General features: G+C 38.6%; 2 protein-coding genes across 13 annotated transcripts; one reads left to right on the top strand and one right to left on the bottom strand.

Annotated features, from left to right (window-relative positions):
• Nucleotides 1-39,883: 39,883 nt before the first annotated feature.
• Nucleotides 39,884-101,631, bottom strand: BRD1 (bromodomain containing 1). Of its 8 annotated transcripts, none has more exons than XM_075081264.1 (13): nucleotides 101,257-101,631; nucleotides 95,562-96,942; nucleotides 84,708-84,864; nucleotides 78,209-78,340; nucleotides 73,879-74,007; nucleotides 72,777-73,089; nucleotides 71,712-71,972; nucleotides 67,894-68,382; nucleotides 53,461-53,596; nucleotides 52,014-52,141; nucleotides 46,460-46,569; nucleotides 44,579-44,733; nucleotides 39,884-41,781 (listed from the first exon to the last, which is right to left on the bottom strand). In XM_075081264.1, the coding sequence occupies exons 2-13, from the start codon at nucleotides 96,926-96,928 to the stop codon at nucleotides 41,598-41,600; spliced, it is 3,561 nt and encodes a 1,186-aa protein (XP_074937365.1). In that variant the 5' UTR covers nucleotides 96,929-96,942; nucleotides 101,257-101,631; the 3' UTR covers nucleotides 39,884-41,597. The 8 variants fall into 8 exon arrangements, with proteins under 8 accessions (XP_074937365.1, XP_074937366.1, XP_074937367.1 ...); XM_075081265.1 differs by lacking the exon at nucleotides 101,257-101,631 and adding an exon at nucleotides 100,379-100,453; XM_075081266.1 differs by lacking the exon at nucleotides 101,257-101,631 and adding an exon at nucleotides 98,193-99,207.
• A 6,709-nt stretch (nucleotides 101,632-108,340) lies between these two features.
• ZBED4 (zinc finger BED-type containing 4) lies at nucleotides 108,341-138,321 on the top strand. 5 transcript variants are annotated; one of them, XM_075081274.1, is made up of 3 exons: nucleotides 108,341-112,052; nucleotides 116,988-117,065; nucleotides 133,034-138,321. In XM_075081274.1, the coding sequence occupies exon 3, from the start codon at nucleotides 133,441-133,443 to the stop codon at nucleotides 136,957-136,959; it is 3,519 nt and encodes a 1,172-aa protein (XP_074937375.1). In that variant the 5' UTR covers nucleotides 108,341-112,052; nucleotides 116,988-117,065; nucleotides 133,034-133,440; the 3' UTR covers nucleotides 136,960-138,321. The 5 variants fall into 5 exon arrangements, with proteins under 5 accessions (XP_074937375.1, XP_074937376.1, XP_074937373.1 ...); XM_075081275.1 differs by lacking the exon at nucleotides 108,341-112,052 and adding an exon at nucleotides 112,179-112,480; XM_075081272.1 differs by lacking the exon at nucleotides 108,341-112,052 and adding an exon at nucleotides 112,667-112,999.
• The last annotated feature ends 5,858 nt before the right edge of the window (nucleotides 138,322-144,179 follow it).

The following is a 144,179-nucleotide window of genomic DNA, read 5'->3' as shown; positions in this document are numbered from 1 at the left end:
TGAGAGTCAGGGAAGATAAACCTTGGGCAGCAATGAAAGTTGTGGTATACTGAACACTTTAAATTCAAATCCATAAAACTCAAGTCTATCCAGTATGATCTGATGTGACCCTGAGTAATCAAACAAGAAATCAAGAATGACTAATGAGTCTTTGAAGGCTGTAGAAGGACAAGAGTATATGAGTACAGATGTGTGCTCCACCTTTTCTGCTGAGTTAGAAGACAGTTGCTCACTGGCATGATGAAGGAAAGGAGCAGCCAGGTGAATTAGAGGAAAGGGAGGAATCCACTCAGCATTAACTATATCAACATCACAATGACAGCTGATGCTGATAAAGATGGAGTCAAGATAAATAGGAAAGCATCTGGTCATCACAAGAAAGATAAAAGTATGTGGTAAAGACACACACCCCAAGAAATAGTATACCCTAACTGATAATCTTGAGGTTCAGTTTTGAGTACAAATAACCCAAGAAATCATAGAAACACTTTTAGCAACCGGTTGACAAACAACATCTCTGGGCACTAATTTGAAATGTAAATGGTTGATCAAATCCTTTCAGTTCCAGTCACTTTTCACAGATTTAGTAAAAAAAAAAGGAACAGAATCAACCTTTCACGTTCACTTTTCTAATGATCTTGGATCACTGACAAGAAAAAGGAAAAGCAGAAAACTGTGCAAGGGCTATGGCTTTTCCCATACTATAAGAAACTGCTCTTAAACTAGATGAGTGAATGGGTGGGTGGATGGATGAATAGATGGATGGAAAGAGAAACAAAGATAATGTGTATGCACGTAAGTATATACACTCACACAGCTTTCAGGTATATAAAAGTGTGTGTGTGTATATTTCGAGAAGTGTATTCACTACAGATGAAGCTTAGTTCAGGCAGACCCCCTGGGAATGCATTCAGAAAGAAAAAGGAAAAAAAGAAGGGCTCCAGTGAGAACACTTCTGAGTACCCTGAAGTTAGCTGACAAACATCCATTTCAAGCCAATTCAAACACTGCTGCATGTAGAAATGGTAGACAGCTGTGGAAAACAGAACAGTTTCCAGTAGTAAGAAAAGCTGATGCTGTGCTGTAGCTAAGGTAACATTTTTGAATTTAATAATCAAAACAAAGAACTTAAAAAAACAGAAATGAAATAGATGCAATACAGCATACACGGCTTATTAAGTCAGTGACAACATTTCTGTTTTATGCTGCTATTTTAACCACAGATTTCTGATTTTTAAACAAAGATAAACAAAGCTACTGATCTCATGCAGGGTTAGCCTAGATTTTAAATTCTGATAGAAGCAGTTTCATATGTTACAGAAAACTCAATAGATGGAAAATAGATTGTTTTTCTTCTGTGATTATTTTATTCCACAGATCACGGAGTTGCTAAAGGCAGTGGGATGCTCCCCTGTGGTGCTTTTTACTTGGTATTTGTCAAGTGAGTTGCAGAATTGTTCATCCGGTACTAATAAACAATCTCATTAATGCTGTCTGAGCCCTGCTGCCTGCTCCAGCAAATCTGTCCAAACCTTCATAGACTAGTCACCTTTACTGCAACACAGTCTTTCCCTTGTGTGCAGGGAGAACTCCTCCTCCCTGCTGCATTCCTTATCTCCCCGACTCTCTCTTCATGGTCCCAGTCATTAAATTAACACAAAAAGAATGATGTAGAGAAACTAACATACCAATTTAGCAGGTGTGTATTGCTTTCACAAATGGCAATACACTAAGTAACACAAGCCATATGATCCAGGGGACGGATAATTTTTTATCCCTCTGTTATTCATGGGCCTTTTTTCCTCAATACAACAGTCCATTGAAACAAGAGAGAAAGCTAATTTACAGGCAAGGCTTCAATACCCTTTTAATGGTACCTTGGACCTCAGTCTTCTAGCAAAATCACATTAGTTTGCTCTGCTACAGCTGAGAGTCCCTCCAAAAGCAAATAAAGTCCGAGGACTCATTCCTGTTGACTGATTAGACACACCTCAACCTGGCAAATCCTTGCCCATGTGGACAATATGTGTGTGCTGGGTCCCCAGGAATTTCCACTCCAAGTAGAAGGTGAAATAATTAATACTTTTCTTGAGAAGGTCCCTTAAGCACAGGAGCATCTAAGGATTTTTGTATCTCTAAACAGAGAGATAGGTAGATAGCTAATTCTGTTTCTCTAAGAGAAACCTTTTTCCTTTGACAATTTAAAAACTTTAGCTTTGCTTTTTCTTATTCAGTTATTGTTTTCACTGTATGTGAAGTCTTTATAGAGTATTTGTGCAATAGGCTTACTGTTCAAAAAAATATTTGTCTGAGTTATGAGGAGAGGCACCACTAATGACAAAATGACAAGAAAGACTACCCTTATAAGAGAAGGTCTGCAGATGTAAAGGTATCAAAGAAAGTGTTCAGAGCATCTATACAATGCAAATATAAGATCTGAAGGCTCTGAAGCCTCCAGAGTTAATAAACTCAAGAAAAGAAACATGAAAATAACAAGAGGTCATTCCAGAGAATGTTCCTATACAGCCAGAAGTCTCAACTCCTGTTTTGAGAGCTGACCTACACATAAAACATCCAGGTGACAGATTTCTTTGGGGTCAGGGGAAGGCATTCATGCGTGTACATGTCACATCATCCCTCTGCTCAGCCCATTCAGGTACTGAAATTTCAGGCTCCTTCTCTTACAAAATTGTGATGACAGAGAGTCACTCCTTTCTGACTGAGCTAGAGTGAATTCACAAAAGGTGATAGTTCTTTCTAAAGGAATAGGAAAATAGCTACTTAATGAGGAGCTGGGTATCGTAGTTTTCCCTTCAAACCTTGCTCACAGCATCCAGGGCATCTGGATTTTTGCAGTCTTGCCTGGAATTATTCATGCACATCAAGAAATCTCATTTACTTCATTCTTTGTAAAATATGCTTGGCAATTTACTAATGCCAAAAGCAGGAAAGAAAGATGATTCTTTACCATTAGCTTCAGATGCTGCTTCGGAAATGAAAAGCAGAGATTTAAAAGTGGGCTGAGTTCCGTTAACGCCATTTCATAAATGTTCCTCCTGCATTCTCATCTGAAACTCTGCATCCTGCCTGGCACAGCAAACCAAACAGCTGTCATACGAGAGTGACACTTAGTCACTGCCATGCCTGGATCTACCAGTCAAGGTAGGTGAAATAGGAAAGGCCTCATATTCTGCTGTCCCTGATTTCTAACATGAATTTTTTACTAAAAATATGTTAAACACAAACAGTTTTTCAATATAGTTACATTTTAAATGAGCAACCACAAGTGTAAATGTTTTCTGTAATTAGTTCTTAATGAACTTATGTCTCCTTGACACAGGAGAGAAAAATTTTAGTGAAATCTGAAATAGTTCTTCAATGCCTAAAATTCATCATGATATGAATTCACATGCATAAAAAGTCCATTAAGAACATGATGAACCCCTGGAAAGCAATCCAATACATCCCCCATTCTTAACTGAATTAGATACTTCTGGGATATTTTGGTGATTAGCTGACCTCTTTTGTTAGAAACATACGTCACCAAATCATGGAACATAATGAAGATGGTACCTTTAGCAACAGGGGATACCGTCTACAAGGCAAACAACAAATATATCGTTAAAAAGTTTGCTCTTGAGGTGTTTGTTTCAATTGTCTCTATATGCAAAAGAGAACACTGCAACAGGGATTAATAATACTCAGGTTTGCCTTTTATTTTATGGAATTTTTAGCCATCAAGCTGAAATAACCCCAATGCATGATTACGTGGAATAACCAGATAGTCAGCTAGGCCATTTCAATACAGCCTAATCCATAACACCCTACCAAAAGGAGACGGCAATTAAGAAACAGATTTTCATCAAATAAAACCAATTTATTGCTCACACAATTTTCTTGTTATTGTCATCGTCCATTTTCTCTCTTCCCATTCCTGCTCATTTTGCCAAATCCAATTCTGCTTTATTTGATCTCTTCTCCTATTTCCATGTTTTACCCTTTCTGGTTATTTTCACCCTTGTTATAACATCATGTCTATTTTCTATTTCTTTAGGCTTTGCAAATCCAGTCTAAAGGACTTCCCATGCTCTTAATTTCTTTCCTATATAGTGATTCATTCGGTTTCTGCAATCTCCAGTCTAAATTTTCTACCCACTCTTGTATTCTGAACATGCACTTCAAGGATTTATTTTTCACTTTTTTTACCAAACTGCATAACCTGTGTTCATGCTACATTGTTCTGCTTCCTAATTTTTAATTCCAGTAGGCATTAGCAATGTACCACAAATTTGTTAAGATGCCAATCATTTCTTTCCTAAAAAAAAAAAAAATTCTCAGATGAGGAAGTAAAATATTTGGGATGATTAATATTAATGTTTTCAGCATGACTGAGCAACTGAGGGGAGGATCTCAAACATATCCTATTAAATATCAGCAATTAAGAAAAAAAGCCTGTATTCTTTACTTTTACATATGTGCAACTGCTTGCATTTCATCCAGTTCTCACTTTGCACATGCATGACCTTGATGACTTTGAAAAATGCATGTCTGCACTGTGTATCAGTGCCCAGCATGTGGCTACCTGGTTTTGCAGTGACTGACACATTTCAGTGAGGCAAAAGAGCTCAGGTCTGGAAGTAGTAAAACTACGTCTGGACAGTACTTCATCTGACTAAATAAATAAACCCCGTCTTTCTTGCATGATTAAGCTACAGAATAACACGGCTACGCTTCACTCCTTCTGGGTGCCAGAATTTCCTCCAATCTCTCTGACATGCTGGAAGGCTTACCTAAGCCAGGCACCTCTGTTGCCATGATGCAGTTGGGCTCTTAAAATGACAAAGGACAACCATTCTTATGATCTTCTTTGGCAGTGTGGCTGATGGTCTTTTGTAACCTGAAAATAAGAAAATCTGAACCCATACCAATAGCATTGCTGTAATTTATAAATTTTTATTTTAAACCAAATATTTATTAAAACCAAATATTTAATAATATTTGGTTAGGTGTTAAGTATTTTTTTTCCATTGCTATGGAACATGATATTCTGGGGACCCTGAGAAATATGTGGAGCCTAATATAAGAATGTCTGTGTGACAAGGAAAGTATCAGAACTGTATTGAATTCCATCTGGAAAAATATCACTGAGATGCCAAGGCTTAAAATATGTTGTAAAGAATCTTTAGCTGAATAAAATTCCCAAAGTTATCTTGATAAATAGCTAAAAAGCTTTAGCTGCCTACAAAAGGCTATCCACAGATAAACAGCACATCACATTAATACAGGCAGGAATCTTTGTTAGTAAAAACAACTAACCGTTCCAGTATGGACTGTAACATTCTGACGAACTCACCTCTGAGTGAGTTGCATATTCAGGACACAACAAACATCACAGAAATATGCAGGAATCCCTTTTCTTCAAGTACTGATTACTGTGTTGTTCTGTACTGTACTGATGCTTATGCTAAGTATTGTCTTATCGTAAAAAGGAAACGTAATTCTCATATTTGGTCTCCACTTTATGTTTATGTTCAATCAGTCTGGTTATCTGTCCTTGAGGTTTAGTTGAAAAATTTTGAAGCAGAAGAATGATCCCTTTCTGGATAATATTCAAATTTCTGTGCCTCAGTGTCAAAACTCATCAGCCCCATACAAGGGAGGCAGTATTATTTGCAACATCCTCCTATGCCAGGAAGCTAATCTAGCACAACACAGGACTACATCCCATGCTTGTGCTTCATGACAGTGCAGTCTATCATGTAGTGTCTATCCAAGCATAGTATCTATGTTATGTCAACACAGCACTGCCCCACAGGACAGGAGAACATCCCTAATTCAGTACTGACTCACATGACAGCTGAGTCCTTATTCACTTAAAAGAAGCACAACCACAGAAACGTTACTCTGTGTGGCAGACAACATGCATCCCTGATACTACAGTATCTATGTGAATCTACCATTCTTGTAATTATAGCACTTTGCAACCTCTACCGCATTTTTGTGGTGGATTCACCTTGGTGGGCTGCCAGATGCCCATCCAGCTGCTCTCTCACTCCCCTGCATCAATGGGGTGGGGGGGGTGGGCAAGGGGGAAATACGATTAAAAAACTCATGGGCTGAGATAAGTACAGGGAGATCCCTTCTCAATCGCATCATGGGCAAAACGCACTCACCTTGGGGAAAATTAATTTCATTCATTGTCAATTAAAATAGATTTGGAGAGTGAGAAACAAAGACAAATTAAGACACCTTCTCTCCACACCCAAATATTTTTTCCCAGGCTCAACTTCACTTCTTCATTGCCAACACTTCTACCCATACCCAGCCCTCAAGTGGCACAGGGGAGATGGGGAATGGGGGGTTGTGGTCAGTCCATAACAGCTCCCCTCTGCCACTGCCTATTCCTCACACATCTCCCTGCTCCAGCGTGGGTCCTTCCATGGGCTACAGTCCTTCAGGATAACCTGCACCAACGTCTCACAGTCTCCCCTGCTCCAGGCACTGCTGGGGAATCTCTGCTCTGGCATCTGCAGCAGCTCCTCCCCCCGTTTCTTCTCTGACCTTGGTGCTCATAGGGCTGTTTCTCAGAATTTTTCCCTCAGCCCTCACTGCCTGTACAGCATTTTGCCCTTTCTTAAATACACTTTCCCAGAGGCACCACCTTTGTGTCTGCAGGGCTCAGCCATTCCCTGCAGGGTCAGTGGGTTGGAGCCGGCTGGAACTGTCCGTGCCCGGCACGGGGCAGCCCCAGCCTCTCCTCACAGAGGCCGCCCCGCAGCCCCTCACCCACTGCCAGCACCTGGGCACCTGCACCCAGCACAATTTTTTTCATCACATGAGCCCTGTGGTGGAAGAATGTGTTATTTGCTAATGTATAGATTTGAAAACAAAGATATGGACAGGTTAAATGAGCTGCCCCAGATCTTAACTTTAAAGTGTGACAGAGCAACCTCAGCAGGTGATTGTAGCTTGCTGTCGGCCAGAAATATCTGTAGGGTCTCTCAGATGATGTGATTTAAACTGTCTATGGCTGTGGACTGTGAGAAGCAGCCGCATTAGTTCAGGGTTATGCACAAACACAGCTAAGCAGAATTTTCTTGACATTTATTCAACCATCTTTAGATGTTTTTGTCATTTTGTCCATGACCACAGAGAGCTATACTTATTACTTGAAATGTTGCATTTTTTACATTTTCATCCCTTTGATTTGTTTAGCTCGCTGCAAGGTCAGTAGGATGTTTTAGCTCAGTCCTGTTCCTTAGATGAAAAATACACCATGGCATATTCTGACAAATGTACAACTAAATGCCTTGCAGTTTTCCTTATTGTAATATCCAAATGCCTTGCAGTAGTGATGGCGTTTATATTTTGACATAGGCTGTACATATGCTTTTAACAGTATCTTAGGGACTGTATTATGTAGATCCCAAAGAAACCTGATCTGTAGAGGTTAAGAGGTATCTGTAGTGGGTCCATGCATATCAATGCATTCTTCAACAGTTCTGACTTCAGGTGCTTACATGAAGAATTAGCAACAGCCAAAAACAAAAATGAAAAAAAAAATTTTGATGAGTTGCCAAGACAATGAGGTGGAGAGGAGAGGAGAGGAGAGGAGAGGAGAGGAGAGGAGAGGAGAGGAGAGGAGAGGAGAGGAGACGAGACGAGACGAGACGAGACGAGACGAGACGAGACGAGACGAGACGAGGCGAGGCGAGACGAGACGAGACGAGAGCAGAAAAGACAAAATACAAAAGATGGCTGACTGTGTTGGGGATTCATAGAGGAGGAGGAGAGCAACTGGAATGCCCACTTACCCAACAAGAAAAAAATCCTCAATTATAACAAAAATCAGCTTTTTATATGTAAAAACTCTTATTATTTATATTTACATCTGTTATGCATGGTTATATCACCTGGAAAGGTGAGTTAGGTGTGCAACAGTGCAAAACTGCCCCTGGTCTTCACTACAAAAGGTGGGACAAGGATGGGTTTACACCTTTGGAAGCCTCTTTGACCAATGGCTCTCACAGGGACACAGGGAAGTTAATACAAAGTAAAGCAACTTTACCCCTAATTTGCACCACTTTGTACCAGCCCATCCTCCAGATTACAGGACCAGCCAGGGACTGGAAAGTACTGTACCCTCTTGATATATTTCCTTTGTATTCCAGCAGATCACCTCTGCCACAGCAAACTCTTTGGTACCTACATAACAGAGTGCCTGCTCTTTGCATACAGCATATCTCTGAGAAAAGATCAAAAATTAACCTAGACTATTCAAAAATGTATATTTGCTTGCCCTCTGAAACTAGCATCAGACACATGAAGTCACTTAGCACAGAGAGGTATTTGCACAGTACTAGAATGGTTCAGAAATGTATTGTGGTTGAAATAAGTCATAAACTCCTTTTGATTTAATATATTCAAAAATGATGTACTATAGATTCTTCAGTGGACTGCACTGATGATAGCAATGATCTTGAATGTAGGAACTATAGATTTCTGCAGTTATTCAGCTGCCATTTCAAATATTTTAGTTTGTTTTTCTCACCTAAGATTTATAAAAAAAAAAAAAAAAGATAAAAAACCTAAATAGAATCCTTGAGCAGGTTTTCCACTGCTGAATTTCTTTTACTAAATCTGAATGTTGGGTAAGATGCCATTCATTGCCAGAGGATTGCAAAAGGTCTTCTCTGAATACAGCAACCTTCAAATGTCTGTATAATGTTTAAACTGCCCTTAATTTAGTAGCTGGACTGAACTAATTATCACGTACATCAAAAGGTTTCCAGAAATACAGTCATTAAATATTTTTCCTTTTCCTAGCATTAAAAAGCAACTCACGGCTTTATTAGCATAAGTTTTCTCTTTAATTGGGTGCTAATGATGGTGCTTTTTCAAGGATTCTTGTAGCTAGTGCCTTGGGGTAAGTAAATATATAAATAGGTCTGGTAAGCTTTGGGGCTAAAATCTCAGGTTAACAGCATCATTATAAAGAGGATATACAATTACAACACTAAGTATTTCCTTAAATTGGCTTTGGTGCTTTACATTTTAAAATTACTCATAACATGACCAAAGTCATTAATATATCCCCAACCATCAAAAAAAAAAAGTGGTTTTCTTACAGCTTGAGTCAACATCTAAACAACGATTTACTGAATTTCAGTGATGCATTTTTTAACAGTATCCTTGTTCTTTTTATATATTTTTTTTTAATGAATTCAAAGTGGGGAATACTCTTCTAGCAGCAGGAAAACATCTCTCAAGCAACTGGAAGGTGAAGAAACAGGATCTCAGAGCAACATTCTTAATACATATTTTGGTTTTCCAGATATTTAATTGAAGACCATTTGCTCACTGTAGTCACAACTGATGTTTATTGGTACCTTGAGTCCTTCTATAATTTATATTACATGCTACTTTGTACCCAAAGATTTCAGGGAGGTGATCAAGCTTCTGTCCTTCTTCATGACTTAAATGGGTTCAAGCTAAGGCTCTTTTATCTTTTCATTCTGGTAATGCAGGAGGGTATGGAGGAGTGAGGGCTGTCACTGATGACATTTGAGGCATGAGGTCTGTCAGTGATGGAGCGCCATAGGCCCTCTCTCAGTCTAATGGTAACACAAGTCATTATTCTTTAGGAAACCCATAACAGCTTGCTGTCACCGACCTCCAGTGTGTAAAAGCACTGTCTTACACCAGAGACTATCTCTACTCCTGTTCGCAAAACATAATGACTTCTGCTTTGAGATTCCGGGAAAAGAACAAATCAAAATATTATTAATGTGTTTTATGCACTGACCTTAACAGCAGTGACTTTAGCTGGAAAAATATTACTTTTTAGTAAATATTATTTCCTACAAAAGTGCTTCATTCTGTGTAGCAGACTTAAACCTTCCCCTAATCAAACAAAGAAGAGAAGCTGGCAGCAAGTGAGCTACAATTCAGCTATTCTCCAGACTTCCTAGGTCAAATTTCCCCTTACCTGAGCTTTTAAAATGCAAAATAACTGCCACTCGCATGAGCTGGAAACTCTCCATTCTGCAAGAATTCTGACATTTTGATCAAGATCATAAACTTATCAACATATGAAATAGGAACAGGGGCAAAAATAAAATAGAAGTGTTAATACTGAATAAGATAATCTTCAAATTTTTTATCTGTCTACAGTATTTTATGGTCTGCTTAAAATATTTAACATTTTCTTCATTAAATGAAAAATTGAGGATGATTCTCCTTTTACTTCTCATCAAAAACTTCACTGAAAGAACTAAGTTCATCTGAAGCATTTAAGAGAGATGGCTGTTGTCTCTCAACACATCATTAGTTGTTCAGAGGCAGTGGAGTACTTGGTGTGTACACAGACTGAAATAAAGGCAGCCTTCATCAGGAAAAAACCAGAATGAGACTTTTTCTGCACTGTGGTGTCTTGGCATTTCCAAGGCCACTGCAGAATATTTCCTATGCTATTGAATCACAGAAATGATATGCAAACTTGTTCCCTGTCCCATGTAACCTTTTTTTTTTTTTTTACACCCATAAGCCGCATACCTGTGGAACTATTAACAGTATTACCCCCCAGTGCTAAAAACCTTCCCATTCTAAAGATTTTCTACAACAGAAAAATCACAAATTCTAATGGTTTCACTAAATAAATTCATGTTGTGCTTTTTTTTTTTTTGAAGTGTTGAAACAAGGCAACATTTCATTGTGACTGAAAAAAATCTGTTTCAAACCAATTTCCCTCTATCTTTGAATAAGGTGCAACTACAACAATTTGATATGCCAGATTAAGACCTGGACTTTATCCTTTATGACTAGAAAGTTTGCTCACTAGCGTCTTTGTGCTTTTAGCCATACAGATGCATCACCTTTTTTAACAGTGCCCTCTGGTCAGCTAGCTTTCTGCACTAGGCATTCAGCTCCAGACAGATGTGGGGAATATTAATCACGCCAGTGTTTTACCTCCTGCTGCCCTGACCTTCACTGGGGAAAGCAAAGATCTCAGAAATAGAATATCTGAAAGAGCAGATTAATTTGGGATGAGTCCTTTTCATTTTGGGCCAGATCCCAAGCCAGAATCAATCTAATGACTCCACTGAAGCCAACAGAATAACGTTATTGAAACCAGTTGAATACCTTTTGCCACAGCAGACTCAGTACCCCTCAAGAGAAAATTTTTCTGTTGATTCTAGGCTGCCTGAGCTATTAAAAACACTACAGTATATCCATATTATATGTAAATGGTACACTTTAGATTCTTGAGGAGCGAAACTAAAACTATCATGATTGGCACCTTGCTAATTTCTCTATAAATAATAATTAATTTCATTCTTGCTGTCTATTTCTCAGATAGCTTTGCAGGCTATCTTCTTTTGATTGCTGGATTTTTTTTTCAACACCCTACTAGTACAGCATTGTGAATGTATGAAAATATCCAGCCTTGATTTCATATTTTCAAGGATGGTTCTAGCTTTTAAAGCTACAGCAAAAAAAAGCACAAAAATATGTCTCTAGTACTTTAATGGCATAAAAAGTCTACACAGTAAATTAATTAAAAATAAACAACTACAAAAACTCTGAATATTGAAAACAAACTGGTAATATTCTGAAACACTGTTCATCCTATTTCAGCTTTTGATACTGGCAATGCAGCTGTTAGTCCTGTTTAACAAATGAAGAAACTGAAGTAGGGTTTTGGATGAATCCAGGTGAGCTGCTTTTGAAAATGAGCCAAGTGTTAGGGTTCAGAGGAAGCAGGGAGCACTAGCATTCCCAAAAGCCCCAGGTAAAAGCTCAGGCTGTATTCATCTACCTATTAGACTGCATTATCATGTAATTAGTTAGTGCCTCAGAGAAAACTAACCAATCCTTGTCCTTTCAGGGTGATCGTAGTAACAGGCTCCGTTTCGGAAAGCTCCAAACCTGCGTGCAGTCCTCCAGGCTACATAACCCAGTGTAACATCAGAGCAACAGTTGTGAGGCAAATTTGTATGAAAGTAATATAATTTATTCCGGTGTAAATAATATAACAAATCCTCACAGATTATTTAACTAAGCATGGTACTGGCAATTGGCAAGAAACATTTCTGACAGGGGGAAAAAAGCTTTTAATTGGCAAGGGTATTAAAGGCCTCTATTTTTAACAAGGAATACCATGCCAATAATTTGTAACTTCCTCCAAAAGCAGCCTCAGCTGGGGTGGGCACTGAACAAGCTGCCCCACTAATGACCCTGAGCCCTGTTTCGAAGGAATAGCAGTGCCAGTGACAGGAGATCAATCAAATTCTGACGTACGGGACAGGAGAGGGCTGCATGACCAACCAACCATAGTCACTTCTCAAGACAGAGGAGCACGTACCCTCTGGGGCAAACTCCTGCATTAGCATGAGCTCACACCTGCCATCAGAGGGTCTGCAGTGTGCCAGGACCCCATGGCCCAGGAGCAGCGCCCATTCTGCTTGGGAGTAAAAGGAATCCCAGCTTTTGCCCTCCCTGTTCCATGAGATTTTGTCACCAGACCCTGACTCAGCTGTGGTCCTGAAAGCAAGCTGCTCCACCATTTCCATACAGTGAACACATCAGATCATACCAACATTTACACTCTCCAGGGTCTGCAGATTATTAGCAGCAAGAATACCAAACTAAAGTGAGGTAAGTCCTTCTGCAGGGGTAGCTCAGCACTGCAGGATGAGATGAATTGCAGGAAAGGTTTGGAAACCAGAAGTACCTCAGCCCTTCAGGGTCTGCGTGCTGCCCTGGCTGCCACCATCGGGGGCTGACAGCTGCCTCGTGAAGGCCGCTCTCAGGACAGCACAAGCGCAGGTTCCCTGTGGACTCAGCCCCCGCCAGCTGGGGGTCGCAGTGGGGGCATACACGCAGGCAGTGGGCCCCCCCCTTGCTGGGCACACCAGTTTGGCGACTGTGCAACACCCATTCAGCAAACACAAACAAGCCAGGCACCAGAGACACAGCCTGCAGGAATGATTATCACTTGCCAAGAGTCGTCTGGCCAGGGTGCTGGGCCATCTTGTCTAGACTGCGCTCTTCCTAGAAAGGTTGGACTAGGTGATCCCTGAGGTCCCCTCCAACCTGTGATTCTGTGATTCTGTGATCACCGTTTTTTCTTTGTTTTACTCTATGAAGACAAAGACAATAAGCTTTGATAGAAAAAAAAAATAGATGACTAAATGTTCTTTCTTTCCTCCTTGCCTAGTGAAACCTCCCACTGCTTAACGCTGGGACCAAGGTCCCACATAGGTAAGAACAGCCAAGAGGTGTTTTGGAGCAGCAGTACAGTATGAACATCCTACTGCATCCAGCTCTGCTTCCCTCAAAGTTAAACTGAGCGGTGTTACGGTTTGGGTTTAGAAGAAAAAATTGTTTCCATCGTGTTCTTATATAAATCTCAGTTTGAAATACAATGGGTTTTTTACCCAGTAATTAATTTTAGAAAAGTTTGTTCCTTTTTTAAAAATTACAATACTTTCTTTAATATTTTTTTTAATAACCTACAAATCCAAGCAGTCAGTTAGGAAGTTCACGCCCTCTGAAGTGATTTCTCTTTTAATGTGTTTTTATTTTAAGGATAATTTATTTTATGCTTTTTAGTGTATATGATAAACAAAAAGATAATAGTGATCATGCATGTATTTACTACAGATAAATATTCTCCCTTTAATTGTTCTGTGAATAATACAGCTTTACATGTAGAAATACAGGCTAGCAGTGTACACAAGGTTACCAGAAATGGTAAAAGAAGAGAGGAAACTCAGCTCGCGTACACATGCTATAATGTTTCTTGAGGCAGTTTGGACTGAAAAAGAGCTCCTGCTGGGACATTTTAAGAATAAAAGCAATTAACACAAATAACTGTTGACTGTTTACATTCTCAAGACCTGATCTCTCCCTTATTAAAAGCAATTGAAAAACTCCCCACTACGTAACAAGACTTAGTTGAGACCTTTAATTTTTCTGCCACCTTTTTACACTGTTAGGTGTGTTGGGTTTTGCTGGCAGTAGACATAAAATGAGAAATTACATGGGTAGATTTTCTTAGTGTTTAGATTACCTTTTTTATGAGCTTTATACACAGTTGTGAGGATCAGGTCTAACCTTCCTACTAGTATTTCTGTATCAGACCTTTAATAAGCACGAGATACTAAGGGACAATTATCGTCGACTATTCTAAATTCATTTCATAGTCAACTCTGTCAGTGAAACACACTATAACTCAGTAATATTGCATTCTGGTAAGCTCCTTTTTTTCCCAGAAATACTAGCTGAAGTGTGCAAAATATGATTTTCTTATATATGCATAATCAAAAAAAATTGCAGGTGATGAATAGAGGTGAGATAGATTTATTAAAACACTTTGTGTAACATTTCATAAAACCTTAACATCTCCAAAATTAATTTCAATTGGAATAGTAATAAAGACAATTGTACAAAGTGGAAACTATCTATCTGAATAGCCATAAATACACATCAATGATAAATGTCAAAATTTTGGTTTGTGGGCAAAAGTATTGAAGGTCCAGTTTTGTTTAAGGTTTCCCTGTTGGATCTGGAAAGTAGGAGTAAAACATGATGCTAATAGAAAGAAGTTTGAGAAGTAAAACACAGGTATCTAGAGAGATTAGAAATGTGATATCAATAAGTGGTACAGCTGAAGGAAATACAGTCTTATACCTCTGAGTAAGACTAACGTGGATCAAAACTTGAAAGGAGGAGAAACCAGGAAAGCAATAACATCAGAGGGGGTCAGGCTGATGGCAATTTCCGATAGCTACATGATAGCATCAGCTCCTGCTAGGCTGCCTACACCACTATTTTCTGGACAAAGCCAAGCCTACGGCTGCCCAGATGAGCTCTTGCCCTTTTGCATGGAGGATGAGCATAGGGTCAGAGGAAGGCCTCAGCTAATACAGTTCTCTATGGCTACCTTAGCTTTTGTCCCTTTTTCTGAAGGATGTGGAAGAGCAAGCTGGATTTCTTCATCTTGGTTCCCACCAATCTTTGTTCTTTTAACTAAGCCTGGTGAGAAAGAAGTCATGATAGTCTCTGTAAAATTTACACTTTAAAGAAATGTAGTAACACCTCTTTTTGATCCTCAGAAACCTTCAGTAACTCAGAAAATATAAATAAAATCAAATGAGAGAAAAAAGAATGTTGTTCATCTTATTTTTCTTGGCTTTCTCCCAGATAATTTCCTTGTTCATATTTAATTCTGTGATTTTGTCATTTCCATATCCCAAATTCAAGCCTTGGCAAGTTGAGGTGCCCTGAACAGTAATGAGTAGGTACAGCTTGTTCATTGAATGAATACAAATAAATTACAAAATGAATTTTCTTTTTTCACTAAGGCTAGCAAATGAGGGTTTGTCATTGTGAGGTTTTGAAATCATATTTTAAGCTGGAGGAAACAACTAGACAACCAGAACTCCAGTGATGATACAGGACTGTGACACTCATGCCCTGCATGGCCTCCTCCAAACACCTTCTCAGGGCCTTCTGCTGCCTGTTTGTGAAACCATTTGCAGGAAGGTTGAACTATCCCATAGAACTACACTACCACCTACACCATGTTAGATAGTCTGATCTTCAGATTGGCATAATGCCTTTAAACCTTTGAGTGCCCCATGAGACGATAGCAACTCATTCTGGGGTGTACACCACAGTGGCTATGTTGAGTTCAGTGGAGCCACACTAGTTCAGAAAGTTAGGAAGCAACAACTGTGGTGACTTGCTAATACCGATGGTCTTATTCAGTACAACTCTACTGCAGACTCTTACAACTCTGGTTAGTCCAAAAGTGCATCATAAGTGAAGCTTTGGAGTGATTTAGGTACTTTAATCCATGTTTCCTCATTCTTTAAAGTGTAAGGTAGCTAACAGCTAGGGGAAACCGTGCTGGTGTTTACACTACAGAGCTGCACCCAGTGCAGAGCCATTTGAGCGATTCAGTGGTCTGAAGTACAGAAATCCCTGAATTTCTTGTCCATGAAGACTATTATATATCTGAAGTGTTGTTTCTGCCTACTTTTTGGCCATTTCCACAAGACCAGAGGAAGGGCTGCCCACCACCAGGGCAGTGCCTTGTCAGGTGTTTCTTCCCTTACATCCTTGGAGAAACACAGCTGGACAAGCGGACCTGTACACGATGAAAGTCTGCGAGAAACCTCTGTCCATACGGGTCTCTCCTAAGCTTTCCTGAGAGAGAAAGAGCACTTATAAAAAGAAGCAAGAGTACTTCCAACTTTATAACTTGCTGAGAAGACATATGTTTTTAAAAGGATCTTCAGAGGTTTTAAGGCTGTGGTAGGGCAGGGTGAGGTCACATTTACATCCAGGAGTTAATGTACAGTATATGGTTTTGTTTGTGGCTTTTGTTTACATTAAATGTACAGAAACCATTAAGAGGTATTCATACTACTAAACAGCCTCTATATTTTTAAACAGTTTATTTCAAAACTGGCTGCTTGAATTAGACTATCACTGGAAAATGGTTAGAGTGAAGAAGCATGTTTTTGCATTACTTGAGCTGCCAGTTTTGAGGGTACTGGGGTCCATCCGAAAGCGCCTCGGGGTTGCTTGCGGTGCAGCCCCAGCCATAAGCACAGCACAGCACGTTTCAAACCTGCTCCCAAAGTTGGAAGCCGCAGCAGACTATTAATGGAATAATTTGTAGAGGCACTTTCAGTCCAAGATTGCCATCTTGTGGACTGCAATTGCAGAAGAAAATTTTTAAAGTCTAGGCTTGCCATCCTGTGATCAGTGGTGAAGGCAAATTTTGTATCATTTATTGCACTCCAAAAAAAAATTGATTTTTTTTTAAAGACTCTTTAATGAATCCTGAAGAGCAAAGTAAGGATGTTAAGTACTCATGAAACAACCAGAGAAATTGCAGTTTACAAAAAAATTAATAATATCTAATAATAAATATTTTACACCTGCAATGTTTTACAATTACAGGGAACAGTTTTATGTGCAAGAATTTTCAATATAATTTAATGGTTTATAAATTCAGACATAAAAATTTAATTAAGTCTTTTAGAGAGAGAGTGGCTTGGTAAAGAAATCTGCTCTCCCAACAGCCGTTAGCTAGAAAAGAAGCTTTAATACAGGAAAACTTCTCTCCTACTGAGCTACCCAGATAAGCGTGGTTTCTTTGAAGAGGTTAGTGGGCATAAAGTATTTTGCTTACTCAGTATTTGGATCTAAATTATTTTAATATATCTGCATCCTAGTTAAAATATTTTAAAAAGTTGTTTTTTAAAAAAAATATTCAGAGTTGAAAGATGAGTGTAATCAAAAATATTAAGCACTATTATCTGATCAGATAGCGTATATCCAATATGCATATATGATGCAGCACTGTGTGTATGATTTACTTAGTTTTACCATTGCCACAGTCTTTCAAACTGCCTGCTTTGTAAGCAGACTGTCCTCCTGGAATCTGATTGTTGGGCTTGGAAATCTCAGGCAATCAGATGCTCCCAACAGCAGGGCACATCTGGAGAATGCAGGTTCATTATGGGGAACGATGAGCCCTGCTCCCTGCTCTGTCATCGGCTATCAAGGAGGCCATTTCATCCAAAGATAAAAGCTAAGAGCACTGTTTTATATTTTCCAAGGCCCTGCAGTATGTGCGGCTCCTTCTTTGTACTGTTAATATGTAGCTTACTATGAGACCTCGAAATGCCAAATTCATTTCAGAACCCAATAAGAAAGTGTCGAAAGGGCACCTTGATCAATATTAACAATATATTGGGGATACATGGTATAGAGGGTATCAAACTGGGACATTAATAAAGCCATACTATTTTTCTTCAAACATTTTGCATTGTATTTCAGAGATATAAATGAAAAACAATAGCAAGTTCGAAATCTAATCACACAGTATCATTCCAGTAATAATCAATTATTATCAGTCTGATTTGCATTTCATTTACACATTCATTTTCTTAAATGGAAACTTTCCTTTAATTTTTTATACTGTATTTCAGTGATTTTACATGATGGGTTAAGTATATAATGTTGGCTAGTTAACTGTAAGAGAGTTTTGATGTAATTTTCTACAATATTTTATCAAATAATCACTCATTCTCAGTTAACTTTATCTGTGCTCTATTTACTCTGCTGTTTATTTGGTGTAGTAATACACAGAGGAGATTCTAGGTTAACACACACAACTTCTACCACAGAAGTTGAAAAAACACAAATGTATTTAACCATTTGTGTCCTTAATAATCAGATTAATTTTAACAGTGAACATTCATTTTGACTTTCCAAGTAGAAATCCTTCATACCTGATTTTCAGAAGCTTTTCACTTTCTCCTGGCTAAATTAAATTAATAGAAATGTTGCTCAGCTTTTGAAAAACGCATCATGAATGTCTTGAATAGGGCATGTAAGGTGGTTGCATTTGAAAATGAACAACATAATGCCTCAGTGAACATCAGTGCATGTCTAAAAGGCTGAGGACTATAATAATGTGAAAATGGCGCTCTCTAGAGCAAAGAACAGGGTAGACGATTCCAGTCCTTTAAAACACAAAAGACAAGCAAACAGGCCAGCTCCCTTCCACCAGACACTAAGGTGTGGATTTGGCTAACGAAAGGCACTGTCATGCTAGCATAATCGTATCTCAGAAGACTAAAAATCACAGCCTCCACTCAGCTGTTACTGGGGCTGTAAACACAGAAGAACAGCAGACATAAGACCAACATCCATCTCTTTTTGATGTTTGCTGTTGTAGTAAGCTTGTCAGTTTTATTACTTTGTCTTTTGTTCAAATTCGGTAACTTTGCAACTTTTCACTATTATCAAATTTCTTATATGAAGTATGTGAGTAGAAACAGATATTTTGAGTCACAACAATAGCAAATACACATCCCCTCATGTGATATATTTTGACATGTGTACATTATCACCTTTCTGTTAACTCGCACTTTTGAAGAAAACATGAGATGTGACACCAGACATCATAAAAAGGAAAATATAAATGTAGCTATAGAGAACAACTGAATACGTGTAGCTAAAACGTCCATCTACTCTTTACTGTCCCTGACAAAATAAAAAAATCATTTGACAAAATTCAAGATTTTAAAAGTGACTTCTAACACTGAAGACACAAGCATTTAATCTGCTCCAGTGCTTATTAATATTGTATCAAAATATTTCTTTCAACATGAACCATTAAGTGAGGCCTGTTTTAAAGAGCTGTTTAATGCATGGAGACCAGTATTTCCACTGAAAATAATAACACAAAGAAATAAATAAAATGAGCTCCCGAGATACAGCTACCCTCTTGTAGCTTGTATTTTATGCCTCAGCTCAGAGAGACACAGGGACATAGAAAACTCCACACTAAATGAAAATCTTGGCCCTCCTGCCTGGTGCTGCAAAGAGAATTATGTAAGGAACCCTGCTGTGAACCACACCTAATAGTTTCTCAATTAAATTAATAGGAAAGTGAGGGCAGAATTACTGTGTGTACATGTGAAAAGTAATCTGCAAATGTCAAAAGTTTAAACTCTTTCTAGAAAACAATTTAGGTGGGTTTTACTCCTTTGGAAAATATCAATCATCAACCGAAATGATTTAGACATGGGTATCTTGATCATCAACAGCACACACCTGTGGTATTTTACCTTTCAAGCAAGGGCTAAACTTCTCCAGGTTGAAATCAATAAGGTTAATGCTAAGGCTGTGCACATCAACAGTTACAGCTTTCTAGGGCTAACACACTTTATTCATGCAAATTGATTTTTTAAAAAACCTGATTTTAGCACAGATTAGAACCTTGTGCTCACTGGGAGTAATTTTCATCTATCAAAGCAATAGGGATTTGTTGGGAATTTCTGTATGCACCTATTAATCACCTGCTGGTCCATATGTTTGCTGCAGCCATGTGCTGAAATTCACTTAAAAGTTTCCTTTGATTAAAAAAAGTCACAGCTGTTTCTCAGAAATCTACTCTTCTGGAAAACCAAATTTCAAACTTCTTCACTTAGCTTAACACAGTCTCTGTATTTACAAGGACACTGAACCATCATTGTGCAGAAGCTGATGGAGCAAAATCTCTTTGCAAACCAGCTTTAAGTTTTAGTGGTTTTACAACAGGCTTGAAAATGCATTTCTATACCAGAATACAAGATCTAAAGAGCCAAAGGCTGTGATGTACCCACACATGCCTATGAAGGAACATATTTTTCACTCGCTCTCTCTCCGTCATGTTGTGTTGAAAACTGAGCCTAGATATTTTTGTACCTATATTCTCTACCAGTGCAAGTAAACAATCCTGGCGGAAATACAGAGATAATTTTAAGCAATACAACAAAATGAGCCCTGCCATTATTACCCAGAGGTCTACCACGTTATGGGAATTCTCCATAACCCAAAGATGAAAATACATTAATCCTGAACTACAATATATAGTGTTTGTACTTTGTTGCTAGACATTTTTATGACTATCTTGCTGGGCTCTTCTGGGGCAACAAGGTTCTGAGCTCCTCTCAGTTGCTGTAAGTCACTTCATGGAGAAAAGGAATTAAAGCTGTGGGTATTATTTTCCATCATCCTTTTGGGGCCAATAATATAAGTAAGCTGACCAGAACCCTAAGGCAAGTGATTTCTGTCATAGCAACAGTTATCAGCTGTGTTCCCACAGAATTAACCGGCAAGGGAGGCCTTGATCTGCTCTCGCAGATGCCATTTCTCATGAAGGGAGCAGGTGAAGGATGAAGAACTGCTACAGTGTCTGTGAAAGGCTGCATGAAACAGCAAGTTGTGATTACAGCATCAACCTGGCAGCAAAGCGCGTGTGCTACTGCTAGAGAAACATGGCAGAAATGGAGGGATTCGCATCCCTGTGTCGATGTTGCTGCAGAATAGAGCTTTTGTCTGTGTTCTGTTCATGATGGATAGATACCCACATGATACAGCGCACTCAAAAAGCAGCAGCTTTGCAGAAACTTTCAGGCAGTGAGACAGTTGTACAGGGACCACCTCAGCAGCGCCCCAGATGTCTCCAGAAAAAACAAGGTAGAAATAGTGTAATGCAACGTGATTAAATTCTGCTGATTTTCCCCTAAATTAACCCAAGTTCTGTCCTCAGCACTTTTTTCTATGAAAAAGAAATTAATTCCAAAGTCCCAGGTAAACCATCTTTGAAAGGTGGATAGCGGCTTTGCACCCAAAAACCCCATAGTTCCATCTTAAAATCATGTAAATATTCTGAACAGACATATTCAGAGATCTCTGAGAAGACCTGACCACCTGTCAGGAATAAGAAGAAATCCCTCCAGATCTTGTTTTGGACAGGAGGCTGCATTAACCACCTGCCTGTACATATGTCTATAGGGACATTTGGGACCAGCTCAGTATGACCTCTGTGTTCTTTTAGATTTATTTTAACAGCCAATATGTTATGTTAAAACAAAACAGTCCCTGTGGCATCATCCATCAATGAGAATGCCTGCATCATAAAGAACAGGCCCTCACGGGGGAAAACACAAAATTCTTTTCAAAGTTGTCAATATTCTTGAGTTTTTATTCAAATAATAGCTGGAATTTTCTTTGGGTAGAAGCTGTGTGCAATTAGAATGGGCATGTTCATTAAAAGGATTAAAGTACAATTTGGATGTGAAGTTAAATCAAGACTTACATAGGAAGAAAACCATAAATTATTACACTGCTCTCATTTCCCGTACAAACCAGAGGAACCTCCTGGTTTTAAGATATAGATCTTAAGATGTAAGAAACTTCCTATGAAGAAAGATGTTTGATAAGATTTTGGTGACATCTAAGCTAGATTAGTAAGATATTTTGGCTCTCCTTCATAAGCCTGCAAAATGTTCCTGGGCACATATTTTTATCACGTTGATAATAAGAATTACAATATCAAGTCAGGATAAAAAGATTTACACCTCAACCGCATACGGCTTTCCTGTTCAGAGCACTTTTATGAGAGTTCAGATGCTAGCAAACCCATAATAATGAAATAATTTACTATTAAAATTCTAATAGTGTGCTACACAATGTCATTGTAGAACAAAGATGTTCTTAAAGTTTCAACTACTCTATTAATTTCAGTATTGTAAACTCTAATACTGTTAATGTTATTTCAAATATCAGTATGTTAAATATTTCACAATTAAATCACTAAGAAATGTGATGAGGCTCATAAATACTTATATCGATATCATAAATATGGATAGCACCAGGCACATGCAAAAATTGTACAAATTAAAATGCATTTGTGTTTAATAGGTCATGTGAAACATCTTGAGCATTAATAAGTGCAGTTTCAACAGACTAAATTAGCTTTGCTGTTTTCATTTTTTAACACAAACAAAACACCCAGCAAAAATAAGAAAATTACTTATTTGTGTAACTCTCCGCTGATTACTGAAACGTTGGTGACAATTTCATCTCATAAAATGGTTTGTCTTTTTTTTACAAAAAAAATATTTGTAATCTTATATAGACTGAAATTTCAGCCAGAAGATTTCAAAAACTTTGAACCATTTTTAATGTGTACCATTTCAGTTTTCCACTTGGAAACATTTTTCTTTAGAAACTGCCTATGTTTATTTTTAACTCCCTGCAAGTGGGAAAATGTAAAAATGGCTCACATCAGATGTAGAAGTTTTAATCACAATGAAATTTGCAGAAAAAGGGGATTGAAATATAACCATACAAAAAGCAAAAAATAAAAATCCATCCTGAAATAGTTTAATTAATTTCTCTGTTAAGATAGCAAATTGCAAAAATTCCACAACATCCATCAGCTGTCTAAACCTGAGCTGTGAAATTGTCACTGTTAGGGAGCTTTTTCCCTAATGTCAAGCCTAAACCATCCGGACTGCAATTAAAACCCCTTATTTCTTTTCCTACACAAAAATTGTTTCAGAGAACTGTTCCTTTTTTAGCTACTTTTTACACGTTGAAGGCTCACTTTTCCCTCTTAGAATTAAACACCAGCAGCAGCATGTACTACTAGATGTTGCTTTTTAAGTTGAAAATGAAATCTGTCCTGTTGTCTGAAGATAAAGCCAGCTTCATGCTGTGTGAAACCTCCAGAATGATGAAGATGATAGCAGGGCATATGCTGCTTTGTCTTTTCCTGCAGCTGCTGTTAAGACAATTAAGAGCAGGAAAGAGACAGGAAAGAAATTACTAGATGAATAACACCATGAGAAGAAAAGAGTCTTTGGACCCTTTTGGATCCAAATGTTTTTCACCCAGTTGTTACTAAAAATGTATATGCCAAGCATATAAATTCTTTTTCTGTAAACCTTATTTACATGAGCCTGAATTCTGGAGTCAGACTTGTCCTGTAATGACATTACAAGAGTAGAGCCATGGCCATCATCCAGACCAGCAGTGTCAAACACCCACAAAAATTGTCAGGTGTATGGAAAACTCTTCGTAGAGCACAGAGCAATTAAACTATTCCTTGGTGGCTTTTCTCTGTAGCTTTATGTCTTAATACACACTTTCTCACTGCAGTGTACAATGAGGATGGGGAGCAGCAGCGATGCTTCAGCCTCATTTAAGGGTCTTGTGATATGGCTAGAGATTGCCTGAACCATTTGTTAGCTTTGATAATCTTCAGATGCCCGTGCCACATAAAGAGCACTCAAAATGAATGAACAGTCCCTGTGTGAACTGGATTACATTATACAGGTTTACCTATACATGTATACAGGGACACAGAAGCTGAATTTTAGAGGTGGACTCGTCAGAATGTTTCCTGTTGTTAATTAGGTACTGCTTCTTATTCCTAGACCTCAATGAACTGTTTTAACTCTTTGCTGCAGACTCATACCAACAGAAGATCTGTAAATAATTGCAAAAAAATGATATTGCAATATTGATATTAGATTTATTTGGTGTATACTCTCAAGATATCTGAAATCGTTGCTTGTTCTGGGCCCTTTGAAGTAGGAAACATTTTTACACTATTTATTTCTGTAGCCTTGTGATTCCAACTGATTATTCAAATACAAAAGAGAAGCTCTACTTTTTTGAATCTGATAAATGGTCACTGCTCAGCCTTTGAGATTTGTTGTCACTTTAAAGCCTTCATTAAAAGTAGAAGAACCACTGTCTTAAAATATCTGCTTTAGCTCCAGGTTCCTCTAAATTGTGCTGTGTTGGTCATATGTACTCCAGACTGATGGATCTGCAGCCCATCAGCTCAGCAAATACTGATTTAATGGAAAGTCACTCAATAATTTCAGTAAATTTTATGAGAAAATATAGCTAATGTATTTTGATATGTTGGATAGGTAGTGATGAATCAGCATGTAGAAACAGCAGCTTAATGATCAGGAATCAGGGAAAGTGAGAAGTTAGTTCTAGCTAGTCAGATTGTGGACAATGGGGAATAATAGCACTCTGCAAATGGTCTAAACAAAAGAAATTTGGAAAACATAAAAAGAAAGTTACTAAATGTCATCTTCAAACTATGTTAACTCTGCAACAGATGTGATCCAGCAGGGATGAAAATACCCCACAGCATTTAGGTAACTGGCTGTACATTTAAGGTGTAGCAGCTTAGACTACTAGACTCTAATACTTTTACATACCTAGATGAGGTTACTGTTACAGGGAAAATGACAGTTAGGAAGAAAACCAATATTTTTCAAATAAATAAATCTAGTTTTTTCAGAAGAAGACTCAAATCTTTAATCCAAGATGAAAATTGCCTTTTAGTTATTTACTCCAAGACTCCGAAAAACATAAGAGAAATGAAAACAATGAAAATGCCTGCATTACATGTTTGGTTTAAACCTTGATGTCCCTTAAAATCTATAGAGTTAATTGCCTATCTAAAGCCACCTTCACTCTGGAAACCCTAAGAAGGTCTCAAGGAGACCCGTCCATTCTCAGCATGCTTTAGGATCCCCAGTATACAATATATCACATGAAATAAGGACTGGAAGACAGAAACAAACAGCCTTTGCCAGCTGAGCAGAGGATCTGCCTGGGTCAGCATTGCTGCCTGTTCCAAAACAAAGTCACACAGATAAGCTTAAATCATCATAGTTAACTATTTTGCCTACAGTAAGAAAGGTCTTTCTCACTGCTGCTGAAGTTATCCCATTTTAAATAAGCAACTAGATATTTATCAAGCAGGGCAGCTTATATCTCCTGTTTGTTCCCTGGCCTATAGAGTCAGTCTTTGCAGAAACAGTTTCAAATTTGCCAGAGTTGAGCAGCTCTACCAGAAAACCAAACCAAAACTATCTGCTAGCACTGTAGCCATGGAGACAGTGGTGAAGACGTTTACATTAGATGCAGCACAACTGTGCTCAGATTCCTTGGCAAACTCAAGCAGGGCACAGAGTTGATCTCACATATCCTTCCTGGATGTTTACTGTGGGCCTACTGGGACCACAAGAGTTTCTTCCTTGATGGGTGTGGTGGGTCAACTGTGGCTGGACCACAAGTGCCCACCAAAGCCACTCTATTACTCCCCTTGTCAGCTGGACAAGGGAGAGGAAATATAACAAAATGCTCACAGGTTGAGGTAAGGACAGGGAGAGATCACTCAGCAATTACCATCATGGGCAAAACAGACTTGACTTGGGGAAATTAATTTAATTTACTACCAGTTAAATCAGAGTAGGATAATGAGAAACAAAGCAAGTCTTAAAACACCTTCTTCCCAACCCTTCCTTCTTCCTGGGCTCAACTTTATTCCTGATTTATCTACCTCCTCCCCGGCAGTGGTGCAGGAGGATGGTGAATGGGAGTTGTGGTCAGTTCATCACACGTTGCCTCTGCAGCTCCTTCGTCCTCACACTCTTCCCCTGCTCCAGCGTGGGGTCCCTCCCTCAGGATACAGTCCTCCACAAACCTCTCTAGCATGGATCATTCCCACAGGCTACAGGTGGATATCTGCTCCACAGTGGACCTCCATGGACTGCATGGGACAGCCTGCCTCACCATAGTCTTCACCATGGGCTGTAGGGGAATCTCTGCTGCAGTGCCTGGAGCACCTCCTCCCCAGCCTTCACTGACCTGGGTGTCTGCACAGTTGTTCCTCCCACATATTTTCATTCCTCTCTTCAGCTGCAATTGCTGAGGTTTCTTTTTTTCCCCTTCTTCAATGTATTATCCTAGAGGTGCTACCACCATTGCTGATGGGCTCAGCCTTAGCCAGCGGCAGATCCGCCTTGGATCCATCTGGCATTGGCTCCATTAGACATGGGGAAAGCTTCTGGCATCTTCTCACAGAAGCCACCCTGTTGCTGTATGCTTCTATGGGAGAACTTATCTTGGGCCGCATATCTCCGGGACGCAGGGCTCTACCCACCCTGGGGACAGTGATGCACAGACATCAATATGATGGATACAAAATGTCCGTTTATTTAGCTGCGTCACACGCTTATATAGCTCTTGTGCTTCCTGTTCCTGCCACTCCTATGGGGAGGAGTCTATCTTTCCGTCACATCCCGTGATCTTCCGGTCGCCGATCCCTGTCTATTCCCCTACACCACCCCTGTAGCCTCCTGCCACTGAAACCTTGCCTTGCAAACACAATACGCTAGGTTAACTAAAACGTCTACCTTGGACCTCAAAAAATTCATTTACAAAACCAGTGTGAAAATTTCTCTTTTTCATGGAAGTTTGAGGGTCAACAAACTGACCTTTTCTGAGAAAATAAACTTTTTTAAACAGAAAAGTTGTTTAATACTTATGCCCTAGAGATTTAGCCTTTGCCAGCATATCTTCTTTGGAGCACAAGTCAGGATTTAATTCTGTCACACCCAAGGGCTTCCGATGATACTCTGAATAGTTAACTTTCATAATTTAGTCTTAAAACATTATCAACTTTCTCTGCCAAAGGCCTATTGACATTGCTATTATCTACATGATCCTCAGACATCATTAGCACTCTGTGTTTTCGGTTAAAGTTGAAGGCCACTGCAAACTGCCTCTCATTCCTGGACTGCATGAATTAAACCATGTCAAATAGTAAAAAATTCAGTGAAGAACAACTGATTTTACATATTATAATATTTTCATACAAGTTTTCTATAATCCAGAAAGAGGTGTTAATCTAAAAAGCATTAATTTACCAAAACAAATTGAACATGAAACTGTTCTACTTTGAAGAATGCAGGCATATTTACTGAATGATAAAATGTTTTAATTATCTTTAGGTTATTTGTGTATATTTGTTCTGTTTGAACTGGTAGTTGTAGTATTTCATCTGGAAATCAGCATCTTTCCAGACTTGTTTTGTCTGTAATAGGTATTGTTTTTAAAAAGTTAATACAAGAAACCCAATCAAATTGCTACTTTAAAATTTCTTATTGATATGTATTTTCATGCAGTTGTGAATGTCTTAGCATTTGTCTTAACAATTAAGATTGCGTACTTCAGCAGGCTTGTTGTGGTACACAGAGCAGGATCTAGCTAAACTGTGTCTTGTGCACCTTCTTGATCTCACATTGTGTCACAGCAAAAGTCCCAGGCTGAAGATTTCCTCAGTTTGTTCGCCTCCCTTGGAGTTAACATTTTAATTTACTCTCTCAAAGTGGAGAATGAGAAAGAAAATCAACCAAAGGAAAAACTGAAAACGCTGGATGGTTAAAGACAGACCCATAAGAGATCTAGATTATGGAAGACAAAATGGAAGATAGGACGAAGTACTCTTCATATGCATCTCCAGGCAGTTACTTTTCATTTCCACCCTTGAGAAAGACTGTCACAAATTATAAGGGATGAGAGGAGGGAGGGGGAGCAAGATCATATATAACCTATGACCAGACCAACCTTCATCTTCAGGCCTGGGGGAAGCGAGAGAACAGCAGGCATTGGAGCCGCCCGGCAGTGGCTCCATTTACCTGAGAGCATCCCCCTTATGTATTATTATACTTATTATTATTAAATAACAAAGGAGGTCTATCGTGCATTAGGATAAAGCTTTCCAAGATACAGTATCTTCAGCATTTTAGCATATTCACAGTTCAGTTCGCTTATATCAAGCAAACTGGCTGAGAACAAGTTTTTAGTTCTTGCATTTCCACAACTCCTTTAAAACAAGTAAACAAAGAAGCTAACAACCTTAACAGAGTAAAAGAGTTAGGGTTAGCCTTTTAACAAACTTTTGTTAAAAATTTTGGTCCATGGCTGTAATTTTTCAGTAACAATATATGTTTTCAGTAATAGTAATAGCCTAAACCTTGAGTTTGGGCAAAATTCAGCCCGTGAAGGTATTTATAACTTATCTCTGAGGGAAAACTATTTAACCAAGGTTGTACTCGTTTAGTGAAAATGAATTATGTTTGTGAAAGATAAATAAGCAGTTTATAATTTTACTGTGTTTTCACAATAAGCTGGTCTTAATGAGAGAAGTTTTCCACAAGAAAAATTATGCCTACCACAGTACTCTTATGTCTTTGTAATATATTTGTACTCAATAAGCAGCTCATCCATCAGGATGAAGTACTCAAATCCCTTAAAGACCATTGTGCTAATTTAATGCTACTATTTGATTAATACTCAGTGCCTCCACTTTTCCAAAATAAGGGAATTTTTTTTCTCTTTTTACTACTTTAACATACACTTCAGGAATCATACTTAACAACCTGTCATCTTTCTGCCTAGAGATCTAGCAGTATAAAATGGACTTATGCAGAAAGTTAAAACATTCATATTTCAGTCAGCAGGTAAAGAAATGGAAATACAGTTTCTAAATGAAGCAGCAGAGAATGGCAAAACCCCATAACTTTTCACACAGTACAGATTAATTTAAACTCTAACTATATGCATGAATTATTAGTTTTGGTAGTCCCCAAATGCATTCCCAGGAAGCACGGTAGAACTTCTATTTATTTCAGTCCCGTCATGGCATACCTGTATAGACTGTATACTGGGAACAGCTAATACCATCAGTCAATATAGCAGTAAATAGACTAGGATCAATTGGTATCTGTTTTATAAAAAACATTTTATATTGTGCCTCACATCTGCAGCACCAGAGTAGAGATTAGGTAGGGTCAAGATACATGGGGTGGACAAGAGGCTGACATAAATAATTATAAGAAAGTTTCTGATAAAAGTATTAAGCTATTTTTTGTAGCAATTTTCTTTTTTTTTTTTTTTTGAAGCATATTCATTTCAACAAGGCTTTTTTAGAAGGCTACCTATTTACAGGATAGATGGTTGGTGTTCGGTGTCCACAGGATGCAAATGGTACACAGAGGATTCACAGGTAAGTTCCTGTGCCAAGTTCAAAGTAGGGCCATAAATCTGAGTCTCCCATATCCCGTCGGATTGCTCTGACTACAGCACTATTGACTATTCTGGAAAAAGGTTAAAGGACTTCTGCCTTAAAAATATATTTTAAAATTTATCATAACAAGACCTTTGCTGCTGATGCAAGCTGAAACCAAACTGAAAAACCTCAAACTTTTTGTACTGGGTCTGGCTGGAATGGAGTTAACTTTCTTCACAGCAGCCTGTATTGTGTTGTGTTTTGGATTTGTGACTAAGACAGCATTGGTAATGCACCAGTGTTTTGTCTATTGCTGAGTAGCGCTTGCACAGTGCCAAGGCCTTCCCTGGTTTTTGCTCTGTCCCTCCAAGTGAGTAGGCTGGGGCTCGGCCAGAGGCTTGGAGGTGACACAGCCAAGACTGCTGACCTGAACCGGCCAAAGGCATATTCCATATTCACTCATTAAACTGACTGTATCTCAACCCATGAGTTTTCTCACCTCTGCTCTTCCTATGTCGTCCCCCATCCCACTGGGAGCAGGGAGTGACTGAGCAGCTGTGCAGGTACTTCGCCACTGACTGGAGTCAGCCCATCACACTTCTTTTTCTAACAAAATTGACCGAGCTGTTGAGTTAGTGATTAAGTTCCAAATTTACCAACTGATTAAAAAAGAAGCCGTAATCCGTCATTTAAGGCAAAAAAGTGCTCAGTTTGATTTCTAGCTCTGTCCCAGGCTTCCTCTGTGGCCTTGGACAAGTCACCGAATTTCTGCTTCACTCCCTTATCTGCTAGCCAGAGATAAGACTTCCTGTTACATTCTTCTGTCACATCTAAATTACAGCCAAGCCCCAGAAGGTCGTGGGGCTTGGCTGCAATACCAGACCAAACACGAGCAAGAGATCAGAAACCCAAGGTTTCCCTCCTGTTTACACTTAAATTAATCAGTAAGTGGTCATCTAAGCTTATAGTCTCCGGCTTCATTTTATAACAGATCCCATGAAGATCAGAAAAGATAGTGGTAATTAGATTAGGTGTGCTTGAGTAGACTAACATCGACTGCAAGATTTCACATGTTCTTTTACTGCGGACACGACGGCTAAGCAGGCTCGTATTCAGCTGTGTATCTCTTTTTTTTTGACTTTCCAAGGCTGTTTGTTCTTTAGCTGGTAGTTGTACACATATGGCTAACATTAGAGAGACAGTTGAATACAAGAGCTAATACAAACTTCAGACTGTTCCCAAAACTAATTTTAGAAAGACAGGTAATAAAAAAGACCTGTGTAGTTCATTAACTACACCTAACCCTAGGACTGATGGAATACATCACTGTCAACTCTAGTAACCTTGGACATAGAAGATAGTGTCACACTAACTAAGATTAATGAAAATATTGAATGTTAAATATGAAACAAGACCAGAGTTTTCAAAGCCAAAACTTTTTATTGCTGAGGTGTTAAAATGCTAATGGTTTATTTTTATGCAAGTAGCTTATATGAAGCATGGGAGATTTGATAGACACTTTGAGCAATTGCAATAACAAGACAGCAGCATGAGCAGGGTCCCTGGCATGCAAGGCTCTGGAAGAGGTGTCATGCGACTATCTGCTGCTGCTATTGTCTTTGACCTTGTTTATTTTTATTCTGACTTTAAATTGAGAACTCTGCCCTCATTTTCTATTCAGCCTCCTGTTCTGTGCCTAGAAATTAGGACTTGATTGAATAACAACTCTTTTACTGTTGTTTGACAAATTCAGTTTTATTTCCCTTTTCTTTATTTTCTGACTGATATAGTCTCTGATAAATCAAATAATTCAGTAACATCTCTAAGTACTAACAGTTCTCTCTTACTGCTTATTTTGATGAGAAGTGTTCTTCACTCCATTCCAGAAGATATCCTGGAAAACAGAAAAACCCACAATATTGGTTTATAAATTCTTATTTACTTGAAATACTATTATCTTTAATCAACCAGAGCTTTTATACCTCTTAATGATATGCCTTGTATAAACACCACTGCAACCACCCTGAAGCATGCAAAATATTATCAATTAATTAATAAGCAGAATGTGAGACTAAATAAACAAAAAGGAGGGAAAAAATGCAGCATGTTTGCCTTTTTAATTTTGGGAACTATTAATTCTGATGACTTATTCTGGCTTTATTTTAACATACGAATTGGGGGAGAAGGCAAAAAGTCATTCATAGTAGAATTACTTATGAAAATTAGCTAGGAAGCGAAAAATTAATCATATCTACATGTCATGGGGCAGCTTAACAGTAAGGAAGTAGCAACACAGCATTGAAGACACCTTCTGGGCCATCAAGGACAATCACCTGTTACTGCAACAATTGAGTTGCATAGTTCCTGTCACAAAATTATTAAGCTATCTTTTTTTGTTGAAATTTTAATGCCCAGTTGCCTCTACCCTACTGCTTCAATGGTCACGTCAAATCCATTGCAGAAATCTTCTCTTTCTTTGTCCACCGCACGAATCACAGAGGGGAAACACTGCTGCACAGGGCACCTTGACAGGGATTGTCCAAACCCCAGGACATCTACTCTCTTCTGTGTAACGTCTTGTTATTTTCTCCATTTTCATGCTTCCTAACATGTATTGGTTTGCTGTTATAATACTCATTTTCAGTGAAAGAGAAACAGTTGAGGAAGAAAAGATTTTGATGGTAGCATTAAAAATCAGAATTATTGTAAAAGGAAAACTTGTAGTAAATACAGCTGGCTTTTTTTTTTTGTCTTTTTAAGTGATGTTTGTTTTAAAACATTAAATGATATTACCTGTCTTAATTATTTTCATAGAAATGTGCTTAAGAAGCAGCACTTTAGGAAGACCATCATGATCTTTAAAAAATTTTTTAAATGAGTCCTAAGAAAAGAATAAAAGACATGATTAGTTTCTTCACAACTTCCTATCCCCTCCAAGGTGCCTTATAATTTAAACTAATTTAAAGTGTTACAAAACCTTTATGAACTCTGCACACTGAAAAATGAGATGATCTTCAGGAAGGCTAGCGGTGTCCTGGGCTGCATTAGTCAAAGTGTTGCCAGCAGGCTGTGGTGGGGTGATCCTCCCCCTCCACTCAGCACTGGTGAGGCCACACCTGGAGTAGTGTGTCCAGTTCTGGGCTCCCCATGACAAGAGAGCCACTGACGTACCAGAGAAAGTTCAATGAAAGGCCGTCAGGGTGATTAAGGGACCGCAGCACTCCTCCTATGAAGAAAGCCTGGGAGAGCTGGGGCTGTTCAGCCTGGAGAAGAGAAAGCTCAGGGGGACCTTATCAGTATATATTCGTACTTGAAGGGAGGGTGCAAAGATGACGGAGCCAGGCTCTTTTCCGTGGTGCCCAGCAACAGGATCAGAGGCAACGGACACAAACAGAAACACAGGAGGTTCTGCTTGAACATCAGAAAACAATTTATTTTTTTATTTTAAATGTGAGGGTGACTGACCACTGGCACAGGCTGCCCAGCGAGGTTGTGGAGTCTCCACCCTTGGAGATATTAAAAAGCCATCTGGACACAGGCCTGAGCAACTGGCTGCAGGTGACCCTGCTTGAGCACTGGGGCTGGACCAGATGTCCTCCAGAGGTCCCTTCCAACGTCAACCACACTGTGATTCTGTGACATCAGAAGCACCTACCATGTTTTTAGCAGTTCAACACAATCCTCCATTTATCACACCCAAACCCCTCACAGTCAACTACCCCAGCTCCAAGAAAAAGGACTAATCTTGTGCACAGTAATGTGCACCATCCACGAATTTAAATCCAGTTTACAGAGGTCCATCCTTAACTGCCAGATCTACCCTGTGTCAAAGGCCAAAAGTGAAAGGTCAGTACTTGGTGCCTCAGATCTACCCTTCCTTACTTTACATTTCTCACTTTTCACAGTCAGGAAAGTGGATTGAATAGCAGTTATCATGGGCATGATTTGTAAATCTGATGGTCAGGAAAAGATTGTAAAAAAGCCTTTGTAACACTCAAAGTATGTATGGTGGAATACAAAATGAAAAGGGGTGAAGGCTCAACAATGCTCTCTGTCAACAAGCTAGAGCTATGAAATATAACATTATACTTAGAAGATTTTGAGAAGGAGCATACTCTGACCCAGATTAATTTGCCGGGTGAGTAAGATCTGAGAATGTTTAAGAACAATGGAGAAGTCTGGGACGGGTTCACTTAAGAGATGCCTTTATGTGGTCTCTTGGATGAAAGTATTGCTCTTTTCCCCAAAACAACCACCAAAGAATTTGGGTGTATCGTGGTTCAGCCCCAGACAGCAACTAAACACCACACAGCCACTCAGTCACTCCCCCCACCCCTGTGGGATGGGGGAGAGAATCGGAAGAGCAAAAGCAAAAAAAAACTTCTGGGTTGAGATAAGAACAGTTTAATAATTACAATAAAAATAATAATTATAATAATAATGATTATTATAATAACAATAATGACAATATAATAAACAGGAAAAGGTAAAAAGGGAAAAAAACAGAAACACAAACGATACAACCGCTCACCACCCGCCAACCGATGCTGCCCATCCCTGAGCTGCGATTGCTGCCCCCCTCCCCCGGCCAGCCCCTCCCTGGTAACATACTGGGCATGATGTTACATGATACGGAGTATCCCTTTGGCCAGTTTGAATCTGCTGTCTTGGCTGTGCCTCCTCCCCTCCCAGCTTCTTGTGCACCCGGCAGAGCATGGGAAGCTAGAAAAGTCCTTGACTAGTACAAGCACTACCCAGCAACAACCAAAACATCTGTGTGTTATCAACATTGTTTTCATACTAAGTCCAAAGCACAGCACTATGCCAGCTGCAGTGAAGAAAATTAACTCTATCCCAGCTAAAACCATGACAGGGTGAAACATATCACGCACAGGAAGCCATGCACAGGCCTGCTCAATTCTACTTATTACCAAGAACTATAAACATCTTATTACCTATTAAAGACTAAGACTATAATTTATTTACATACACTTCACTTTTATGGCAGTTGAAGTATTAAAAATAAATAACTAGTAATAAATCACACTCCAACACAGGAATTTTAAGAGCTCTCATAGCATAAAGTAAGTCAGTTTAACGAACTTTGATTGAAAAGGGAGTAATGGGAACTCAGGACAAAAATATGCCAACTTGTGAGTTTCAAGAATATAACACAAAATGTATATGTACATTTCTTCTTCCAGTCAGACACTACAAAAAGCCTTCTTTCTACACTGCTGAAATCCCCTTTTAGAGTAACATTTTGATTACAAGTTAGGACTATTTTCTAATATAATCAACAATGCAACCAAGACCCATATTTTTCTCAGCTGGAAACACCTGTTGACAAGTACTGTATTAGACATCTTCAGAAGAAATAAACATCTGTCGAAAGAAGCAGACAATGATGCAGCAAATCGGATTAGCTTGTTCATATTATTTGACGAAGTTGATCTGAAAAAATTGATCTTCATGGTTCATCAGCATATTACCAGCACCTTGTATACATTCTTCCCATGATCATCGTCTGGCAGAAGTGCAGAAGAGTAATTTCAATTTCTCTTTTCTTTTAAAATGTATAAATTAAGTACTATTCAGTTTCACAATCATAAATAATGGAAGTTACAGAAAAGGCATAAAATTTAGATTGCCAGTAAAGTTCATGTACAACCTGACTGAGCTTTTACTTGCTTTCTGTTTGTCTTGTAAGAGTAATTTTCCTTGTGCACAGACAGCTATTTCCACTTAAAGGAGTGGAGGGAATACACCTTTAATACAAGTCTTAATTTAAATTTCTAAAGGAACTTCTGCCCAAATGCATCATCTTGTCCTGCTTTGGATAAATAACATCTCTTTAATTCCAAGTTCCCCCTGTGCTGGGGGCAAAACACTACTGGTATTCAAGCACCACATTTTATGGCTAGTTCAGTGAAGTCTACATGTCAGTCTAGTTCTGGGACACACATATCATAGATGGAAAAGTAACACCAAGTAGGAAGCAAACTATGCACCAAAGAACTACTAAAGCAAACTAAAATTCATACAAAACATAGATGTAGATACACAAACACAAAAAAAAGTCTGGACTAGCATTTAAGAGTTTTTCAGTGCTATTTAGGAAGAAAGCATTAAATACTATTCACTAATGTGCAGAAGCAAAAGGGAAACTATTGAAAATGCTCCCCCAGTTTCACATCAAAACATTGACAATTACTTTATGAACTGCTGCAGTTTTTCAAAAAGCTGCTTGTTCTAGGTGATGCTTTTCTTGTTTGCCTAAGAAAATATGATGAAGAACATCAAAAGCATTGGTGAGATCAAAAGTAATTCCAACAGTTACCTCTCCCTTTTATCTGCCACTAGGACCATTATCCTGTCCTACTCAAGGAATAAATATTTCAAAGTTAACTAAAAATTAATTAAGTTCTCCATATCCTAACTGGTTATAAATCCACATAATTTGTACCTTTCTAACTGGGAAAGTAGGAAAATACTGTTGCCCTCTCTCTACTATTACCTCTCCACCTAAAACCCAGCCACCATTGTCACCATGTCCTTGCAGAGGCTTTATCTTTAGCAAGACTGGTGGACAATGCTTCAGAGCCCCCTTTTTAAAACAAAGACACTATTTCAGCACCCCTCCACTTCTTTAGAAGGCCCCAAAGTCCTTCATGAACTCATGAGGAATGCTGCTCATGTTTTTCCTATAGTTCCCCATTGACTTACTGACAAAAATTGCTCTAATCTTCTTCCTGTAGTTCCCTGTCTACTCGAGCAGAGTATCAAGCTCCTACAACCCTAAAGAATAATTAGTCCAACGAATATTCTCAGTTTCTTTTTATCAAGGACTAGGAGTATGAAAAAAATGAACTGTCATAATCTTAGAACAACTCTGTGAAGAATGAAGCAAAGAAATCAGTCAAAACAACTGCAATCCTTTATCATCTCTGCATCATCTATTAGCAACCCTGCTTTCCCATTAAAATAGCAGGCATAGAATTTCTTTTGCCCTCCTTATATCCTTCATTTATTTAGATAAGCTTTTTCTGTTTTGTTTTACGTTATAAAAACGTGCAAATTCCCATCCTCATACAGCCAAGTATGGATGAGTGAAGGACATGATAACGGAACATAGACGAGGAAGACGTGGAGCTCTCTGAGCCCATCTTAGGCTAAACTAAGTTTTTGTTATTTTGGGCTGTTGCCAGGGAAGTTGAACAGAATTCAGTTAGGTCCCCCCTTGGGTTCACAGTGGAGAATACCTCAAGATGGCCTAAGTAAGACTGAAAATGTGCTAAAATGCAGATGAATCTGGGAAAAGGGAAAAGTAGTATTAATACTTAGGCGCATTGTACAAAGAGGAGCAAGCAAGGACTGGACATGGAAAGTACATTACCACAGACCTCTGTAGATCCAGACGTTAGTCCAGGAAGAGCGACTTGCCTGTTCCGCTGGCAGTGCTTGCCGGCAGAGCTGACTTGTTGCAGCGGAGACATCAAAACAGATGAACAAAAAAACCAGCTGAATTGGGAGGAACTGTGAAAACAAACCAACAGCGGCAGCAAAGCAGCAGTTTGACCAGAGGATTGTTTTCTAAGAGATGTGATCACACTAGGGTTAATTTTAAAATTTTAAAGAATAATTAAAAGTCACAAAGTTAACTTTTCCTTATTCTGTCCCCTCTCTCCATGTACTACTAGCAGAAGATAGAAGGGGGTAACTGTAGTTACTGCAGTGTTAGATTTTTAACAGTAAAGAAACCATCTAAAAGGGTCTCGAATAACCTTGAAGTACAGCTGCTGAGATCTCGCATTTTCCTCCCCAACCAGCAGAGATTTGATAGCAGTTTCTGCGCAGCGGCAATGAAAGCAAGCTGAATAAAGTAGGCAGATAAACGCAAATGTACAGCCCCCTCCCATCAAATACCAATTTCCAAAAAAGCTTAAAAAACCCTTATTTATCAATTTCATGGTATTCCAAAAGAATGTTTTCAACTTCATAAACTTTCATTAGCTTGAATTTACTCTTTTTCTACCTTATAAGAGAAGTTTTCGAGGAAATAAATCTTGCAAGGAAGAACTGTTAAAATAGATAACTCATAATAATGATGTCATACAAGATAACTGAAGGGTGTTAAGTAGAATGCTTCCTCTATTTATATTTCACGTCTGCATTTGTGTTACAGACCCAGATATCAAAAAAAAAAAAGTATTTTTCTTATACAGATAACAACCTTTACCCACACATTCACATGTCAGAGCTAAGTTTTTTTAATTTCCTTGTGAATCTCCTCAAGACAACCTTCCTTCGCCAGTGGGCAGGACGGAGCAGTCATCTCATCTCACACTTTCACCTCCAAACCTGAGTATTTTGGTTGGCGATTTCTGCGTGTCTGACTTGCGCGGCGCTACTGGCGGCAAGTGGCCCTGAGTGACTTGCTGTTTATAACGCTACAGAACGCGCCCGTAGCAGCACAGCTGTGAAAGGAAAATCAACAGCTAAATAAAACAGTGTAAAAAGTAACGCGCCTCTCGCTAGCAATTAGGCACAAAGTAAGCCAGAAAATGCAGAGTTGTTCTTTGCACTAGCTCTACACTTAAAAATGAGCATTGCTAAAACAGCCCACGTGCAAGAATGTCAGAGAAAGCCAATTTTGACGGGCTACAAATACGAGAAGCAGAAAAAGACTGTTTACCAGCAAAAAGTTTTAATAGCAGCATTTTGAAAAGAAAATACCGATTTTTGTGTTGATGGTCTGTGTGTATTGCTCCCTCTAGTGTAAAAAATACGAAATCACAATCAACATTCAAAAAAAAATCACTAAGTTTCGTAACAGTTTTTTAGAAAAAGTCATTCTCTATCCACATTTTTCCCCCTAAATATTTATATTATTTCTCACATTTTAAGAAAAGACAAGACAAATTTTAACTTAGTTTCACCTTCTGATCCAGGATTCTCACACTTTATTAGCAGGAAATGATCACACCAGAATGCAGTAGTCCGCACCCTGTATTCACTACTGTAACACTCCCCAGGAAATCAGTAAGACTGATGGGGCGTTGCTCTTTTTTCCCCTCCACTAAAACACTAATTTTCACTCTATGATTTTGTTAGTTATTAATGGTGTCGTAGAAGAACTTGGTCTAAAATGTAGTGAAGCACATTCCGATATGCACGTATTCATCTGACCACTGTACTTGGGTAGGCCCTAGAATTTGGAAATAAAGCTGTTTTGGAGCTGGGACTTCCTTTACTAAATAGGTATGAAATCCCTTAAAAACACACAAGTCATTCTGAAGACTGATAAGCCAGAGAAATTATTTTTTAGAGTTTAACGCAGTACGAAGAGCCACTGGATGGTACTCAACTTCGGCACAAGAGAGCATGGTAACAGCCGCGGCCGGTGCTGCAGCCTCCTCTCAGACAGCATCTGGGATCAGTTCCTGGGACAGTTTCCATCACACACGTCAGAAGGAAAACAAGAACACGCGGTGTCATTCGTTAGCAGGCTTAACAGGCCTCTTTTCATCAGTAAAGCTTTCCAGCTCGGAATTCTCCTAAGTGCGTACAGACACCTGTAAGAGCGAGGCAGCAAATTTACCTTCTCCAAGAACCGATGGAGCTGTCTCTGAAGATAAAAGCCAGAAAATGAAACTTGGAAGTCTGAGCAAAATTCTAAGTAAAGCGTTCACTGAAGATGCAATTAAGCAATTTGTGACAGAATAATGAAACTAATGCTCTGCTTTTGTTTTCAGAAACAATATGTTGCTACCATCAGAAGCAGGTGAGAACTTGGTAAGCCTTCTACTGAATCGTTTTACAACTGTGAGTACACTTTTTTTTTTAACTGGGACTTCAAACTTTACAGATATCAAAATTCTTATCATACAAGTACCAAATTATCATCTTCCTGCTCCCACTGTAATTGAGATTTCAGCTTTCCAAGGCCTGACGGATCAAAAAACCACATTTTCTCTGCTTGCCAGAAGGAGGCTGTGAATCATTACCGTTCCACACACACCAAATTTGAGTATGTTTGGTGAAACAAGTCTGAAATACAATCTGATGCAGGCTATTTTTTTTGAAGGCTAGACAGTCTAACAGATGGACAATCCTAATAGAACTGTTCTGCTAATAGTTCTGCTGTCTCAATATTGCACAAATTAAGCTCCCCTCCCTTCAAAGACGGGCACGGTTGCATGGCCGATCCTTCAAATCATTACACAGAAGTTGTATTTGAGGCAAACCAACCAAACTTTCATTTTGCTTTTCTGCCCGATGTGGCTGCCGTTTCTATCGCGGCAGTGCACCTCAGGGACAGCCCTTACAGGATACCTGCCACCACCACTCCCCCTAAAGCTGTGTTTATTGTCAAGACTGAGAAAACTATTTGCTTGATCATTTGTGACATTTATCCAACTGATCTTTGTAATTAGTAGAGTCTATTACAGGCAACTGGTCTCAGCTAGTGGAGTGTAACTGTAACACCTACCATGCAGAGGGCTCGTTAAGGATGACACTGCATGCCACAGCAAGAAAACAACCAGGTTCTTGAACTAGCACTTCTGTAACTGCTCAGCCATGGAGTAAGAAAATGGGCACTACAGCAAAATCTCAGGGGCTAAATTCAGGACAAAATTAACAGTTGAGAAAGAAATTTTATTTCAAGCTTCTAAGGGGGTATTACAAACAATAGAGAATAAAAACATTAAAAACTATTTAAAAAGTAATTGTCCCTTTAAAATAAAGATTCAAGCAGGTTTAACAATGAAGTATGCTATTCAATGAAGTTTTAAAAAAAGATTTAAAAAGTATCGGTTTTGCTGTATTTGCTAATCCTTTATAAAAAAGCTGGGCATAAATACTTCGTGCATTCATATGCATTATTTGGTGTTTCATATTATATAACTTGGTACAGTATTTAAGATATCACTGCAAAAGAGTTCAAACACAGTGCATTTATAAATAATGGAGTCATTATAAATCACATTGCAAACATACCTTGCCATTTTCATTGTTACAAATTCAGTATCTCAGTGAAGGTAGGAATAAAGTAGCTACAACAATCAATATCTTGACTTTATTTTTTTTCTTTTTAATATAAAAATGCAGTTCTGGAAACCCACCCTCCTTCTTCCCCCTGCCCAAACATAATGCTTTACTTCTTAAAAATAAAAATAAAGTACTAATTCTATATACATCACATGTACCATACAAAAATGTATCCAAAGTTTCTATTGCTACCAAAGTGTTCTAAATTAAAAGTTACATAAATCCCCTCATTGGAAACAAAAGATTACAAGTTACAAAAAAATCAAATTACACACAAACCATCAAGTTATTTTATACAATTTCCAATACATTTTTCTCCCAAAGCAAGTTGTCTTCTCATGTGCCTGTATAAAAATGCATATCAATATATTTGTCAATTTTATTTTTCATTATAAAGCAAATTAATACATTTTCTACAATAAATAAAACACAGGGAGGCACAAATATCAACAAAATTAAACCAACGGGAGATAAATGGGATATGGTTTTGAAAGAAATAATGTGCTTGCAGGCTTTAAGCCAGGTTTGTTTAAAACAAAAACAATCTTAAGTTGTTTTGGGCAACAATGGAGTGTTTTTGGTGATTTGCAAGTGATGTACATAGTATAATTTTTTTCTTGATGTCTTTCTCACAAAGTACCCTCCAAAATAATGCAACTTCCTTTCTTAAAATACATATTTGTAATTGTAAATTTACATCAATCTTAAATACGTGGTACTTTGTGAAAGAGCAACGATTTACACAAACATTCAGAAGTCTTCTTCAGAAGCTACAGACCAAGGAAGAAATGATACAAGCAGCACCATATTGTCTATGATTTAGGCAAATATATATTTGATGCCATTTTGATATTAGGCTTAAAGATCCACTAAACACCTTAAGCTGGAAGACGGTGCTTAGGTAACTTAACTGCAGAAAGAAAAAAAAAAAAACCAGCAAAACGCATGGAAACAAAAAACAACTCCCTCCCCAGCAAAATTACAAAAGGAATTAAAGAGCTACTTCTAAAATCAGAATAAGTTAAGTGTTGAATATACATTTATGTACAACTATGAACACTATGAACAAGACATTTCAACAGGTTTAGTGGAAAATCCTCCAAACTACAACACGATAAAATCATCAATCAATATGGCAATGGTGATTTAGAAGAATTGCTTGACTATTTCAAGTTTGCAGAACTCAGCCACTGAATCAACACGTAAGGGGTTGTATCTTCAATACATTCTTTTAGACAAAGAGGTTCATTAGTAGAGTTCAAGTCTGTGTGGTATTTTTCATGCCTTGGTAGAATCTCTGTTAGTCAATATCACTGAAGTCACTGACTGGTTCTCCATGGACTCTACTCAGGTGATTCATAGCACGATCAAAAGCAATTCTTACTGCTTTTCGTATGCTTGAGTTACGGCCTTCCATCATTTTTAACTTGTCTATGGTCTCGTCTATCCCAAGGGGAACCATTTTGGATTTAGGAAGCCACTGCCTGTAACAAAGGGTAAAATAAGTATGTTAAATATACAATAAAATCAAGAAGTTTGTCCACAAATGTCAGGGTTGCTATACTGTGTTTCTCATAGCGCAGATCAGATTTACTATCTTAAATGAAGTGATAAAATTCCTTTTAAGATAGTACATACCTGCCTTAAATACTTCAAGAACATGAAATATTAGGAAAGTCTATTCCACAAAACAAAGAATACTTTCCAATTTAACGATTCTAACTCAATAATTGATATTAAGTATCAACTGGAAAAATGTAGCATGAACTAAACTAAACTGATGCAGTTTAGTTTAAGAATAGGCAGCAGCAACTGACAATGAATGGGACTCAAGATTCACTTGACACAGTAGTTTCTCTTCATTCTTTCATTTCCAAGGAATTTGCAGAGGATGAATTTTTACCTTACATTTAAGACATCTCAGCTTTATAAGTTCTGCTTAGTATGCTTTTATGCTGCAGTATGAGATCCCACTAATTCTGTATTCAGAGTACGTACTCTTCTGTTTTAAGCTCCATGAATATCAATTGCTGGTCACTTAGGAGTGATAATAAAAAAAAGCTCTACACCCCATTTTTCTAGTTAAAGGAAAAGCCTTCTAAATATTTAATTTAAAAAGTATAAAGTAAATTTACTTCTTTTCCGTAAATGTTTATCTTAAGCCTCTTTTCTTAAGTTACAGGTATTAAGGAAAACAAAAATTAGGTAAACTAATGAATATCTATTAAACTAAGTCACTGTAGTCTGCAGTGCCAACGCTACAAATGGCAGAAGCCATGCTTCTGTTTAAAAACTTCAGTTTGGGAGTCCATTTGGAACTAAACCAATGGCAAATCAGACAGTAAAGTATGACATGAAACATTTTCTTCAAAGATTTTTTTTAACTGAATAAAATTGTCTCTTGAAACATTTTTCATTAAAGCACTCTAAACTACCACCCCATTGTACTGAGCACACACGCTGAAACCAAAAAAATGTAGAGTCAGTAAAAGGATGCAGACAGAACAGTAAAGAATAACATCAGTGACCAGCATGATAAAGAGCAGTCTAACCGTTATCAGTTTTAATACAGATCAGAGGGAAGTTTTAAGAAGGTATTTTTAACAGAAAGCTTGCCAAGTCCTCCAGATGCAAGTGGTGAAGGAGGAGAAACAATGTGACAATTTGAAAAGGTAATCCATAGGTGAAAGAAGCTGGTATCACAGACTGAAGAGGACACATACCCCTGCAAGTGAATGAAAATCCATGGGTTCAGGAGTAAAAGAGACGAAAGTGATTTAGAGAGATGAGTGCCAAAACGGCCAAAATGATCAGGATAAAAGAACCATTACAAAAAAAAAAAAAAGTTGGGGGTGGAGGAGGTAGGGAAAAGGGCTGCAAAAATATTTAGCCTTTCCTGTCCATCTGTGCATAGTATCCATTAGAGAGAGCTTTGCATCTGCATGTGGCAATGAATCAGAAATGTTTCAGCTGCAGAGGACTCCCACGATCAAGACACAATCACAGCAATTAAGAAAGCGGCTAGAGAGAGTATGCTTTACACTTGTGATAATAATGAGAGAAAAAAAGAGAAACAGAGTACTGAATATGTTTAAATCTGGATGTTCTCCATGAACAAAGGCAGAAGAATGCAGGAATCATGGAATCCTGCACAACTGAACACAGAAGATCATGAAGAAGTACCAATTAATTAAGAAAAGGATCAAAGAACAGAGAGCAAGCCAAATAATCGTGATTATGCCAAAGGATCTATGGGGACAGAAAAGCAAACACCACTTCTAAATTTCAGGCCAGAAGTTATTTAGGTGATAGTGTACTGGGACAGAGAGAGTAAAGAGAACGACAGCATTTCTAAACATCACATTTAATCAGCTAAAAAGGAAAATTATATCTAGAAGCGTAAGCAAATTCAAGAGTAAAACTGAGTATAAAAAGATTTAAAGCTAGCTTGACCTGTGTGGAAACCCAGAGAGGAGACGGATTAAGAACACAGGAAAGAAATATATAACTTGATGAAAGGAAGAAAGAGAGGTAGATGAAGAGCTTCCATATCTGGGGGGGGAAAAAAAAACCCCAAACCCCAAACAAACAAAAATACACCAAAAAAAATCCCAATGAACATAAAACACCAAACACCCAAAACCAAACACAAACAAAAACCAACCACTAAAAATAATTTTAAAAAGAGCTAGTGGAGCAAGAAAAGAAAGTTTTCTTGTGTGAATTTTCTCTTCAGGCTCCACACAGCCTAATGCTGGTACTGAAGAAATGGAAAAAAAGGTCCCCTTAAAAAATTTTGGAAGGGCTAAAAACTTCAAAATGAGCATGGTAATAAAGCATGTAACTAGGGAGGTTAAAAATATAAATAAAACTCAGTTGAGCAGACCGGGGGGCGGGGGAGGGGGGAGTGTGGTCATTTGGAAAGCAATGATGAAGGCTGATACAGATAAATACTGAAGACTATTACCTTTTAAAAAAATCTGTTTAGCCAAAGAAGTAAATTTATCAGGTCAATAAATGAAACCAGCTTGTAAATCAAACCCAAACCCTAGGTAACAACTTCCACTATTTTCTTCCAAACCGACCATAAAAAAGTATCTTTCAGTGATGATATGCCTTGGTCCAAGGACAGACTTAAATATGAAATTTTAACATTACAGTTGATACTTCCAAAGGAAAGATATCAATGGAAGGATAATGTATCGATTTTCTTTTAGATTAAAGGTATAGGCTTTTAAAATTTTATGTCACTGCATCAAACAATACATTTTAATAACATACCAACTTCTTTTATTGTCAAAAAATAGTACTAAGAATAGCTTCTCATCTGATTTGGTCTGCATTTGTTCTCCAATTTTCAGTACGTCCAGAGGTGGCACTGGTATAGTAACACCGTTGTGATGACCAGCAACACGAGGCATCTTAGGGTCAATAATCTGTAAGAGAGAAGAAAGGACAGTTCCTGATTTTCAAAACTACATGATTTAAGGTGATAATGGGAAAAGAATCAAACTAAACAGCCACTGTGTAAAAATGGGCTTTGTGTTACACACATAACTTCTTGACATAAGGTAGATAGGGAGAGTGGAGGCATGGTGGTAAACTGAACTGAAAAAACTTCCTCTAGAGTATTTTTTCCACCCGTATCAGTTTTTCTTTAAGTCACGTTTGTATTTCACTTATTACAACTTTGCAAACTGACAAGCAGGTTTCAGAATGAGAAAGCTGAACCAGGATTTCTAAAAGCAACTAGTCATAACTGGCCCTAATTTTTGGGTTTTGAATTTCAGATACTTTAAAGAAACAACCTATATTAAGGTATATTTGCTTCTGCAAAATACAAGCCCCACACTCAAAATCTGAAGCACAACACCCTCTAAACAAGCACAAAAACCCAAAGAGAAAAAGAACAACCCAAATATCTTGCATACCTGATTTAATGACTCAATTTTCAGCAAAACATGCAGTTACAGTCACAAATTCTTTCTAAAAACAGGTTAGGGGAGGGAGGAAGATGCTGCTCAAATTAACCTAATCAGGCTGATGGAAAAACTCCTTTGTAGGCAGATCACAGCATTATCAAGTGTTCAGCTTCCACCAAAGAGGCATTATGTTACTCCATGCCTGTTCCAGCCATCTCCTATCCTACAGACTCCTGTTGTTTTTCTAGCATCCACACTGGCACCAATCCTAATTCACAGTAAACTGATTACGGCAACTAAATCAACAGAAAGCTAACGCTGGGGAGTTTGTAGGAATCAGGAGAAGAAGCTTCTTCTCTTGACTGAGGTTTAATTCCTCAATCAAGTCATCACACACCTAGAGAAACACCAGTGCTGACATAAAGGACTGGGCAGCAGTGGAACCCTTTGGTCATGATCAGCTTAAATCTAACACTGAAGTATTAGTTTTTCAGCATCTGACCCAAGACTGTTCGGGTCACCCACTGAGGGTACTTTAAACTCAAGCGCTCTGAATCTCACCTCTAAAGGTTTTAACCTGACTCTGCACGATTACGTTTCCTGGTCTCCCCCAGTGCACATACATTTAAACAGTCATGATTGTCCAGTCTATTACATAAATCAAGCCGTAGTGTATGAACTGTTTATATAACCCCAAATGCCTGAAGCCAAACACTTTATCAACAACATTTTCCCTGCAAGCTTTGATTTAAGTATAACTGTATGTATTTCTCCTAAATTAACATGGGCATAAGAGTTTCCAGTACATCATTCACAATGGGATACAATCATGAAATTTATTCTGACTCTAACAAGTTTTTTGTTTCTTGAATGAACTGCAGAATTAGAGTATTTTTGTATTTATTTTGCAGCAGAAAAATATTTTATTGTTCCAACACTAACAAGATGTCTGTAAAATGCTTATTCAGTTGATCCTTAAACAATAATATATATATTGCAGAAACAAAGACTACTGAGACAGGTATTGCACATCTCAAAAGATAGGGAGGGTAGTTGAGGTTGTTGACTAAACATCTGGTATTGCAATAATTTTACAAACTGTATGCATGGTAAAGTGGGCAGAATAATCCACCTTTATTCAACCTGAATGGGAATTTATCAGTTGCCTTAAGTTGACGCACCAATATCGTCAGACCAGAAACAGTATCACTAGTGTACTGACGGGAAGCTCTGTACTTACCAGAGCTGGGTAGGAGGGATATCCACTGCATTTGGCCCATACCACTTTTAGAGGCTCAAGAACAGATGTTGCAGCATCAGTTGAAATCCACATACTGCTATGCCCAACTTCTAAGAACAAATAACAAATAAAAAATTAATGTTAAATAATGAAACCTCAGACAAATCTTCTGCAGTTGTTTCCTCATCAATATCTCATTATCATTAGAATCAAAATACCAATATGCACACATATTGGTATGCACACACATGCACACAGCAACAAAAAGCAAGTAATGTTCATGACAACTCTTTAGATGATACTAGTACTTTAATCCAAGCCTACAGATAGTTTTTAGACGCATCTTAAGAATATCTTAGAATACCTTAATTCTCAGAAAGCATGTGTTTGCCAAATTGTAATAATCCTTTCCCTTTGGAAAAGCCCAAAAGAAAACATAAAATTAGGACACTCCAAATGGATGGTTTCTTTTGAAACTATGATGACAATCCTATCAAAGAGATGATGGTATTGCATATGCAAGCTGGGTGGACATTTTCAAAGTGTTGGATATAACACAGTAGGATTAGCACTTGACAATTTACAATGCTTGTCTGAATACCCTTTCTGTTATTATGCATAAATTCTAATCTGCATTTTAATTTCTATTTACTTATCTAATAGGCCCTCTTGATCTCTGTGCCCAGCCCTTTCCTGCAACAAAGTTCAAAAAGACCAACAGGGTTCAAGGAAACAGCTGCAATAGTGGTTTTTTTCCTTCTCAGGAGGCGGTGTAACAGAAAACTGAGTTTATGTTACTGCTCGCTTCTAGACGAATCCTCTGTTGCTCACCACTGGACTGAAGCATGGGTCAGGTTTAAGCCTTTCAGTCAACCAGGACTACCTCCCTAGACACACAGGGATACAGTCAAGAGACTGGGCAGAAGACAGTGAGTTGTCCTGTCAAGATGGAATTGGGCGTGGAAAAGGTAGGAAGAAGGTAATGAAAGTTCACAAGCTGTAAAGACGAGGAAGTACTTCTTGTATGGGGAAACATGGTACCAAAATATAGTTCAGAGATTGCAGCTGCATTTTTTTTAGCAGTAAGGCTTCTACTTGATAGAAGTAGCTCTCTACTTGACAAAATACAATTTATTCCTCGGTTCTTCCCCATCTGCTCCCATTTAAAATGGGCAATCATTATTTATAATGAAATGTGGCATGCAATTATACATTCCATCTCAACATCACAAAAAATACTGAGGGGGGGGAAAAAAAGTGGTTTCAAACCTTGTAAGAGCAGGAATGGCAAGGAAAAAGCGTTTAGGGTCATTCTCCAACAATATATTCTAGGTCAATTTTTGGCCATAGGCTATTAATTAAATTATAATTTAATTTTAATCTACAATGTTTTCAACATTTTAAGAAAATAGTTCATTGAGAAGTCCAACTTTAGATATTCACAGCTGTGTAACATCACTTATCAAAATGCAAAAGTTCATAAGTTGCCATCGCAGCATAACCAAGATGTTAGATGGTTTTGAAGCTAAAAGTTGTTATAGGTTCTATTGTGGGTGTGGGTAACAAAGGAGAAAGAGGAAACACATGCAATTTTTTCCAGTGTCTTTAAGACTTTGAACAAGTCTCGTAACGAAAACATGGATCTTTGCCCATCAATCCCAGCAGGCTTTACAGAGGTCTTTGGTTACTGGATTCCATTATACAAAACCACGAAAATAAGACTTAAATTATTTACGCTTTCTTCAGTTTCTTACTGAACTACATAACCTTGGAAAAACAGCTACCAAATCTATTTACTCATTTGTTTAGTTGTTTCTTTCTGTATATTTTTAGAGAGTTCATTTTAGGACATTCTTCACTTTCTCATTAAAAGCCATAATAATATGGTTTAGGTTTACAACTATATAATACACACAAATGTAATACATACAGATATTCTTATACTTGTAAGAGTACAGCTGAATACATAAAATACAGGGTATTATATGGAAAGACATGTTAAATCCAGAGAACCATTTTGGTATTGTCTCAAAATAAAACAATCAGGTCAATTGCTAACAAAACAGAAGAAGCAATCCCTGGGCACCTTTTTTATCACTCTGCTCTACCAGCACCAGTATGTTAAGTATATACACACCTGTTATAAAGAGTCATGAAGGTTTAGATTAATGTATCCTTCATGCACGGACTGTTTTGCACTATATATAAAATTGTATGTGGAACATAAAACAGTACAAGACCTCTTCTTCAGGGCGGCTAACAAGAAAGAAAAGAAACCTACATTATTCTCAACTGCAGACCTGATACAAAACAAAGGAAATGATGGTTTAATGGTGAATAGAAGGTCATGAAGAATCTGACAGGATGCATGCAGCCGGATTCCCTCAGAGACTTCTCGGGTGTATACAAAGAATTTTTCCCAGTCAGAATTTATTCCATGTAGTGATAGGGAGTTAATACACTAGCACATATAGTTAGTAGTTTTCTTTTACAACATAACCCCCCCTTTATTTCGTCAAGCTATGAGAGACAATGGATTTAAGTTAGGAGTCAGGACAACATACTGCTTAAGATTTTAAACAACAGTACTCCCACTAGCTGAAAACCAACATTAACAGAATAGCACAAACCAGGCTTAAGATTCTACATAGTTTAGGGTAAAGAAGGACATCTCATTATACCTTTCCTCCCCTTACAGACTTTTTACTTCTTCAAATATTTTTAAAACAGAACAACAACAACTAGTGTTTTTTTAAGAATAATTCTCATAATGAAGTCAATGTGTTTCGGTTTTTTGTGGGAAGTTGATCAAAACACCCGTCATAGGTGTTGGTATCACAGGCCTCAAAACTTTAAGGCATTTCTGTCTTCAAAAACAGAGCTAAGAACTTCAAACTCAGTATCTGCATAGCTTTCAGCAAGGAATGCAAGCTCTTCATAGGTCTATTTTATTTTAAACCAGAAACTTCAGCCACAAACAGGAAAGTCTATTTTACTGAAAAAAGGACGAAATTAATTTTTTTTTAATTACATAGAGGAAATTTTAACACCTAAATCTGCAGACAAATCCACTGAGACAGAGCATAGTTAAGCTCCAAAACTACTGCCACCCAAGAGGCAGCTGTGGTATCAGCAGCATAGATGGATCATTCTTTAGCACAAATGATAAATTCAGACTTTCCTTTTACTGTGTAACTCTTAGCTGGACAAAGTGTTCTCTCTGCTGTCAATGTTACCTGTTGAAATTAAAACCATATGGAGGGGAAAGCTATTTCAGTCAAATGCAGCAAAATGTTCCCCTACAACCTGCCCCCTGCCCACCAGCCTTGCTCACTAGTCCGATGTGACTGAAGGGAAAGACAATATCTAGAAACCGCTGGAAAAAATGCCACCACTTAGATTTCCTGAAGGATGGGGAATCTGACAAGAATGTGGAGAAACTGACTGGACTAAGATGGGGACGAAGAATTGAAAACTGGGACAAAAAGAATGAGAGAGTATAGAAGAGGAGAGCTAGACAAGAATCTTGCATCAGGGAACAAGGCATAGCCAGGCAGAAGGACTGGGCAAGGCTCAGGAAGGACAGGCAGAAGAACATGTTGCCACTTCAGCACAGCAACTTCCTGACCCTATAAAGGAACCCATAACCTACAAATCTCAGTATATCTCTGCATACAACAGTTATTAATGAAAACTACTCATAGCAACTGTCTATTCAACTTCCAGTGCTCTTGCACACCAAGGGCGGCAAGCTACCACATACAGATAATTCTATCTGAAAACCAAGATAACCATATTAAGCCCCAAAAGTTAGACAGAATTCTGAGTCACTTCTGAAATTTTAATTCATTCTGTGTATTTATATCTTAATATAATCTTCATATTTCAATATAGAACTTATTTTTCCAAAAAAGTCTTACCTTGTCCAATACACTGAGTAGACCTGGTTCTAAAGCATACCTCAGTCTCACGAGTCAAAAATGCTGAACATGGCAGCAGTATTACAGCCTGTCCTAACTTGCACACTTGGCTTAGTGATTTCAGCAGCACTCCTGTAACATTGTTTGTGTTTGAACTAACATATTTCAGTGTGTGTGCATTACAATGATTACATCCATTAATCAATGCAAAACTGCATCCCATCACAACTGCAGCATTACAACATACCATACCATAGGTTTTGAGACAGCATCTTGTAAATAGAAACAAGACACTCCTTGGACCTAAAGACAGCATAACTGTAAGCACTGTGTTTGTTTCTAAAGCACATATACTCTGTCAAACAGAACTGTGTGAGACGTTTTGCCAAGAATGAACAACCCTTTATTCTAGTTTCTTTGTAAAATCTGAGATTTTACCAATAAAAGTAAATAATGGTAAAGTCCCAGTTATGTACAGAATGTACACAGATTTCACTTCACTCCTACTTATCTCCTCTTCTTGATCTGCTGAGGTAACAGGGTGCAGAAGGCAGCCAAAAGAGCTCAAATTAGACTGAAAATATAGTAATATATAAAATAATGCTGGTCATTGGTTCATCCTTTTAGGCAGCTGTAGAATGTATCTGAGAACAGAGACAGAATTAAGAGAGATCAAGGAGAGTTCCGAAAAAGCAGGTACTGGAATTCTAAGTGGGAAGTGTTATAAGACTACCCAGGACAGAGTAAGAAAAGCGAACGGAAAAGGTTAAGTCCTGTATAAGAGGACCATACAGATAATAAAGACACTAAACCTGAGAGTAATGAAGCCATAGCTGAAAACAGATTAGCTGCAAGAAATAAAACCAAAATTGGTCATACGGGGAGGAAAGAGCAGACTAAGGCAAACAAAGAGTCAGGTCAAAGCAATAGAAAGACATGAAAAAAGTCCTGGACAAGGAACACGTGGGATGACAGGGCGACAAGCTATAAGGTCAGACACTACAGACAAGCCTGCTAGACACTGCAAGGCTGATGCCTAACTTCAGCGTGGGAGCACTGCACTACACAAACACAGTTCTAGTTACAGAAGAGAGGACTTACTTACATCTTGTAATGCAATTAAAATATTGAAACAAGTGGAAAACATATCACCAGAATATAGTTATTTCCCTAAAATTTGGTAAGTTATCACCCCCTACATTCCTTGAAATTTCCACTTCTTTCCAATTTCAAACTTTTCCTGAATCACAGTAGACCATGTCTTACCTCTTTGTCAACATGTTTATGCAGAACAGTATATGAGGATTAAACCCGAAAGCAAAAAACCCAACAAAATATTGTCAGAACCATAAATAGTACTTCCGTCTAAGTTTTGCTTGAACTACTGGAGTAGCCTGATCACTTTAAACACTGCTTTTTAATCAAAAAACCAAAGACAGGTACTACTCTTTTAAAAGTCTTTAAATTAGAGTCAAAAGCAGAAACCAATAGTTCCTGCAATGCTATCAACAGCACTTTCAGAACATTTAGATGTATTTCAGCAGCAAAATTAAGAATGTTAGAATCTGTTCAATAAATGGACAAAATTATAGTTACACAATATTATTAATAAGAATACAACTATTTATAGTTACCAGCTGCAATTCTTGCTGCTTTGGCATAATTTCCATTTTCAATGCATGATATCAATTCACTTCGGTCTTCCAGTGTGTGTCTTCGTATAAGTGCTGGTTTACCTTTACCACACTTCGGTAGGCTGAAACTATGAAAGCATTAATATTAAACCCATTACTTTATAATTATCATTGTTCATTATAAATCAGGACTTTAACAAAAGAATTCAAAATTCATCAGCACACAGTAAAATCAAAACAGCAGGCTCTATCAAATTTTGTATAATACACACAAACAACTGTATAAAAGCTAAAACCCCAGATTATTTTCACACACAGAACTGCCTGGTTATCAGCAAAGACAACACTATGCAACTGCACCTCAACTACTGTACAGGTTATACACACACAAACGCTGTTTTGTCTCCAGTGTTATAGTGGATATTGGCCAAATAGAAACATGTTCCCTCTGCTCCAACAGTTCTACTACACAGGAAACACAAATATTCTTCTCTTTCAGTTTTTGCTACAAATTCAAGTCTTTCAGTTGTGGAATGTCTATACACAAAATGGGAAATTTGTTCTCTGTGCACTTTAAGTTTTAAGACATCAAAGAATCTGAACAGCAATTATTCTAGATCAGTTCCTTAATATATCACATTTACAAGAGATGCAATATTAAATCCTCTGTTTCTGACGGCCTGTTTGACATGAATGCATTAATGCCATTGCTTTAAAGAGTTCAATACCCATCTTAAACACACGCATAAAGCTTTTTTAAAAAAAACCAAACCAAACCCCGCCAGATTTACCCTATACTCCTGTATGCCCCACCCTGATAGCCCAGGACTGGAGACAGCTACCTTTTACCCAGAGATTAGTGTGCTTTTGGAAGATGTCCACCATTGGTGATGGAGAAATATTTATCAATGGTGGCAGAGGTGACCATTCTGACAGTCCTACCTTTAACAACAGACTTCACAAAGGGAAGGTCAACAGTTGCTATACTGGTACTATCATCACTGTAGTAACTAGCCAGTAATCCAAATCACAGACTGCAAATCTACAGTTTCACAGCTACTGAATTTACCTTCCCTATGTACAAGGCTCTGCTTTGGAAACTGCTTCTCTCCTTCCCTCACCAAAATAAACACACCCATTTGTAGTCTTCAGGATTAGAAAGGTAATTAAAACAAGATACTATATACACAAACACATATATCTATCTATACAGAGCAAGAGAAGCACAGTCAAGTATAAAGTGTAACTGCCTGGATCTGCAATAACCTGAATTTAACAAAAGAATACTAGCAATCCTAAAAGGTGTCTCAACATTTGATGCACAATTGAGAAAGCTGAAATATACTCTTTTTTCTAAAGTTTCTGCAATCCTCCAATGTGGGTCACAAGCAGTACAGAAAACTGATATATTCAATCTCAAATTTATATTTCAGATTTACAGTTTTACCTTGAGTTACACAAAAGGCTGTTACTGGATGAAATACTAGATTCTGATGCACAGCGGCGACGAGGTTCAACTTTTCTTCCTGGAGTATCATCCAACGTTCTTTCTTTGCTTCCATCTCCAAAACCATTTGACAGACCTACAGCATAACACAAAAATATACCGCATCAAACTGGAAACCATACCTTTTTCATTAACAACTTTTTATATTCACACATTGTATTATTGTTCTGTACTTCAAGTGTTTTGATGTGATTAAAAAAAAGAACATGAACATTAACACAATATTTCATTTCAAAACACAGTACTATAAATAGGAGGTTCCTTAGTCCAGATTTTAAAAACAGGATGGAAATTTAGGTAACATAAAAGAAGGTAAAGATGATAATATGGGAAATGCCAAATGGAATATCAAATCAGTCTTTGTATGTCATGTTTCCAAATATTAAGACAGTCAGGCTGCAAAAGCTGGGTTAAAAAAAATAATTAAAAAATTACAAACCAGGTACATTTACCAAGTCAACACAAGACTCATTCAAACACAATGTTACAACCACAAGTCAAGAAATACTGAAAATCCTTTTCAAACACTGGAAGTAGAGAGTCGTAGGGATTCCCTCCTGATGCTATCTAGCTCTTCCTGAGAGTCTTTCAATTTTAGTAAATTCAGGCTGACATCATCAAGGCTGTTTTCTGGGATCAAATCAATAATATCCACGTTACTATTTTTTACTATCCTTCCCCTGGCACAAGTTTATATACACCCAAGGATATTATATTTTCATTTCATAATTGTAATGAAAATGTAACAGAAGGCTTTTATATTACAAGCTACTGTTTGATTGGCTGCCACCAATCCTGCTCTGAGTTTGCTAATTCATAAACAGTATAGTTCTTGTCAATCCATTTCCATATTTGATTAAGAAGGCAAATGAAGTGTTTTAAGACACGTTTCTGAAGACTTTCCCAAGGCGAGGTGGGGATGTGGAATTGGGACTAAATAAGAAAGAATCCAACACAGACTCCAGAGTATCAACAGAAGTGAACTGGCGAAAGACAATGTTACTAGCCTGCAGGCAGCTACAGCAAGCTGTAGACTGCAAGGAGAATAAAATTTTAACACAAATTAAATTCTGAGCACGCTTCCTTACAATAAATAAAAGTTTTTACTTAAGGCATATGACCAGCATGCTTCTCATCATGCAAGAAAAAGTTACCCATCCCAGCCATCCTATTATCAGTCTTAAAGGCCATCATGATCTTTGTTCATTCAGACATAGTCAAATAAGCTTACGTAACTTCACATGCCTCTCTACAGAGCATTATACTATATCACAATTATGGCAGAAGTCCCCTGATTAAGTTCCAATTCTTCCAGTCTGTCTGTTATGAAGATCTCTGCAAAGAAGGCTGCCAACTTCAAGGAACTTGATCTTAGCAAGTTACTCTGTATGATCCAGTCGTATATCAAGACATGTCCATACAGTGATTTCAGGGATTTCCACCTCCACCCCCAGGAGACCTCCCATTTGGTTTATCAACACAATTTTAGATTTTTAAGAGAAAAAGGAGAATTTATTCAATGGTCTGAAAGATTTACACTTAAGCTTTCTTTTTCATTGTCATTTAGATGACATTGTAGAACATTCATTTAAGAGTGCCCATTTTGTAACTCCTATATTTGTCTTGGATTTCCTATACAAGAAAAAAAACCAAATGATAAAGGTAGCATTGCCTTGAGTGTTCAAGCACCAAACTACACAGTATTGATTGTGTTCTCATTCTCAGCAAGTCAGTACAAATAGCTAGAGATTAAACAGTTCAGTCCTAGACTATGCTTAAAGACCTGTCAAAATAGAGTATACCTTATGAAAAAGCTTGAATTTCCCTACAAACTATGACAGTACGCTTCACATAGCATCTGAAATTAAAAACTGAAAAAAACATTCTGCAAAGTTAAAAAAGAGAACTCTTAAGCCTCTGCAAATAATTTTTTAGTCTTAGATATCCTGTCAGACCTATTTTTCAAGTGAGGTTTAGAAACAATTTTGTTTTCATCCTGCCACAAGCCAGAGATACATTACTCAAGTTATCATTCAGGCACCCAGCTAATATAAATCAGCTATCAGCAGAAACAAATTAGATGACAGATTAAATTTTAAAGACACATCAAGTAAATATTGCTACCAGATCCAGAGCACAGTTCATGTTCCCGGTAGACTGAGAAGGTGAAGGGAATATCTGTTTATTCTTGTAAGAATATGTATAAAACGTTTAACCGTATGTATGCCAAATATGACTTGGCTACATACCTCTACATACAGCAGTTCTGTATACATATGCATAACCAATCCAGGACAAAAAAAAAAATATGGAGCAGCTTCACATTTTGATTGCTTCTATCAGTTTATGATTGTGCTGCTGCTGAAATGGACATTTTGGTGTGTTCAGTCTCTGGCAATGGTTTCTTCTCATCATCACCATGTCATTACCAAGAGACACGATCATGTAATGAACTAGTTTTCAGCCATGCACCGGGCAAAGCAACCATGAAATTGCCTGATTGCTGATGTTGAGAAATAAGGGAAGCAACAGAAACATGCAACTAGAGCAATGGAGACAGATCTCTGCAGTGGTAGTCCAGTCTTACACTGGTTTAAACATAACCTACATTATGAGTTTAATGACTCATTTAATTCCCTAACATAGGTTTTTAAGATTACAGTAAGCAAAGTATTTTCAATCTGTAGAATGGTCACTAACAGTGAAAAAAACACCCCAACCTTTTTCTGACAAATAAGGAATATTAAAGTGCAAAGGAATTTAGAGCTTCTCAGACACATTTCTTGCTTGTGGAAGTATGAAAGACAAAGAACACACAGGCTATCAGCAGAAGCAATTTTCCTGAATATCAAGCCCTGAATGACACAAGCTTACGCAGCTCATCAGACTCAGTTTATACAGTCCACCCTTCAGAAATTATAAGGAATAGTCATTATTTTAAGAAAGAGAGACCTCAACATTTATTTTAAACAGAACACATTCATATCTAGTCACTGATGTAGCAATTCCCAAGTGACCTTGTTACTTGACGGAAAAATACAGGCAATAAAATGCAAGTGCTTTATGGTATCACTGATGTGCAAAAAATAAACAGATATACTATATTTACACGCAATAAATGGGAATTTGGTTTTTCAGATCGTTACAAAACTCTTTCTCCCATGAATCAAGAACACCCAATCTCCTGTAGCTACCAGAATAAGCGACATTAAAGAAGATCCCCATTTGCTTTAAGGAATTTGCATTTTATTGGCTCAAAAGGTATTCCTTAGAAGGTCAAATAAAGAAAGTCCATGGGAGTGGTAACTCATCCTGCTTTTGCAGATTAGTAGCCTGGGTAAGTCTGCAACAAACCTTTACCAGCCATTTACATTTTCCAAAAGCTCACGATTTTGTCAGATGAACTGAGCTTTCTCTACAGTCATGGAGAAAAGCTTTATTAGGTCAGGTACTGAACTTCTTACATATACCCCCTTCACCAACACCCTTGATTGAGAACAACCACCCCTCACTCCCACCCCCAAACCCCAAACTAAAATCTTTCATTAGTGGAGGAATCCTTTTTTTCCCCTCTGTTCATAAGTTTCTTCAAAAAGCAGTCCACTCTCAGATGCAGAGCTCAACCTTTTTTCATTTAAAAAGAAAAGGAATTGACAAATAGTGAAGTCTGCTTTCCATCTTAAATACAGGGTTACTGCCATTTCCAATCTTCAGCTCTAGACTTCAGTTTACACAGAAAGTTTACTGCCATGTCAATCATGGCATATAACACGTATAACCATATTAAAAATGAAAAGCCCACACCGCTAACAAAGAACTGTAAACTAAGAAGAAAAAAAAAAAAAGTAAGCCAAAGATCATCAGCTTGATACTTTTTCACAGGTTCCTCACTGCCCTGAAAATTGTATTTATCAGGGAAAGTTTCAACTCTTTCTTAACAGTAGCAGTTTGTTCTTAAAATGCAGTTAAAACTTTCACTGGCTACCTATATGAAAAGCAAGTCAGAATCTTGTTGCCCATGCCAAATTAATGGAAGCAGGAAAAGGTAACTCCAGAAAGACAGCAGAAATTTGGAAAAAATGACATAGGAACAACACTCAGGATAGTCCAAGGAGCAGCATGCTCCATGAACGTACAAAATGCTGCCACAGGACACAGAATTGTGCATTTCAGACTGTAATTGCATCTTGCAGTTCTGCTGAAACAAAAATACAGCAGAGCTTGTATAAAAATATTCTAAAGCAATTAAAACTTTATTATGCATAGCTTGATACAAAACCATGCATATCCAAATGTATGATGAAGTGCTTTATTAAAACCACAGCTGAAGAGCTGAGAAATAATGAAAACTTAAGTAATTTAAACCACTAAAAAGGTGGGAGCATTCAAAAAGTGACTGCACGCAGCACACCAGCACTTACACAGCACTATTCAGGTTCATTTTACCAAGGAAGGACTAATCAAGTCCTGGCTTGTGCACTTACCCAGCACCAGTGACGTTAGTCTTCACTTAAATATATATATATATTTAAAAAAAAAACCCAAAATGTGTATTTTAGTAAAACTACATAAATGCATAATTTTTTTTTAAACTTCTCCCAGGAAGATTAGACTGGTTTCTGGGAAAGGGAAGAGGATGGAGATGGAACATTCTTAACTGATCTGCTCTCACAGAGCACGTTCTGGGAATTAGAAAGCTGGGACTCCTAAAATTCTGCGACCAATTTGTGTCACATATACTACAACATGTACAACTTTATAACTTACGGAAATGGGGCAATATATTGAATGAAGAGCATAGTTTCATATATGTCAAAGACTTCCTCCAACAGTGTTCTTTTTTTTTGTTTGTTTTAAGGATGGCTGGTGTCTCCAACATGATCCAAAATAATTACTTCAAATGTAATTGTCTTTCTGCGTTCCAAAATGATCATTTAATTGAATTCCATTCCATGTTGAGGATAACAGAAAATAATTAGGATCCAAAGAGATAAATACCCAGCATGATATTAGTTAATATGAGAACCTGGAAGACAGTGAAAAAGCCATTAAGTCTCTCTGAAAGAAAACAGAGCTTTCAAATAAATAAGCCATCCTTACAGCAGCGTCCAGAAACAGTGAGAATGATACAAGTGTTCCACGTATTCTAACACTAACACTCAGCTAAAGTTTCAAAAGGGGCAAAACTAGATTAGAAGTTTCACTTTGATTCAGCCCTCTTTCATGAGAAAGAAAATACACGCAAATCATTGAAAGCATAGAATACAACTGCCATGTGCATGATATGCATCAAGAGCATGGTTTTGAAATGTACCTAAAAATCCCTCCAGTAAGAGTAAGAAGGGGGATGAACCTAATTTAAGAGGATTTACATATATATAAGTATGCACAGACAGGACAAAGGAATAGTTTAAGGTAATAAATAATCAGAAGTTATTGGATCCTTAAACATGCAAACCTTGAAAATGGGCATATTGCAGCAATAGGAAGGCATCCACAAAGTTTTTTAAAAAGTGAACCTTAGAGTAACCCTAAAAATGTCTACTTCTGACAGTAAATTCTGGAGTCCAGTAAGAATATTAGACAAAATCCTTCCTTTCAAAATACACAGATGAATATCTGAGCAGGTCAAAGTTTATAATTCTTAAAACAGCCTTCAGTATGCAGACAAAACAGGAGTCAGTTACTCACAAAGATGATAAAAGTTTGGTGTGAAGAGTCCCCTTGGAAATAAAGCTTTTTCAAGTTGCTTAAAATTTGGTCATGGCCAAAGATAACAAAGAAAGCTCAGCATGAGCCTATGACGTGGCACCTACATGCTAAACAGCAGCAGCTTTCAAGATTCTAAACAGAAAAATTTCATCTTTGTCGGTTTAAGTGACACATAACGAATACAGTTTGGTGGCTCAACGAACAGTCAAAGTTTGGTACGTTTCAAAAGAATGCTTATGAATTCATCCTGTAACTACTCATTTGCTTTGAAATCTGGGAATAAGAAGGGTGGCTAGTCAGATGAGAGTCTGCTTAAACAGCTGAATCTGAATTGCACAACAGAAAGGGAAACTAATCAACATTTAGCAAGTACAGCTACCACAAGATAAGGATTGTCTGTTGCTCTGTGCACTACAACAATAGGATTGCTGTATTGTAGGACGATTGTTCAAGACATTTTAAAACATACAACTGGGAGGCAACACTAGTGGAGGAGTTTGAACACATTCCAGAAAAATCTGAAAGGAAAAAGAGAGCATACAAGCAGAAACATTTATGAAAAAAAATGTTTTACAGCTTCTAGAGTATCAGCTGTTCCACTGGTATAGAAAAGACTGATGACAATAGCAGTCTAGTAGAAAATGCTATTAAACATTGCCAGGACAAAACTTGAAGAATTTAAAACCAGCTTTACAAATTTATTTTTTTAGTCAGCTCTAGTTTATATGATTTAGGGCATGTAAAAGACACAGATGATTGCAAAATACAAGATTTAAGTGACTGAATCACACGCAGATCAATGGTACATCATCCAGGATCCAAGAAATATGATGACTATATGAAGTCAGTAACATTTAGAACCATTTACTTCTAATTATCTTGGCAAAGACTACTTATGAGGATTTAAGATCAGAATCCTTTTGCCAGATATTTTTTTCTGAATTATGCAGTAATGCAAGCAGTAAAGAACCTTTAGAAAAAATACTTTTACATATTTTCCATTTGAAGATTTCTATTTTCTCACTTACCAACTTCAGATATAAATTAAAAGAAAACTTAGAGTTATTAAAAACTTAAATAAAGAAAGAATATCAATATATTGCATCAAAAACCTAGTGCCTAGCAGTCTTTCAGAGCAGCTCAGGAGGGCCTATAAAGGCAGGCTACTCCATCTCCCAAATGGAACTTCTTTTTCTTAAATTACTATCTAAAGGATTTTATACAGAGCTTTTTCCAACACATTTGTTTTTTTCTTCTTTGAAAGTAAATGTTCCCCTGTAATTAGAACACACTTGCTAAGCATGGTATCCAACAAAAAGGAAACAGGTGAACTTCAGAGCTCTCTTATGTAAGCATGTCTAGCAATCCTACTCTATTAAAAAGGAAAGAAATAATTTACCATTTATTTGCCTTTTACAGCTATTTAGAAAAATTGGTTCTTAATTTGTGGCTCATTCTAGGACAGGGAACAGAAACGGAAACTGAAGTTGCCATCTGAAAGGGAGATGAATGCAGAAATGTCTACCAGAGATCTGCCGCTCCTGAGATGACATACAGGACAACACAGTAAACTGCAAGTCCTTGAACTAGCCAGTTACTTCACTAGGTTACACAGCTGCATTTCTGGACTTAATTTTCCAGGCCTTTTGTACCTTGAGAGGTATTTCATATAGGGAGATAAAAACTTCGAGTGATCCAGTATAAAAGATCCAGTGCATACTAAAGGCATGAACAGCCTCCTTCTATGATAGCTTGCAGTGTACTTGAGGAAGTGCATGATCTGAATCCTTTTAGAGACCATAACATCACACTAAAAATTTATGCCAGCCTAGCAAAAATTAACAGTGCTTACAATCCTGAGATTGTCTTCCTGGCTTCAACGAAAGGAGCTAGCTGCAAAGACAAAACAAGATGTTTCACTGCTCATGCAGTCAACCCCACAGCACCCGAAGCATCAGTCAAGCGAAGATAATCAAGGGCTATCAAACACCAACACTCTTTGCTATTCTTAGGCAGCACTGAACACAAAGAGTTAACATAAGGCTGACTTGCGTATTCTCATCTTTGTATCTAATGAGATGAATCTGTAGTATGTTTCCCCCCCCCGACCTAAAACAGTTTTATCTTCAACAAAAAAATATTTTTATAGAACTCTGAAGTACTTAGCCATTCTTACCAGCTGAAGGTTAGTTCTCAACATCTGCTTTCACCTCAGTTTTTTTCCAATGACATGCTGCTAGTAATTTCTGAGTGACAGCTGCATTATTACAGCTTTGGAGGGAGGGGAAAGGGAAGAGTAAAGGAAGAGAAGAGAAAAAAAGGAAGGAGGAGAGAAAGGAAAATGAAAGTGGAGGGCATGTTACCATGTTAGGATAGCACGGCCTGACAAAGTCCAAGTGACAGCATGACCAATGAACACTGTTTTCGTAGTAATAAAATAAATGCAACACTGTTTCAAGTATTTTACCTATTCTTGAGTAATAGATGTTTCTTTGTATGAGATACCTTCTTACGTGTACACTTCCTCTACTCACACGGAATAGACTCTATCTGTGTACTACAATGGGAAACATGGAAGAGAGCTATCAATTAAGTGTCCCAAAATACTGGGCTGCATGTATGACACAGTAAAAGAGTACACACTACTATAATTACTCTTTATGGAGGACCTCCCTCTGTGCGTGTAACTACATAATCTATTCTCATCTAGGGGGGAAAAAAGTGGAAAGGAGGAAAAAAAGAACATAAACCATCCCCCACACAAACCTTTCTGAGACATTCATCCTTCAGTCAATCATACTGTGGGAACTGTCTCCCTCTCTCTCCTCTCACAGTAGAACGAGCCCTAAGTCACCCGTATTTCTGACTTCCAGGTTCAGTGCCCAAAGTTAGTGTTGGAGTCATCGGGTTCATTTTTAAGACATCCATCTCCTAAATCAGACCTGTAGCTGAGTATGAGAGGGTTGGACTAGATGACCTTTAAAGGTCCCATCCAACCCAAACTATTCTATGATGTTCCAAACAGGTCAAATATAATGGTGATTTGATCAACTCTAGTACCTTATGTATCTGATACAAGGGACTTTACGAAACCTAAGCCTGTGAATTTGAAGGTAGGTCACATATACTCAGCCTTAACACCATGGCAAGCGTGTTCTTAATTTATAAGCATAGTGTGGATCTCCAAATTCACTACTTTTTTTTTTTAATACCTTCAATAAATCCCACAGTTCTCTGTTTACCATCTGCACCACACAGAAAAATTAGTGTTAAATGCCAGAGATGAAGCACATAGGGGACTATGACATTTTATTTTTTTGAAAGCCAAACCTGGGCCAATAAATGAGCTAAAGCAATCAAAAAAACTGAAATGCCAGAATACAGTAAAAGGCTCCACGATTCCTACAGCATCAAGAAAAACAGAAGGCCATCTGAAATATTTTTTATTATGGACGATTCAGTTATACTGATCTTAGACAACATGGCAATTTAAGTTGGGTGCTAATAATTAATACCTTAAAAATAACCCAAAAGATAGTACTTTCAAAGAAATTAACAGGTTTAAGACCCAAGAAAAATTTCTAAAATATTAATGTATCTCATGCATGCACACACTTTACAAGCCTTGGAAAAGGACAAAGCCCCCATTTATCTAGTTGTTCATGAAGCCCCACTTTTCTTGACTGTGTTGCTCGAAAATCCCTCTATTCTAATAATATAAATCAAGAAATAAGCAAAATATTTTTAATGGTGAGGAAGTTAATACTATGGTTCTTTAGATTAAATAAAACCAAAGGAACACTTAGTCTGTTAAATGTCATTGTAATTGCTGACTGGTATAAGATGGTTTCCTTCCCCCTCTTTCTGCCTTATGCACTTATTTTATTCCCCATGTATTACAAAAATCCTATTTCTCAAATTTTCTCCAGAAATTAGATTGGCAAAAATTTTAGTAGGGCTGCCAGAATTCCTCGCTAAAGCTTTACCAGGCCAAATACAAATAAAGAAACGCAGCGATCAGGTTTTTTCAAATTTCTCTCCTTAATTTGCCTGGTTTTCTTGGCAAACGTTCAAGGTTTCTCAGGGGCCTACGATTCCATTAAAAAAAAAAAACAACAAACCAACCAAACAAAAAAAACCAACCTTGTGAAAAACAAGCAAAAATGCACTAGCACCCCCCAGTAATTCTGGTTCTAGTCAAACTTCACTTTCTCAGCTTCTTTGGTTCTTATGGGCTGCTGTGCAGCCTAGTTTTATCCTGACAACTCAGCAGTTGAGCTCCTGTAGTCCCCGTGTCTCTATACTGACAAATTTAACAAGCCAAGGGATAATTCCTTTCAGGCCTTCACAGTTTCCAGTGCTTTGTTTGTTTGCATATACACCTTAAAATGGTTTATGTTTTGAAACTTCCTGAAGGCAGGCAGCTGAAGTTTTTGGACATCATTAAGTGCTTAAATAACTACATTTCACATCAGATTTTACAGGAAACAATCACTATGCATCTAAAGGAAAAAAAAAAAAAGAAAACAAAAAGAACAGTTTTAATTCAAAATATAAGGACTTGGGATCTGTCAGTAGATTTAGTCAAATTACTGCAATTTACTCATGAATATATGTAAATACTATCATTCCTGCCTCCGTTAACCAGACGAGTAATTATGCCAATTTGTTTTTTTTAATGAGGAACCTCTAGTTTAGTTTGTTATTTACCTAGAGGTCATATATTCTTAGATACACATTTTACTTTTTCTTCCATTTAGGGAATGGTAATTGAATGTTCCACATACGAAGCTTGACTTTTAACCAAATTGGCCTGTGCTCCAGAGAGTCAAAGATTTATTAGAAATCAAGTACTGAAGAATTTTAAAAGTAACCTGTTTTCCGTTTTACCCCAGATATAATCTCTGCCCTTATCACACCAAATAAAATTAAGTAAAAGTGGTCATCACTACAATATTAAATTATACAAAATGCAAGTGGAATTCATATACAGGTTACTTGCAGATGGTTCTTAAGTGCTGCCAAACACCCTGCAACGGGTAGAAACAAAGTCAGCCCAACATTTGCTAATAGCTTTAATAAGGTATAATTACCTTTGTTGTATGATGACAACTGCAGGCAAAGAGTATATTAAGAAATTATAAATTCCCCCACCCCGCAAAAGCCCCAGTGCTTTTTACTGTGTTAAATACTCTAATTCAGTGATCCATGTTATAAATATTTTTTTACATCCATTTTTGTGCCTGGAAAAAATATCTGTGTAGCTGGAAGAAAGAATACTACTAAGTAAATTATATGTTTTACTGAAATTTTCTATTACTGCTACCTAGCCAAGAAATAATAGGATACAAACATATTGCACTATAATAATCACTATTTGCAATCCTAATTCTGTGATAAGTTAAAGTGATTGCTTTGGAATAGTATGTTCTAAATGCTGAAGTTTCTAATTGAAATAGAGAGTACCAACACAGTAACTGTAGATTACGATCCTAAATTTATAAAAGCTTAAAGGTGACTGGTAAAACCAAGAACAACCAGAAAATTTAATCTGAAGCTAGATCAGCATTTTTACATTGCTCAAAAGGTATCTTAAGACAGTCATTTGTTCCAGGAATTTCTTACCTATACACAACTGATAGAGGCAAATTTTAAAATCATTGGTAAAATATATTTTCCATCCATTAATCAGCTTTATTTTTCTCAGATGTAATAACTGCACCAATTAACTTCCTGACAAAAAGGATTAACCTTTGTAACAGACGACCAAGGTAAGTATAATATGGATATTTTGAAAAAGTCATTGAACTTGTCACAGTTAAGATCTGACATGCCTGAACTTCAAGAATCATAAACCAGTCTCTGCTGTGACCAAAGTTTCCTAAGTAAAAAGAACTCATCTTCTTTCTGAAACTGCTAGATACCCTATGAAGCAAAACCAAGATACATCAAGTATATATAAGAAATTTTTAGACACATCTCTCTACTATGTAGTTGTCAGCTTCCGCATAGGAACTATGGGGAAAGATATGATATACATGTAAGGGATAATGAACTAGTAGAACACTGTGAAATTAAACTTTAAGGTTACATTATACTACTGCTTCATATTTTCTAAACAAAGATTCAGATATAAAGGGAGGTCAGAGTATTAAAAGTGAACTGCTTTCAGTCCTCTTTGAAGGTTAAGTCATGTTGTGCAATAGTCCCCTATTTCTGAAAAAAGCTAGCATTTCAATAATTATTCTGTATATAAAAACCAACACCATATGGGACACCATACTTACAAAGTAGTGTGCCAATGGATCTTGTATGTGTGTCTGTCTTGAAGCTAACTGGCAAGCACACCAGTCTCAAATGTAATTCAAGACAGCATAACAAAAGGCAGCCGATGAGAATAATGAAACATCAGACAAAGCAGATGCGGTTTTACTTAACCAGGTAAGCTTTAGAGTCTTCCTTTGAACTTTTTCACATAAGAATACATATGAGTGACATGAAAGGGGGAAACGTCGAAGCGAGTAAGGTGAGGGACAAAACAAGGCATCCTTACGTAATGGCAAAAACCCCACATTGGTTATGAATAGGTAAGGAAGAAATAACATGTGACAGCACAGCTCTTGACCCCTTAAAAATGTCAATGTTCTGTTTATCAAACAAAATCCTTTTTAATGACTTTCTTCCTACATCCACTAGAATTAAGGATATTTAACATTCATACCAGTCAAACAAAACTGTGCAATAATAATTCATTTTCAACTAGTGATTATTCATGAAGTTGCTAACTCACAAGAATGCATGCAAGAAGCCTGAAGCATGCTGCTTCTATCATGGTTTGGCTTTGGAGGGAAATGCTCATGTATGCTGAATTCTTTTGAATAAAAAGATTTTTTACCATCATCATGAAATTGAAATTTTCTGAAAAATAAAAAAATATCCAGCTAGAAAATAATTATATTACTATATACATAATCTCATTCGTTTCTACCAGAGCAGAGACATCTGCATGAATCCTCACCAGCCTGCATATGCAAAAGTAAAACAATTCAACTGGTTTTAAATCCTGGAAAGCATCTGAGGTTTGTGCTGGTCTCCCACTGAATCATAGCTCAAAATAGCTGCCAATTGCGAATTGCTTAAATTAGTGTGGAGAGAGAAGTTTGAAAACAACATAAGGAGTAAGATCTCCAATGTGAAAGCAAAATGTTTGGTTACAAACACAAAAAGAATCACAGGAATAAGATTTGATAAGCTCTATAAGATTTGATATCCATATGCTTAAAAAAACACGTGGTATTAAAGAATAACTAGAACATGTTCAGGTGAATTTAATTTGGCAAAAACATTTCAATTCACATACACAGTCTCTTCTTGAACAAACAAATAAAGTTTACATATAAATGGCCCCTAAGTATTAGTTCTACATAAATTTACTTCTGTGCATATCTTCATTAGCTTCAGGAAGAAGCTACAGAATTTTGTTTTTAAAAATAAAAAAAAATTTACCTTTTGGATTTTATTCCTGTTACTAGTGTACATACATATCACATAAAACCAAATAAACCTATAAATTCTGAAATGGGAAGAGTACTAACATTAGAAGAAACTGTCCGTAATTGTTTGGGTTGGGGTTTTATCTTCAAGACAAGGGGGAAAAATCAAAAGCATATTTGTCCCACATACACTGAACTCCACAGAGAGAGAAGGAACAAAATGACAGATTTTCAATGTATTCAGAAATCTGGTACTTTATTTTTTGTCAAGAATTAAGTCGGTTTTCCTGTATAATAAAAACATTTTTTCCCTAAAGAAACATTCACCATGTTTAAGACAAAAAAAGTGAAGGAATTAGTACTAATTCTTGATGTGATCTAGCGCAAAATGACTCACCATGCGTGGGACAAAATGAAATCCGTATAAAGGTACATAATGAAATTACCTAGATTAAAGACTGGCAAATCAGAACATTTGGAAACCAAAGCTTTTCCTATCATTAATGAAGATTAACTCATTTCTGTCACCACATTACCTTCACATGTTTCCTACTTCAGAACTAAAGTACCAGATCAAATCTACGTAGTCTTTCCAAGCTGTTATGAAAAGGAATGGAAACCGGGGCTTTCCAAAGAGGCAAAACAAACAAACAAAAATATAAATGGAAATACCCCACCCCCACTCCTACACCAAATCTTACTTGTTTTTCTTATGCTATGATTCCAGCATTATAATAATATTCCTCCTCACTTGATCGTTAAAAAAAACCAAACCCAACCAAACAACAAAAAACAAACAAAACCCCCCAAAATAACCAAACCATAAAAACAACCAACAAACGCTTATTCCCCTCAGACTGTAAAAAAACCCACAAAAAACACAAACAGCTTTTGGAGCACATCTTCACAATAAATGTTCGAATTAAATTACTATCTCTTTCCTCCAAAGACAAAAACCCACATGCTGTTTCTATACCTGCATGCGGGTTATCAATGTGAAAATGAAACAGTATTCAAAAATGAATCAGTAATTTTCTGAATTGTAACTATGAGGAAAAACTGTTCAAGTGCTAAAATCTTAAGATGAGCAATTACATGTATATCAAAAAAAATAACAGGTATGTTAACTTTGATATGCATCCATTCAAGTAAGCTTTGTAGCATTTACCTGTATCCAAGCGCTTTACAGGGGACTCATCATCAACCTCAGAATCTCCACAAGCACTCCTTGATCTTTTCCTTGGGTGCAGAAGTGTCTCCAACCTTGGAAGGACTACAGACAAAAAGGTTTTGGTCCCTAGCTGTGGAGAAGTTGGCTGGGTTTCAGTGTTCTTTGCAGACTTTTGGGGGCTTATACTTTTCGATTTGCAGAAGAGAATGGATGTACGTCTGTTTACATCAGTTGATGACTCAGCTACAGAAGAAACAGTCGACTCATTGAGATTACTGTCAAGTAAGTGTTCTGGAGTGTGTCCATTTATTTCTTTCTGAATGGAAGTGCTATATAATTCATTATCAAATTTTACTCTTTTGTAAAGCTTACTCTGCTCTGGATTGAGTTCTACTGGTTTGAGGGTTGGTGGTTCTGAATTAGTCTCCAAGTTTGAAGGAAGAGGTAATGCATCTGATGGTTCAAGTTTAGGGGGAGATTTATCTCCTGAAAAAATTATAAATAGAGTGTGATTTTTGAAAACCTGTAGTTATAAAGTCTATTATAAAACTCACTATAAATGTGCAGCCCACCAAATAAATTGTTGTTTGGAAACAAAGCATAACATTTTAAAAACAAACCTTGTCTAGCAACAATCTGCCCTAGTTAGTAGTTCCTACTTTTATACTGGGAATGTAACATGGATAGAAAAGTAGGTGTTTATAGTTGGTGTTAACAATTTACACCTCAATAAATACTTTTTACTTCTCATGCAGTTATGTTAGTTTCATTAACTAAAAACTAAGAAATCTATTTTTTTAAATAGGAAGTTGGGGTGGTGGATGATTATCTGTTAAATGCAATTACACTGCCATTCAAGTAAAATTTTTGATAATATACATTTTTATCTATTTCACCTTATCAATATTCACCTTACCTGCCTATAGACAAATTTTAGCAGATAAGCATTTTTTAAAAAAAAAAAAAAGTATTTGTAACCTGACCTACTAGAGTCAGCTAAAACGTGTTATAAAATTTACAGAAAGGCAAGATTCACAAAGCTGTTTTACAGTTGTGGCTAGAAGTTTTATCTACCAAAAAGAAAAATAAATTTAAAAAGGGAGGGGAAAACACCACCCCCCCAACCACCACCCCACAGTCTTGCAGCTCGATTAGCCATTAGTTGGCAAATACACACTAGACAATGCAGACTTGATAGGAGAGATCAGAAAATCCACCCTCTACCATTTTTTGTTCCTCCTCCCCCCACTTTTTTTTTTTTTTAAATGTGATTATGTCCCAGCCAATTCCAATAATTCCATGCTGGGAAAAGACAATGGAGATATAACTATGAGTGTACAAAACTAGCTTCAGTTTTTCATCCCATAGCCAAAATGATGGGAAGAAAAAAAAAAACCAAAACCCAAACTATTTTACTGTTGTAGCATTCCCAAATACAAGTAGAAGGACTTCCTACTTCATAACTATCAACTCAAAAAGATGTTTAAACCTTTTTTCTAGCTTCCAAAAGAATCTTTTAAAATATAAATTAATAAGAAGAAAGAAGATTCTTCTTCTAGTGTAACTGTATGAGACCAAGATAATATTTATGCTATCACATAAAATTTTGAAGTTTACTTAATTTTTCTACACCACCTGAAAAAAAAAATGAAAAAACCCAGGGGTTTAAGCCCTATATCTGTAGCGGATTAAATATTATCTCTATGTTGTTTTGGTTTTGTCTCAGCAATGCTTACTTGGAAATCGATGACTTCTAAGCACAGAAAAATATCTGCCCCATTGTTTAAGGTTTAATCAAACAACAGCATAGCTCATATTAAAAATATATTGTTAAAATAAAGTGTGACTATGCTCACATCCTTTGAAGGCATACAAGTATTAAGATTGGTAAATATTATTTCAGGAAGACATTTAGAACAAAATTTACAGTCAGATAAGCACATTTAAAGCACTACCAATTTAAAAAGCCTGTAGTTTAGAATGTCCAAGATGACTGCTCTTTGTGAACAAATTCTGATTTTCTTAAAATTAGAAATTGTTCACTAAAAGATTTAAGCACAGAAAAACACCTGAGATCTGTTCAGACACTAAAACCTATATTTCACAGGGTTATTCCGGTACCATATTTTTCACATGAGCAGAAACTGAGAAGAGACTTGCAAGGTGGGTAATTCACAGCTTTTCTAAAGTCAGCTCCTGTAGAGACCCTGGGCACAGGATTCTACTCTTTCCTCATCTTTCTTTGTGGCAATTTTTTTTTCTTTACTCCTCTAAGTACCTTCCATTTCAGAATCAAAATTTGAACTAATGACTACTACTTTTCACTATATCAGAATTGTAAGAACAACACCAATGAACTCTGGATCATGCTTTTCATTATGCTTTTTTAGAAGTGTACTGTAAATATAAGAAAACAGCTCCTGCTCACTTTTGGACTATATTTTGCACAACAGCTGCAGTGAAAGGCTGTGTCATAAAAATGTTAAGCTACAAATAAAAACAGTTAGTGACTCATTATCTGCCAGAAACTATATTCCTAAAGAACTATATTCAGGAGCACCATCACTTGAAGGTTTTAAAAAACAAACAGACAAAAAAAAACAAATCCAAACCCCCCAAACCAAACAAAAAACCCACCAAAAAAAAAAACAACCAAAAAAAAAAAAATTAAACATTTTAAGAATACTTAACGGCCTCAGAACAAATATATTGATTCACGTACAGTGTCGTTCAAATCTCAAGCAAATCAAATGTTTGAAAAGCACTTTCTTAGTCACACTAAGAATTAAGAACTAAGTGCTCTTTGAATGGCAGTTAAGGACAGTCATTTTATCGACTTCACCTTTCAAAAATTTTGATAACATCAAGCTGCACCAGACACAGACTGTTTTATTTATTACCATTCTTACACTTTCCCTTGAGCTCCTTCCTCCTCCCATTTTATGCACTTATTCAAAATGAAACATGCCTCTAACTCTTGAAGAAAAATAGGTTAGCATTTTAGAGAAGAGCTGATCCTGAAATAAACTCAGCAGAACTTTTTTTTTTTTGTCAGAAAGAGAGACTCGTTTCTCTTTGCATGATTCAAAAATGAGCAATAAAGACCTCTGTAACTGATTTAAAAGCTAAAAAAGCAAGTAAAATATTAAACTGAAATATAAAGTTAGGTCTTTCTAGTATACTGCTCTCATTGAAACCGAAGGGACTTAGCCAAAAGTAGATGCAGTTCTGAGACCAACATTTTGAGAAGGAAGAGAAGCACAAGGGGAAGGGCTGGTTAGGTATGGCTGACTTGTTTCTACAACATGAAGTTTGTTAAACCCTATCAATAGTTAGCTTTATTTTAAAAAAATAAAAATCAAACCAACCCAAACCTACCCTCCACACTCCCCAGAGCTTGGTGTAGAGAATAAAAAAATTACAAAAGACAGTACAACAGCCAGAGTTTTCAGCACTATTGACCTAGGCTCAACATGATCCCTCACACATATTTTGGCACTTAAGTGGGTTTCCAAAAGTACAAAGATGTTTTCCACTTAGGCATTTCTGATTCCTTTCGTATCAGATTGTTGGCACTTTCATTTCTAAACACCTAAATTTTTAAAAAGCCTTGCTGCTGTGAAAAATAATGGAGGGAGTTTTTGTTTAAAAAGATCATTCTCCTATTCTCAAAATATTTGTTGTGACTAAGTGGTTATTTGGAATTTTAAAAATTCAATATAATATCCATTTATTACACACTGATTCTCATGATTAAAGCACCTGACTGAAGAGGTTCAGAACAGTACTGACTTAAACATGGTTTAAAATCTTACCTTCTTCTTCTCCATCTTGTTCTAATGCTGCACTTTCTTCTTCAAAACTTCCAATACCTGATTCTATTTGAGGAGCTTGGTTGTGTTGCTGACTTAGTTTGTTGCGAATAATGCTGATTTCTTTCTTTAACAGCTTTGCTCTTTTGCTCCTTGACCCACTGGATTTCATTGCACAGGTGAGATCAAGTTTTTCTAGCAACTCTCTGAGCTGTTCTTCCAAGGACATATGTGCTCTGTTCGCAGGATTCAGTAACCTATCCACTGAAGTCAAAATACATATAATTGAAAATGTGTTAGCATTGCCCGGAATATTTCCCAGAATAATAACACCAACAGGAAGACAAAAACAAAATTTAATTCCCAGAATTATAAAATGTAATCAAAAAGCTACTTAGATTACAGTCTTAGTAGCTTCACCGTTACCAGTGAAGAAATGTTGAAAGAATTCCTACTGTGTAATTACTATTCTTCTTGATAAGCATTTTGCTCAGGAAAACTACGTAGTAGACGAAAGAATTCAAAGGTCAGAAGACAAACATAATTAATCCTTCCACCCTAACAGATTTGCTTCTTGTCAAAGAGAAGGGCAAGATTATGGTTATGGTTATAACAGAAACATGTTAATTATTCTCCTTTATTGCCAAAACCTCAGAAAACTGATACATATGTCAAAAGAAGTAATTTTAATTCCTAGTATTACAAACATGCTTGATTTTTTAGTTCAGTAAGTCATTTAAGAGTATGCTTAAGTCTACACACACTGGTAGCCATTTTTCATGACTTACAAGCATATAAAATCATGTGAAAGAAAGCGCTCAATTTAAAAACCTTTCTCATGGATCTTGTTAAATTAGGCTCTGGCATTGTCAAAATCAGCATCTGGGTAACACCCTTCTAAGGACAGATCTAGCAGAATAGAAACACTTGAATCTTTCAAGCAATGTTTTTATTAGGGGGAATCTAGTCAGCAAACGGAGCAGCAACAATCCTAAACATCTGTATGGAATGTACACACTGTGTGTAATGAAAAATGAAATTTTTACAAATAATCCAAAACCATCTTACCATCTTCCCAAGAGAAAGGCTGGGGTGACTCAAGTTTAGGCCGTTCAGGTAAGTGCATTCCAGTTTCATTATTATAACCGATTCCTTCAGCATCTCGCCTAGCTTGCCTGAGAACTACACCTCCTTGATCTCTTAACCGCACTGCAGCTCTATAGAATATTGTATCTTTTGCATTGTATTTCATACAGTTATCTATGATAAGATTGAAGTCTTCTTCAAACTCACTGAGGTTTTTATAGCCTTGAGCATCTAACCGTTTTCGCATGGTAGAGAAATCCATAGGGTGTTTAATATGATCCAAATAGTCTGGAACCTTTGAATAGATATTTAAAACACAAATGAGTAAAATTATTACAGGCAAAGTAACATTAGCTATTAACTGATGCACATTTTCTAATGTATTTTGTAACACCTCAAATCAAGAACTTCAAAATGTAGCTTAGAATTTGCACATATTGATATTGTAACACTTGCATGCCAACAGAAGTTTGCATACTACCAGATTCTGCATCTTAGGTAACATGTTGGAGCTGAAACTACACGTTTTTAGAATTCCGTGGGTTTATGTACATATTATACATGTATTTATGCATATGCACCCTTGCAAATATATGTATACATATATTCACATGTATAACATACACAAGCGTATCTAGTATATGCACACATGTATATATATAAAATTCAGACATGTCTACATGTTATTTATGCACATGTATAAGTGTGTTTATATGTACGTATGCACACATACACACACTCACATGCACTCTTAAGTTTGTCTGGTTTCCCACTGAATGAAAAGGAATTTCACCTGCAAGTAAGAACACAGAGACCCTTTAAGAGACCCTTTGAGTTTGCTTAATCAAATAATTCTAATGAAAAAGATCAATACGTTACTCTCTACAAGTATTTTCCAGAAATTATTTTGGTATATGAGCATAAATAGACTTTCTTAGCAGGAAGTCATAACTCACAACGTAAATTATCAGAATAGAAATTAAAAGGTAATACTGCTCCCAACTCTGCATGCAATGATTTGTTTCTTGTACTTAAGTGCCACCAAGTCATAGCTAAACATAAGGAAACACAACTTAAAACATACCTCTTTAAGGTTCACTGGTTGAGCAAATATACGAGCAGAATCCTTTTCCTGCAGCTGATCCAGAACTGATCGCAGAAGTACAGTGAATGGAGTAAGCTGAAGTTCCATAGCAACCTGCTCAATCTTGACCTGATGTTGTAAAAATTATCCAATTGAACATGTTTCATTAAGATCCTGTTTTAAGTCGTTTTGCAGCAATAGTGAAGTACTTTTAGGTATGAAACACAATATACTTTAAGTAACTTAGTTCAATGCCACTTTCCATATCATCAGTTTGCATTTGTTGACATACATTTTCAGCTGATGACTTGATAAGAAAAATAATTCTCATCCCTTCATTGTAGACTCAACTTCAACAGGCTTCTCAAAACTCAAATTTATATTTCATCTATAAATTAATTTTGTTCCATTTTTTTAACTTTTAAAAGATCTTTTAACTTTTTTCTTTGAAAAAGATGTTACATGAACATTTTCATATTTTGCCATCAATGTGACAATAAGAACAAGAATTTAAAGGTATTAAAATTAAGTTTCCATTGTAGTGCCATGTTCAAAGCGTAAAAAGAGAATTTCATTAATGTTTACAAGCTATGTAAGAGAACACAAAGAGTAATTTTAAAGACAATGTTCTATGTAAGTTCCAAGAAAATAATTGCACAAAACAGAATCAACAACGTCTTCAAATACTTAATTATCCTTCAGAATTTTCATTATTTGTGATGATATTACAACTCCTCTATAGTTTTATTTTCAGGCTACTTAAAGAGTTATCAACACTGAAACAGTCTTGTTACGGCAAAAATAAATTTTAACGACACATTAATGGCGTGTGTGTATACACATAACATAAACATGTAAACAAAGTATACACACACAAACACACATAAAATACATGTGTAGAAATACTAATACAAAATACATATGTATAGCAAGGGATATGTGTATATACAGGAATGATGCATGGAACTGCAGAAAGCAGTGCAGAAAGCACTCAAGAAGTACAAACTATATTAGCTTGCAATGAATAGTCACAGCTTGCAAAAAGTAAAAATGGAATGGTGTTTATATAAACAAGGACAATTAAAGACTCATAAGTGCAAATATTTTGCTTTCACAGTTTTCATATAAAATGCTATCTTCCTGCATTACCGCTTCCTCAAATTTCTTCTCCCAGCACTGTTATCTCTAAAATGTTGTAGGACTGAGATACAGCTCTTTTTAACACTTGTTTTGGTGACAGAAGAATAGAAGTGCTACTCAATATAGGCACGTGCATTGGGAAAACCTGAAGAGATCCTATTTTCTACAGTTGTTCAGAAACCAATTGTCTTTTTAAGTCTGACAGAATGGCTTGTTAAATAATTTCTCTACACCAATGCACACCGCATGGGCAACAAACAGGAGGAGTTGGAATTCACCATCTGCTACAAAGCTAGACCTAGTTGCCATTACTGAAACTTGGTGGAATGAATCCCGTGTGTGGAGTGTGACTATTGATGGCTACAGGCTGTTCAGAAGGGACAAGCGAGGAAGGAGGGGTGGAGGCACTGCCCTCTACATAAAAAAAAAAAAAAAAAAATCAATACAGTGTGAAGAGTTGTTCCTGAAGAATAATCACAGGCAGGCTGAAAGCTTATGGGTCTACTACAGGCTGCCTTATCAATGGGAGCATACAGATGAAGCCTTCTTACTCCAGGTAGAGGAGGCATCATGCTCACAGGTTCTTGTCCTGCTGGGGGACTTCAACCACGCCGACACCTGCTGGAAAAGTAGCACAGCAAGGTGTAGGCGATCCAGGACACTCCTGGAGTGCATTGAAGATAAATTCTTAAGCCAGGTAATAGACAGCCCTACCAGAAGAAATGCAATACTGGACCTGTTGGTCACCAACACAAATGAGCTAACTGGTGACATCAAGACTGGAGGCAGCCTAGGCTGCAGTGATCATGCACTGATGGATGATAACAATCCTGAGGGGTATGGGTCAGACAAAGAGTCAAGTCAGGACCCTGAATTTTAGGAAAGCAAACTTCCAGCTCTTCAAGGAGTTAATCCACCAGACACTCTGGGAAACTGCCCTCGGGGACAAGGGAGCAGAACAGAGCTGGCAGGTCACTAAGGACACTTTCCATAGAGCACAAGAGCTCTCAATACCCAGGTATAAGAAATCAGGCAAGGAAGGGAAGAGACTGGCATGAATGAGTTGAGATCTGCTGGTCAAACTAAAGGGCAGGAAGGAAATGCGCAGGCAGTGGAAGCAGGGATGGGTATCCTGGGAAGAGTATAGCCTGGTTGTGTAGGGATAGGGTCAGGAAGGCCAAGGCGCAGCTGAAGCTGAACATGGCAAGGGATGCAAAGAATAACTAGAAGAGATTCTATAACCACATCAGCCAGAAGAGGAAGGTCAAAGAAAGCGTACTCCTCCTGATGGGCAGGACTGGCAAACTGGTAACGACAGACAAAAAGGCTGAGATACTCACCAATGTCTTAGCCTCAGTCTTCACCAGCAACCTCTCTTCCCACACCTCTCAAGTGGATGGACAGCAAGACAGGGACTGGGGGAGCAAAGTCCCTCCCTCTATAAGAGAAGATCAGGTTCGAGACCACCTGAAGAACCTGGATATACACAAGTCTATGGGACCTGATAAGATGCATCCCAGAGTCCTGAGGGAATTGTCTGACGTAGTTGCCAAGCTGCTCTCCATATCTGAAAAGTCATGTCATGCAGGTGAAGTCCCTGGGGACTGGAAGAAGCGAAACATTGTGCCCATTTTTTAAAAGGGTAGAAAGGAGGATCCTGGGAACTACCAACCTGTCAGCCTCACCTCTGTGCCTGGGAACATCATGGAACAGATCCTCCTAGAAGTTATGCTAAGGCACATGGAGGACAGGGAGGTGATCCAAGGCAGCCAGTGTGGCTTCACCAAGGGCAAGTCCTGCCTGACCAACCTAGAGGCCTTCTGTGATGGAGTGACTGCACCAGTGAACAAGGGAAGAGCTAGGGATGTCATCTATCTGGACTTCAGTAAAGCCTCTGACACAGTCCCCCACAGCATTCTTCTTTCTAAATTGGAGAGATACGGGTTTGATGGGTGGATTGTTCAGTGGATGAGGAATTGGTTGGATGGTTGTATCTAGAGGTAACGCCTCGATGTTCAGATGGAGGGTGGTGACAAGTGGTGTCCCTCAGGGGTCCATACTGGGACCAGTGCTGTTTAATATCTTCATCAGTGACACAAACAGTGGGATTGAGCACAACCTCAGCAAGTTTGCTGATGACACCAAGCTGAGTGGTGTGGTTGACATGCCTGAAGGGTGGGATGGCATCCAGAGGGACCTGGATAAGCTCAAGAAGTGGGCCTGTGTGAATCTCATGAGGTACAACAAGGCCAAGTACAAGACGCTGTATATGGGTCAGGGCAACCCCTGATCGATCAATACAGTCTGAGGGATGAAGGTATTTAGATCAGGCCTGCAGAGAAGGACTTGGGGGTACTGGTGAAAGAAAAGATGGACATGAGCTGGCAAGGTGCGCTTGCCGCCCAGAAAGCCACGGTATCCTGGGCTGCATGAAAAGAAGCGTGGCCAGCAGGTTGAGGCAGGTGATTCTGCTCTGGTGAGACCCTACCTGCTGTACCACATACAACTCTAGAGTCCTCAGTACAGGAAAGACACAGACCTGTTGGAGCAGGTCCAGAGGAGGGCCACAAAGATGATCCAAGGACTGGAGCACCTCTCCTGTGAGGACAGGCTGAGAGAATTGGGGTTGTTCAGCCTGGACAAGAGAAGGCTCCAGGGAGATCTTATTGTGGCCTTTCAGTACTTAAAGTGGGCTTGTAAGATAGAGAGAAACAGGCTTTTTGGTAGGGCCTATAGCGATAGGACAAGGACTAATGGCTTTAAACTAAGAAAAAAAAAAAAAAGGTAGATTTTGACTAGATATAAAGATGAAATATTTTACTATAAGGGTGGTGAAGCACTGGAACAGGTTGCCCAGAGAGGTGGTGGATGCCCCATCCCTGGAAACATTCAAGGTCAGGTTGGATGGGGCTCTGAGCAACCTGACCTAGTTGAAGATGTCCCTGCTCACTGCAGGGGGGTTGGACTAGATGGCCTTAAAGGTCCCTTCCAACCCAAACCATACTATGATTCTATGATAATTTTATATACTTCAAACAGTTTGTGTGAGTGTGCGCACACGTTTCTTGATCCTACATGAGGATTAAAAGAAAAACACTGCAGTCTTTCTATTGCAAAAACTGTGTGTGAGAATATTTAAACCATCTTTCCTTCAGAAAAGTTTCACCAGAATAAAAGGTACTCCATTTACCTGTTCTCTTTTTAATTTTTCACGCTTACGTATAAGTTCAATCAACAAACGTGCTCTTTCAAGATCATGGCGCAGCCTTTGCCAGTACTTCAATTTTTCTTTTAAGGCCTGCATTTCTTCATCATCTTCTCTCTAAGAAAAGAATCAAAAGGTTTTCATCAAATGAAAAACACTAACCTCTTTTTATAAGCTAGTTTCATGCAATTACAGAATGTATTCACAGGAAAGGAGAAACTACTGTCTTATAGTTACAGCACTTGGTCAGAAGCTTCGTACTGCAACAAAAGAATACCTCTGGTCAGGGTATCTTCTAGAGTTTCTCAACTGTCTAGCTGAAAACAAAATCTATAAACTGGAAAGCAATCCTATGGTGAAGGCTATTTACATCAGAAAAAGCAATATAGCAAACAGCAACCTAGCTGCAAAATAAGATTCAGTATTTTCACATCAAAATCCAAAGCAGGTTAAGATCATCAGCTTCTTCAGAAACTCAAGCCTGGTAGAAACAAATTCTTGTTTCTCCACTTCCCCTGCACCCAGCAGAATTAGGACACACTTGTAACAGAACAACACCATCATGACTTCTGAGGACAGGAAATGAAAAGCAGTTTATTAAATAATGTAACTTCAAATAGTACTGCAAATGGATAAAAATGGGTAATGCAGTAATACAACCTTTCAGTGAATGGATAAAGAATTTAATTTACACATTTTTAGGATGAAAGACTGTTTAAACACTTGCAGTATTTAGTTTGATCTGTACATACAGAAAACTGTATTTTTTTAAACAATTTTTCATAGGAAAAAGAAGGATACTGGAATACTACCTGTAACATTCAAATGGTATTGATAATTCACCAGAAACAATGCCATAAAAAAAGTCCTGATATTAGCACCAAGTACACAAAAGAAACATCTGCTTTAGAAAATTACTACGTTTAAAATAATTTTTTTATAAAAGAATCTCAGAAAGAGATCCAACGCTTTGTATGCTTGCCTGTAACTAGCATAACGCAATATACACTTGATAAGTAAACGTCATGTTTTTTTAAACTAAAACAAACAATAAATTCCATAAGTTATAAAATAAAAGAAGAATAAAGAAAACCAGCTAAGCAGATGAACAATAACCAACATTACGAATTGTTATACTCAAAGCAAAAACCTCCTTAATAGACGGGTAATTTAGAAATATCACAGATCCTCTAAAGGAAGCTTGTGCAATTTTTCAGACAGAAGGTTCTAAAAATAGAATTGCAAACACTGGCAGTTTAAAAAAATTTTAACAGATTTGTGAGTGCTATGATTCCATGATCAGCATCATATTGTACTGCTTTATAGACTTTGTAAAAGTAAAGGCAAGTACCTGTGGAAGCTATGAAGTTAGTTTTATTCAGATCTCTGACTTCACTGACGTTGAAAATCCTTAACTATCAACTATCTCTGTATTACAATATAGCAATCTAGAAATAAGAGTTTGTTCCTCTTAATAAAAAGAAAAAAGGGGAAAAAAAAAAAAAAAAAGGGAAAAAACCTGCACACAAAAGACCACCAAAAAATTCTACCTAGAAGCTTATAGTTCCCTTTCCTGATGACTATTACTACTGACAGTTATAGTTTCTTTTAAGGAGTTAAGCCTTGACTTACACATATATTTTAACTGTGGAGGGTCAGAATAGCTCAAAGTAATTTTTGACAGAAAAAATATTAATATGCACATTTTAATTTCCTTCCAATTCTCAGAGACTTACTGAATTAGAAAGTCTACACTGCCACTAATTGCTGTTCTCCTACACCACTTCATCTCTGAGTACAGCTCCCGTGTGGGGAAAAGCAACCTAACTGTTAACTGACACAGCTATACAATTTTTTCATAGTTATGCTATTTTTCAGGACCAAATTAAGTTGTGGCTATTGCTAAAAGTGGAAGGCTTGTCCTCCCTTTACTTGCAGCCACTCAGAGTCCGCTCTTTTGCCCTATGTAATTGCATAGTTCATGAAACTGGGGAACTGACCCTGCTGAAAGCTAAGTCAATAAAACCATACTAGTTTTAGGGTGGGTCAGGAAACCTAAATAGAGTAAGAAAAAAATGTTACTTTGTTACATTAGGTCTTGGGGTAGTTCATTAGAGACTTAAGTATTTGGCTAAATCTGAAGGTGCAGTTGCACTTAAAAAAAAACAAACAGAAAACAACAACAAAACACCCCCATTATTCTTTAGTTGAGTCAGCTGTTTGACCAATTTAATTCCATGAAATAGGCAGGTAGGTGTAAAACTGCAGAGGTGACCCAAAGTATCAAAAGCACCTTGTTTGCTTTTTTTTTGTGCACACATACACTCCCTTCTTGAACGTTGCTCCTGCTTGTGGATTAATAGCAAACCTCCAATTTTTTGACACTTCTGTGCAAAGTAATGTGGGCAGACATGGTTATAATAGCTAAGGAAATCCACCTTTACCCTAACCTATTTATTTCCTGACATACAGCATATACCTTAATTAGATTAACAGATTCAGGCAAATTGACAAGAGCATGATGCACTGGTTTCCAACACCTAACTAGCAAAAACTTGGATAAAAAGAGTTCTTTTCAAAAGCTTTCTGACACGGGAAGTTTCCATTAACTTCCTGTAAAGAGTTCTTCCAAATGTTTCTTTCTATAAAAAAGCCACAACATTTCTCATGGCTGACGACACAAGAAAAATTTATAAAGAAACTCTAGTACTTTCTGATGGACTTAGTTCTTGCTGAACACCAAACATTATCTAGAAAAGCTAGAACTGACACATTTATTAATACTGAGGGAAGAGGGAAACACTTCTAACTCTACATGTGGAACATGCATCAACTGAGATCTGGTCTTCAGCTCCAACTCCCCACCACGAGTATGCTACCAGTCTCTGCATACGAGCAGGAACACTGTCAGCATGCCAACAGATCGCTCCTTATGCTGGGTGTGAATACACAGGGACAGCCTCACTCCCTATAGGGACATTTAATATGAGCCAAACAAAAACAGAATTACAGTGGTGAAATTGCATCTTGATCAATACAGTCAGTTTTATTAAGACCCTCTGCTGTCTTTTCCGTGCCAATTGGTCAAAACTGTTTTGTGGTTGCAACTTGTGCTCTTACTGAAATCTTCAGCGCAGATATGACTTTAGCCACCAGCACCTTCCACTTTGTTCCTCCAAACAGCAGTTTTAAACCAACCTCATTGCAGCAGCAACAAGCTACTACACTTAAATTTCACACCTTATTTTTATTCAAGCATTCTTTAAGTACAGGGAAAAAAACCCTAAAATAATGGGGATATAAATCTATTAGAGTACTTCCAATACCTTTCCTGATTTTCTAGGTGGAGAGAGAAGTGACAGTATAAACCATTCCTTCAGAGGGCTCCTTGTTCCTGGCAAATGGTGAGGTTGTATATAAGTGAAGACCTTTTGCCTGGTTTAGAACTGTTAGTTGATGTAGCATCACCTTCAAAAGCATATCATAACGGAGCTCTGAAACACGTTCATTAGGAAGTAATTCTAAGTCACAGAACACTTCCTGCCCTGCCAAATTTGTTCTAGTAAACAAACAGAAAGGGACCAAACCAACCTTCCAAGAGGCATCTTGAAACCTTTTTCAGAGTTTTGGTTCCTCATTTTAACATTTCTTTTCAGTAATAATAACAATAATAATAAATATCTCTCCTGAATCTGTATTACATTAGAGTTTATGTTCCTTTGATTGACTGAAAACCTATTTAGGTTTCTTGATGTTCTGACCTCTCACATAAAATAAGGTAAAAAGAATTTTCCCATCTAGACCTAAATGTACAAAATAATCATCTACATCTCAAAATTTTGATGTGTTCTCAGAACAGCTATGTCACGGCTGTTCATTAAAGTCTTCTTTATGGTTTGGCTTATATTTGGAGTAACGAAGATGACTAATGCATGGAATGCTTTGCAGCTATGACTACTTTAATAGGTGTTCTAAATACATATTGAAGATACTATGGAGAAGGCACAATGTCGCAGGACTCTTGCTACTCACCGAAAAGCACCACCTACACATTTTTCATCAACAAGATAATTTTATATTCAGCTTTGCTTGAAACTTGCTGCTTCTTTTCCAAAGAAAATATTAATTCCAATTATAAGTTTCTAAGCACAAAGTCTCAGAATTGCCCCTATTTTTAATAAACCAACCTAAATATTTTCCCATTAATTTAGAATATATTTTCATTATTTTCTTACTTAAGAATGGTTCTGAAATTAGAAAAGAAGTAGTGTTTGTACATTAGTACAAACAGGCAAAGGGCTTTTAAACAACTCCTACCTACACCTTATTTTATTACAGTCAAACATCAACCATAAGAATTGTTTTATTTTGATAGTTACTATTTAAATATATACAAGTGTTGCAGTCTCATCATGCATTTCAGTAGGAAAAGTACTTCCCAACTACCAAGCATTATTTTTTCAGACACTAACTATAGCCTACATCTATACTGTCACATGTGCCACAGACTTTTGTGCTTTATTTTATTCTTGAGGGCTCAAGCTCATAAAAAAGTCTAATATCTGAATAAATTAATTTCAGCTATTATTAGGTGACTGCTAGGCACCACTCTTCAGCCTAGAAACTTGTCATACAGAATTAAAAGATTAACCAAAGACTGAGAGTAGAATACAAAATATTTTAGAGAAGTTAGAACTCAAAAAACCCCCTATTAAAATGGAGTGATATAGAAGGACTGAAGGAAAGCTAAACAAGTGGCCAATTTATATTCAAAGTTAATTCCACCTAAAAGGAATCCACCTAAATTCCACCTAAAAGGAATCTGAGCATCTTAGCTATGACAAAAGGCTGGGAGAGCTAGGACTGTTTAGCCTGGAGAAAAAAAGGCTCAGGAAGGAATTTAATCAAGGTCTATAAATACCTGAAGGGACAGTGCAAAGGTGATGGAGCCAGGCTCTTGTCAGTGGTGCCCACTGTCAGGACCAGAGGCAACGGGCACAAACTGAAATACGTTAGTGTCCCTCTGAACAGCAGAAAATTCTTTTTCACTGTAAGGGTGACTGAGCACTGGCTCAGGTTGCCCAGGGAGGCTGTGGAGTCTCCACCCTTGGAGATATTTGAAAGTTGTCCGGACATGGTCCTGGGCAACCTGTTACAGATAGCCCTGCTTGAGCAGTAGGGTTGGACCAGATGACCTCCAGAGGTCCCTTCCAACCTCAACTGTTCTGGGAATTATTAATTTGGTTTTTCTCATGAAAAGCTAAAAAAAGAAACACACACAAAAGGACAGACCAAATAATTAGGAAGCAGTGTTGACCATGGTATTTTTACAAGTACATCAATTAATGACTTAATCCACAAATAGCAACGCAAATCAAAGAAAAATTACAGTTAAGCTTTAAAGGGGAAAAAAAAAAAATCTCAATTTAATACAAGTAAATTATTATAAAATGCATTCTTAAGTTCTAGGGGCTATTTTACAATAACAATTCCACTGGAAGTCAAACACCTGGAGTACGGAAAGAACACAGCCAAATACATTTTCAGTTCAGTTAAAAAAGGTAACTAGGATGCAGTAAAAATGTCCACATCATAATGCTTCACAGCATTTCAAGGTCTACACACATGGTTCCATATACAGAATTCAGAAAAGAAGTTTTAATTATTTTCAAAGTCACACAGTGCCTTGAAGCCGAAACAACAAAATCTCTAATGTCACTGAAGAGTTGTTAATATTACAAAAGGGAAGCAGAGTTCATATTACAAAAATGGGAAGAAGACTACTGCCTTCTGAATCTGATACACATCTGGAGTGACTGTTTTTCAGCAATTCTGACTCATAAATGTGTACAACTTTAACCAACCTGGATGTATTTTAGATAGGATGAGTTTTACTTGAACAAAACATCAGCATAAATTTATGCTTGTCTATGTCAAAGGTGAAACTAAAACTTGAAACAGGCCTTTGAACTTCATCAACAACTTGCTCATTGTTCTGTTATTACCAAACAATGTGGGCAATAAGGATCTGAATTTAAAAACGGAACTAGTACATCTAACCTTTCCTCTGTAAAAATCCCTGCTTTTCTCAGTTCTAAGTATCAAAGACGACATTCGCTTTGCATCTTCTGATGAAATTAAATTTTTTTGATCTTATTAACTCATAGCACATTGAGGAACAAGTTCCAAAAAGACACAATACTAGTCAATGAACAGTGGTATTAGAATAGTTTTGGTTTCAGTATTTTTGCAAAGCGTTTAAGCGAAACAAAAGAAGAACCCACAAGGTTTTTTTTCATATCCCACAAATTAAAAAGGATTAGATAAAGCCCAATTTCCAGTACAGGTCATCTTACTTAAGCATAAGGTAAAGAATTTACTCAGTGCTCAGTAAGAGAAAGTTTTTACTCCATGCTATATTCCCTGGTTAATTTTTTGCTCTATAAAATACGAAGAAATCAGAAATCAGAAAAATGTCACATACCTGTTGTGTGTTTCTTTGTGACTGTAAGCTGGACTGCAGCCTTCTCAACAGAGGAACACCATTCCTAGACAGTCTTTTAAGCAACCAGTAACTGTGCACTCGTTCAACAAACTGCTTCTTCCGCTGAATGGCCACCTGATTCATAATCTTATTTAATCTAAAATATGGAAAAACTGATATTGTATTTTTCGCAGCAACGCATATAACATATCTCTCTTGGAAGTTAAACATCAGATATACATGAATGTATAATGTAACAACAGCAGAGATCATCGTATTACTAATTTCTTTCAATGACGATTATTTCTGAGCAGTAGGTTACAATCAAATACAGACGCTTGACACTCTAGTTTCCGTCAAATACGTTAAAGTACTTTATAAAGCTAAAGGGCATCAATTTTTTCATTACCTCAAGAGCAATCCCAGATTAGGGCCGAGAATAAAGCTTTATGTGCATTTTAGAATAATTTTCCTACTGAAAATAAAATCAGAAATAAAGCTTCAAATCCCTACAAAAGTTTTCAGATCATTTGTTGCCATCTTCACACAGAATCAGTAGTTTAAGATATCTTCAAACTTTTTATATAAAACATGCAACAGAAAGCTTATTTTGCTCATCTAATACTAAATTTTTGGTAAATAAAGGAAACAAAAAATGTAAAACAGAAGAACACATGATTTTACCCCACACAGATGATGAAAATATCCACACAGGCAAGATGCAAAAGAGGACGATACAAACAGGTAAGCATATCTTGATTAAATAAATAGTATTTTCTCCAAACTTGTTTTTTTAAGATATGCAAATACTGTTTATGTATACTGTTTAAAAATACTCTAGGAGAGTGCTATGTGAACATTACAAACAAACTTCACTACTTTTTTTAAATAATGACATGTTTAAATGTCCAAGTCTCACACACAACACTAACTTCTCAAAACTTATATAAAAAAAAAAAAGTTATCTGAAACAGATCTTCAACTCTGTGCCTACAGTATCTTGAAATCGTGGCAAAGATGTAAAAGAAATGTTGATGGTTGTAGAATGAAAAGGTTTTGTCTTTGTATGATACTGCAGGGATTTGTTGCTGGCAGCAGTCCTTGCAAAATTATTACAAGATACCCCAAGGCACCAACCACCTGTATTTTTAGAGGAATTGTTCATTCTTTTGAGGGCAGTGGTGAGTTGGAGAGAGCAAAAAGGATTTCTCCAAGCTGGATGTAAGACTGAGTTATGCAAAATATAATATCAATGAACAGAAACCTATTAATTCTTCAGTTGTCACATTACTACCCATAGAAAAACTCTCCAATGGATAGTAGTAGGTTTATCAGAGATTCTCTGATAAAATTTAATACCAAAATAGGCAAAATTAAATACAAGAAGGGCCTGATTTGTAGACCATTACCATGAGGCATTTAAATAACAATCAGGAACATAATATTTAAATATTAGTATTTTTCTGCTTTTTCCCTTTTAATATTAGGAATAAAGCAGTTTGTCAGGTAAGTAGTCAAACACCTAAACAAAATGTAAAGCTGTAAGTGAACCTTGGTTAAAATGATTTTTAAGAATAGCTGGGAAACCTGACTGATATTTTTCAGACAGACATACAAGTGAGTCTATAAGTGAGTTCCCCAAAGGTCATCTATCCCTGGTAGGGTGCCACAGGTCTACCCGGTTCTACACTAACTGTAGCTACAGAGCTTTCAGTCATCATAGGGTAAAGGCAGAGCAAACGCAGGTTTTCTTCAAAATACAGTGCCATTATGTCCTTCGGTTCTTCACTGACATAATTTCTCAATGAATAACTATGCCAGTTAGGCATTCTTGAAAAAACTTTAGCTTAACTTAGAGCTTAGAAATTCTGCAGATGGACTTAGGACTGCCTTTTAAATCTTTCACTGAAGAACAGAGGCAGGCTCCACAAAGACTTAATGCAGAACAGGCCTTGATGTGACCATATTAAACATCAAACACAAAAGAATTACCATTAATCATAGGATGCAATCAACAATCAAACAATTAAATTCACATCTCTCTCTTGGAAAGAACAAAACCTACTGAACTGAGTCAAAAAAGGCTGAGCCAAATATATACCTATTTGGAGAGAGCAGAGAATCATAACTTAACATGAAGGAAGGTGCCTTGGCTTCATGCCCATCAGATGTGGCAAGACTAAGCAAACATATTTAATTACGGCTTTAAGTATATTTGCCCATTCACACAACGAACCATACTATTCATAGATAACTATAAAAGTAAAGTGCTGGAATAAGCTTAGGAAAGATGTTCACTCCAACTTTAAAAATACAAATAAACAGAAGGTAACTTGGAGTGCAGAAACTACCTAACAAGAGTTAGGAACCTACTTCTCTGCCTTCCATCCAAATAAAAACACCCAAATACTGGCTATTCATATTTCATTCAGACACCAGACTTTGGTAGTGGCAGTATACCACCAACCACCTCTTAATTTCTCAAAACACCGAGGTCAGAGGCTCTTCACATGACTGTAGAAGCTCTGTAGATATCTGCCATCTGCTGTTTGACCCTAAGAACCCCCTAACTATAGCACAGTTCTTTCATCATCTTTTTGCTTAGTCAGATACTCCCAGGTAGACTTTTACTGTCCAAAACGCTTTAAATTGACAGACAATACAACCATTTTGTGGAAATAAGACATGATTTGTCTCCTGCTGTAGAACCCTAGAAATATCACAGCCTGATTTTGAAGCTCCCACCCTTGAAAGCCCTACCATACTGGGAAAGAGGTTCTTACCCACAAAGATACGTTCAGCTACAGAGAAGCTGAACAAAAGCGTGAAAGAAGGCACAAAACTATGCATTGCTCTTGAGCAAGTTCCTTCCTGCTACCTGAGCTTGAACTAAATTTGTAAATGTAGAAAGTAAATTTTCAAGCTAGAGTTTTGAAATTCTTTGAGGTCTTAAAGGAGCTTCCTGCTCATTCCACTTCCTTTTTTTCAACAGGGAGATGTACTTTAAGTGAAATTATTGAAGAAGTAAAAAAAATGTATATATTCAAGGCAGGTAAGAGAGAGCCATTTGAAGACTTTATAGTTCTGCAATCCAGGATCTGACTTGCACAAAGCAGGATTAGCTACACTACACTGACAAATCCCCCACGGAGAGGCAAGGCTTACAGCACTTACGTCACCTCCCAGAACTACAGAAAACGCCTCAGCAAAGGCATTTGGGGTTTTTTTTGCGAAGGGATCAGTCCACCCTAGAACTTTTTCCACTTATAAATGTATCAGGGAAGAACAGCTTTCTGTAGTGTTTTATTTTCTAATGGCAAGTCAAACATAGTAAGCACTGGGAGAAAAAAATATCAAGTATTTAAAATGCGCATTAAACACAAGTGTATCAATTGAACCTGTGCTTTCTCTTCAGAAACAAACAGACCAATCTCATTGCAATGAGCAATCTCATTACTTAATAAACTTTTGTATCTCTGTTAAGATTGCCAAATAAGTGCAGGACTACTATTGAAGACAGCTTACAAAAAAGAGAATGTAGGAAGGTACATCTGTAAGATATGGCCAGATGGCCAGAGTTACCGTCCTCCCTATCACAGCTGACTTTAGATATGTCAGGAGGGGGAGGAAGCCACAACTATAGCAACTACAGAAACAAGCAGGGAGAATGGAAGTGTTCTTGCTGTCCAGGTCCCGCATGGAACAGAGAATTCATTACAACAAAATTCCTGCATGGAACAGAGAATTTGTTATGACAAAATTCCCAGTGAGCATCCTGAAATGGACCATGTTTAGTGCTAAACACTTTTTTCTCAAAACATATACACAGTTAACACAGTTAAGCTAAACCCAGAGCAGAACAGTTCTTACGCTGTACCTTGCTGCAGCCTGAATCACTGTTCTGAGGCCTTAACACCTCAGAGTGGCCCACAGTATGTTGTTTCCCCCTCAATTTATCAGTTATTTAAAATAAAGTACATTGAAAGAAGAGTTCCAAAACTCTTAAAAAGGTGGCCATTTTCCCACGAAATTCAGTAGCTGCTGTTATATAACTGGTCCCATAAAAGAAGCATTAGGTTTCAAGCTGATGACCACTTGGCAGCACCACACTCCCTCTTGTTCTTTTTCTTTTTTTGGGCTACATTCCAAGACTACACAGATGTCAAAATATTTTTTCAAAACTGTTTTATTTGTGCCACAGGCAACTGAGAAAGCCAACACTACTTTCCTTCCCCAGCTCCACTTGTATCTGACTGTAAAATACTGTGACACGTACTACAAACATGATACAGAGGTATCACACAATCCCTTGCTTACCTTTAAAAAGGGAAGGGTCCCTTTCAACTGAAGCTTTCAGACAGCACCTGCAGTTCCCAGCCTGAAACCATAGTTTAGGCTGAAGTGTAGATTACAGCATTAAAAATATTTTCTATTTACAAAAGCAACAGGATGAGAAGAGGAAACTGGTTTATTTTGAAAGGGTAAGGCAGCCTCAAATAATTTTATTTTAAATGAAAATTAATATACAACAGATTTGATGAGAAACTAATTTAACAGCTGATCTACACTAAACCTCACCTCACACAGAGACACCTGATGGATAATCTACCCTGCTAAGGGTAATAATCTTAATGCACTGGTCAAAGCATTCAGAGAAAGCTGTTACTCAGGCCCGTTTTTCCTCATCTTTTTGATAAATTCGTAAAATCATTTTCATCAACATAAGACATATGCTCTTGTCATACTAGCAGAGTCACAGCTTCCTTCTTCCAGCTTCCTTCTGCCTTCTGTCACTGTGGCAACTACGGCAAATGGTTACAACAAAAAGTGAAAACAGTATTTTTGGTGGCTAACTATGTAGCAGTTTAATGTAAGAGAGCCAATGAGTGATAATCAGCCAGTTTTCTATTAATCATCACTAACCACTCCACAGACCATGCATGCTCTTTAACCCCACAGATATCATTTTAGTATTATAATATATGAAGACTTCTATAGCATCTCTCCATTCTCAAGTTTTCGAAATACAAACTGGAGAAAATATACCTACCTAGGCAGTATACCCATAAATAATCAAATGATGTTCTACTTTACTGGGCAAATAAAATGCCCCTATTTTCCAAAACAAAGATTGCAGATATGTTTCTAAAACCTGTCAGAACAAAACATCAAAAAATCTAAAGGGAACAAACTGTAACAAAGTAAACTGAGTTTCAAGAACATTTGAATTTTTAAGCCTTGCTCAAAGTTCCACAGAACATATCCAAACTGACAGAAAGCAGGAGAGACACAAAAATTACCTAAAAAAAATTATAGTCATTCCACTGACACCAACTGGGAGAGAATTAGCAGAAAAACAGAATAAAAAGCTATGAAAGCACCTATTTTGGGAACTGGAATTAATTTTGGGGCCTTGCCAACTATTCCTCCTAGCTCCATATCAAAAAACTTTAGCTTTCAAAGATGAGAAAGCCTGCTCGGGCAGATAAAACCCTACCCTTCCCACACAGAACCTTTGGCAGTAGCTGCCTATCAAACAGTGTTTGAAAACTTGCTTTTATTCAACACACTTTTTTTTTTGAACAGTGGAGACAGCTTTGTTGTTGTGGCTGTATGTCATCCCCTCCCTCAATAAAAAGTTCAAGTTACTGTATGATTTCTTATCTAAAAAAATCCCAAACAAACCCTTTTGATCAGCTTTAAAGACATCACAGATAAACGAGTAACTATGTAAAAATTGGAGTCCATTTGCATGTCTTTATTTCCTTTTGAAAAAGGACAAGGTTTCTTTTGTACCAACCAGAAGTCAGCTATGTACCCAAGAAGGTACATATCAAATCCTGAAAAGGCTGACAATGATTTCACTTAAACTTCCGTGCAACATGAGTCTGCAGAATCCCCATGTGACGAATAAACACTTTCCTAACTGTAACTACTTTCCAGCTTTTGTACTGAAGATTTGAAGAAACAAGAATGTCACGTTCCCAAATCACTTCTCTTACTAGTCTAATGTGGTGTTTAATCATCTTCACAGTTATTCCTTTTTGTATGTATGTTTTAATATTCTAGCTATTGAGTTTGCCTTTCTCTGCTGGGTTGAGAATCCAAGAGTGTATCTACTGATACATCTTCTGAAGCCTGCAAGTCTCTCCAGGTTCATTTTCTTTATTCTACATTTATTGATATTTAAATAATATTTCATGTTGACTGAACATGTAGGAAGCACTTTTTCTTGCTTCACATGACTGTGAAACCAAGCAGCTATTTTTTTAATTGAGCAAACAGCTTGTAAAATTTTTCTTGGACAGAAAAGTAAAACATTGAGCTCAAGAGTTAAGAAAATGCTATGTTATTTCAGTCAATTCTCCGTTAGCTGTAACAGGTTATTTTGTTCCTATTCTAACAATTAAGCTTGTGACCTTCCAAACCTTTGGGTAAGAAAAAACCCAAACCAATCAATGCCCCCCCACCCTGTCATACTGGAAAACCTTTTTAGGCTTCTCAGAAAAATCACATGCATAGATTTACTTCTGCTACTTCCTATACTTAATACTGAGTCATGACTTTTTCTTAAAGTTACTAAAAATTTTTTTTTCTGTGTTTTTTTTATAATAGTCATAACGATACCACCCATGATTTTGAAATCTAACCTCAAAAGGCTAAATTCACATCAGCAGAAGATAACGTATTGATTAAAAATTGCTGTTTTATCTGTAATAAAAGAAATCTCTGTACCTATCTACTGTAATCTACATCATTTTTGTGCACTCCGTAACCTGACTATTGAATAAAGAAGTGCCGGGAGACAGTTCATCAGACAATGCATTCTGAAAATCATATGTTTGTAGGGCACTTACAAGACACAACACCCTCTAACTGCCACCAAAAAAAATCTAATGAATTTCAAATAACTGGTGAAACTCAGAAGTATGAAAAATAAAACCACATTAATTTCTATCCTCGTAACTGCATTTTCACATACATAATTGTTGTGGACCGAAGCTCTTAGAGGATGCACAAAATATTAATGATGCACCTTACAGAAATATCTTAATGTATTAATCTTTGTTTTAAGCTTCTTTGCCCTGTACATGCAAAATAAACAGAAAAGAACAAAAAACATTACATGTACACCGCATTCCTACATCCATTTTGTAAAAAGGGCATATTTAAACAAAAGACAGCACTTCCATCCTTTAGATTTTTAGAGAGTGGAAACACCCCTCAGACAGCAATCAATGCAGCTTTTAACGGCAGATATTCAAGTATCTTCCCCACTATTGTTACTCAAAAATCAAAATCCACTTTTAAAACCTATTTAATAAGTCTCACTTTCTCAAACACATGAATTAATTCTTATTTAATAAGCCAACCAGAGTCAAGATGAACTAGCTTTGAAATAAAGCTCTAAAGTTACCTTAATTTTTCTAAAATACCACTGAGGCAAAGCTAGTGAACACCATAGTAGCTCTTTTCTTGACTTCGGCAATTTTGGTTTTTTTTAGCAGAATTATTTTAATTTTTAAGCAAAGAGGTCAGGATGACATCAGCAGTAGTTTCCACATGTATCAGAAAGTTTTCAAAGTCGATCAGCCTTCCAAGAAATATCAGTGGACAACAACTGCTGGCATCCCCTGCCTCTTTACTTAGGTGATTCCTCTTTACTTTGGTGATTATGAGGTACAGCCATAAGGTGTACCTACCTCATGCTCTCCTGTAATTAAAATAAATATTTCTACATGATTTTGTGAAAGTATACATACACGTATATTCAAGGATAAACAGCTAACACAAAACAGTCTGGATTTATTCAGCTGTCAATTTTTTTGCAACACTGGCTCTAGTAGTATTTTTCAATAGCTTTTTCATGCTGAATTTTTAACAGCATTTCTTATTCTTCTCCCCCACTTAAAAACTTTCTGAAGGTATTATAAAAAAGTCCAGTACCCTCAAAAACATGAAAAAAAAATCCCAAAAGAAACGCACAAGCCACATATATGATTACGAAGCATCATCTGTGAATGCAGACTAACAGTGTCTCAAAGGCCTTGTAAATGTTCTTTTCTGCTTATATTGTGTTTAATCACTTTCTGTTCATTTATTTTTCTGGTTCATGCTTCATTTCACACACAATCAAGATTCCTGTGTTGAGATAACAAGACTACATCTAATTATTTGGTAAAAAAGTTCAGGTTCGGTTAGCTAAATTATAAAACAGAAGGAAAAACTGGTTCTACCTTGAGACATACAGTAACAGAAATCCAGTTTTACCACCAGGAACAATGTTTTCTAATAAAAGCAAAGGTCAATATAGAAAAATCAGGTAATGTGCAGCACATAAATTTCTAAAGACAGCTGAAAATATTTTTTAAGAGTCTCAGAAATTTTGCTCTCCATTATCTGCCCACTACTTAGCTGCTTTCATAAGGATCTTTTAATTCTCTTTCAATAATATGATGCAACAACTGATGCAGACAACATGGAAAACAAGTATAACACCTCGCTCCTACTTAGTATGAAAGCGGGGCATATTTTTTTCTTACTTTCTTCTCTCTACAAATATTGCATTTCAAATGCTTTCTTAATTTCAGACACTACAAATATGCCCTGTAGAAACCAAAACTAAAGATGAAAGCAAATATTTACATGCTTTAAAATATCTGCTTCCACTTAATAGAGCAATTACATGAATGGTGTTTTAATAAATATTACACTGTAGCTCAGTGTGTATTTTGAAAATATCGAAGATTAAGTATTTTATATCACATTCAATTTCCCTCAAGTATATAGCCACAATATCATAGTTTCACATTTTTGAAGAACATGAATATTGACACTGTCATGGCTTTTGTCAAGCAATCACATTTTAAATGTCTCTTTTGACACACGAGTTCAACAGACTATACCAAAATGATGTTATTTGTACTAAAGAATCAAGCACTCAAAACTAACAAACCAGTTTTCACAGCTAACACTGCAACTCTTCTCCTTTGTGCGTCCATCCTACTCACTTATAAAGGACGAGGATGAGCAGCAATGGGGTGAAAAAAAAATCCACAGGAAATGGGAGCACAGAGCCAGTACAGGATAACTAACATAGACGAGAAGCTAGATTTAGATTGTCAAGTCGGCCCTGTAAGTTAGGACTTCCTAACTTGGAAATTCTGGACCTGCAATCCAAATAAAATACTTTTAATATTTTATTAGGGGAAAAAATAATTTACCTACTAGGCAAAATTCAACCACCACACATTATCAGTGCAGTACTAATACTGCAAGAACAAATTCACACACAGTGAAGTGGTGCCTGTTTTGAGAAACTTTCTAAACTACTGTTCTTAAATCAGGGGGAATTTAATTCAAGGGGTAAACACACACACTGATGTTGTAAATGCTATAAATAGAACAAATACTCCATAAAGACGATCTTGGTTTTAATCCCAATAGCCCAATTTTGCATTTCTCAGCCCTGTATACTATGTCTCAAAGGTTCAGCAGAGCCAAAACTGTATCTTTCCACCCCAGAGCTTTGTCACTGCTCAAATCCCAGAAACAAATTATTTTCACTGTTGAAATGCATTATAACTCAATTTAACTGAAAGAAATGTGAAAAAAGATGCTACTGTTCTAAGCTAACTCAAGTTCATGCTGAGGTTTTGAAATCCTGAAATAAAGATATCAAAAAATCTCCACTTTGCTCCAATTCTGTTATTATTTATGAGAACACGACTTGAAACATCCCCGCTTTCTGCTGCATCACTTCACTAGCCTCACCAGATCTACAGGCATCTGTCAGCCCCCCCAGTCACCACTGTTAAAATACAAGAATGTGGCATGTTAAATATAAAGAGCAATTTCAGTTCTGGTGTTCATGCTTTATATTTGCACTTACATAACAAATGTTCCTGCAGGAACTAGAAGAGACACTAATATAAATATCAGCTTAAACAGAAGTTCTTAAAAAGTATAAATTCGTAAGTAAATACAAGATTAGGATTAAAACTCTTTGTCACATGCATTAATTCATTTTTGTTCAACCACAAACATTTTACTGAAGTTATAGGACAAATATTTGATAGCATCACTGAACTGGGAGGGCAGATTCGTTTCAGGTTCCATTACTAAGAATATATTTAACCAACTAACTTACCATCACTTACTTGCTAACTTTTCTAAAAAAAGTCTGCAAGGTACCGAATTCATCCAAGCCTTAATAAACACTATTGCATTTGCAAAAGGAAAAATGCAAATTTAGAAAAATCCTCCTGAAAGTTACTCTGCCCCAGAAGGAAAATACTTTCTGGAGGGTTTTTGTGTACTAGTTACATAGATCTTACAGTACAAGTTTACTCTTAATTTAGGTGAGATGAACAAGATTTAAATCTTATGTATGCAAATGCAATTTTCATTTTGGGGGCTCTTACAAATTAGGAAAAGAAGTCTGGATTCCCAAATTATGAATACCGTTAACCTTGAGCTTGGCTGGCTTTTTAACATGAAGGTCAACTACATTTGCTGTTCTGAATTCAGTGATTAATTCTCAAAAGTACAGCAAATGACAACAACTGAGCACACCACATGATTTGGTCTGACAAACAGAAAAAAGTATTTCTGAGGACAAGACAGACCACTTGACCACTTACGATTTTCTCTGGAGAAGTTACTGCATTTTTAATGCAATTTCACCACGTACAACGTAAGTAATTTACATTAATCCTCTGAGTAGAGTATGGCCTTAAGGAAAGCATGTAAGAAATACACCCCCACCCCCTCCAAATCATCATCTAAAAGCATTGGTTTAAAATTAAACAGGTAATTAAGCAAAGGTTTCTCTCACTTGGCTGATTTGCTTACCTCTGGGGGGGGATATAAGGAGCAGATACTGTTGGCATAACCGTACAGGGTTCAACCACTGTTTTCTTGGCCTTTTTTGTCTTTTTTCTGACTTTTGATGTAGACCTAGCAGTTCTGACTGATCCCTCCTTTCTACAAACACCGTTTTTAATTTCAGCTTCTCCATAAATATTTAGAGGTCTCCGTGTGCAACCTGGTGGAGTATGTACATCACAATAGGCAGTCTTTTTTACAGAGAACGTTGTCCCACTGCCAGTTAGTTCTTTCACAGGTTCCATTTTCATATATAGACCGGCCTTTTGAGCACACGTCACATGGAATGCAGTATAGCAGTTTGCTTTGTGGCACTGGATGCAGGCACCAACACCTTTCTGTTTACAGAGGTAGCATGTTAACTTCCATCTGGCTGGGGGAATGTTCCTGACACCATCAATTGGCTCAATAAAAACTGTATTGGCAAATCCAACTTCTGGAATCCACAAAGCACACACCACATGTCCCCAACGATCATCATCAGTCTTTTTAAAGGCACCTCCCTTGTTTGGGCACAGCACACAGTCTACAGGCCGAGAACGGGACTGCAGACAGTGTCTGCAGAGCCACTGGCCCTCAGGTATATATGGCACCCCATAGCATTCCTGATGTACTGCTAAATTACACATATCACAAAACAGGATTACATTGCTGTTCTGACATTCACCATCCATGCATATACAACACACCGCATCTTCATCAATTAAAGACTGATGATCACCCTGTTTTTGGTTCTCACAGTAAGACTCTTTTTCAAACCTATCCATAAGGAATTCAAACATATTTTGTGAAACAACTGATACTCCATCACTTTTCCGCTTCTCATTTATTATTTCTAACCACGCATAATCTTCTTCATCCATGTCATACTCAACTTCGTTATCAAGTTCTTCTGCTGACTTCTCAATGAATTTGTAATAAACTGGGGGTCTCCGAGGAGCCGAAGGGGGACTGTATTCAACAATCCGTACTTTTGGTTCTGGAAGAGGAGTTGTTGTAGCAGGTATACCGTGTGAGCTTGGTAGAGCTTCATTTTTCTTTTTCACTTTGTTATTTTTATGCCGTTTGCTTCTTAGACAAACTGGTGGTCTTTCGCTATTTTCTTTATTGCTGTTGCATTCACTCATTTCCTGGGCTGTAAGATCATCTTCTAAGATAATCTCTAAAGGATCAAAGATACTGATCCTATGCAGGCGACCTTCAATTTCTATTTCAACCATTCTTTGAGCTTGAGCGTATGTCAAGGTTTCTCGTGTGGGGGAGTGCTTAATACTGCATGGGGAAGAAGAATGCCTTGCTGCCGATACTCGATGACATCTTCCTTTTCTCCTCATTTGGTAATGTTTACCTAAAATTAGAGCAACAGTTAATATTATGAACTCCAAACATTCACATTAAAATATTAGTTTTATTATAGCAGGAAAAAAAACCCTTCAGTTCTATAGCCCCCAACCTATCTACTCAATTAAGGAAAAATTAAAAAAACCATCTCCCTTACTTAATAGGACTGCTCACACTGTTTTGTACAAATTTAACCTACTGATAAATATATCTCCTAAATAACAGCTTCTCTAAGTAAATACAGCTATACAAAATCCTTGATACAAAAATCCTACAGAAGAGCTGTCTGTAAGACCTCCACATGAGGGAAAAAAAAAACCTGTTCCTAAGTGCCACAGAAAAAAATTACACCTGTTACATTGTAAAAAACCCTTTAATTCAGTAAGTCCTAATACCTTAAGGATGCCTGCAGTTTGTATTTTTTTTCAACAGCTACAGTTTACTTTCTCCAGATCTCCCTCCAAAAGAAGTAACATAATCCTGAAGGAAAAGCAAGTTTTCCCCACAACTTTTCCCAGTGCAATTTGGAAGTCATGTTAACAGCTCAATTACTACACCTATACTTAAAAGAGAAAAAACCCCGCATACTTCCAAATTGGTATGCAAGTATGCAGTTTGACAGCCCTTTACTTTTCTACTTCTTTCTTCTCAGTTCTTAGTGAGCATATCATTCTTTATAAAATGACAAGAACACAATTGAACCTGCAATGCCTGATTTGGCACAGTATTGACTGCAACTTGGAAATATTCCACCTGTAAAGCAGATTTGACTTACACCGAAAACATGCTCCCTTCATGTAAGTGCGCATGTATGCACACCCTTCTCCCTCAACAGATTCAAGAGCTGTTCTCATAGCAACTGGGGTAGATAAAAATCTCCCTGTCTTTAAATCCAATCCCAAGCTCTTAAACGTAGTTTTCAAGTTTATCACATAGTGGGAAAAAATCGTTCCACATACCATACGAAGACATAGCTTCCCCTATCCCCCCCATGAAGCACAACTAGGACAAGCACGTGCTTTGATCACAAAATTTCTAATCAAAAGCTTCCACGCTGATGCCTTCTGACATTTTAATGTTGGGGGTTTCTTCCTATGAAGGCTGAAAAATATTATTAAACCAACTGATAAGATCAAGTTTGAAAGTTCTATCTCCCTTCCTCTTAATAAAACATTAATAAATAGCAAAATTCAACCTCAGCTAGAAAAAAAATCTTGATCCTTAATCACTGGCTTAAAGTAGCATTAGTAGCCTCACCCTTTCAATTCTGACGAATCAGAAATTCTGCACTTCAAGTCAGCGTCGTGTATCAGCTAAGATAACACAATCAGTGTTAGCATGTATCGCCAAAATAGCAGAGAACAACAGAGATCAGAACACAGAACTACAGAGGTCAAAACACTATTATCTGTTAAAGACTACTACGTCTATTTAATGAAGAAAACAGCAAGGGCTGGAACAATTCCATAAAGAACTCCCCGTAGCCTGCCTTTTGCTTAGACTATGATACCAATCTCTAAAGGTGCACCTTCAAAGTACTAAATAAACTTTTACAGGAAGACTAAATAATTTAAGCAGCTAGCATTAAAACTAGTTCTTGAGAGGGTCTGATCTATCTGCTCTCACAAACTGACCTTGTTTTCTCAGGGAAGTTCAAAAGATGAATCTAAACTGTTTTTATTATTCATGTGACAATTGCGTTGCTCATAGATCTGACTTTTACACACATAATCCTTAACTCTTACTACTTGTTTTTATAGCACAAGCACAAAACCGGACAACAGTCAGTGTTTGATCATGACAGACCTCTGATCTGCTCTATATAAACAATGGATGAATAAAAAAAGGCTCCACCTCTTCAAACAAGCTTGGAAGAAATATTTAATTCTGTAAAACAACATAGGATCAAATCTGATTTCTTAACTGCAGAAAAAGTTTAAACCACTAATACTGCTACAGAAGGGCAATAACTAGAAAAAAAGACATACTGATAATTTAACTGAATTAAAAGTTAGTTCCCAGTTTCACAATAGATTTCATAATTCAGAGGCCAAAGATAACACAATAGCCCTGATTTCTGTTCATTATTGTGAACAAATAATGAGACTGATGTGTCAATGTACAGCACCCTACTACAGATCAGAATGGCTTCATTTTATTGTAGTTTTTTTAAATTACTGCTGTCTTTAATGTAATCACAAATCAAGAAAAACAGATCATTTGCATTATGTTTACCTCATGTAATTGCACTTCAATTCTGTCTAGATGTGAAAGTCTGTGGGGTTTTTTAAAATGTCCCTCCCTACATCTTGGCTGGTCGTGGATGTCTTCATAGTCGCTCACATGGATAGCAACTGTTTTGGACAAAATACTGGGGGGGGGCAGAGATGAGAGGTAGTCCTCAGGTATCAAAAAAATGTGCAACTTGTCCACACTTCACTGTCTAACTTAACCCAGTACCACATAAAAACACATTAATGCTAGGCTTCCAAGCTCTCCAGCCCTCTCTGTTCCCGAAATCCTTATCCGTGGCTGCAAGCAGGCAATAAGAACAGGAAGAAAACATTCAAAACCACAAGTGTTCTTGCTTTAAGATTTATGACTACTGTCGTAAAGGTCAAATAGACTGCATGAACCAGAATGATAAAAAACGATTGAGCTAAGATCTGAGCATCTTCCCTGTAATACTCAACTGTAAATAAAGCTAAATTAGGAAGCAAATTACAGGCACTGTTAAATGCAGAATGGATACCCAACAAATACAATGCAACGAAGACAGAGTTGGAACTGGTAGTACTCTGGTGAAGTTTCATAGAAACTTAGTGTGAATAACTTAAGTGCTCTGGAAGCCAAAGCAGTGGTTTGTTCTGTTTCTCCAAAATTCTGTTTGCAAACGTCCTATAAATATTCCGGAGGAAGACCAGGTTTCTGCATAGCAAATTCACGACCGGCAATTGGTTTGCTTTTCCTAGTTAATTATCAGACATCTTTCTTCCCTCCCCCTCTCCCCCCCGCAGTACCCTGTAGATCCACAGGAATGAAGATCATGGACTTAAGTTTGAAAAAGAGTAAACTCAGGCAGTTACCATTCAACATAAGTAGAGATACCGCACTAACAGCAAAACAAAGTTACTTTAACGTACACCTGCTAGCACTTTTCTGCCTCTTACAACAACTCAAAGACCACAGGAGATAAAACTGGAAAGTTATCCACAGCTTCCCTCTCTTGGAATTATATCAGCTGCTTGGGAAGAAAGTCACCAGCAGACGCTTTCCCTCACCACAACAGAACTACACGAAAACAGCTGTTTGTGTGGAACCCACGGTATGAGGGGAAAAGTACTTCTTATCGAAGCGTAAGATAGCAAAAACCGGCAAGAAAATTAGGATAACGTATGTAGCTTTTGATCGTAAATTCCTTTTACAATGTCTGTCCTAGTTACCTTCCTCCTCTTCAAACAAATTGCCTTTGGGCCCTGGATCCCCTGCTCAATGGAAAAGGGAATTCCATTCTCAATGGACACTTTCAAGCAGACCATTAAAAAGAGAAAGACACAGGAATGCTCTTTAGTCCCGGACAATGAGGGCGGGCGGGCAAACAGCGCTCACGCTCACACGGGCCGGCCGCCGCCCACGACTTCAGCCGGGCGGCAGGAGCGATCCCCGCGGGGGCGATCCGGCCGGCGGAGGGCCGAGCGAGGCGGAACCCGAGCCGGCCAGCGCCCCCCGGCGGGACGGCCGCACCCCACCCCCGCCCGGGGCCACCCCCGCTACCGGTAGGGCTACCGGCCCCCGGGCTACCGGCCGCCACCGCCCCGCGCGCGCGCCCTGCCCCCGCCCACGGGCCCGCCTCCGCCGTTCCTGCGCGAACACTTCCTGCCCACGCCCAGGGAGCCTCCGGCGCGCGCACACCCCTCCGCGCCGATGGTTCCTGCCCGGCCCGGCATTCCCCCCTCCCGGCCCCCGGGAGGATGGTTCCTGCCCAGGCCCATCATCTCCAGCCCTTCCCAACAGTCACCTCCCTCCCCTCCGCGAAAATACTCGGCCCACAAAGATGGCGGATGACAAAACAGCTCCAGCGGCGCCCTCCCCCAGACCGCCGCGCTCGTCTCCCCCCGCCCAGCCTCCCCGCCCGCCCGCCTCGCCCCCGGCCGCCTTCTCACCCGCCGGTCCTCCCCCGCCGCCCTGCCCAGCCCGCCCTGCCCTTCCCCCCAGCCTCCCCCACCCCGCCGCCACCGCCGGTCTCCGTCTCGCCGCGGCGGGACCCGCCGAGCTCCCGGACCCGCAGCCTCCCCCCACCCCGCCGCCCGCGCTCACTCACGCTGTGGGAGCCGCCGAAGCGCGGCTGACAGACCTCCCGCTCCGCCTCTGCGGCCGACGCTGCGGCCGGTTTAATGGCGGAGGTCCCGCCGGTGCTGCCGCCTGGCCCCGCGTCCGGCAGCCGCGGGCGCTGAGAGGGCCGCGCTACCCGCGGCGGCGACCCGGCGCTGGGTGTGGGGGGTCGGCGGCGGCGGCTGCTGCAGCCGGGCGCGGCGCATTCGTCAGGCGCGGCGCAGGTCGCCGTCCGGCTGCTGCGGGCTCGGCGCTCAGCTCCCGGGGCTGAGGAGCTCCCCTCCCCCCTCGGCACAAACAATGCGGCTTCACCACAGCGCTGCGCCGGCGGGGGGGAGGAGGAGGGAGGGAAGGGACGTGAGGGCGCCAGGCGCCGCCCAGCACCGCCGCCGCCGCCACCGCGGGGCGGGCCCTGCGCGCCGCCGCTCCCCCCGCCCCGGATGGCGGAGGGCCGGGCGGGCTGGCGGCAGCCGGAGCGGGGCGCTGCGGCGGACAGGGCCGGGCCGGGCCGAGGCTCTCTTCGGTGGAGAGGGCGGGAAGGCGGTGGCCACAGCAGCGCCTTCCCGCTCAGGGCCGGCGGGCCGGGCCCGGCCTCCGCGCCTCGCTGCCCCTTCCGCGGGAAGAGTTAACCGCGGGGTGAAGGAAAGGGTGGAGGAGGGGGAACGGGGGCGGGACGCGGCTTGTTACAAAACCAAGGCTCGAAACTACAAGCGAGTGGTATTTATTATTTCTCTGGGGGGAAGTCCAAGCTTGAGATTCACACGTAGAAAATTTACTTGAAAGTTAGGTTTTGCATGGTCTCCGGGTCAGGCTGCTGCTACTTTTAACTTCACTGATAGTAGCCTTACATTTTGACAAAGCAAAAGCAAGTTATTTCTGTCTCTCCCTGCAAAGGACACCCTTTGTTATGTTTTACTTTTAGACAGCCATTACAGCCACATTCAAGATCTGGAGGATTCTACTGCAATACATTTCTGTGAGGCAGCAGCACCCACATGCTTAAAAAACAACTTGTAGCTAGCCCAGCCTAGGATGAACCCTTGCCTCTGCTGATCGTACAGAACACCTCCAGCGTGTAGTAAAAAGCAAACACTCAAGACAAGGCATCATCCTCTTTGCCCATCTGTAACAACCATCCGCTGAGTAAAGCTTTCTTCAAAACAACTTGCCAATTCATTTTTACATTTTCTCTAGTGCTGCTCCACTTCCTCGCCTCAAACAGCAGTTAGTCCTACAATAAATTTAGGACTAGGAAATCAGAGATAGATACACCTGTCATTACTTACTTGTACAAAGTGAATTAAGATCGAGAGCTTAAGTAACTTTGCTAAGGAAATCCTGTGGAATAGGTAAAGTATTTTCCAGCTCCTTTTTCCCCATCAGGGACCATCCAGCACACCGACCTCTTAACAAAACAGAAGCTATTAAAACAGCTAACATCTGTGCGGTGCACTCGGTGTAGAAATAGATCTTTAGAATCAGATAGGCCCACTTAACTTCAATTTCCAATAAAACAAAAACAAAAAAAGATTGTATGAACTACAGAGGCCTTCTGGTCATTTCTGTACTTGCCTGTGAGGAATGACTCTCCCATTATATCACTTAAGCGATCCTACCATCAGTCTCAGCAAGCCTAACCTAAATCAGCATGCTGTAAATGTTGTTGCACTGGAATTCAGCTTGTGATAGAAAGATATTAAAGAGGAAGCAGCATACTACATCATATACATTAGCACACAAAGGATAAGGATGCCTAGACATGATAAATAATGTCAAGAAGCTAATAATGAGTATAATAATCTCATTTATGATAGAAAACATGTTGTTTTATCTTTTAAGTGAGAATCCACATGTGTCTGCTCTGCAGCTGTACGAAGGCTGTGTAACTGGAGACAAGTTTTCCAGAGAACTTGATGGTGTCCATACTCTCACAAGTCTGATCCACAAGGAAGTTTGGCACTTTTCCAGTTTCTTTTTTCTGCCAGGTGGACTACAGCATTCCGTAGCTGGACATACCTTCAATAATGCAGTGCTCCTTACCGGTATTTGTATCATTTAACCATCTCTTTTAAACTTGAGCTTTATTCTCTAGCAAGCTCTACTTACATGACTTTTTCTTGAGATTCATCTTCCAGCTCTGCCTGCCCCATGCGTAGGGCACATTTGGTAAAAACACTCCATCCACAAGGTGTAAGATCTAAAACTTCATGCTGATAAAAACAGGAAGTGGCAGTTCCAAATGATTTCATTAAGGAGACAGCAGCAGCAGCATTGATTCCCACAACCTATTGACCAAGGACTCATAGCACAGCCTGAATCAATCATGACAATGTGTTATGGTACCAGGAGCTGATCTAACAGATTTCAAATTAAAATCTTCTGATCCACTTTCTGATGCAGAAAGGCCTCCCTGCTCCTCAGATTCCCTACAGAATTTCAAAGAACTGCTGAGCTTCATTCCCTGGTGCCCATACTGAAGACGGTGGCTCCACCTCAAATTACTAACATGCAGGCAGGGTTCATCAGCGTTCCAGATCCTGTCAATTCTTCTCAATAAGAAGGTATGATGAGTTTTTGCTATAGCCCATCCAGGCTCTGGCACAGAACATGTGCCATTCCTTGATACAGTACCTCAGAGCAACAGCACAAAGACCAGGGCAGGCTCAACACATAGTTCACTATTAGGAGCTTTACACTTCTGAATCATATCTCATTGACCTGATGACAGGCTACCAGATCAGAATCTTCAACCCCTCTGTGTTAAATATTAGTGTGTTAGCCCATATTATTTCAAAATGCAACAGTATGTAGTATCGTCTGGGGCATTTGGCTAGTCCTTAGCACACACTTCTATAATCTCAAAGATCTGTTCCCTTTGCCTTTTCCATCTCACCCGTGAGACTTGGTACCTCAAAATAGTATTCTTTCTGTTTTTGGACAAGGAAGAACTAATTCTACTGGGTTACCATACAATTTCAAGGAAAAAAGAACCGTCCCTCTGAACAAGAGTTTGATGGCAACAGGACCCTCACCACCTTTTTTGGCACTAGCTCAACATGTACTTGGGGTTTCAGTCCCACGCCATCGGAATCTTCACACTCCTACTTGGCAGCATCAAGTTTTTTTCAAGTTGCCACTGCTAACTCACCTGCATGGAAGACTTCCACATAAAGAATATCTTCTGCCTACTGGCTTTCACCAGCACTAGTTATCAAATTCTCAAGAGAAACATTTCAAAAAGGAAGGATCATGTAAACAAACACAAATGCTATTTATCTGCATTGGATCCTCCTCTCCTTCCTCGCAGAAGGAAACTTCATAGGGCACATTTCTAAGTTGCTAAAGTGTATCACTTACGTAGTATCATCTTTGCTTTACAGATTAATAATGATCAACTCAGACTTGCCGCAGTACTTAAATATTGGCAGTGACGCTGATTTTCCCTCCATAGAACTCTGTATCCCTCTCCCAGTCTGAACAGCTGGCTGGTGAAAGGACAAGAGGCAGAGCCCACTCCACATATTCTTTAGAACCTGCAAGACACTTCTCCATTTCAAGATAGGAGGATGACCCACACATGCATGTTATGGCAGTCCAAAACCTATCATGATGACAAGCCTAACCTTGCTAAGTCAAGTGGTACCTCTGTATAATGCCTCAAGCCAATCTGTCCCTATAAAGTTTTCAAGTCTGGCTTCCCCACTATACCGTTTACACCTTCAGACTCATCTATTAATGATGAAAGTTGCCCCTGCGAATACAGTCTCATAAGACAAAACATTACTATGGTACCTCGCTTCCTGCAAGGGGATGCTTTTTTATCTCCCTTACTTCATCAGTTGTGGCACATGGCACTGGCAAATTACTTGCAGGCTGGATTTTCTCAAAAGAGAGGTTATTCCCAAACCTCACAGAAGCCAGAACAACATGCACTGCAGAAAAGATGCTGCAACCCTATCAACATGTTACAGCAGTGCACTGACAAACAAAACCACAACTGTTTACCTTCAGCCCGTGAGGCAGTGTAGTGTCCCTCCACCTCTCCCACGTGATCTTTGCAACCTATTGTATTTAAAGACAATTCCACATATCGCTGATCCATCTACTTATCGTTGATACTTTGGCAGAAAAAGCTGACTTATTTTTGATACTAGGCTGACTGGAATATATGGTCCGAAGTCTTAGATGACAATTCCAGAACAGGGATCAACCTTTTGGCTTCAAATACAGGAGAAATGTATTGGCCCTTTTACCCCTACATATTTACTGAGTATCTTCCTTGTTCTCTGGTTAAGAAGAATCGTCTGATTTTCATTCCTCTGATCCTGAAGTTTTAGCCTTCAAAGGGTGAACTTGAAGACAAAAGGGTTAGTAAAGATGAAATAATATTGGTGTTCATCCATGTTCACCAGCAGCTAGGGAATCAGGTTTTTTTGCTTCTTCTGGCCTCACTGTTACTTCCTGCACGTACCATCTTTCTTATTCTCAGAACCAAAACGGGTCTCTACAAAATTGGTAAGAAGACCCTTTAGATCTTCAGAACTGTTCATGTTGATTCAAACTAAAGGTCTTCACCAAAACATGAGATTTAAAACAGACTGGAGGCTGTGTCAATGCCTTTTATGGTACTGATAAAGGCAGAGCCCCCTTATCATCAGAACTCCACCAGAACTCAAGCCACATCAGCGTGCTTGCTAAGAAATGCCTCTGAGTTGCATCTGCAAAGCAGTCCTATGGAATGTTATCTACAGATAATACTTAAAGACTATTTGACAGAGCGGTCTTTAAGCTGTACAGCTGCTATGCAAAGGCCCTCACCCCATTTCCATTTAAGCATTTGTGGCAACTACTGCTTGAGTCACCTACTGCAAGAAGAGGTATGTAGACTGTCACTTGCAGACAGAAAGATATGTTAAGCAGTTTGTTGAGATACACAATTGACAGGGGAACCTGCTTCCTGCCTTACTTACCCTCCCACTATCTAGCTTGAATCCTTTAACATCATGTACCTTTTGGATTTTGCAGTTATAAGGAGGTCTCTACCATATACACTCATAACTGTTGCATGATGGAAGGTGGGGCTTGAGCTCACCCCTACGGACACAGCGAAGATTTAAAAAAAAAGTCCTCAGTGTTAAGATATACATGAAACTGTATGTAAACTACTATTCAACCAAAAATAAAAAAAAACCAAAACACAGTTCCCCAAATTACAAAATGCTACACCAAAAGCACAAAGTTTGCCATCTACTCACATGTAGGTCCTTTAAATAGCAAAACTGCTATCTACTGGACACCATTCTATTGAGCAGAACCCTTTGGAGCAGAGTTCTTTTGCTCTTATGTTTAACAATACTTTGTCTACAAAAGGGCAGACAGAGCCACAAACAAGGGAGTAGTATTCCCCTTTTCTCTAGTCATTGCATCTTTGGCATTAATTATTCAATTCCTAGTGTTTACAGTTTGGCACTTTTATTATGTTCTGCATAGTAACTCCACCTGCAAAGGTCTTTATGGGAAGCTATTCCTGCCAAATGGTAACTGCCATCAAAATAACCCTTCATAAACAAGTCACCAATTTTTTGTCTAGCTCCCAGAACTGCCTCCCTGCATGACTGGATGAAAATGATTGCCAGCACAGGGGAGGCAGGAGGAAAGTAAATCCAGGCTTTGGGAATGCCCCTTCAGCATCCCTAGTTATTAGCCATCAAAAGAAGCTGCACATTTAGAATTACAGTGTCTGTCAATTCACATTGTGTAACTAACTGAGCCAAGTTATGAGCAAAGACAAAATGTCAGTGGTAACAAGTAGGATTCAAAAAGCAAAACAATAATTGCTATGTGAAAAGTTCTAAAAATATCATACTTGCATAGCAAAAAATTACAAAACACTGGCTAAACAATTTACATTGGATTTTGACTTTTTTTTTCTTCCAAGGCATGCTGAGGAAACCTCAGTAGCAGATAAAGACGGAAGTTATAGAAATTTAAGGCAACAAAAAAAGCACCTATTTGAACTGAAGATTTTTGTCAAAGGCAGCCACAGCAAAAGGAAAACAAAATGCTGTCTACAAAAATATCTGATACACAATATATTTCCTCAAATGAAACATCATTTTCAGTATTTTTATTCCAATTTCTCCCTGTGGTTGTTTTCCTCATCAGGTTTGGATTTCAGAAGACACTTTGTGTAGCACAAACTCAGGTAACTGCTTAAGCCAGCATAACCCGTTTAAAGAATATTACTGCAAATACATTATTACTTTCTCTCATAACCCTTTCCTGCTCCTTGATCCTTTCCTCTGCACCGGGATCAGCCTTCATCCAAGCAAAGAAGAGTTACTCACTGCCTTCATAAAGTCTATTAATTTTATTTTATTTATAAAGTCCCTTAGAGCAACTTCTCTATTCTCAATTCCTTGCTGTCAGTATCAAAAATTGCAAGTATAATATGTGATGAAGTATAAACCCTGAGTGAAGCTGTTTTCCTAGTTAGGTCACTCACAAACCTGTATCTCCAAGAAACAATCTCCAATGTTTACAATGAATTAATACTTCAGCCTTAGTATAATTAAGTTAAAATTCAATCAGCAATGAGAGAAAAATCCAGTCTTAATTACTTTACTACCTCTTCCTCATTCATTCTAGAGGACAAACCTGGTCTGTAGATGATTAAGACAGTATGCAGTGGAAGAAGCTGTGCTGTTAGAATCCCTAGTCATTTGCTGCAGAAGAAATCCCAAAATAGATGGGCTCATTCAGAATTAAAACCTTGTCTCCTCATTTACATGGGGAAGGACTACAAAGCAAGGTGACATCAAAATCTGGGGAAGAAAAAAATGAAGTGAAAAAATAAGTCAGAAGCAAGACTCAACACATGACATCTACAAAAAGCCCCGAACAAACAAGAGAATCAGACATGGCTCATAGCTCCCTCTGTTCAGAGAAGCCCAACTTGTATGTATCATTTAACAAATAGTAACGAGCCCGACACAGGTTTTCTTTGCTTTGTCTCAGACACATCTACCACCTCACCCAGTGCCTGATGCTGGCTAATAAAGAGATTTTCCAAACTCACACACATATAATTCAGTTTTGATATACAATATGGCTTCATAATGCAGACAGAATCTCAGTAGGCTCAAAAAGAAAAGCTAAAATAAGAACTTTGAATTGAGCACTCCTGAAAGACATATTCCAGCACCATCCTCCCTCCACATACAGGGTAAGTATGAATAAATTCTGTGAACCTCCTATCAGATGCTCAGCTCCAAGTCACAAATTGCTGATGTACATCTCTGATCTACTATAAATCCAGGATGATGAAGAGATTAGACGGTTGTGTCTGTAACAAATAAAGTAATTAATACAAAAGCACAAAGGCATCATGGTTTTGGCAGTGAAATGTTGCTTGAAGTTGCTCACAACTGCTGCAAATTGTTCATTCTTTATTTTCTGATCACCCAACTGGAGACCCTGGATCTGATGAGCAGAGCCAAGTGCCTGCTGAAGATAATGGGGTATATAGGTTAAATATATAAGTACTCTCCTATGTTAAGTATTCTTAGAAATTGTACCCTTGTGATACTAAATTGGTCATCCAAATTTAGTACTTCTAACCTCTATTTTAAGGTTTTGATCATTAAGTTGGCACTGCCTAGATAGGGTCCTGGAAGAGGCTGAAGCCTCTAGGAGGAAAAGAGATTGTTTTATTAAATATATTATCTCTGTACATACAAAAGGCAGCAATTCTTTGTGCTTGCCTTAAGAACTATTAGTTCTTGATACAGTCTTCACAATTTCATATGGAAAATGCATCACTAATGCAGGAGTTTCTAGAGGAGAAGCCAAAGGTTTGAGTGATTCAGTAAGGAAAACAATCTTATCAGAGCGGGTTTGGAGATAAATATATTAACTGCCCATTTCTGCTAAAGCAAGAGCAGCAAAATGGTTAATACACCCAACACTGGTTTATCAATATGCCATTATGATACTTAAATGTTTCCAAAGGAATTCAAATTCAGAAAGAAAAACTACATCAATTTGTCATTGTACTAACAATGTTATCTTTACTATCAAGAAAGAAATGGATGGAAGGAAGAAAAAAAGTCCCATTAAGATGAACAGCTCAGTGACTGGAGAGACTCTGAGACCACAGAACACAAAGCTTTATCTGGAGCAACTGGATATCTAAAATCTTCTAATAACACATAACATAATACTGACAAAGAAATAGGTATATTTAAGGCATATTTTAAATTCTGTCACAGTAGGAAGGGATACAAGGATGTCACCTAGTTTCCAACTGGTTTTAGGCTCTTGTTATAGCCTCCCTGTGAGCCTTCCAAGTTCAGTGTACACCCCAGTGTTGAGAACAGCAGAGAGTTGGTTACTTACCGTTACTGCAGTGATGCTGCCTTCTCTGAACCTGTAACACCTATTCTCCAGAGAATCCAAACAGTTTATTTGGGAGCATGCTCTCTTAGCTTTCTGATATGCTACAAAACGTAATGGGGAACCAGGTACTTGCAGTTTGGTCCAGGGACTGGAGTGAGAAATTACTTTTTTATATTCATTTAATAACAGATCACTTTTAATTCATGGTAGGTTCAGTTAGACATACAAATAAAGATGTTTATTCACAATATCTGAAACAGATAACAAGTTTATAAAGACATAAGTAGGGGAAAATGAAAGAAAAAAATTACTTTTCTGAAGTTAAAAAAAATAAAAATTTTGGGTTTTTTCCTGTCAAGATGTCTTGCACAGACTTTCCTAATATTTTTCTTGCCAGATGACTATGTTCTTTCACATACTTACATGTCAGACTGTGTGCTTTAGAATCTGTATCTTTAGACTACCACTACACCAATGCTGCTACATTCACCACAAGCTGGCAGTCTGGAGCCTTCCCTATTCATAGCAGTTACTTTTCCTTTCCTTTGCAGGCATATCACCAGATCACCATCATCTCGTTGTTTTATTCTTCATATTACTTCGTTGTTTGTGAGAAGACTTTCTGGCCCCAGCTTTGCTCAGATTTTTTAAAGACCTGCTTTCTTATGTTTCTAGTGTGTATTTGTAAAACAGAGAGAAGTTTCAGCTATTTGACTCCATCTGTGATACACGTCTATAAATTACATCCTGAACCACTGATTGGTCCTCAAGTCACTTAGAGGATAATTTGAAGAAATAACCAACTGGCACCAATCTCAACTTTCACCGACCCTTAAGGAAATTTTTGGAGTAGGATGTACAAAAAAAAAAAAAAAGGAAGAGGTACAGAGATGCATACAGAAAGAGCAACATGCAGTGGGAAAGCACAAAGTGAATTTCCAGTCTTTTTTAACTTACAGTACAATTTTTGACTATAAATTGGTAGACTAAGTCATAGCTGTTTCCAGAAAAAAAAAAAAAAGGCAGTTAAAGGAGCCAGATATTCTAACATTACCATGCTTTCTGTGGCATGGTGAGTGTAATTATGTAATTCCAAGTAAAACTCAACATACCTGTTACAATTTCATAGTTCTCTAAGAGATACTTTATGAGATTATATACTTCCATTTATTATTGCTTGTTAAATGATCACCATCATCACCCCTCAACAGACTGGTGATAGAAGCTTCTTAGCTAAGCTCTCACACCTCTATTACCAAGTCTAGTTGGCAGATTTGGCCAAGACCAAACTTCATTTTTAAGTAGTTTTATTCATATAAATGCACTTTTGTGACAGTGGAAGCTGGGCAAGTCATAGTAACTTCACCTCAAATCACTTCGGCCTCAATTGCCTGTAGCAGCAGTTCAGTGCATCAGTAACACCACACACTGTTACAAAGTTGTAATATGGAACTAAGAAGGGTTGCCAGCACATAGTGTAATAGCTGTTTTGTTGTGATTTTGAGTAGCATGTGAGTGAAAAAAAATAACCTGACATGAGATTTCCAAAGGAAACATTAACCATAACAGATCATTTACTTTGTTGACTGGCACCATCCATTTTGAAAGCCATGCCAGTACTATAGAAGTACAAACATACAAATACTACAGAAGAATGTCCAAAAGTTCAAAAGTGATAAATAGATTTCTTCATATACTGCCATATATACAACAAAATATTTTTTACTAAATCTGTTAAATTAAAAAAAATAGTCAATTAACTGATGAAAACAGATCAAAAACCAAGTACTCGCTTAAGCACTGTATCTCTCCGTATAGACTGTCATAATCTGAAACTGTGCATTATTTCAAACCAGTGCTACTAGTGTTTTTCTCCTCCTTCCACTCCCAAAGGTAAGATGCAAGCTGTTATAACCAGCAACACTAAAGTCTAAGAAGCAGAAATCTATAACTGCCACTGGGAATTTGACAACAAATGTCAACGTTTCACCACATCATATCTCTACCCAGCTCTCTGCAAGAAGTGACGTATGAAAACAAACTACCCTGCTTCACTCCCACCCCACCCGAAAAGCCTCGATCCCTCAGTCCACTTGACAACCTTGACTAATCTTCCTCAGTCACATAAGACAGCCACTGACCCACAACTGAACACCAAAACTGGACGAGCCTTATCCAGCAGAAATCCGAGACCGCAAGCATACAGCGGGCTGGACGGCCGCAATGCCTGTCCCCCACCCCCGAACAGCCCTCCCGCGATGGCCACGCCGGAGACCAGATGAAGTGTCACGGAAAGCGCCGCTCCTCAGGCAGGCAGCGGCTCCAGGGGCAGCACAGCAGAGCCCAGACCCAAGCCGAGCGTGCACGAGACCACAAATACACATCGAGGTGGGGTTTTTTTAAAGGCAAATACCCGTTTAAAGATGCAATTCCTGAAAAGGCGGGGGCTGTCCTGGGGCCAGCGGCGGCCCCGCGCTCCAGCGGGACGACGCCCACCCACGAGGGCCGCTCCCGAGGGTCTCGGCCGGGGGGGCCGCCCGCCGCGAGCCCGCCGCTCGCCAGACACCACCTCCGGGCGCTGCCCTGCCGCCAGGGCGGGACTGGCGGCTTAGCCGCGGCGGGCCCAGGGAGAGCTCGGGCGCCGGCCCACGGCCCGCCGGGAAACGCAACGCTGGCCGGCAGCGGCCCCAACAGCCCCTGGAGGCCTGGGGCGCCGCAGGAGCCACCCCAGGCAGGCACCGTTCCGCCCCATCCCCACCACCCTCAGAGCCGCAGCGGCAGCCACCGCCTCCCCCTTCAGCCGCCCCGGAGAGGAGGTGGGCGGAAACGAGCAGCCATCGCGGCTGCGCCTTTGCGGAGAAAGCTCGCATCTCACCCCGGACCCGGCGAGGGGGCGGCGCAGCAGGACACCTTACTGACTGACTGACTGACTGACTGACTGACTGACTGACTGGCTGGCTGGCTGGCTCATTCTCTCTCTCTCCCCCCCCACCCCGCCGCCGCCGCCGCCGCCGCCACCGCCGCCGCCGCCGTTGCTGCTCCCTGGGCTACCGCCGCGTCGGAGGCGGCCATTTTGCGGGCCGCCGCCCGGATGACATGTTGCGCGCCGTGCGTGGCACCGCCCCCCGCGCCTGCGCACCGCTCCCCGTGGCGGCCGAGCCGGGGCAGCCTGCTCTGCTCAGCTCGGCTCGGCTCAGCGCCGCGGCGGCGGCCGGAGACAAAGCGCCCGGCTAATGAATGGGACGGTCCCGCCCGGCCCTTCCTTTTAACTCTTTCGGGCCCGGTCAGGTGGTGGCGGCGACCTCCGGCTTCCCCTGCGGCGGCCGCCCAGGGAGGTAAGTGGCACCGTTCCGGTACCGGGAGGGGGGCCGGGCCGGGCCGGGCCGGGCCGAGCAGGGTTGTCCGGCTCGCCCTCCCCTGGCCCTGCCGCCCATCCCCACCCCACCGCCGGGTTTTGCCTCAGTGGCGCCGGTACTTGTGCGGCCGGGACTCGCGCCCCTGGCCCGGCGGAGCCCCGTCCCGCTTGGGACAGCGCCGCCAGGCCGGGGAGGGGGCGTGGGGCGGTGGGGCGGTGCAGGAAGCCGGGGACTAGGCCCGCGGTGCTGGCTCTATTGTCTGCGAGGCCCCGGGAGGGGGCCCGGCGGGCGGGGGTCGCCGGTCCCCGGGGGCCCGGCGCTGGCCCGGGTCGCCCGGCAGGCTCTACCGCCCCCCGCCCCGGGAGGGGCGCCCGCCGAGCCGCCGGCCGCGCCCCGAGCCTGCCCAGCATTGTACGCGGCGCGGGCCGGGCCGGGCCGGCGGGACCTGCTGGGGCTCCGCGCCCGCTCCCACCCGGCGGGGCCGGGAGGCCGCGGGGGGAGCCGTGGCCATGCGGCCGCTCTACCGTCCCGAACGAAGTCGGCCAGGGCAGCCCCGGCGGTGGGGAGCCCGCCGCCCCCCACAGCCGGCGGCCGCGGCCCCGCGCAGGGCGCACGGCGGGGCCGGGGCTCCGCGGGGAACGGGGACTGCTCGGGCTCCGGCGTGCCGGCCGGGCGCCGGGGCCGAGAAGCCCAGAATATCCCAAAACGCCTTCCCCCCGCTTCAAGAACGCGGGACACGGCGGAGGCAGGCGCCCGCCAGCGGCTTCTGCCGCGGCGTAAACACCGCATCTCTTCCTGTGTGGGCTGGAGTTCCCGGCCCCGTCTCTCTTGGGCAGAGCGTTCAAGAGAGATGCGCATGGGAAAACAGCAGAATTTAACTTTTGCTCATCGCTCCTCTCGGTTTTTCCTTGGGACGCGGTAGTTTTGCTTAAAAAATGTTTTCTGTAACCTCTGGGTCTACACTGAGACAGCTGTGGATGGTAGAGGCTGGCAGTGTTATAATGCATACTGGATTTCCGAGGGTGTGTGATACCCTTAAAGTTGCCTGCTGCACGTGTAGTCTACTGAAAGTGTAAAAACATTTATTAATGCAATGAAAGGTAAAAGACCTTTTTTGCATTAATGGTGATTCTAATTATTGTTGCTAAGTTTAGTAGTGTTTTGCTTGGCAGTGTAGAAAAGAAGTCCTCTTTCCCCAGTCCTTCCTCCCTGGTGCTTATGTGTTAGAAGCAGTCGTGTCTGGTTTCTGGGGGCTGTTTTTGAGAGACCTCAATTATTTAGCGTGAGCTGTCATGCTGTGCCTACAATGCCAAGCAGAGAAAGTCTTTCAAGCCCACATAACATACTTCTCAGGCTTTCCTTATGTGTTGTTGCCTGTACGGCCCACAATGTACGTGCATGTGTTTTGCTTTTCAAGAGAGGGAGTGCAGTTCTTTTTTTTCCAAAGGTTATCTTCAGTAATGCAATGTTTCACTTAAAGCACAGACGTGCACCCTTGGGAGGATATTTGTGGAGTACATACTGCTGGTAGTGAAAACTAGAATATCTTATCAACTATCCACAAGATACCACGCTTCTGCTAGAAAGCCTGTATTTGTACAAATACTCAGCAGGGGCATTCTAGAGTTATTATTTACTCGGGAGATTAATTTTGTAGAGAAAAAAAAATTGTATCACTTCATGGTATACTAAAAGCGGCAGAAATTCTTTTGTGGACTCTTAGAAATGCTGTCTGCTAGGTGTCAGACCAAGAAACCAGGTGCTGAATGATTTTATACGACTGGGTGTCTATCTACTTTGGTACTTTCGGTGTTGCTAGTATCTTCCAACTTTAACAGATGTTGAGGCATTTATTCCATGGAACTTCTCCAGAGTAGAGAAATGTAAGAATTGATTGAGTATAAGTAAAATGAAAGTAAAATGAAATATCTAAACTAAGCACCTCAGAGAAAAGGTTTCTAAACATTTGTACTTTTGAATAACCATACCTTTCTTACTGTTACTCTGTATAAAGGAAGTGTGTGACAGATACAGCATCATCAATGATAATGTGGAAGACAAAGTATGTAACAGCAGAAGGCTAGACAGGTGATGAGCTTAGAGTAGTGCTTACTGCCTTTCTGTTACCTTGTCTGCTATGGTCTCTCTCTCTGTTTCATGTTGCCACCTATTTTGGCTCATTTTAAACCTAGACTGCAAATGTCCTGAGCTAGAATTCTGTTTGCAGAACAGCTAGTGTTATGGGGTCATGAGTGGTTAGTGCAGAAGCGGTCTACTTCAGTACATGTAATACATCAGTAAGGCTTATAACAGGTCCTGTGGAAATACAGGAGGGCAACTGAATTTCACATGTTTATTTAAAATTGTCTATCCACGTAAAGTAGAATACCCTCCTATCAAAGATCCTTAAAAGCTAGGTATTACAGAAGGAAGTCCTGGCAAACTCTTAGGTTGCAGGGAGTAGTTGCTGGTTTATGTGGCCTTTGAGGCTGTTGTATTTTTTTTCCCCTTTTTTCTTGGAATTTGTTCTCTTCTAATTTTTAGAACCCTAAATACAATAACTTCTTAGAGGCTTTTTTGTGACTGAGGAAGTTTGAATTAAGGAATGCAGATGTATATTCCAACACCTTGCCTCATTTTACCACCATTCACAGTGAAGACTCTGTATGAGAGGATTTTGTAAATCCTGTCTTTTGAGGCTTGCTTTAAATTTGTAGGAGTTCTAATCTTCAGAAAGAGCCTATTGTGCTATGGGGTTGCCACTGTAATGTAGTTAAAGTTCCCTAACTGCTCCTGCGGAGCACCCTGCGTTGGGTGGGTCTCTGTCTCCTGGGCTGACACCTTCCTCTTTGTATACATTATTTAAAAGTTCACTGTTGTAGGACAGCTGAACTGTCTCATCTTAACAGTCAAATTAGCCAGCCGCACAGCTCTGGAGATGTTTTCACTTGCTTAAGAGGGAGTATGGAAGTATTTTTAAGTGAAAATGTCAGTAAAAGAAGTTACATATAATTCATTCTATAATGCATAGTAAGCCAGCAGTCAGGACTTTCCACCCTGTGAGAGGTGTTCTCAGTCTGAAGGAAAAAAACAGAAAAGTGTGTGTGTATAAATGTGTACACATATCAATCACTGTCTTACAATTGTAAGCACTGGTTGGTGGGGAGAATGCTTTGCCGATTTAATCCCTGTTGATGCTTGATCCATATGAAGTTTAGAAAAGAGGAAAAGTACCATCCTGACCACTAAGCATTTGCCGAGCCTAGCGTTTTCTGCATTTGGATTTGGAGTCAAAGTTTACTTTCCAGATTTTCTAAGATAGCAAAAAGATTTCTTGGTTGGTTGGGTTTTTTTTAGTGTACGTTAGACTGTTTTGGTCTGTTTTTTTTGCCAAGTCAAGATATCTGACTTAATATGCTCCATATGCAATCCTTTCTCATACGTGGGGAATGATAACCTTGCATTGATCCTATGCAATTGCATGTTGATTAATACACGTGCTAGGTGCAGTGTGTAAGCAGTATGCTTAGCTCATGAAAAAAAGGTGTTACAAGCTGCCAGATAAATCCTGTAGTCCATTGAAAGGTGTCAGCAAGCTCCTTTGAAATCTTGCATGTAGTGTAGACTTGGTTTCATTCATCATGAGATATAGTCATCCCTAAGCATAAAAAAAAATGGAGCAGTGCCAAGGCAAGTATAAAAATGTGACTGTTAAATCTTTTTACTACTCATTTGAAGGGGGTGGCATTTTTATTTTTTGCTTTGGAGCTCTAGAGCTGAAAATGTGTAGTTTTTCTTGACAATTATGAAGGCTAGGGATTTTGAAAAAGGACAAGAGCTAGTCACGTAAGTGCAACTTCTGGAGCTGTCACCCAAAGAGAAACTTGAAACACCCCGTGACTTGCCACTGTGACAGTTAACATGACTGAAAAAATACTAAAAGTAATTACTTTCTTCTTTTCCTTAGATACAATCATCATCATTAAGTTTGATTAGCAAGTACTTAACCTCAAATGAAGCTACCTGCATGCAGTGGAACACATGTGTAAGTTTTTTTTTGTTCACTTTTTTGTTTTTCTCAATTAACTAGTGGGCAGCTTGTTTGTTTTGGGTCTTGTATCGTTGTTGTTATTAATTTAGAGTAAGCCAATGGAAAAAAGTACTGAATAATTGTATGCCTGTGCACTGACTTGTATGAAGCCTAATAATTTAGCAGGAAGTTTCTGAGTGCCTGAGACTCGAAAATTAAGTTTAAAAGCCTGGATATCTTTACAGTGTTACAGTAATAGTAACTAGTTTATGATTTGTGGGGCACCTCTTACTCTGTGGTAACAGCTGGCATATATACGTCCTCACCCTGCAGTCTACCTTTTAAAAAGGGAGAAGTAACTTCCATGCTACATTCATCCTATACTCAAATTACACTTGTCTTATTCAGATTTTCATGTCCTCACTGATAAACTAAAGTTTAATATTTTCTTCTAGGGTTTTTGTCTGAAATGTTTTTTTCTTTACATATTCAGTATGAGCTGATGAGTACAGATTTTTCAGAAGCCTGAGATTCCTGACTAAGATGCAGTAGGAAAAAAAATTGTTCATCTGCAGATCAGCATTTATGTGTAGATTAACAATAAATGTTATTCTTGTATAGAGTTTCAGAGCTTTCTGTTTATTTTTTTTCTTCCCATGCCCCCCCACCCCCCCCATCCTGACTAAAATAGTTCAATTTTTAAGCTGCCTATATTGTTGGTTAACAAGCGTGTTAGCAACAGATGGACAAAACGTTTAAGACAGGTAAAATGCTGAGCCAGGAAGTCTTGGTGGGGTCATAGAATCACAGCATAGTTTGGATTGGAAGGGACCTCTGAAGGTCATCTAGTCCAACCCCCTGCCATGAGCAGGGACATCTTCAGCTAGGACAGGTTGCTCAGAGCCCTGTCCAACCTGACCTTGAATGTTTCCGGGCATGGGGCATCCACCACCTCTCTGGGCAACCCACTCCAGCACTTCACCACCCTCATCATTTAAAAAAAAAAAAAAAAGGTCTTCCTTCTATCTAGTCTGAATCTACCTCTTTTTTAGTTTAAAACCATTAGCCATTGTCCTCTCACTACAGGCCTTACTAAAAATCCTGTCCTCGTCTTTCTTATAAGCCCACTTTAAGTACTGAAAGGCTGCAATAAGATCTCCCTGGAGCCTTCTGTTGTCCAGGCTGAACAACCCCAGATCTCTCAGCCTTTCTTCATAAGACTCTGTCCTCCGTAGGAAAAGAAAAATAAAAACGTGATTCAGATTAATTTCCTGAAGGGAAGTTTTCCTAGGTGACACATACAGAAGGTGTGGGGGATTTTGTTATATACTAAATTTGCTTGTTGATCATTCTTCAACAGAGTCTAAGCAAAAATGAACTGCTAGTGCTTTCCAAGTCTGTAGCACAGGCAAAGAGCAGGAAAGAGTAGTCGTTGTTTGCAGCAGCCTTTTGAATCAGTTCTAGACCACTGTAAAAAAATTTGATAACAGGAACAATGTTGCTTCTGCCAGAATATCCAAAAGTTCACTGTCATAATTAATGCAGAACTCTAATATACTCATCTCTGGGTCACTGTATGCTTTGCACTGTGTCATTACTTGTTGTCTTGCGCTGTAGCATTTTATAGTTCTACCTCAAGCACTTTACTATTGTGGCTCTCAAGGTTAAAAGCCTTTAAAGAAAATATGCACTTTAATGCTACCTGTCAACTGAAAATGAGCATCTGGTCTTAGTATCTTCAAGAAGTATTTCTTGAATTCTAATCCCAGATGAAATAACTGTTGACTGCAAGTTCAGTTGTTCTGATAGATAATAAAATATGTAAGTGGTCAATCTTAAAGAAATTAAATGCCCATTGTGAGCACCAACAGAAAAGTGTATACATTTTATTACCTGTTTTTGTCATATTCATGTGCTTCATTTAAATTCTGGTTGTAAGAACTCTGGAATAGAGTTTAGATAATTTTGGTCAGCCTAAAAAGTATGTTTATAGAACATAATTTGAGTTCCTTGCAACAATTTTTTTTTCCTTAACGGTTTTGTAGAACCACAGTCATTTTTACATATTTATTTTGGGAAACATGAAATGTGAGGAATATATGAACTGATATTGACGATTTAACTGAATGTTCAGGTGATCACTGTTCAGTCAGTGATCTCTTACGACTTCCTGCTGGGCTGTTTTTCCTTCATGGAATAGTAGTTGAAGAAAGTTCTCTTCCCTCTGTGTTTCAGTGTATCAATATGCAATATATCGTATATTCACCAGTACGTATTGCACGATGCAGCGTATTAAGAACAAGTTATTGCACAGTAGCTCCTGGAGTTGAGTAGTGCAGCCCAGAGAGCATTTTGCAAATGTTCCTTCTGTCCATGATGCTTTCTTCATTTGTGATTAAGAAGGCACTCTTTTGGTAGAATGGGTGCTTAGACAGAGTTGGAGTCTTCTGAGGACAAAGATAGGAATATTCTGCTGCCCAGATGTTATCCTCTCTGTTCAAATTTTAAGACTTGGTAGGTCAGAAATGTTATAGGTCTACATCCTTTAGCATCCACTATAAGAATTAAAGTCTTCTGGTCCATATGCTATGCAGTAGCTTTTATGTGTGGTTTAAATTGTTGAAGAAAGCCTAGTTCCTGATTAAAGGGATCTAGTAGCGTTAGACGTGCCATGAGGAGGTGGGAGACGAAAGAGCAGTGTGGAAACTGCTGCCTGTTTATAACTCCCACCAGGCTACTGGCCATCAGCTCTTGGGAGCTTTTCTTATTTAAAATTTGGGACCGCAAATCCATGCTAAAAGGTAGCATAGATAATGGCAATCATATCATATTTTCTATTTTTACTGTGTGGTTCCCCTTCTTTCTTCTGCATTAAAGGTGGGAACATGATATGCTGATAACTGTGGGAGCATATCTACAGACGGGGAAAAAAACAACCAAAAGACGACAGGGAAGTACTCATTACATGAGAGGTTTTCACTTGTGACTTGCATTAGTAGCCACTGAGATAGTCAGAAGAGTGGGTCAGCTTTCAGGGAGCGAAACAGTGTGCAGACCATGCTGTTGGCAGCATCTTTGCTTTTGGCACTGGAAAACAGGAGGAACTGAGGTTCCTTTCTTTTTTTCTCCTTTTCTAGTGACTTTTGAGTTGCCTTCTGTGGCTTACAGCACTGTGGGGAGACCATAATCCATTTATGAAAGAAAATACAGTGATGCTCGTAAAGAACAGGGAGATTACTGATCCTTCTCCTTTATCTATTTTTATTTATTTCCATTTTCTATACCTCACAGAATATTAGGTTTATTTAAATAATTATTATGGCTTCTATATAATAATGGAAATTAAGCAAATGGGAACAGCAAAGGCTATCCTTTCTTTACCTGCTCTTGTACTAAAAATGTTGTGGATCATGCTCTGAATAAAACACCTATGTAACAGTATTCTGTAAAACTCATTTAAATTACAGGTTTCTTTACATGAATTAAAGCTCATGAACTGTACTAGTTAGAATAGGTACTACAAAAAGCTTTATTCTTAATTAAAATTTTTGTATTTTTCATTAGCTTCTCAAGCAAAACCCTATTTGTTCAAATTAAAATCTGTGTCTATGGCAGTAGGATGGTTCCCTGTAAACCATTTCTTTTGGGAAAAGAAGACTGAGCTATTTGTTCACCAGGTACAGGAGTGTCTCTTTGGATTTCCTGCTGATGCTCAGTGTGATGCTAGTGGAAACAATGTTGGCTTTCCTGGCTTGGCTGTCCGCGTCATCTAGGTCTTTGCTTCAAAGTCTCACCTTGCCTTGAAGAAGGCAAAGAGAATATGTCCCTAAATGAGGTTAAGAGGGAAAATACCCCTTGTCATGGAGGCAGGGGACAGGTTAGTTGGTAAGGAGATATGTACACTCATTTCTCTCTCCCTCTCCCCTCTTTTATGAATAGGAATGTTTGTTTTGAGAGGGACAGACTTGAGGTTATGGGGTTTTTTTAAACTGGGATATCAGGTGAAAATGTCAGATGCTACTGATGAATGTGCAATTCACTTAGGAAATACCGAATGACGAAAAAAAACACTTGAAAGGGGCGTAAGAAGTTCACCCCTATCATGGGCATGATCAATTATGCCTGCATGTGATTCGTAAGCTTGACTTTAAAGTTACTTTGTTGTTTTTGTTGCAGTTCTTGTGCTCATTGGCCAGATGAAACTGAGTATTTCCGAACTCTGTAGAAATTATCTTGGATGGTATTTTCTGTTGTATTTAGTTTATTTAGTAAAGAGGTGGTCTTTTCCTTGCTTCAAGTAAACTCTAGCCATATTTCTTCAAATTATTGCATGATGAGGAAAGAAGACACCTAGTACAGAGGAGAAACATTCATTGAAGAATTGTCTGCAATTGAGTGTATTTTCTACTTGAAATAAAGTTTTGCAACAAAAGAATGATAAAGCTTAGCTGTAAAAATATCCCTATGAAGTATTTAAACTGCTGTTTATCCTTTTGAAAATATTGTTTGTCCTTTCAGGGACAAACTGCATTTTGTTTCTAACCTGCCTGTATGTTCACAAGCATTCCAGGACACAAACGTACAATATAAGCACAGTACTATGTCATGTTACACATATACAAGTATGATATGTATAAATCATGGAAAACATCTCGATAGCACAAGTGAAACTATCTGAGGGCATGTAACTGCCTGGCATCAATATGAACACAGAATTGGATTAATGGGTAGCTGTGAAGGGTTTTTAAAACAGACTTCTTCAGACTCAATCTGATTAGTATCAAAATAGATACTAATATATGGTAGTCTTACCAGTTCAACAGATATTGTTCAATTTTTTTTCTTTTATTTTAGAAAAATGATAGTTCAAACAGGTTAATGTAATACTACATTCTGTAAACGACCCTGTTTACATTTTGTGAGGTTTTTCACTTTATGGTTACATGGAAGTTTTCAGCAAGAGTTCCAAGAAGACTTCCTGTACACAAGACATGGTGTGCCTCTCCTAACTGCTTTTTCATTCTTCATCATGCTGCCTATTCAGCCGTGTAACCCTCAGCTTTCTCCTTTACAGGTGTCTCATTTTTTAACTGTTTGAAGTCATCCTTAAAGTGCTTAAAGTTTCACTCTTACTGAGTTTAAAGATAGACATTGAAAAATATATGTTTTCTAGAATATTGCAAGCTAGGAAGTGCCCTTGTGGCCCAGAAGGGCAACGGTATCCTGGGCTGCACTAAAAGAAGTGTGGCCAGCAGGTCAAGGCAGGTTATCCTCCCCCTCTACTCTGCCCTAGTGAGGCCACATCTGGAGTACTGTGTCCAGTTTTGGGCCTCCCAGTTTAAGAAAGACAGGGAATGACTGGAGAGAGTCCAGCAGAGAGCTACCAAGATGATCAGGGGACTGGAGCACCTCCCTTACAAGGAAAGGCTGAGACACCTGGGTTTGCTCAGCCTGGAGAGGTTCCACCTGAATAGGAGAAAAAACTTCTTTCCTGTGAGGGTGCCAGAGCAGTGGAAGAGGCTGCCCAGGGAGGTTGTGGAGTCTCCTTCCCTGGAGACGTTCAAAACCCACCTGGACGCGTTCCTGTGCCCCCTGCTCTGGGTGTGCCTGCTCAAGCAGGGGGGTTGGGCAAGATAATCTCCAGAGGTCCCTTCCAACCCCTACCATTCTGTGATTCTGTGGCTAGTCAGGAGAAGAATCTCCTTTCCTAATTCTATCCCATTTATTTTGTGAGCTGTAGACTGCACAGGAGTAAGACTGTGATGGGCTAGGCAGAGGAATTGATCACTTGGGGAAAAGAAGTGTCAGAGGGGCTTTACTTTGAATATTCTGATGCTTTTCTGAAAGCAGGCTGCTGTTCTCTAGCAACACGGAGTAACTGTTTTGTCTGTCATTCTTTTGGAACTTATTTGTTGTTACTGTGGTTTTGGTTGTGTATTATTTCCTGTTCCATGATAATACTGATGTATCTTCCCTACTCTGTTCTTATTTTTATTTTTATCTTCTGTATTTTACCTCATGTTGTGTTACTGCAACCTTCGTTCACCTACCCTCCCCTCAGCCCCAGATTGTACGGCATGAGATACTAAAAGCAGCTTTGACGTACTGCACTAAAAATGCTATAAGCCAAATAATACATGCTTCAGCTGTTTAAAAAAAACCTAAATTTTTTTCTTAAGAAAACCACCTTCTCTCTTGTAACATTAAGGATTTCCCCATCTTAATAGCATATAATATTTGTTTGTCAAGAATTGGAAATGATAGAAATATCAAAATAAGAATATACTCTCCTGTAGCTTTCACTTGGAGCAACATTGAACTGATGCATAAGACTTAGGAAAATCCTGCTTAAAGTTTTAATGAAATTATTGCTTAAAACATCAGTATTTTAACAAGCGAGAGACAGATCTGACATTTGGTAGGTGTGAAAAACAGCATGGAAACGTACCCTGCAAGTATTGCTTCAGTAGTATCGTACCAGATAATGAGAAAGAACACCTCACACTTAAGAGACAGTTTGGATCCTAGACAAATGTTGACATAATTTATTTACTGTGACAGATCCCTTTTTTTATGAGCAATCTCTTAGTAAAAGCTGGGACAGAAATGATTAGCATGTGTACAATCTGCTTCCCTCCCCCCCCTTTCTTGTAGTGTGCCACTATGGGAAGTTAGCAAAGGACGTGTGAAGGAAGATACCCCCGTTTGAGATCTGATGGTATTTTTAGTGCACTAAAAAAAAAAATAGCAACAGTTAAAGGCTTATCAGGTGATTGTAGGTGTGAGTAGTGTTGCTATTTGTGGTGATACGTATAGTGTACATGGTGGTACTTGCAACATGGTGATATTTTATTTTTTTTATAGAAAACTTGGGAGTGACGTTGTTTTGGCTGAGGTGATTTTTTTGTTGTTGTCATTTTAGCATTGCATTTTTATTTTACTTTTAAGATAAATGCTGTTTGAAATCATGTGGAATGGGGATTTCTGAGCTATGGGCTTTATAGAGTTTAACAGTGCTGCTTAAACCTGGGTGGTGGAGGATGATGCTTCAATAGATATACGCTTAATAAATTGTCAAAGAAATTATGAAGACTGATTTCTTCAGAAATAAACTTGAGTTTTGACTCCCTACCCTATCTCAGACACATGCTTTATTCTTAAACATGCTGAGCAGTCATCCTGTATCATTGAGGTCTAATGAAACATTTGGGTACTGCACATGTTTAGCAAATCCAGTTGGACGCTAAACAGGGATGCCAGAACTAAATGTCAGCCAGATGTGAATAATATGCATGCTAACACAAACATCCTTATTTATATCAGACTTCAAAAATAATGACTATGAAATGTATAATATTTAAAAAGGATTATCTCAATCTTTTTAAGACAAGTTATGGTTGAGGATATACTGGTGTAAGAGCTGAACTAAGAACCAGATCATCTTTACAAAAAAAACATTTTTAAAATTAAATCTTACTTCATTTCTGCTTTGTGTCTATTTCAGAGTATTTTGTAAAATTATGGTAATCTGGAAATCATACAGTTCCTCTTCAGTTTTGCCATTGTCATGAAGTATTTTCACTCCTTTTACACATCACTATAAGAGCCAGTGTAGTTTTGTGCAGGGAGAGCTGGTGCACACGCTTTCTTCCATATACCATGAGCAGATGACTTAGGGTTTGAGATGGAGATATTTGTATAAAGCTGGGGCTTTTAGTTCTTGAATCTTTCCTGAGATTTCAGGGAGTATCTGAAGATGATCAGTAAACAGAGTCCCATAGACTTCTTGATGTTTACAGCAGCAAGAGGATAAAACAGATGTACAAAATAAACTAGCTTTTAAAAGAGTAAGAAGCTAAGTTTGAGTTTGAGGAGTTTGGGTTTGTGCAATGTTAGGTGTTTTCTTTGTGCTGGTTAGATTTTAACCTGACACTGTCCCTTTAACAATAGTCTAAGACTAAAACTGTCACTCCTGAGCTGTGCTATTGATTGTTATCTTCCAGCTTTATTGTTAGTTTAGTGGTGGTGGAGACAACAGAAGACAGAGAGAAGAGTCCAGTGACCACTAAACCAAGAAAATACTACTTGGCCCTAGCAGGTCTATTTTACGGCTTCATATAAAGTAGTCCATGTTCACAGTAGAATTATCTGATGTTTTAGAGGACAGGAGGCAAGAAAGCAGGAAGTATTTACATTTAATTTACAGTCTTTCTAACTTTTCAGTCTCTACTTTAGCTAAACTCTTGGGTTTGTAATTAGGGTTGAATACCCAGAGTCTAATGATGATAGTTATGGCTATTTTACTCAGATTTCCTCTGTCTGGAATGACTGATTTAGGCCCAGCTTACACCAAGCACTGAGTTTTTCAGCAACATGAAGAGGCATGAATGATCTTTTTCACTTGGATAAATTGGAGGTCTCTGTGTCGTGTCCCGACAAGTACCATGAGCACACTGGGGAGCTCACATACCTTTCTTGGAGGGCTCTCATTCTTCCTGCTTTGTCTCCCAAGCTTCTGAGCATGTACCTTTGTCCCATCAGTTTCCAAAGCACGCTTTCCTTTCTTATGCGTTACTCTGGATATGTTATTTTCTCTTTGTAATTTTTCCTGGCTTCTTTTCTCCTCAGGGATGAGGGAGTTGAGGGCATCAGCTGCCCTGCCAGGATACTCCCCCATTTCTTCCAGCAGCTGAAGCCCAGCAGTTGCAGCATCCTCAGGAGCTGCCTGGTTCCTGCCTCCCAGCCTGTTACAGCTTCTACGTGTGGCATCCTGCTTGGCTGGCCACGCATCTGTGAAACGCTCCAGCCTTGGAGGAAATAATCCCATACTCCCCACCCCCGCCTTTTTGTTTTTTCCCTTTCCACCACCAGCCCCAGTCTTGAGAGCTGAATTGTTTACAATTCAGTTTACAAGCTGAATTTCTTGTTTACATGAAGATATAAAACTGTTAAGGAATGTTTTCTATGTGTAAAATAGGATTTTTCTAAATGTTTGTCTCACTCCAAAATGGAACTTTAATTAGAAAAGCTTTTTTTTTTCCCCCTCATGCTACAAGTGTCTCAGGAGTACTTAGGGAGCCTTAGTGAGCATGAGACCTTGATGGATAAGCCACGTAGTAAGATGACCCTGTAAAACTCATGGCAGAATATATGGAACAAAAACAAAAGATGAAAGATAAAATATTACAGCCCTCCTAATTGGGAGGGGTCATAGAGGAAGAAATTTAGACTTCTGCAAGACCAGTAGTTTGGGACAGAACAAGCACTAGACCTAGATACTGTTTCTCACCGATATTAAAAAATGTTGTATTTTTCTTACTTCCATATATCACTTTTTTTCAGATAGAAGTAGGGAAAAAGGCATAGTAAATACTTGACATTTTGAATAAAAACACTTTAAGTTTTTAACATCAGGGTTTTCCTCTCCAGTAAAAGAGCACTTTAAAAAGTAATAGCTTCTGTCTTTTTTTCCCCTTTTTTTTCCTTTTTCCATGTATGCCCCTTTTTTTTTTTTTAAATGACTTAGATATGATTTTGGTTATGATGTTTCCTCTAACATATGCTTCTCCAAATTTTTTTTTTACATAGATTCCTATAAACTTCAATTCTTTCATACAGGATTAATAAAAATGTCTAATATTACTTGACCTAACGGTTATATTCTGTTCTAGTATTCAGTTAGGACGAAGACTCTTCATGTCAACAAGGAGCAATGTACTGTATTGGTGGTGCTGTTTCCATACTTTACTCTTTTTTTGTCCAGATGGAGCATTTGGGGTTGTGGGCATGAGAGATTGGCAAATTGGAGAAAATACCTTTGTAAAATCACAACAATTATTGGTTAATGTAGAGATCTGCCTTTCAGGTGACTGGAAAAGTAATGGAATAGTAAAGGTGGCTTTACCTTATTCTTTCCTTCTCTCACAACAGTCCTCTACCAATTATACCTCCCGTGAGGTCCAAAACAGTTTGCTTCTTTTATTAAGCTTAACTTTCTGTACTTTGATCCCAACTACACTGTTACATCCACTAGTTCATGCTTATACATCTGTGCAGACTCCTGTGAGCTTCAGTGAGACTTCAGCGTAGGACCCACCCTGTTTGAAAGTGTGACTAGCATGCTAATTTTACAGTCTCTTCTAGTACCACATTTTAATTGCTCAGTATCTTGTAAACTTCTGCAGTTCTTTATCAGTGAGCTAGTACTGATACTTTGTCAGAGGAAATTTCTATGAAAAATACATCACTGTTAGTTCTCCATCTTTAAGGGATTTGTAACCCTGAAAAGTTGTAAGGTTCATCTAGGCTACATATTTATGAAAATATGTTCTGCTTATTTGTTACAGGTTTATGAATGTGTGTGGTGTTTTCAGGTTTTTTCGAGTTTTTGGTTTGGTTGGATTTTTGTGGTGGGTTTTTTGTTGTTGTTGTTTGGGTTTTTTTTGTGGTTTGGTTTTGTTTTGGTTTTTTGTTTGTTTCTTTTAGCAGATATTCGTTAATTAGCATAGTACCTGCCATTGAGCTGGAAGTTAATAAAAATTTCTTAAAATATCTCCTCCTTTTTGCTTATATTGCCTGCTTTTAGGGATTTTCTTTTTACTTTGTTCTTAATGATGCCTCTAGATTTCCATAAATAAACAAGATCAGCACTAGTCATTCTAAAATTGACATCCGTTTGTGCAAATTGTTTCTAATGTGCTGTCGTGGTTTAACCCCAGCAGGCAACTAAGCCCCACACAGCCGCTCACTCACTCGATCAAGTGGGATGGGGGAGAGAATCAGAAGGGTAAAAGTGTGAGGAAACTCCTGGGCTGAGATAAAGACAGTTTAATAGGTAAAGCAAAAGTGGTGCACGCAAGCAAAGCAAAAGAAGGAATTCATTCCCTCCTTCCCATGGGCAGGCAGGTGTTCAGCCATCTCCAGGAAAGCAGGGCTCCATCAAGCATAATGGTTACTTGGGAAGACAAACGCCATCACTCCAAAAGTCCCCCCCCTTCCTCCTTCTTCCCCCAGGTTTACATGCTGAGTATGATGTCATATAGTGTGGGGTATCCCTTGGGTCAGTTGGGGTCAGCTGTCCCAGCTGTGTCCCCTCCCAGCCTCTTGTGCACTCCCAGCCCACTCGCTGGTGGGGTGTTGTGAGAAGCAGCAAAGGCCTTGACTCTGTGTAAGCCCTGCTCGGCAGTAATGAAAACATCCCTGTGTTATCAACACTGTTTTCAGCGCAAATCCAAAACAGAGCCCGGTATTAGCTGCTATGAAGAAAATTAACTCTATCCCAGCTGAAACCAGCACATGCGCATTTCTGTTCCTCCTACATTCAAAATCTGTCTCTGTTTTGTTTGGTTATTTTCAACTAGTAAATAGTTTTGCTTTCACTTTCTCTCCACATTTTGCATCTTTCTTAAAACATGTACTCTTTCATTTTGCAGGTGTGTGTGTTTATATTTACATTATATGTACTTGTATAATAATTTAAAGGGTTTTCAGTTTTGTTTTAAACTACTTTCTCTAGACCATTATTTGTACTAAGATTCTGTATTATAAGAAAGTCCATGATTATTGCCTGACCACTCAACCTAAAATCTAAAATTGTTTAAAGCTTGCAGGCCATTATCTGCTTTACAAACAAATAATCTGCTCATGGTTCTGTGTTCTTGCCTACTTTTCATACTACTCTGTATGTTAATATATGTCTCTGCAATCCCAAGACACTGGTGTTTCTCTTTTTTTCTCTCTCTCATTCAGCAGTGATTTCTTCTGGTCACAGCAGTCAGCTGTGGCACTCTTTGGATCAGTGCCATTCTCTTGACATTTCTTGTCAACCACCGTACACTTTCAGTAATCCCATTTTGAATGGAAAATCCTATAAAATGTTTCTGCAGGCTTCTTACCACAGCAAACCACTGACTGTCTACAGCCGCTCAGGAGCTGATAGTTTATAGTAGTACATTTGAGTAGATAATTGTTCCCTAGTTCCATTTATTTTCTTTGAAGATTTTTTGTTGCAAGGTGACTCCTAATTCTCTTTGTTTTGCTGCTTGTCTGAATCTAATTGAGATTTCAAAGGCATAAATCATTTTAATTTTGAGCTCACTGCCTGTAGCCTTTTGTACCTTTGAAAACATTTTCTTTCTCCTTGCGTATCCTGTTTGTTTAGCAGTAGTGCTTACCTTCGAGTAGCTTGTGTCCAAGGGTAAATAAGTTATGTACAGGTGGTCATAACCAAATTCATACTTTGTTCCAGGTTACTATAAAATTTAAAACTAGGGTGGAGTGTTTTGTTTGTTTGTAAAGCAGATTGACTCTTACATAGAGTTGGCATGGGAGGGGGAGATGAAAAATATTTATCTTTCTAACCTTGAGCATTTTTGGGACTGTATTCTAAAGAAAATTTGGGTTGAATCCTCAAGGGTGTTTGAAGGGAGGGAGTTGACTTAATTTCGCATTATGATGTAGTAGCGCTCAAAGCAACAGGGAACATGCTTAGATGTTTGAAAAATATTGGAAAAAAAACCACCATGCAAAATCTTCTAAGGGGCATCCAACTTTGGGGATTTCCTAGGAAGTGATCGAGCAGCTCTAACGATTCTCCTCTAAGAATCTCAGCTATTCTGCATTCCTAGAAGGCAGCAACAATGCCCAGGAAAATAGGTATTATGTAGCCAGAGACCTGTAAATCGATAAAGTGGGCAAGATATAATTAATGCTTTATTGTCATGAACTCAGTCATAAGTACGCTAAAATAGTGTAACTGGCCACACTATATAAGTGCTTTGTAACAGTGCTAATAGCACAACCCTCCTAACAGCATTAAAGCGTTTTATATCACAGCTAAGCATAAGTACAGAAATAATATGTACATGTAAAGCGAGACCTATGTTGAATTGCACAAATAGGAACAGAAAAACATGAATCAACAATTCAAGTAGTAAAATCTGCAAGCAAAAACAAAGGATACAGAATAAGGAGGAAGGATTTCTGGTGGAACTAGAACAGGTTCTAGTCCTAACGAAAAGCAGCTAAATAATGTCAGGAGCAGATGAGATTGCTTCCCACACCCTTTTTTGGTGGAGGAGGTTATGAGCATTAAAAACACCCAGCGACAGCAAGGAGAAGTAGGGAAGAAAGAAGTCTACTGCCAGGGTTCCTGCATCAGAGTCCAAACAGCACTCTCATCTATTCAGCGTCAGCAACTAAGACCATCAAGGACCATAGCCATCAGTATTTAACCACATGGCACCAGCTCAGGGGTATTGTGTACTCAAAGCTAATTTAGGATAAGATGATTAAGGCCTAACTGTTTGAATATATAGTTATAATGGTTGATAATGATTGAGAACTTAACCGTTGGCCACGTGCATTGTTAATGAATGCCAATCTAGTTAAGTATTGTTGCGAAGTTTGCGACTGGTGTTATTTATGAGGTTTCCAAATCTTCCCATCACAGCTACCTTATGCTTAGCCATGTTAAGCAGTAACTGCTTATCAGGACAGGGACAAGAGAAGCATCAATGTGGGTTTTTCTGTTCAAAGCCTGGAATTGTTTTTGCATAGCAGGTTTTTTTGTTGTTTGTTTTTTTTTTTCAGCAGTTGCAGATTTATATTATAAATTTATATATATTAATAGAGATGTGATTACTAGTTTTGAGGCAAAGAAATGGTGCACAGCTTCATCAGAACACAATGCCAATGGGTGCATGCATGTGTTTTGTGCAAACCTAGATAGGAATCTGTAATGTGCCTACTGTAACTTGGCACTGACATGCATAATTCATGTTCTGTAAGCTTTGCATGGAGTCACTTGCTTGTGCACCTTTCATTCTGTGATCTGAAGTCACAATAGCTAATTATATATTCTTGCTTTTCCTGTTTGCAGTACAAGCTCCAAATTCACAGATTAGATCGAAATAAAGATCGAAAAAAACCCCACCAAACCCTGTTAGATTGATTTCTATTAAAAATGTTGACTATCTTATGCTCTCTCTCTTGTCCCAGATGCACATGCTTCCATATCATCAATTTGTTTGTGATCACTAACTTGTGTTTCATTCAGTTTTATACTGAATTATGTAAATTTAGTCTCTGCTGGTAGAGTAGTTTCACAAACCTGGGGAAAGTATGTTAAATTTAAGGCTTTTCTGTTTATTCAGGCGTTTCCCTTCGTTAGAACTGATGTTCTTCATGCTCAGCCCTCATATCTTTTGGTGTCTGAAAACATCTCTTTTTTTCTGAGAAGGAGAGAGAAACGCAGAGCACAAATCCTAAAACTTTCACAGAAAGAAGACCAGTTACTGCCTTCCTCTTTGCAAGTTCTGACCGCTCCATCTCCCTTCTCTTAAAATAGCTGCAATAAGCTGATTGCCTCTCCTTTTCCCTGCCCCTTCCCCTGCACTGGAAAAAGTAAGTTATCACTGCAATAGGCTTTCCAGAAGTCTGAAATCCACAGAAGATAAGTGGTTCTGACCTCTCTTGTAAAGAGTCCTCAAAAAAATATTAATTAAAATAAGTTACAAAGCTAATATGACATTGGTCTTGATATAGGGGGGAAATGCCTGTGTAGGTGCAACCTAGACGTTTTTTATGTGTCTTGTAGCTATGGCTAATTTTACCATTTGTCTGCTGAAATCCTGCTTAGTTTGAGTGACACATGAAAATTCTGTGAGAGGTTTTTAAAATAACCAACTCAAATTTGTGTTTTGTCTTCAGCTAGGGAGAAAAGAGTCCCATAAAATCCAGTTTGCACAAACTGGAGTGCATAGTGTAGCAACTCCTGTGTGGTCAAAAAATGCTGTTATCTTGAATAAAGGTGCCAATAACTACATTAATGACACGAGAATAAGTAGGAAATAGTTTGGCAAAATTTAGAATTCTGACAGAAATGTAGTTAATTTAAAAAAATCACCAAACCAAAAAAAAAAAAAAAAAACCCAAAGAACACAACAAAGACTGGCTGACAAATGCAGACAGCTTCTTCAGGTTTGTGTGGGGCCAGTGTGGGGTTCTGGTTTTTCAGCCTGGTATTACCCCCTGTGATTTATATACAGCTATACTTCAAAACCCTACTCTTTGTACTGGAATTGTTGGTGGGGGAGATCTTTACCCATGAGGGAAACGAGCTATCTTGGTGTCAATGGGCTTTCCAGTATTACCCTTGGGTACCTGAGGAACTCGAGCTGGCAGTGCTGCACTAGGCACCAGTGTATGCAACTGTATGTATCTTTGCTTCTGAGTGAGGTTATTCTTTTGGGAGACCTCAGTGTATGTATGGTATTTGCATAGCCCAGTTATCCTAAATTAAGCATTTCAGTTTTTAATTGTGAAACTCTAGAAGTAGCTTGTTTCTACAGTATGGTGCTGTCTGGGAGTGTTATGGCGTGAATATAACCTTGTGAGACTATGATTAGAGGAACTGAGGGAGATTAGTGTGACTAAACGCCGGACACCTTTACAGAGGTTTCTTGTAAAATACTGTATTTTCAAATACCACTGTCAGTGACGAAGGGCTCACAAGTACAAGAGCATAGCTTAATATTTGGTTTTAAGTACATATTTCTGTGCTAACACGACTAAATGCCTGCTTGTTTTCATGTCTATATCTACAGATACATACCTACATAGTATATGTATATATGTGTGTGTATGTATGATTATGCAGTGGTTGAATTAGGATGTAGGATGAGGCAAAGGTATGTCCAAGCAAATACAAAAGTGATGCTTGGACTCGAGGTTTTGTCAAAGCTGAACCAGAGCTATGTGTGCAGACATGTATTTGCCCACAATAAATGTATTGAGTAAATGCTGGTTTTTTTCTTTTTTTTTTTTTTTTTTTTTCCCAGTAGTACATTGAATTGTTTTTATCTCAAAGGGGAAAAAAAAAAAAACCAAAACACAGAATACTTGGTGCATGTTTTCAGTTCACCTGTACTATAGTTATTTAGAGTGTTTTAGTCAACTTTCTCTTCTGCTTTTTTTATTTCTAGATGGTGCAAAAGAATTACAGTTGCCCAGTCAAGGTGAACAGAATGGCTTCCTTCAACAAGAAAATAGAACATTCATTTTTTAGGATTATGTCTACAACATGAAGCATTTAACAGTAGCTGTCTCTGAGAACATTCATCTATTACTTGAAATGTCCTGATCCTGGAGAAAAAATGAGATTCCATTAATTAAGTCTATAATTTTAAAATGCATTTTTATGACTAATCATATTTGCTTAAGCACAACACGGATATAGACTTCATAAACCAGAGATTCTTTTAACACATACGCACGTTTGTGTTTGTGCATTCAGTATACAAGATACATCATTTTAATAAAATTTAAAATAATCTTTTAAATTATCTATATTTATTATAAATGAAGACTTGGCAAGAAGGATTTGTCATCCATGGACAAGAGTAAAGCAGGTTCCCCCAGAATGGATGGTAATTTCGTACTGGGTAAAATCAATAACTTAAAAGTAGAGCAGGAGGAAGACAGCATTAACTGTACTCTAGAAAGAATGGATATCAAAACAGAACAAGACGATTTCAAACATGCAGACAGTAGTGATGAACAAGAAGACAAAGAAAAGAACTTCATTACCAACAACCCTGGCAAATATTTATCTACAGAAAATGAAGATGATTATGGATCTCTTTTCTCTCAGTATAGTAGTACGCTGTATGATGTAGCAATGGAAGCTGTGACACAAAGCCTCCTTTCTAGCAGAAACATAAGCTCCAGAAAAAAGTCACCTGCTTGGAACCATTTTTTTATATCTCCTAGAGATAGCACTAAAGCAATATGTATGTACTGTATGAAAGAATTCAGCAGGGGTAAAAATGAAAAGGACCTGAGTACAAGTTGTCTCATGAGACATGTGAGGAGAGCCCATCCAACTGTACTAATTCAAGAAAATGGAAGTATGCCAGGTATATCCTCCTTTTCTTCACCTACATTGTTACTGCCACCTCAGTCTGCAGATGTTGGAGATCTGAGTTCTATGTTATCCCCTATAAAACTTGTCAAGAAAATGGCTTCTAAAATACCATCTCCAGATCGAATAATTGAGGAATCTGTTTCTATTGTTTCTTCTGAAGAAATATCAGATCTCTCAGTTCCTGAAAAGTGCAGCAAAGAAGAAGTCATGGTTGGGTCATCTCCACAGCTACCCAACAACCAATATGACGACACTGTGGAGAATGTAGCAGAAAAAACTGTTGTAATTCCAAAGAGCACATCAGGTTCCAGAAGGAGATCTGCTGTCTGGAAACACTTTTATTTGTCACCTCTAGATAATTCTAAAGCTGTTTGCATCCACTGCATGAATGAATTCAGTAGAGGAAAAAATGGGAAAGACCTGGGAACAAGTTGTTTAATAAGACACATGTGGAGAGCCCATCGTTCCATTGTCCTGCAAGAGAACGGGGGTGGTACCAGCATACCACCTCTCTACACTGCACCTCCAACGCTGTTGCCTTCTTTACTACCCTCAGATAGTGATCTGAATTCTATGTCATCCTCTCCTGGAAAACTAATTAAAGAATCAACTTCTGTTTCTTCTTCTCCGGACAGAATCTCTGAGGAGATCCATACTAATATCTCTTCTGGAGATGGTCTGGTGGAAGACTCAATGCTGTCATCTTCTGATGATATAGGTGAAGTCTCCTTTGTTTCCTCTCCGGAGAAACAGTGTGAGGGATTAGGTCCACTAATATTTGAACCTACTGCTGTATTTCAGCAAAATAAAAGGATTATGAAAAGGCTTAAATCAGAAGTTTGGCATCACTTTTCACTGTCACCTGCAGACAGTCTAAAAGCAGTGTGTAGATACTGCAGTTGTATGATAAGTCGCGGTAAAAAAGGAGATGTGGGCACAAGCTGCTTGATGAGACATCTATATAGACGCCATCCTGATGTAATTGGAAACCAAAAGGGCTTTCTTGATGTGAGTTTGGCAAATTCTCCTTACGCCACTTTGGCTTCTGCAGAATGTTCATCCTCAAAGTTGACTGACTTGCCTACAATGGTTACACATGATAATCAAATTATATTTCCTGTTAATAGTAAGAAGACCTCAAAACTGTGGAATCACTTTTCAATTTGTTCTGCAGATTCAACAAAAGTAATATGTATGCACTGTGGACGTACAATAAGTAGGGGGAAAAAGCCAACAAATCTGGGCACAAGTTGCCTTCTAAGACATTTGCAGCGGTTTCATAACAATGTATTGAAAACTGATGTCTCAGAGACAGTATTATCCTCATCTACGGATAATCACATGCCACTGAGCACAGAATTATTAGGATCTTCAAATTTTGATGAAACCAATGACAAGTTTTGTGACTCTCACCCAGTTGCCAAAAAAATCACAAGTCTTGTAGCTGAAATGATTGCACTTGACCTTCAGCCATATTCTTTTGTAGACAACATTGGCTTTAACAGGCTGCTTGAATACTTGCAACCTCAATATTCTTTACCTTCTCCATCTTACTTTTCTAGGACAGCAATTCCAGATATGTATGATAATGTAAAACAAATAATTATTTCACACCTTAAAGAAGCTGAGAGTGGAGTGATCCATTTTACATCTGGAATATGGATGAGCAACCAAACACGAGAATATTTAACCCTGACAGCTCATTGGGTAACATTTGAGTCTTCATTTCGACCACAGTGTGAGGATTACCATTGTTCAGCACTATTAAATGTATCGCAGATTGATTGCGACTACAATGGAATCAGTATTCAAAAGCAATTAGAGTACTGGTGGGAAACATGGATTACTTCCATTGGCCTTCAGATTGGGATTACTGTTACTGATAATCAGAGTATAGAAAAAACTTTAAATGAAGGTGATCATTCAAGTGTACAATGTTTTAGTCACACTGTTAACGTCATTGTAAATGAGGCTATTAAAAGCCAGAGAATGGTTCAGAATTTGCTTAGTATCGCAAGAAAGATCTGTGAACGCGTCCATCGGTCGGCAAAAGCAAAAGAGAAGTTAGCTGAGTTGCAAAAAGAGTACGAGTTGCCTCAGCACCAGCTAATACAAGATGTTCCATCAAAGTGGAATACATCATTTCATATGCTTGAACGCCTTATTGAACAGAAAAGAGCAATTGATGAAATGTCAATCGAGTGCAGCTTTCGGGAGCTAATAAGCTGTGATCAGTGGGAAGTCATGCAGTCGGTGTGTCATGCTCTCAAACCTTTTGAAGCTGCAAGCAGGGAGATGAGTACACACATGTCTACTCTAAGCCAGGTGATTCCAATGATTCATATACTTAACAGGAAAATAGAAATGCTATTTGAGGAAACAATGGGCATAGATACTATGCTGAAATCTTTGAAAGAAGCTATGGTGAGTAGATTGTCCTCCACGCTTCATGATCCAAGGTACATTTTTGCTACGCTTCTGGATCCCCGGTATAAAACATCCTTATTTACAGAAGAGGAGGCTGAACAATATAAACAAGACTTAATCAGGGAGCTGGAAATAATGAGTTCTACCTCAGATGATGATAAACCTGTTTCCAATGGATGTGATATAGGTTCACCATCTACAAATTCATATGGAGAAGATAATCTTTGGTCGCTCATGGGTGACATGAAGAAAACAAAAGACCTGAAAGAAAGAGCAAAGTTACCAGAGGAAATGGTGCTTTCTTACTTGGAGGAAGAAGTGCTTGAGCATAACTGTGATCCTTTAACTTACTGGAACTTTAAGAAGTCATCTTGGCCAGTACTGTCAAAATTGGCTGTCAGGTTCTTGGGTTGTCCACCAAGCATTGTTCCTTCAGAGAGATTGTTTAATACATCCAATGAAAGCAACAGCTTTAGTCAGTCAAGGTTAATGATTGAACACTTTGAAAAGCTTATCTTTTTGAAAGTGAATCTTCCTTTAATATACTTCCAGTATTGAAACTAATGAACAAACTGCTAGACTAAATCTATTGTTGCTCACTGGATATTAACTATCTATAACTGGGATTGTTGAATTGCTCCAATGGGGGCCATGTATGACATCTAATCAGTGACTATAATTCCAAATTTTAGTTTCATTTTTTCAGCTTTCAATATGTCTACATGTGCCTTATTCATAGTACTTCAGGCCAGATATTGTATATATGTTTTTTAAAAGTTCACACTAGAGATAGCCTGTCTTGTCAAATTATACAAAATTATGTAGGTTTTAATCCATAATTGTAAATGAACTTTAAAAAAGCTCATTCATTTGTTTTAATAGAATGGCAAAAAAAAAAAAAGATGTAAACAGTTCTATTCTGTAGTTTTTTATTCAATTATTATGTAAAAACCATAAACCAGGTACTGTATTTTAGTTGAACATTGCTTTAATTGCAACAGAACAGCTTTTGTAGTTGTCAAAAGAAAGCTGTACGTGAAAGATGGGGTTCAAGCCATCTTGTTATCATGTGGTGTTTTTAACTGCAAACCCTAAAGTACTTAAAGGATTACGAAGAGTTATTGAAGATGTGTTTACAGGAGACTATTGACTTAGTATCTGAAAATCTTAAATTTGAGGTGATACGGAATGTCGGTTACACAGCAATCGGCAGTTAAACTTCTCATTCTGGGTTCTCCTGTTCAGGTTTTACATTTTAACTGAACTACAGAAATATTCTGGGTATTTATAAAAGCTCTTTGGAAGTCTTATCAAAGTTCGTGAATTAATGCTTGTTATTTAATGCCATGTTCAAAAAAGGCAAGAAATTTACCATGAAGACGCTAATGTCATTCTAAAGTCTTTTCTTATCTTTAGTGCATCGAAATTATAAGGTGCCCTATTGTAAAAATTGAGCCCTTACTCCTAACGTAATTTCAGTTGTGTAGAACAGCCTGTCTTAAAGCTCCTAGTACAGAAATAACTGATCTTCTGATTTTCAGTAATAGCCTTATGGATATGGTGCACTGCTTAGAATTTTATGTAGTAGGGTTGATTCTTAACTGTTGGTGTCCATCAGGCAAATGGGATGTAGAGCCCTCCAAACTTCAAATAAGATGGAAAAAAAATAGCCAGCATTTTAATTTGAACGGAATGTTCTCCATGGTTTTTTAACTCTAGAAAGATTAATCTTCTCATTTCAGTTTTCATTGAATACTTTTTGGGAAACAAGTCATCATTTGCCTATGACCTTTTAGAAAAGTTGTAGCTTTGTTAAAATACTGTACCGCTGCCTAATCTAATTTTGCATTTACTATGTTTTAGTGTATTTATAAATGGTGAACTCAGTTTCTGAAATTAAACATTTTATTTGCAATTTTCTAGTGGTAGTCAACACTGCCTTTTATTTTCAGATGGATTTAAGACAACCATTGAATAAAAATTTATACAGTTGTAATCATAAATATACCACAGAACATCCTATGTGAAAAGATTGGTTTTCCATTTAGCTCTTTGGACTTAAGCCTGGATTCTGGTTCTTTTCATTTCACTCAAGCTATTCAACCTCAGGAAAATTTGTTTAATTCTTTCCCAGGTGGCTTTGGTGACGTTTCTCTGAGCATTTTATGGTTTCAGGTATTTCAACTGTCATTCCATCAGTTATGTTTACACCTGTACTATTTAAGTAAATTATTATATAGTGTACCTGGGAAAAAATGAATACTGCATTTTGTCTCCAGTATTTCAAAAGGTAACTTCTAATTCTATCAACAGTCAGCATTTCTTTGTTCTTCTAGGGTTAAATGAGAGCAGCACGTGTTTTTTCTGCAGTAATAAAACAATTTGTTCTAGCTTATGTATAGTTTGAACTAGGTGAGTTTGAAGCAGCTTATTGGGAAACATGTTTAAATGGTTACTGGTTAATTATTATCTCTATTTTTCCCCCCTACATTTTTAACTGCGAATATAACCTTGACCTTTGTAAAGGAGATGTTTAATCTCTCCAAACCAGTAGAGAGGGAGGTAGAGGATGAAGAAACATTTTGTTGCTTTATTTTTGTTTTCTTTTTCTTTTAATCAAGTGATATAATTTTCACTCAAGGCTTGAATATAAATATGGCCTTTGGCTTGAAGCATTGTAGAACCGCATCGTACCAGCAGGAGTGCTGGCAGTGGACAGGCTTACCTGAAAATCCCAGTTCTCTGGGAACAAGGAGCTTGGCTCCTCTGACGGCGGTCTTTAATGTAGCTCCTATGTAACTCTCATCTGGAAAGGTAAAGTGATGGCATTTAGTAGCCCCCAATTTGCATCTTATTCATATGGATACTTAATTGTATAGTCATGCTTTGCATTAAAACTTTTCCTGAGAGCACAGGAACTGGTCACTATTTTAAAAAGTAAAATGTTATCAGTTAAAGTTAGTCTACTTTATTTGTACGTGCAGTTCCCTTTTATTTGAAGGGCTTAGTTCTTCAGACCACAGTTTCTGTATCATTTGGCTAAGAAGTAATAATTACATTAGAATTTTTCTTAAAGATAATATGTAGGTCCAAAAGGCCTTAAAATCAAAACACATAATTCTTAAATAAAAATAGGAGAGACTGAAAGCACAATATTGCTATTTTTTGGATGTAAGCTTTGATCCTTCTATAGGAGTTATGGGAGCATCTCCATCTTCAGTTCAGGCACTGCTGCCTTTGAGAAAAGAATGACTTCAAAAGAAGGGCTGAAAGCTGTCATTGAAGTATTGAGGTAAGTTATTGAGTGGGTGGGTTTTGTGCTGGGTTTACTTTATTATTTTTAAGATAAATTCTTAGTGATTGCTAAAACTTTTTTTTTTTCCCACGCCCCTTCTCACATTTGTAATGTATAGAAAACTCCCTTACTTTTACATTACCCTCTCTGACTGTAATAAAGCACAAGCCCTATTAACAGTGGAGTTTTCATCAAGCTGGGTTGGTGGTGATGGAACAATCCCTGCAGCAGCAGATAGTTCCTTAATGCGCAATGATACGGTGAGCCTGCAACAGAGGTACTGATTTTATTTAAACAGTTAATTTCAGTACATTAGCAGCTTCAGAAATAAATTTAGTAAGCAGACTTTTTTTTCCCTCGTAGCATAAAAAGTAAAGTGTGGAGGGTACTAAAGATGATGCTCTGTGTCATCATAAGGATCTTCCAGCTTTTGCTTCCTTCAAGAGTAGGCAGGTGTGACAACTAATTACACACTGCAGCAATAAATATTTTGTAGTACTGAAGGTAGGAAGGGCAAGAATTGGAGATCTGCAACAGCCTCGCCGAAGAGCTCCAGTCTTGAAGGGTATATAATGGAAAGTATCTACAGAGATCTGTATCGTGCTCCGGGAGCCTCTGATAATGCTCCCCTTGCATTGCCCTTCCCATTTGCCCTCTTCCCCTACCCGCAAGGAAAAGTGACATAAGCCTGTTAGCAGAATTTGGCCAGTGAGCATTTACTAGGACACTCACATATTCTCCTTGCTCTCCAAGAGCAGCTTCTGAATTTACAGACAGCCAAAAATCTCAGTCTAAAACAGTTTAAATTCTATCATAAGGGTGTGATTGATCAAATGTAGATCTAGATGATGAGCTCAAAGTAGGTGTTTACAATTGTTGAGATCTGTCCCTTGAAGTAGCAATTTTTTTCTGCTACTATCCAGAGCTGACCATAACAAACTTGCATTTAGGTATCTCCAAACACAGGAAAAATAAACATATAATTAGCAAATAACACTTTCTAATTACAGATTATTTAGATTTTATAAACTAAGCACTTTAGTCTTTCCACAAATATATTCATCCTTTGCTTTATTCTTAGTGGCAAGAAAGAATGATGCTTAACCTTTGTTTCCTTGCAAAACTGACCCAAAACCGCTTCGTTTTATGAAGTGAATATGCCAACCAGAAATAGCAACCACAGCGACGTCCCCAGCTCGGGTATCAATGTGGGTTCCAAGGGCTAGTTCTATGCCTAAGAAGTCTCCCCCCACCCCCCCAAACCCATTCCTTCTTCCAATTTCTTGATTTAAACTGGCAGTTTAAAAGGAAAAGATGGACTCCACTTCAGACAGCACTTTTACCTCATACTGGACATAACTGGACACAAATCAAGCCTTGGTATAGAACCGAGGGCAGCTGCAGCTGAAATAAAGCAGAACCGGTGAAAGACTACCTGTCATAGTAAGATGGCGAGTTTCAGAAGCGACGCTGGCTGTCTTTGCTAGCATTAACAAAGGTCTGACATGAACAATCAAAAGTGGTTGTAGTTGCTCCAGTTGATCTAAGGGGTTGCTATAAAGTAAGTAGCTGCATGCAAAATGGCTCAATTACATCTAGGAACTGTACGTATTTAAATAAAAAACAAAGAAAACCTTCAAGGAGGTATTCTTTGTCATTTAACTTACGGAATTTTTGCAAACACCCTTTAATTTTCTGTGTCGTATGTTAAGCAGACGATAGTGATATATTTGGTTTGAGACATAGCTGAAACTAATTATGTAACCAGCTAACTGAGACGGCTGTGGCTAAACAGCCTTGCTTACATCGGTGATAAGCTCAGCTTGTGGTTTTTTTCTTTACTTGCATAGAAAGTGAAGCCATTTGTACAAGAAAGACTTTTTGAATACTAAGTTACAAGAAAAGCTCTTGGGGGAGGTGGCGAAGGGGAGTATGTAAGAATGAGCACAGGTGACAAAGCAAGGAAGGCAGCACTAGACGTCTGTGTAACCTCTAATGTATGAAAAAGTGCTCTTGGATGCAAGGGAAACGCACGCATGTGCACTGAAATTGAGATACAGCAAATGAGTGCTTAAATCATGTATCACCTTTCAAGCTCCTAAGCATTATGGAAAGAACTAGAAGTATTCAGGAAGATGGGAATCGTCCTAGAACAGTTGTAGTAGGAGAGGCAGCGCATCTCAGTCTTGTTCACCTGAATGCACACCCAGTCTCACCAAGGGGAGGGATAAGTGAAATGGTGAGAGAGTGAGAAAAAAGGGTGTGATCAGTGTTTCAAAATGTGTTATGCAGTTACGTTGCATCGAGCTTCTGTTATGACAGCTGGAGTGAAACAGATAGCAAAGGGAAGAACCTCAGACGTGTTCTGGCGTTTCTCAGTGTTAACAGATAAATCCAATACAACCATTTGCCAGATCCCCTCGCCCCAAATTTACTCTTGAGAGAAGACCCATGGCAAGTACTTAGGGTAGGTGTAAGGTAAATAGAGTCTGATATTTCTTCCCAGCTCTGAAGGCTTTGTTACTTGAAGACTTTGTGAACTGGAGGTTGTTCCTTGATCTTTGGTTCTTCAAGTTCTTGACGGGAGAGTGATCTGTTTCACCATGTTTTGAAGCTGCTTTTACTTTCAGCATCCAAAAATGTCGTCTACTGGGGAGTTCCACAACTCTTCATGTAATTACTTCATTTAGTTTTACAACACCAAGTATCCTAATTCTCATGCTCTGAGAGTGATTATTCACCACCTCTGTGTGAAATGACATGGTGACATGCTTGTTTCCAAATCATTTGTTAGCCTTGCTCTTTACAGGAACAAGTACTGCCTGTTAAGAAATTAAGTCAAACTTCAGAAGGCAATGCCTGATGCTGTGCAACATTTGACCTTTGGGGAGTTTAACAAGACATCCTAAAATAAATCTCATTCTACAGCAGCATTATGCATGTTGAATGCATATTATTGACAATTCAGTTTGGTGTTTAAATGTCATAAATGTAACCATTTATAGATGGACTGTACTAGCTGGCTTGTGCTTTATTCAGATTAATTCAACCCTCGATTATTTGAATATGCTCACCCTATTTCTGCCTTTATTAAGAAAAGCTACATTCTAAGATAAGGTTTTTTGTAATCAGTCAAGACAAAAGGAACTTTTAAGAACTTGAACAGTCATGAACAATTTCTTACTTTAAAGTCACTTCAAAAATTCTACCATGTAAGTTTTCTTACCTGCACCACTCATGTAGTAACTTGAGGCCTGACCCTATGGTCCCCCAAATGCAGAAGAACCTGTATAATACCCCACTTCAAGTCTGCAGGTGGGGTAAGACTTCCTTAAGGCCCTCTTATATCTAAGTGAACTTACACCCACACTTTCTTCATGGAAATATACTGAATATTGATCTATATTAAAGGAGAAAACAAGCTCTTTCTTGTGGAGCTAAAGGAAAAACAACATGGGACTTGGAGATGAGAAGATTCATTTAAGAGGTGGCTTTAGCTTCTATTCCAAGGACTGTTTGGTCCTTGGAAAAATTGCAGTAATCTTCATCCCAGTTTGACAGATGTCCCTTCCTATTCAGGGTATACCCTACACTGGGAGAGTTACCCTTGCTGTCACAGAAGTCACAGCCACCGGCTATGGTGCTGCTTGCACTGCATGGGTCATGACTTAGCCCTTGGTCTACAAACCCAACCATGTTTCAGATCTTAAAACTCAGCACTTTTCAAGAACTGCATATGCAGAGCAAGATACAACAGGATGTAAATGAATTTCAGACACTATTCAAAACTGCAATCCAGTATCTTTCCTGTCTTCTTTTATGTATTTTACCTACCTCTACCCCAAACAAATGCACTTAACAGGCCAATTTGAGCTAATGGCTTCTATTTTCATCAGCGGTGGGGCTATGAGCACTAGTACACACTACTGCTGCAGCTGAACACCATCACTGGTTTAAGTCCAACAGGTAGCACCCAGACACCAGAACCAAAGCCTGCACAAGGACCTAGTCAGCTACACATGACTGACATGCAGCAAGATTAAACACTTCAGATGCCCAATGTCCACATATTCTGTGCCACTTCAGGCATTAGCTGGAGATGCCTATGTTACAAGAACAATACCCTTAAATTTTCTCTGCGGTTAATAGAGGCAAGTTTCTGCACAGGGATTCTGACAACCAGGGATTTGGAGAGCTGGAGTAACTCTACACCTAACTTCAGCAGTGCAGACATTTGCCTGTGCTTGGGCAGGATAAATTTTAGTTTAGGTTCTCAAGTTGTGGATTGGAGTGGGGGGGAGTTACACTAAATCAATGATTAGGCTTAACATAAGGGCCTACATCCTTTTACTCAAAAGTAATTTGTATTGTTCCAAATTCTCAGCCATTCGCACATGTACTTCCTTCTGTGCCGTGAATTGTTTAATGTTCAAATTGGCTCTGGAGGAAGCTGAGTTTTCTTCCAAAGACAAGTCAAATAGAT

Source organism: Phalacrocorax aristotelis, chromosome 1, assembly GCF_949628215.1.
Source record: "Phalacrocorax aristotelis chromosome 1, bGulAri2.1, whole genome shotgun sequence".
Lineage (NCBI taxonomy): Eukaryota > Metazoa > Chordata > Aves > Suliformes > Phalacrocoracidae > Phalacrocorax > Phalacrocorax aristotelis.
This window is presented reverse-complemented; position numbering and strand designations above follow the sequence as displayed.

Coding starts and splice junctions, on each gene's coding strand:
- BRD1 (XM_075081263.1), bottom strand. CDS start 97,928: ATGGGGGGGATAGGGGAAGCTATGTCTTCGTATG. Junction 84,865..95,561: donor CCTTATATCCCCCCCCAGAG/GTAAGCAAATCA, acceptor TCCATATTTTAG/ATTAAATAAGATTATGAATC. Junction 71,973..72,776: donor GCCTTTCTCTTGGGAAGATG/GTAAGATGGTTT, acceptor TTTTGACTTCAG/TGGATAGGTTACTGAATCCT.
- ZBED4 (XM_075081274.1), top strand. CDS start 133,441: ATGGACAAGAGTAAAGCAGGTTCCCCCAGAATGGATGGTAATTTCGTA.